The sequence below is a fragment of the Haliotis rufescens genome, unplaced genomic scaffold, assembly GCF_023055435.1.
Source record: "Haliotis rufescens isolate VD_foot unplaced genomic scaffold, xgHalRufe1.0.p SCAF_1, whole genome shotgun sequence".
NCBI classification, from domain to species: Eukaryota; Metazoa; Mollusca; class Gastropoda; order Lepetellida; family Haliotidae; genus Haliotis; species Haliotis rufescens.
The window spans coordinates 15,564,526-15,687,036 of NW_025963779.1; the positions used below are offsets into that span (position 1 = coordinate 15,564,526).

Genomic DNA, 122,511 nt, shown 5'->3' on the forward strand with positions numbered 1-122,511 from the left:
AAAGAACTGTTTTTAAATGTGATTATGTCTATTTAATCATTACTCATACATGTAACACGAAATCTGTGGCCGGGTAATTTTGAGTAACAAAAGTTGGTTTAATAAAGACTGGGGTTAGAAATGAATTTGCAACCATATGACGCCTACCATGTTTGAAATATAATAAATTCATGCCGAAAAGAAGCAAATTTATTGATTTTCAAAGATAGGATGTTTAAGATATCCATCAGCAGTTGTGTATTCTTTGAGTTCTGACTAAACGCCAGTAGTTATTTTTTTTTATATAAGAATTTTTTATTTTATTTTGGGATATGAGGAAGCGACTCTGCTTGTCGTAAGAGGCGACTAACGGGATCGGATGGTCAGGCTCGCAGACTTGGTTGATGTCATCGTTCCCAATTGCATGGATCGATGCTCATGATGTCAATCACTGGACTGTCTGGTCGATTATTTACAGACCGCCGTTATATAGCTTGAATATTGCTGAGTGCGGCGTTAAACAACAAAGAAAGAAAGTTGGATGTAAGATATTTCCTTTGTCCTTATCTCGTCGTTTGATTTGTCGGTAAAATGTTGATAAAAATCAATGTCGGATTATTTGAGATCGCGAGGACCACGGGAATGGATCCAGGGGTGGTACTTTTACCGAAATGCGAACCCTGGAGATAACGAGGATGCCATCATGTTGATAAGCGATTTTTCATATTTAGTAAATTCCTCAGAATGCGAACCATTACAATGTCTGGAATGACTAACAGAACGTTGATCAGATTTACAAATTTACCAATGTTTTACCACCTGAGGAAATGTCCGTATATCAAACCCTAGCAAACTCAGAAAGAAGTCGGAAATTTCAGCACCTATTACAATTAATTAGAATGCATTAGAAATACTCTATGATCATTTACTAGGGTATCAAATCCGGCCATAGCATTCCTGACAATGGTGCTAGTGCATACGACAATACACTATGATCATATGTTTCCAAGATGTAGCTTCATATGAAATAACCGCCCAAAGTTAGTTCATCTCGGGGAACATACGGAAACCCGGCCATAGCATGCATTTGTTACTGTATTTGCCTTTGTTTCAATGGCTTTTGGTCCAGTGCCAGATGTTATATGTGAGATGAATCCTGTTATCAGCTTGATATGTAGATGTACAATTGTGTGCTTTAACCTTCATACAAGTTCGCATCCTGTGTCTGTTCGGTAACCGGAAAGAGAGACAATGTCTGGTCAGATATAACATCATTGCTTTAAATGTTTTTGTCACTTCACTTTCTTCCACATGTTTGAAAGACAAAATCGTACACCTCGTGTGCTTCAGTGAGGGAAAGTGAGGATATAAAGGAGATAATTAGTATATGCGTGAGACAGACAGGATGTCAAACGAAAGGATTATATGATGCTTTGTCAACTTCAGCGTGAAACAGCCGGGATGTCAAAGGAAAGGATTATATGATGCTTTGTCCACTTCAGCGTGAGACAGCCAGGATGTCAAAGGAAAGGATTATATGATGCTTTATCAACTTAAGCGTGAGACAGCCAGGATGTCAAAGGCAAGGATTATATGATGCTTTGTCACTTAAGCGTGAGACAGCCGGGATGTCAAAGGAAAGGATTATATGATGCTTTGTCACTTAAGCGTGAGACAGCCAGGATGTCAAAGGCAAGGATTATATGATGCTTTGTCCACTTCAGCGTGAGACAGCCAGGATGTCAAAGGAAAGGATTATATGATGCTTTATCAACTTAAGCGTGAGACAGCCAGGATGTCAAAGGCAAGGATTATATGATGCTTTGTCACTTAAGCGTGAGACAGCCGGGATGTCAAAGGAAAGGATTATATGATGCTTTGTCCACTTCAGCGTGAGACAGCCAGGATGTCAAAGGGAAGGATTATATGATGCTTTGTCCACTTCAGCGTGAGACAGCCAGGATGTCAAAGGAAAGGCTTATATGATGCTTTGTCCACTTCAGCGTGAGACAGCCGGGATGTCAAAGGAAAGGGTCATATGATGCTTTGTCCACTTCAGCGTGAGACAGCCGGGATGTCAAAGGAAAGGATTATATGATGCTTTGTCCACTTCAGCGTGAGACAGCCAGGATGTCAAAGGGAAGGATTATATGATGCTTTGTCCACTCCAGCGCGAGACAACCAGGATATCAAAGGCAAGGATTATATGATGCTTTGTCCACTTCAGTGTGAGACAGCCAGGATGTCAAAGGAAAGGGTTATATGATGCTTTGTCCACTTCAGCGTGAGACAGCCGGGATGTCAAAGGAAAGGACTAATGATGCTTTGACCACTTCAGCGTGAGACAGCCAGGATGTCAAAGGAAACGGTTATATGGTGCTTTGTCCACTCCAGCGTGAGACAGCCGGGATGTCAAAGGAAAGGATTATATGATGCTTTGTCCACTTCAGCGCGAGACTGCCGGGATGTCGAAGTAAAGGTTTGTATGATGCTTCGAACACTTCAGTGTCAGACTGCATGGATGTTAAAGGAACGGATTATATGATGCTTTGTCCACTTCAGTGTGAAACAACCGGGATGTCAAAGGACAGAGCTATTTGACGCTACGTGTACTTCAGTTTTAAACAGCCGGAATATTATTTGACAGAATCATATGGCGCTGTGGGGGTACGTATGATAATATTCATTGTTAAGAAGACTTCAACTCCATTTTATTATTTAGTCAGTCAGCTTAAAGTTGAGTCAAGTTGACGCATCAGTGCCAAACCCGATGTCCGATACAATTCCCTAACTGGACGACCGCCTCCGTGGTCTAGTGGTAGAGCCCGGAGAGCGGAAGGTCCGGGGTTCGATCCCCGACCGCGTCATACCAAAAGACGATAAAGATGGTACTTGTTGTTACCCTGTCTGGCGTTCGGCATTAAGGGGCTAAAGGAGTCAGTATACTGTGTATGAGTAGGGTATTCATGTTAAACTGCGGCATGGTATCTCAGTGAGCTAGCACTATAAATCGGCATCAGTCCGGACTAGTACAAGCAGCCACACAAACACATACATGCACGTCGCTATATAAGTGCAATAATCTTGGACGCGACGTTAAACCCCATTTCACCTCACCTCACCCTAACTGGACTTGTACCATCTGTTCCCGTGTTGACGGGTGCCACCTTTGAGGTAGGATAAGTTCTCCTTTTGTGAACACTTGATGTCATCTCTATTTGGTATAGATTTATGCTTATGATACAATCAGTGCAATCTGCTTTTAGTAGTGCTATTCTGTGATTGTGGAAATGCGTTTTGTCGCTTTTTATTCACACTGAAGTGTACGAAGTATCATATAATCCGCTCCTCCGGATTCTACACCATTGAACCGAACGCAAATACAGTAAGACATGCATGACATGGCCGGAAGTGCGTATGTTTCCCGAGATGAACAAACATTGGGCGGTTATTTTATATGAAGCTACGTCTTGGAAACATATGATCAGAGTGTATTGTCGTATGCACTAGCACCATTGTCAGGAATGCTATGGCCGGATTTGCAGACATTTTCAAGCATTAATTCAAAACTAGTAAATGATCATAGAGTTTTTCCAATGCATTCATTTTAGTTGAAATAGGTGCTGAAATTTCCGACTATTTTCTGAGTTTGCTAGGGTTTGAAATATGAACTTTTCCGTAGATGGTAAAACACTTGTATATTTGTAAATTTTCAAATGTTTTGATGCTTTAGAAAGTTATGTATCATTCTGGATATCAAGGGCATGTATACTGAACCGCAAAAGAAACGTCACTCCAAGTAATATTGCATGAAAAGTTGTCATTTAAATATCTGGCTAATTTCGGTAAAGTTTCTCAAATTTAACATTACCTTGTCCAGAAAAATGAAATTTGATGATAAAAAAACAAAGTAGATGACAATAAAACCGATCGCCCAAACGCATCACGACAACGGCCATGGTAACCCGATGCACGTGAGTTCCGTGCACATTGTAATGCACTTGCGTTCCCCCATTTCTTGCCCTATAAAAATCGACCCAGATCGAATAACATTCATTCGATATTGAATTGCGACAACATGCCAAGATTGACAAGAAATCAGCGACACCAAGGATCGTCAGATTGTGCGACAGCATCTTCAAGATCGCTTTGTTACTACTGCGGAGACTGCTCGACCGTCCACGGGACACATAAGTGTGGACACCGTGCGTCGACGATTGACGAGCAGACACCTCCACTGTCACAGGCCACACCGAGGACACATTCTGACACCACGTCATCGCCGGGGCCGTCTTCAGTGGGCAACATAGCACCAGCATTGGCGCCACCAGCAGTGGAGAAGAGTCCTCTTCTCAGACGAGAGCCGTTACTGTATCTCAACAGCAGATGGCAGAGAGAGAGAGAGAGTCTGGCGACGCCGAGAGGAACGTTATTCGGATGCTTGCGTTGTTGAGAGAGACTCGAGGGGTGGTCCGAGCATCATGGTGCGGGGTGGAATTGGTCTTGCACCTGTGGTCTTCCAGAACATCAGTCCAGGGAGAGGCAATGGTGTCACAGCAGCTCGGTACATCGATCAAGTCTTGAGACCGCACGCCATACCTCATTTGGCACGTCGCCGCAACCACGAGTTTCAGCATGATAACGCCCGTGCCCACACAACTCCATAATACCAGCCTAGTTCGGTAAGGGTGGCAACTGGACTTTTATAGTCAGTTAACTCTCTTGCCTTGGGAAGATGGGTGCGTACATGGAGGAACGTCAAGTATCCACTTGGTGCGTGGAGTGTGTGGTGCGTGGAGTGCGTGGAGTGCGTGTGGCACAGCTTTGGTGTGCGAAATTGCGTTCCTTTTACGTGCCAGGATTCTACGCAGCACGTTTCCCATGTTCTTATATTTTAGTGAGTGAGTATGGTTTTACGCCGCTTTTAGCAATATTCCAGCAATATCACGACGGGGGACACCAGGAATTGGCTTCACACATTGTATCCATGTGGGGAATCGAGCCCGGGTCTTTGGCGTGACGAGCGAACGCTTTAACCACGAGGCTACCCGGCCGCCCCTCTTGTGTTTTAAAAAAGGGATACAACATTTGTTACTTCGGGTTTTCCTCCCACATTAAGCTGACACGCCGTCGTGTAACTGTTATACTGTTTAAATCCCTATTCAACACAGTCATTATCTTATTCAAATATAGAATCTCATTTCGTTCAGTTGCGTTTTCTTTTAGCAGTATTCCAGCAATGCCACTGTGGGGATACAAGAAATGGGCAATCTGCGTGACCAAGGAACGGTCTAACCACTGGGCTACTGAAACGCCCCGCCAGGGCAAGCAATAATGTCATGGCATACTGCATTTGAGAATGAACCTCACCATTCCTATTCCTAGTAACAGTGAACGAAACGGCTTACACGTCGCATTGAAGAGTATTTTATATGGCATGTCAGTTAATTTGGGAGGAAAATCCAAAGTGATGCAGATGTTAGATTTTAGCACTTTGCGGAAACCCACAAACATGGGCACTGACAAGTCAAGGATCATGATAAGGTCGAATTTGATGTTCGAAGACACGACCATATACATCCTATCACGACGAAACAGCACAGGTTTTCACTGCGAATCCTGGCGCCAGAGGGACTGGCCCAACTGTGTCCCCTGTACGAGATATGATCACCATGTTATGAAAATATAAATTGTCAATCCAAGAGAGTAACCAGTCTAGAATACCCATAGAAACATCTCATTTGGCGTAAAGGTCAAAATAGATGTGAAAATTATATGAATGGACCACTGAAAATCAGAGATGACATCAGATGTTCGCGAAAAGGTTAAGTTTGTAATCTATGTTCTTCCAGCGGTTCTTCCGGATGGCTGTGACCTTGGTCAAGCGGCAGGACAGTGATACAAGCAGGCGTGCCAACAGGATCTTCAGAAGATCTCTGATGTACCCAGTCTAAAACTAAAGGAATACAAAAACGGAAATGTCAACCTTTACTTTGAGGAGGTTAGGCATGCCTATTGAAACACACGATCGCAAGCACATTGACTTCATCCCCCATTACTCGGTGTATCATGTCTCGATTCTACTTTTTATAGATACCCTGAATAATGTTGCTACGATAGTTTCGTTTCGACTCCAATTCAAATGGAGCAGTGCAAAAATTAACTGTCCAAGTCAAGTCAAGTGACTTTCAAAAGTGTGAGTATGTCCTGATCTACTGCTTGCATCGCACCTCAACCCAATAGACGCCTCACCTGCCCCTCGAACACCTAGTATCACCTCTGAAGATTCATGAAGATATCATCTTGAATTGTTTATGGCTAGAATACTAATGTAACCTCTACCTTTTTAATAATACTTACCCATTACATGTACATGATGTGAACATGAGTTTAAGACCTCTTAAAATTCAAATTTGCTCATGACACTCGAAACTTAATGCATTATATCTAAAATTGAAATTGAAACAACATACTTATATAAGACCAGCTAACATCTTTTTCCTTTACTGTAGCAAATCAGAAGTCTGTATTTTACGTAGCGTCCACTCTTCACGATGCCAAGCTGTGTCATTGTGTGCAAGGGATGCCAAGGCTGTGGCGACTTGGTTGGTTAAACGTCATTTCCTAAACATGTCATCTTCTCATTAAAAACAAGTTTACTTCATGAAGTATGCTTGTAACTGCGTCATGCATCCGTGTATAATGGACAGAATACGTTGTCGCACGGACTCAAGTTCCAGCTGTTAAGTTGTGTGACCTGGCGGTTTTGATCGTTTGAGCTGCATGAAAATCATTAAATGTTTCTCGAGCAAACGTTTTATCAAACTGATGGTGGAAAGTAGACTATTTATACTAAAACATAAGCAGCATAAAAAAGGTATTGAAGTGACGTTCCAAAATCCGATAAATGTAATATTTAATACTGACTGTGGCGTTAAACAACATTCATTAACTTGCATCATGAATTTCCGTGACATTTATCATCCGGGCGGTTTTGATCGTTTGAGGTGCACGAAAATCATTAAATGTTTCTCGAGCAAACGTTTTATCAAACTGATGGTGGAAAGTAGACTATTTATTCTAAAACATTAGAGCATAAAAAAGGTACTGAAGTGACGCCCCCAAATCCGATAAATGTAATATTAATGCTGACTGCGGGGTTAAACAACATTTACTAACTTGCATATTGAATTTCAACGACATTTATCATCCGGGTTAGGTACCGGTCAATTATTAAGGAGGGAATCGGGTGGATCACCAAATTATGACAATTTCTCGGGGAGGGCAATAAAGAATACACATATTTGGGGAGGGTCACAAGTATTTGTACATTTAATAACAAAATATATAGTGCTTTTGCATGGTGTTATTTTCAGGGAGGTTCTAAAATTAATGTGCAAAGACATGGGGACGGTGATAAAAAAACAGGACAAGTACAGTTTTAGGGGAAGGTCACTATTTTCTTAACATTAGTGCATCAAAAACCTCTGACCCACCCCACCCTATAATAAATGACCGGCCCCCCCAAAAAGACATGACATGCATGCTTCTCAAGTATCCATTATTGTTAGAACATCAAATATGAAGAAGTCATTCTTATGTGGAAAACAAGGTGTTTTTATTTAGCTGCCTCCATATAACGATAGTTGACTGTCTGCTATTCGGATCACAATTCCTGAGTACTAATGTAGGGTGAATAAAGTTGTTACTAAAATGTGATATAAACTACAATACCTTGAAGTTCTATGGAACAATCAACATAGTTCACTGATGAATTTGAATAAAGCACGTCTTTTTCTTTAGATTATTGGATAACAGCCACATTGGAGACGCCTCTCTTCGCCTCTACACAGACAGTCTGAGAGTATAACTCAGCTTAGTTATTTTGACAAACAACACAATGTGTGTAGAATTTAATAAACTTGCGAAAAGCTCATTGGTTCAGTGTTTCTATTACAATGACGAGGTAAATGATCGAACGCTTCCTCTTTCGCACTGTATGGAGTACACTGATCACGTGGCCAACTCCTTATGGTCATTTTTCAAGGATACTTCTCCTATATGTATCAATATATTTTAGTGTGTTTTGCTAGATTTAATATGAACGTAATCAGTTGTAAAAATATGCCTGTTAGGATTCAGAAACTATATCTCCATTTGAGAACCTCGTTGTTTCATGACACGGGGTGAAATATATTTGTGAAAAAGAATATTTGTGCAAGCACTAGTCTTGAGGTACTGAGGTTGCAAGTCCTGTTGTTGGTTGTACGATGAGACTACAGTTGGATCAGTTGGTCAGCTCTGTGTCAACGTGCCTCATTGGCGCTGGGTCGCTTCTCATGTTTTTTACGCCTGAAATGGTAAGAAATGGGGGTGCGGTGGAAAACCTCAGACGGTAAAACCTGGGGGTGCGGTGGAAGACCCAAGAGGGTAAAACCTGTGGGTGCGGTGGAAAAAATTAGAGGGTAAGACCTGGGGGTGCGGTGGAAAACCTAAGAGGTAAAACCTGGGGGTGGGGTGGAAAACCATAGAGGGTAAAACCTGGGGGTGCGGTGGAAAACCTTAGAGGGTAAAACCTGGGGGTGCGGTGGAAAACCTTAGAGGGTAAAACCTGGGGGTGGGGTGAAACACCTTAGAGGGTAAAACCTGGGGGTGGGGTGGAAAACCTTAGAGGGTAAAACCTGGGGGTGCGATGGAAAACCTTAGAGGGTAAAACCTGAGGGTGCGGTGGAAAACCTTAGAGGGTAAAACCTGGGGGTGCGGTGGAAAAAACAAGAGGGTAAAACCTGGGGGTGGGGTGGAAAACCTTAGAGGGTAAAACCTGGGGGTGGGGTCGAAAACCATAGAGGGTAAAACCTGAGGGTGCGGTGGAAAAAATTTGAGGGTAAAACCTGGGGGTGCGGTGGAAAACCTAAGAGGTAAAACCTGGGGGTGGGGTGGAAAACCTTAGAGGGTAAAACCTGGGGGTGCGATGGAAAACCTTAGAGGGTCAAACCTGGGGGTGCGGTGGAAAACCTTAGAGAGTAAAACCTGGGGGTGGGGTGGAAAACCTTAGAGGGTAAAACCTGGGGGTAGGGCGGAAAACCTTAGAGGGTATAACCTGAGGGTGCGGTGGAAAACCTTAGAGGGTAAAACCTGGGGGTGCGGTGGAAAACCATAGAGGGTAAAACCTGGGGGTGCGGTGGAAAAAACTAGAGGGTAAAACTTTGGCTCATCGCCCCGAAAACCCGGTTTACGTGCTTCACATGGGTACATTGTGTGAGGCCCATTTATGGTGTTCCCCGTCGTGATATTACACTCATCTCAACTCAACTCAACTCAACTCAACTCAACTCAACTCACTGGCATAATAATGATAATAACTACAGATTTATAAAGCGCTGGTATCCAGTTCGAAGAACTGCTCAAAAGCGCTTCATTTGAGTCTACACAAAAAGAGACATTACACAGCTAGGAAAATACGAAGCCTCAATACTCCAAGAAAGATTTGGTGAAAAGATAGGTTTTGAGTCTTGATCGGAACAAAGTAGGACTGTCAATGTTCCTGATATCCAATGGCAGCCTATTCCATAGCTCAGGGGCAACTTTGGCGAAACTCCGACCTTCAAAAGTCGCCGTTCTAACACTAGGCACAAAGAGTAGGGACTGGCAGCGTGATCTGAGAGATCTCCCAGGAACGTACTCTTCAAGAAGCTCACTGATATAAGTTGGTTTTTGATTGTGTCTCGCATTGAACACAATCAGCATCACTTTATACTGGATTCTCTCATTGATTTTGAGCCAGTGGAGGTTCCGTAGAATCGGTGTGATATGGTCCAACTTTTTGGATTTAGTAACAAGCCTGGCAGCACAGTTTTGAACTCTTTGAAGTTTAGTCAAAAGGTTATGAGGAAGACCGATGAGTAGTCCATTACAGAAATCTAGATGTGATAGAACACATGCGTGAACTAGAGAAGCAGCTGTTTTTGCATTTATACACTGGCGAATCTGTCCAATATTCCTGATGTTCAGATATGCTCACTTGCAGATGTGATCCACGTGAGAAGCCATAGATAGTGATGAGTTGAAAATCATACCCAGGTTACGAACTTCTTTGCCTGGAACGATCATATTGCCTCCGATGTCGAGGCATATAATCGACGACTTTTGTTAAGTTAGCATTGTATCATGTTTTGGGAAATGTTTAACCCGATTTTATTGGTTGAACTGAAATTATTTTCTCCACATGTAGTCTCGTGCAGTTGGAAGTGTGTTAGTTTGACGGGCACGCTACTCGGTTCGATTCATCGCAATGAACTCATCACGACCAATAGTCTATTTTGCGAATATTATTAACGTAATTCCCATTCATGCCCTCCCAGCCTAGTAGCCCCTGTGACTCATGGTAAAATTACGTTCACAAAGTACAGTCCCATGCTAACGTTTCACTATGATTCTGAAATCAACGGGTCGCAGTATCTGGGAAACCGACCCTGGCGATGTCCTATATGTTCATGTGTCTAGTTATATTGACAAGACAGCGACACGTGGCCGCGAGCTGCAACGCTCCCCACATCAGTATTGATTATTGATAAGACAACACTTATGATATCAATGTTGGTAGCATGTGCTAGAAGTGCTGGATACATTAGATACAGCAACATAGTGGAGCCTCTTCATCCTCAACAGTAAGTATCAGTCGCTTAACACGAGCAATTGAAAGAAATGTCCCACTTTTAATCAATTTAGTGTCAGTATGTACAAAACGTATGCATCCCGGTATGGTCGCTCAATTCAGTAAACCTCGAGTGGGTATGGGGCGGACAGGTGCCCGGTCCCTTATTGTATGGGTCGGCTACATTGAGCATAATTGTATCAGTGATAACAGTGTGTGGTTTAATGATTACGTGTCATCCTGCCCCGACGGCGTGGGTCGTTGCTCATACTGTTGACCACTGGTTTCCCTGGCGAAATGTGTTCCAGAATGCTGTGTGGTAATCTTTTTATTGCTGGTTGCAGCGTAAAATAGCACTCTTTCACTCAATTCCGGATCAGACCTGGGCCCACTTGCACAAAGGGATCTTAGCGCTAAGATGATCGTAACTACCATACTTTAACATAGGCTTACAATAGTCTTAGCACTAAGATCGATTTGTGCAAGTGGGCCCAGGTCTCAAGCACCTCATTGATGTCTAACGGGTATTGTTAGGCAGTCTCTGTGACCTGACTGATGACCTCAGAGTAACCGATGACGTGAATTGTTCCTGCTTTCTGGTCTTGGTTCACCTCCTCCAGGTAATACGAAGATAGTTTCACTCAAATACGATACTGTGACCTGTGAAGATCCGGGGTAGAATAGGTTTTCAGCAGCACATGCTTGCCGTAAAAGGCGACTATGCTTGTCGTAAGAGGCGACTAACGGGATCGGGTGGTCAGGCTCGCTTGGTTGAAGCATGGCATCGATCCCAATTGCGCGGATCGATGCTCATGATGTCAATCACTGGATTCACTGGTTCAGACTCGATTATTTACAAACCGCCGTCATATAGCTGGAATTTTGCTGAGTGCTGCGTAAAACAACCAACCAACCAACTGTACGAAAGTCAGACAGTATTTAAAAGCGCATTCCTGTCAGGGAAATTAAGCGTATTAATCTGGAGAATTCTTTTTTTAAGGTCGAGAAAACAATGTTCAAGTTTTCATTCGTTCGCTCGTGTTTACAAAATCATTTAAACTATTTTTGAATGCCGGGTGAATTGGAAGGTGTGCGAAAGTCTTCCCTTGGGACAATTTGTTTTATAAAATCAGAAGATGAGCATACCCTACAGGTCACCTTGAAAATGCAGCATTGCATGGAAACATTTTCTTTCGCCATATTTATAAAATTGTTTCGACAATAATAGAATCAATAGGTTTTATATTATAATGTAGGTATTTTGTATATAACATTAACCGTTATTTATTCATTTTTATCGATTCAGTTCTACATATACCTCTACATATAACCACGCACACAATTATATATAACGTCATGGGTTCGGAATGTGATTAAGTAGGTGTGTGTTAACAGCTTGATTCTGCGATTTCGTACCTTTACCATAATATAATCTACAATTGACATATTTTACTATAAAAATCCACTTGGATTGATTAGACTTTGCGGTTTGAATTGTATAGAAATTAAGCCGTATTCTTTAAATACCAAGGTCATAATTCATGAATATTATCAATTTCTTATTATAGATTATAATTTTGCACATAGAAGGCTTTATAGTCATCTATCAATCTTATATATGACGATCACACGAAGCCAACTTTCACAATGAAACACAACATTGCCTATGCAGCACACACCACCGTACAAAAATATGTTTCACACAAGTAACCGCGAGACAATGGTACCTGGGCTGAATCTAAATGAACGATTTATTGAATGGCGGGCAATGTAACAGGTTGCAGGAGCCCGCCTTGCTGAATCCCAACCGAGGTAAATCTACAGTGTGTTCTACACGGTGCGCCCTGCTTGTCGATAATACCACGTGTGCAGTGATAAACCGGTGTCGTGTTTGTTTTGACACCCATGATTAATTAGTTCAATATGAAGGGAAAAGGACGTTTCCTAAAAGGATCTTTGACGATTAATAATAGCTGTAGATGATATAAACGTATAGCGACTAAATAAGTAAGAGTTTATTGTTAACCCGGCTTGAACATACGTAGGAATATTTCAAACATACTTGGAGATAATTTCTTTGAGGTGCGGACCCAGTAAGTTATTACCTTTAAAACAATGGTCTTTTTTCACTTTTGTCAATTAATCAATGTTATGAAATAATTGAATGACTTCTAAAATTATTATGTTTTTTATAAATTTTCATCGCTTTCGATTTTTGTTCTAAAAATCAGAAATACTATAGTCTCGCCTAACACGTAGACATCAATAAAATATTTCAACTATACAATCTTTTCGTAAGGAGTACAAATACCCTTCTGTACAGGTGTTTATGCCCACTAATAATTAAAAATGTATAATCTCCGCTATCGACAAGACAGACAGGCGTTGTTCTATTTATTCATGCTAATCAATAGATACCATATCAGTGACATGCACCAACTGTGCTCAGTTTTATAAGCATAGGCGAATCAAATACTGGTGGGTGCAAACTAATAACTCACCGGTTGTGAATCTTGTTGTCGAGGGGGCTGATTTTGGACGGGAATTGTCTGGAGGTACTTCAGCTACACATACGGAGGTACTGATGTTTATAAGGTTGGCCTTTTGTGTATTTTATCAATGTATGAGTGAAAAGTGTCAGTAACATAATCATTAGACTAGACATGTGATAAGTTTTTATTTCCCCATATCAAACACTAGTATATGTTGTGGCACAAACGTCGATATATGCGAACAAACATCTGGCATTGACTGCCGTGCAATTTATCAAGTAAAGCCCTATACATGCATTCCTTTCTTGAGTATGCTTCAATATATATATATATATATATATACACACACACACACACACACACACACACGCACGCACACACACACACATATATATATATATATATTTGTATTAACACAGGCTTAGCAGCACTTATATTCGTTTTTGTACGTAACATTTGTAAGACGTACCATATAAGTATCAGTTCCTATAATCTTGATGCATGTCTTAATTACCAGATGTTATCCGTGAGAAGATATGTTTAGGGTGGTCAGGGTAGGGGATATGTCACACAGCCGTCGCATGTATGTTATAGAGATGTCAAGCTGACTGTATACACGAAGCGTGTAGACAGCCAATTCAGGAAATTGATCAATATACCGCTTGCATAGCTCATTCTTATACAAGAACCACCATCTGACACAGATCGTGATACAGAGTGGAGGTTCAACATGTTATATAACTGTGACTCAACCCATCGCGTGCTGATTAAGTACCACTGATACAGGAGACGCACATTTTCGAAACAATCTTGAATGGACATTCTTCATATCGGCGTCTTGTACGAGGCATGTAACAAACGTTCACCAACACAAAATACTAGTCTCCAGTTGACATGCACTTTCTGATAAGTAGTCCTGTCTTATCGTGTCTCACGATAAGGTCGTCTTTAGTCAGTTACTAAATATGAAGAGAAGGGCTAGCGTGGGATTAATCAGAAACCATTCCTTGAGAAGAACTGGAACATTCGGTAAGTCCTATATTAAATATAAGCTATCATGTTAGGAGACCAGGGTTTATTAACTTCCTCAGAGTTCCCCGTATCGTTGTATGGTTCAGAAAAATACATCATATATCCTCGTCACAACCTGTTAACCTTCTAGCGCCTCACAGGCAGCGTGGGTTGTATACTCCCCAGGGAGATGAGAATGAAAATCGAGTGCTCACTGATCCATTGACAGGGGTAATAATAGTGTAGCGCTATGAGCATCCACTTGCTGAATGGAATCTGCCGCATTATAAATTCACTTATTATTATTATTGTTGTTGTTGTTGTTGTTGTTGTTGTTATTATTATTATTATTGTTGTTGTTATTATTATTATCATCATCATCATCATCATCATCATTATTATTATTATCATTATTGTAATTAAATAGGAAACTGACATATCATCAGATACAATATTGTGAGGAATTTCGGGCCACATGATAACGTCCAAGCACCTTCTCCACCAATAGTTAGTTACCTGAAAAGAAAACGTCATCGGATGATAATACTCGTGGATACTTCGGGCTTTCCTCCCACACCAAGCTAAAAACGCCGTCACCCAACTGATAAACTGTTCGATTTAGCGTTAAACCAAACTCCTCCACACGTAAATATAAAACGTCAACGCCAGAGAATAAGAGTGAGACAAGTCTGGAGTATCCGCCGAAACATATTCCAGTGGTCGTAATTGGCAAAACAGCGCTGATATGAATGGATAACTTAAAATCAGTGATGACGCCAGGTGTTCGCGAAAAAATCAATCGTTACCAAGTTACAGTTCATTCGTACAAGTAAGTACCTGAACTGTTTCCAGGAGGAAAAGTGACAAATGGCTCATTTCATATATTAAGGGCTTAGAGATTAGAAATGAGGGTGAATGTTGTGGAGAGGGGAGGGTGAAATATGTAGACACGTGTACAACTGCTTCAAAGAAAACGCGAGTCGACAATCAATATTTCTTATTTCTGGATAACCTGATTACCATGCGCCTGTTTCCAAACCAAAACACTCATATTTCCGCCAAACTACACTTGTATGAATGCGACTGATGGTCTCTGCCTCATACGAAGCGATGTAAATATCCAACTAACCCAGAAACACCAGCGACCATCTTGCCATGTGCCTGTAGTTTAAAGTGTTTATTGCAGCTCGGTCTTTGTTGTCGGTCTAAGGTCACAATGTAACAACATCCATTACAGGCTGTTGATACAGGGGAATTAATAATGCAGCTTGTAAATGTCAATACATTACCGGTATTTATTGTCAGGACTTGGCTCTAGATAGAGATATAAATATATCATATTGCTTGTAGTCATGCTAGCAACACTGTAACATATGCTGGGAAATCAGCTGATTCTGCAATGTTTGTTTACCTATATTTGTCTTGGATTCCGGAGAAGAATAGGCCCCTTGTGTCCCAAGTCGTTAGAGGAGATTTGGGGGTACTGATTTGCTGACTGTGTATCATTGTGCCCCTACGGTATGGACCGTTACTCATGCTGACAGCCACTGTTTAAATTGGCCCGGATTATTTACAGGGCGCCGTCATAAAGTGGGGCTATTGTTGCTTGAGACATAACAGAATCATTTCATTCATATTCACGTTGAACAATACTTGCATATATATTGTATCAATACAAGTGCGTATACAAAAGAGTGAGTGGGTGAGTATGGTTTCACGCCGCTTTTAGCAATATTCCAGCAATATCACGGCGGGAGCACCAGAATTGGGCTTCACACATTGTACCCATGTCGGGAATCGAACCCGGGTCTTCGGCGTGACTAGCGAAAGATTAAACCATTAGGCTACCTCACCGTTCCTTTGTATGCAAAAGAGACACTCTTAAATGGAAGTTATTAAGCCCCATGGGCGCCATGAAAACTTCTGGTACCACATAGCACTATATTTGGACCAGGCGAACTAACAAAAGTGAAGTCCCCATGTGTAAATCCCCACTGTTGATAGCTAATATAGTCTACATCATCAAGCATCACCTACAGATCTACGTCCCCATGTGTATGGACCCACTGTTGATATCTAATATAGTCTACGTCATCAAGCATCACCTACAGATCTACGTCCTCATGTGTAAATACCCACTGTTGATATCTAATATAGTCTACGTCATCAAGCATCGCCTACAGATCTACGTCCCCATGTGTAAATACCCACTGTTGATATCTAATATAGTCTACGTCATCAAGCATCACCTACAGATCTACGTCCTCATGTGTAAGTTCCCACTGTTGATATCTAATATAGTCTACGTAATCAAGCATCACCTACAGATCTACGTCCTCATGTGTAAGTACCCACTGTTGATATCTAATATAGTCTACGTCATCAAGCATCACCTACAGATCTTCGTCCTCATGTGTAAGTACCCACTGTTGATATCTAATGTAGTCAAGTATCACATACAGAGCTTCCGTTTGGAGATGGTATTCTCTGAACCATTTAATGTGTGATAGCATAGTTTAAACATCAAATTTAGTCATACTCATTCACAATGGCTGGTGGGACATCTCATGCCCACAGATGTCAGTTCAATAATAACAATTTTAATATAAACCAAAAACCATACGCATGCGCATAACAAATTAAGTTTAACAGTATGTCAACAATACAACTTATATCAACAATATAACTTACATGCTGTTTAAGAGTAACACAAATTGTGGGTGTTCTTAAAAAAACTTCTATGTGTCGTTTGTCAACAACACAACTTATCAAGTGTTTATTAACACGTCGATGTTTTTGACGTTCATACTCTCATCTCTGTGACTTGAATTACATTGTGCAGAGTTGTGTCCCTTGGGAGTGCAAGAAAACCTTGATCATCGGTTCAATTCCCAGACTCACCAGACACACCTGTTACTCGTGAGTTACACCAAAGTGGTAAACACTTGCACCACTTCCGGCTTTTCTCCGACACACCATGACATACCTAGGATACTGTTCAATGCACCGTTGAACCTAACTCATCCACATGTAAATATGAGACGTCACCACCAGTCTTGCTAATCCGCCGAAACATATTTCATTGAGCGTAAAAGGTAAATAGAGGTGAAAATTATATGAATGGATAACTTCAAATCAGTGATGACACCAAGTTTTTTTGCGAAAAGGGTAAGCATTTCCTGCCCTATCGGTAGAAAAAATACGTTAATACCAACAGGTATTTTGACATTACCTGTTGATATACCTTGATATATGTATTTAAACACGTTTATATATAAACATTTGAGCGAACAGGGCCTCCATGCATAATGCATATAATCTATATTTGTTGTGCAGCAATCAGAGAGCACAGGGCGCCAGTTTGAGATATCGATTCAGATACAACTCGTCACAGATGTTCATAACAGTATCACAGAGACAGATTGAGGTGTCAGCAAATATGATATATCGTTGTTAATTATTCGCTTACTATATCATTTATTTTTACCATAGAATTATATAAGATACACATTTCTGGTGCCCCCTGCCCTGATAGTGCAGGGATATTGCCAAACGCGGCGTAAAACCATACTTACTTACTTAAGAACCACGCAAGGCGGATTGCAGGGCTGTTGGTGGGTTGATATTGAAGTTCTTACTCTCGCCATTTGGAGTTTGTGTAATACTGTATTCTGACATAATCTTAATTCTTACAGAGCTACCACGAGTCAGCGGACGTGATGTTCAACACTATTGTTTAGATAGCCATAAGAAGACAACTTTCAAGAACCGGCACTCGTAAGCATATCAAAATGGAGAGCACCACAGTTGAGAACAACACCTCGGAGAACAACACTCAGGAGGACACAAATACTGAAGTCAACAACATGGAAAACAACAAGACACCCAGTGAAAGCTCTAAGACAACTGAAGAGGATGGCCTCCCTTCGCAAGTCAGACGGTCCCAGTCAATGTCCAGTTTCACAGACAGTCTCGAAACCGATGACCAGAGTCTGGAGCAGGTCGATATTGACGACTCCAAACCAAGGAAAAAGACGTCAAAACTTCCGGTAAAAACTAAACCCAAGCTTGAACGTTCCGCAACAGAAAACTGTAACAGCCATGCTACTGGACATTCCCATGACTGTGGAAGTGAGGTGTGTGGGAAAGGTAAGGGGAATAAATCCGGGAAACAGCTGAGGAGGGATTGCAACAGTCTTGACTGCAACTCAGTCGTGCATCATGCGCCAACAAAGGAAACAATCACCAGCAGGATGAGGATAGAGAAGAGCCATCTTGAACATGGACTCGAGGCTAACAAGGACGACTACTTAACCCCGACACAGAGAAAGGGGCAGACAATCAGAGATCTTAAGAAACAGGTGATTATTAATTTGAGTTTAAATGTCTAGCCAATAGTGTATTTAGGGGGGGGGGGGGGGTAATTATGAAGATTCTATTAATGAATACTTCAGTGTCTGTGGGGTTTTCATACATATAACTTATTTGAATTAAGTTAGCATATGAATATATGTCAGTGTGATTTCTTATTAATCATACCAAATTACACGACTATCCATGAACGAGAGAAGAAATACCATTTCATCTCACAAAAGGGGAATATATTGCTTTCAAATTCACATTCACATCAAACATTACACTTTGCCTCTGCAGTCGTATATTTTAGTAAGATATATTGTTCCAGTGACAATGAACTGTGTTGTTATATTCCAATGTGTTGTTATATTCCATGACATATGGAATGAGAATGGGTGGGCGAGGGAGTGTTGTTTAACGCCACGGCAATATTCCAGCTATATAGCTGGAGGCTGTAAATAATCAGGACTGGTTCAAGGAATCAATAGATCAACGTCCCACGCTATCGGGATATGATGTCACATATCTGTCTTCTGTCCTTCCAAAACAAGCATAGGTTGCGTGAGGCCAGTTCTTACCCGAAATCCCCACGGGGAATGCCTAATATCGTAGGCACAGTTCGATGTGTGTAACCTTCTGCACGAAAATCTGTTAAATTAGAGTGAGTGAGTGAGTGAGTGTGGTTTTACGCCGCTTTTAGAAATATTCCAGTAATATCACACGGGGACACTAGACATTGGCTTCACACATTGAACCCATGTCGGGAATCAAACCCGGGACTTCGGCTGTAAAATTAGAAATATACATGACTTAAAGGGTAATATATGGTTTACATTTATTGTATAATTCTCTAATTAATAAAAAGGTTCTCTTTTTAACACAATAATCTCGATCCCATTGCTTAAAAAGTAAATACATCATATTTCCAGAAGTGATGACCTTGACGGTCATGCTGCAAGGTCATCATTCTTCTTTAGTGCACATTTCCTGACGATGTGGTTATACAATTCTGCAGGTTAAAGAACTGGAGAAGACTCTGGAAGAGAAGAATGGAGAAGTGAACAGTCTGAGACAGAGCATCGGCAAGGAAGCGCAGAATATTCTGGACACGAAGAATGAAGAGGTGAAACAAATCATGGACAATCTAGAAACTATGGCGACCAAATATGACGACCTCACGTTGTCTTATGAAGAATCTGTGAAAGCTGTCAATGCTCTAGAAACTACGCTTCAAGGACTTCGAGTAAGTATAGCAAGCGGAAAACATGTTCAAACTTTAAGAATATAACACGTATAGAGGTAAATATAAACGACAAAGCCCTTTCCATGAAAAGTAGAAATCTCTGTTTATCAAATAGTGATGACACCAGGGCCCACTTGCACAAAGCGATCTTAGCGCTAAGACTATTGTAAGCCTATGTTAAAGTATGGGCGTTACGATCATCTTGGGCCCAGGAGTTCGCGAGAAGGTGAGCGTCTTGTGCCCAACTGGTGGCACCCGTCACAAACACATGCAATAACAAATCAACTCCTTATCTGAAAAAAACCCGGGAATATATGGTACAAGCCAAAACAGGGAACTGTATCTGATGGTTTGTTTGCCACTGGTGCTTCAAACCCGGAAACGCCATCCCCCTGTCTACCATGAAACCATTTGAAAGATCCAGTGAGGTCTTGAATATTGTGACCTTGATCAAACAACTTCGAGCAAGAGTTGTATGACTCTGAGAACAAACATAAGTAAAGACATAAGGCATATGTACAAGCAGAATGTGTTTGAAAATGTAAAGAAATAAACTTTTCTGAATCTGTAGCTTGTAAAGGATAGAGAATTGTACAAACGTTTAGGTTCAAGACAAAACGAGTTCGTAACACATACGAAGCAGGCGTGTAATAATTACAGCACAACAGTATTATTGTAACAATGCAAACATATTTTGACGTCATACCACGTATCATTATTGACGTCATCACATCGCATCATTATTGACGTCAGGCTGACCTGTTACCTACTTGAAATGGGGGGAAATATACACACTAGTTTGATGGCGGTTATAAATGAAACAAACATTAAATGGTGATTCCATGGTGATGTATTTGACACAGGTATCATGGTTGTGTTTTGAACCTTAAGTTTGCAGTCTTTCGGCGAAAGGTTACATTTTGCAAACGTTTGTAATTTTTTGGTCAAATCCAATTTTCAAGTGTATATATTCTTTTGCCCGGAAGTTTAGAAAACACATCGTCTTCACTTCGGCTACTTTTACAGTGGGTATTTCGCCCCAAGAGTAACTGAGCTCATCTCAGAATTACGCATGTATTTCCCTCTCTCTCGCTATGCAAATCGTTATACGTGACTCAGATGATTTGGAATTTGCTACAAGACAATAGTCTTACAAGTTGCATTATAGCGACATAGCTGTCTAAGATGTGATTATTGTGTACAATCAATGTAGCAATGAGTGGAAGTATTGTGACGACTACGGAGAAATCAATGAATAATGTGAAACACACTGTCAAGGCCACGGTACGTCTCTGTGTAGATGTTGTTAAAGGATTTAATGGTTGTAACGTGTGTCGTCTCTTCGATTACTTGCGCGTTTGACAAAGTTATAAAGGAGATGCAGTTGTCAACATAAGGCGTTGGACGTAACTCAATGTTAACCAGTGCTGTTCAAAGTAACCAGGACATGCTTACTTGCTTTGCTTTAGGGTACACGGGTGGCCCAGTCGTCTCAGGCGCCTCGATTCGCTTTGCAGAGTTGCGTCCCTTGGACACGCCAGAAACCTATGTTTCTAGGTTTGTCAGCACCATACCCGTGCTCGTGGGTTTCACCGAAGTGGTAAACGTCTGAGACCTGCATCACTTCGGTCTTTTCTCCCACATTAAGCTGACACGCCGCGATATAACTGGAATACTGTTAAAAGCGGCGTAGAACCCATTTCACTCACTCACTACTTTGCTTTCAAAGTAGACTCAATTTATGGACAACAACTTCTGTTTTTTACTGTAATAGCGACCTTTCGGTATTGATCCTTGTACCGTTGTCAAGCAAGACTGAAAAATGAACATGTACAGAATACATATATTAGGGGGAGGATTATTAGTTACAACAAATGCATACATGAGAGATTAACTAGAGTGGATTTAATAGTAACAACAGAAGGATGATATAATAGTGAGTGAGTGAGTATGGTTTTACGCCGCTTTTAACAATATTCCAGCAATATCACGGCGGGGTACACCAGAAATGGGCTTCTCACATTGTACTCATGTCGGGAATCGAACCCGGGTCTTCGGCGTGACGAGCGAACGCTATAACCACTAGGCTACCCGACCGCCCCGATGATATAATAACAGCATGGTGGAGTGAGTGTGTGAGTATGGTTTTACGCCGGTTTCGGCAATGGGGCTCACACATAGTACCCATGAGGGGAATCGCACCCGGGCCTTCGACGGGAAGAGCGATCGCTTAACCACCAGGCTATCTACCCCACTGCCCCCAATATGGTAGAAGAGTGTACGTGATGAGAAGACCGAATAAATAAGATTACGTATACACTGGTAGGATGGGTATTGCTTAATGATTTGTTTGTTTGTTGTTTAACGTCGCAGTCAGCAACATTCCAACTATATGCGGCGGTCTGTAGATAATCGAGTCTGGACCAGACAATCCTGTGATTGATATCATGAGCATCGCTCCACGCAAATCCGATACGATGACATGCATCAACCAAGTCAGCGAGCCTGACCAGCCGATCCCGTTAGTCGCCTCTTACGACAAGCATAGTCGTTTTTTTGCAGCAAGCGTGGGTTGCTGAAGACCTATTCTACCCCGAATCGTCAGGGTCTGAGTTCATAGTAGGCGGATGGGATGAAATATACTTTATCTCTGTTGATTAATGACTTTTGGACTGCTTCTGCTAGTTTTCTTTTAGTGAAGTCATGTGAGGTTGTCATTGTTCAGTAAATGTGATTTAAGGAGACAAGACAGGTGCTGAACATTTTTTTGTTTTTTACAGTCCGTTTTTTCTTTATTATTTCAAATTATTCCTTTCAAAGCACCCCAGACACACCCCGTCCCTGAACATCAAATGGTCTCCAAAAGATGCAGGCAGGTCACACGTGTAGGGTGTTTATTACACTTCACATTGAATGACGGTACCATTGGCCACTAGGTTATCCGTTACTCAGGCGTCCTTTGAAGTTACGAAAACCAAAGAAGGCTCTATTAATCGATCACAGTTCTCCAGGTTTTTAAATAAATTCAGTTATCCCGTGTGTATTTAAAGCGATGGAAATACCGAAGCTCTTTCCTCAGTCATGTTAATAATTTGCCCCGTGTATTTTGAAGGAGTCCGCAGAATCAAAGGAATTGCACCACAAGAAAATGTACCTGGAAATGTACGAGAAAGGCAGGATGTCCGCCAGATTCGAGAGGGAGGATGAGGTAAGAGTCGCCCTTTGAATGTGTTAATCTATATCACTTATTACCAGCATGGCAACACAGATATTCACATATAAAGACGTATGCTCGGGCAAATACTCGAAACATTGGTGATATCAACGATTGTGTTGACTTCCAACGTCGATATAGCCTGCGTGTGTTGTCAAGCACTTGATTTATGAACACATACTGACTGACCGAGTATGGTTTTACGCCGCTTTTAGCAATATTCCAGCAATATCACGGCGGGGGACACCAGAAATGGGCTTCACACATTGTACCCATGTCGGGAATCGAACCCGGGTCTTCGGCGTGACGAGCGAACGCTTTAACCATTGGGCTACCCGACCGCCCCTATGAACACATACAGTAACCAGCCCATCCCGTGAGGATTCAGGGATAAACCGACCGCCTCCGTGATCTAGTGGTAGAGCGTCCGCCCGGAGAGCGGAAGGTCCGGGGTTCGATCCCCGGCCGCGTCATACCAAAAGACGTTAAAAATGGTACTTGTTGTTACCCTGTCTGGCGCTCGGCATTAAGGAGCTAAAACAAGGACTGGTCGGCTCGGAGTCAGTATACTGTGTCTGAGTTGGGTATTCATGTTAAACTGCGGCATGGTATCTCAGTGAGCTAGCACTATCAATCGGCATCAGTCCGGACTAGTACAAGCAGCCACACAAACACACATACGTACATGCACGTCGCTATATAAGTGCAATAATCTTGGACGCGACGTTAAACCCAATTTCACCTCACCTCAGGGATAAACCAGGTCCCCAGTGTCCCATTATAGTTCTTGGAGCCTTCGAGGATCGGCTGGTTTCCGTATTTGACCTTGGTTATTACGTCAGGGCCGAACAATGACGATCGGTTGTTACAGTATGCGACCTGGCTTATTGCGACAGGGCCGAATAATAAGGATCGGTTGGCTACAGTATGTGACCTTTCTTAATGCGTGTCGTTCCCCAAAGACATCAATCGCTGTTCATTCTCTTAACCACTGATTTGGCTGGCTCTGACTTTAAACTGTCTTGCGCATGCCGCTGTGCAGTGTATGAGAACAGTCAAATATTCCTACCCACACAACCAAATACAAAATTACTAACACATTTGATCTTTTACCCTGATTCAGTTGGAGATGTTGGTGAAGTCAGGGAAGGAGAAGGTGACGATGACGGAGATGATGAAGAAGCTGTCTGAATCTCAGGCGGAGCTGGCCAAGTGGCAGAGTCTGAGACGTGAGGAGATGTATGAGGTTGCTGAGAAGCCTGAGACAGAGGCTGAGACGACTCTCAGGTTTCTCAAAGATTCCTTCTTTCACTTCCTGAGCACCGACAAGGATTCGGACGACCATCTCAGAGCAATGATCCAAATCTTTAACTTCAGTGATGTTCAGAAGAAGAAGATCACTAAAGGCTTGGCTGAGAAAAGAAAATCGAAATCGAAAACGTGATTTCGGGGAGTTGTACTTCTTCCAAATGGCTTGTACTATATAGGCCTTGAGACTTATTTTGCAGTTGTGAGTAGGGAAGCTCGTTTCAGTTCCATGAAGAGCATCATCCATCATTTTCGAGGTGTACTTCATTATGAAGGTTCTGTGTTTATCTGTCGATACCCTTTCATCAATAGCATTCCATGTTTTGTGTCTGTGACCTTTTCTGATTGTACGTTTCCATTTTTAAGATAGATTTGGAACTTTTACGTATCTCGAGATCATTTCCCACCATTTAAGTATCTGCTAGGAAACAATTATAAGTCATTCTAGCTTCAGCTTATTACACGGTGGGTTTTCAAATGGTTAGCTTTGTAAATTCATTGTAAATACATACTTCATGTAATCTGTATATAGTGCTACCTTGTTAATCCGGACGTCGCGTTACCCATAAGATGTTCCAGGATCACGACAAATGGAATATGGAATTTGCTTAGTCTGTCATCGTCCGGGAGATGAACATTCGGCATAAACTGAAACGTCCGGCACACCGAGGGTTTTCAGTTTTTACTAAGGTTGCATGTCTGAAGTTTCCATCACACACTTAAGTAAGAATACATGTGGTTTGTGAAAGACAACAATTAAAATAAGCAACGCGCTTGTTGTCAGTTTAAGATGCTGTCAAAACGTAGACAGACATTTTCTTTTCCTGGAGAAAAATTCAAGTTGAATTGGATGTTAGATACGATGCATCATGTCCGTGCAGGGATATAAGTCCATATAGGCATACTACTGTGCTTCTAAAGACCCGGTGTCGCGATGTGGTGGCAGTGTCTGTTGAAGGACCACGGTCAGCCGTGTGTATAATGTTCGAACCATTTAATTACCCGGCGTTTGCGAGAACCAGTCCTTTATTTCTTTACCGAAGTAAGGGAGTATTCATTGTGTGGTTTGTACATGGGGGATCATTAATATTGTTTTACTTGACATGTTCATCACTTTTGGGGGGTAAGTAGTTTGGCTTTGACCAATCCTTCAATTGGATACATCTGGCTTAGCTGCGGTGTCTGTCTGTACTGCTCCCTATAACCGATTTTGATTTTGGCGTATTGACTCGCTACACAGTGTAGAGACATGTTGAAACCGTTTGTAGGGAGCAGCAGCAGGGCAAACTCAGCTACATCCTTCTACTTTCCGTTGTATACAAAGCTGTATGGTACCATGTTGTCTGTTGTCACCATCTTGTCTGCATGCGTGTTCGTGAGTACGTAACACCGAGGTTGTCGTCTTGGCCATGTATCTGTTACCTGAAACGTCAGAGCAAATAACACTGTAATATATGCAATTTGTCATATACATGTCCTGTGAATAAACAATTAGTAATCGGCAGTGTATATGTTGTTAGTGGGGCGTTATTTTTATAATTACTTTTATCCGCACTTGTCAACCACAAATATTACAAATAATTAAAAGAACAGACTTATTTTTTTTTCTCAATGAGATTTTTTTAATATATAATTTCAGAAAAAAATCAAAGTAAATCTATATACAATGGGAAGTAACCCTTTGACTTATCTATATATTTTTTCAAACTTTTCAGAAGTTATTTTGAAACATGTTATTAAGATTTAATTACGATTCTACCAATCTCATCCTAGGAGATATCAAGTTCACTTGACGAAACGACCTTAATGGTCGTTCCATGTCGGTAATTCCAGTAATATACTCTCAAAATACCGTTTGGTGTATTTCAGTGTGCTGAACTATGCAGTCCATGTCATAAATATGTTTAGCTGTTTTACTCAACTAGGGCCCTAAACCTTCTTTCCATAAATTGAAATCAAGGTTGTGTCGAATCGATTGCAGACAAAAGTCAAATAACGTGGAAAAAAGTTTCCCACTGCTAGACGTGAGAGACGACTGTTCAGTGGTGTGTGTGACCTGTTCAGTGATGTGCCTGACCTGTTCAGTGATGTGTGTGACCTGTTCAGTGATGTGTGTGACCTGTTCAGTGATGTGTGTGACCTGTTCAGTGATGTGTCTGACCAGTTCAGTGGTGTGTCTGATCTGTTCAGTGCTGTGTCTGACCTGTTCAGTGATGTGTCTCACCTGTTCAGTGGTGTGTCTGATCTGTTCAGTGCTGTGTCTGACCTGTTCAGTGGTGTGCCTGACCTGTTCAGTGATGTGTGTGACCTGTTCAGTGATGTGTCTGTCCTGTTCAGTGGTGTGTCTGACCTGTTCATTGATGTGTCTGACCTGTTCAGTGATGTGTCTGTCCTGTTCAGTGAGGTGTCTGATCTGTTCAGTGATGTGTCTGACCTGTTCAGTGGTGTGTCTGACCTGTTCAGTGGTGCGCCTGACCTGTTCAGTGATGTGTCTGACCTGTTCAGTGGTGTGCCTGACCTGTTCAGGGATGTGTCTGATCTGTTCAGTGATGTGTCTGACCTGTTCAGTGGTGTGTCTGACCTGTTCAGTGGTGTGCCTGACCTGTTCAGTGATGTGTCTGTCTTGTTCAGTGATGTGTCTGTCCTATTCAGTGCTGTGTGTGACCTGTTCAGTGATGTGTGTGACCTGTTCAGTGGTGTGTCTGACCTGTTCAATGAGGTGTCTCACCTGTTCAGTGATGTGTGTGACCTGTTCAGTGATGTGTGTGACCTGTTCATTTGTGTGTCTGACCTGTTCAGTGGTGTGCCTGACCTGTTCAGGGATGTGTCTGATCTGTTCAGTTAGGTGTCTGACCTGTTCAGTGGTGTGTCTGACCTGTTCAGTGGTGTGCCTGACCTGTTCAGTGATGTGTCTGTCTTGTTCAGTGATGTGTCTGTCCTGTTCATTGCTGTGTGTGACCTGTTCAGTGATGTGTGTGACCTGTTCAGTGGTGTGTCTGACCTGTTCAGTGATGTGTCTCACCTGTTCAGTGATGTGTGTGACCTGTTCATTTGTGTGTCTGACCTGTTCAGTGAGGTGTCTGGCCTGTTCAGTGAGGTGTCTGATCTGTTCAGTGAGGTGTCTGACCTGTTCAGTGGTGTGTCTGACCTGTTCAGTGATGTGTCTGTCCTGTTCAGTGGTGCGCCTGACCTGTTCAGTGAGGTGTCTGTCCTGTTCAGTGCTGTGTGTGACCTGTTCAGTGATGTGTGTGACCTGTTCAGTCGTGTGTCTGACCTGTTCAGTGAGGTGTCTCACCTGTTCAGTGATGTGTGTGACCTGTTCAGTGATGTGTGTGACCTGTTCATTTGTGTGTCTGACCTGTTCAGTGAGGTGTCTGGCCTGTTCAGTGATGTGTCTGACCTGTTCAGTGATGTGTCTGACCTGTTCAGTGGTGTGTGTGACCTGTTCAGTGGTGTGTGTGACCTGTTCAGTGGTGTGTCTGACCTGTTCAGTGATGTGTCTGACCTTTTCAGTGATGTGTCTGATCTGTTCAGTGATGTGTCTGACATGTTCAGTGAGGTGTCTGACCTGTTAAGTGATGTTTGTGACCTGTTCAGTGATGTGTCTGATCTGTTCAGTGATGTGTGTGACCTGTTCAGTGGTGTGTGTGACCTGTTCAGTGATGTGTGTGACCTGTTCAGTGATGTGTGTGACCTGTTCAGTGAGGTGTGTGACCTGTTCAGTTAGGTGTCTGATCTGTTCAGTGATGTGTGTGACCTGTTCAGTGATGTGTGTGACCTGTTCAATGGTGTGTCTGACCTGTTCAGTGATGTGTCTGACCTGTTCAGTGATGTGTCTGACCTGTTCAGTGGTGTGTCTGACCTGTTCGGTGATGTGTGTGACCTGTTCAGTGATGTGTGTGACCTGTTCAGTGAGGTGTGTGACCTGTTCAGTTAGGTGTCTGATCTGTTCAGTGATGTGTGTGACCTGTTCAGTGATGTGTGTGACCTGTTCAATGGTGTGTCTGACCTGTTCAGTGATGTGTCTGACCTGTTCAGTGGTGTGTCTGACCTGTGCAGTGGTTTGTCTGACCTGTTCAGTGATGTGTCTCACCTGTTCAGTGGTGTGTCTGACCTGTTCAGTGGTGTGTCTGACCTGTTCAGTGGTGTGTGTGTGACCTGTTCATTTGTGTGTTTGGCCTCTTCAGTGATGTGTCTGGCCTGTTTACATGTGTGTCTGACCTGTTCAGTTATGTGTCTGCCCTAGTGAGTGGTGTGTCTGGCCTTTCCGATGGTCCGTCTGGTCTGTCCAGTCGTGTGTCTGGCCTCTTTGGTGATATGTCTGGCCTGTCAAGTGGTGTGTCTGCCCTAGGCAGTGGTGTGTGTTACCAGACCGACGTCATTTAGCTAGATTATTGCTGCTTGGTTCTAAAAATAAAATTCACTCATTCGCATACATGCGAATATGAACAATTCGAACACAGGAAGCCTGGCACCGATAAGGCCTTGATCGTGGTATCGGATGCATATATCACAATATAACTGTCAACGTTTACACATACGATCATACCTTGTTCATCCATGAAAAATATTAATGAAATATTCAAGCGACATCTGTTCCCCTCAAAAGTATAAATATTAATAACACTTGCGTACGGTGGATATACACATAAATATATTCCATTATCCCTTTTCTTTTGTAAAGCATAGATGAGATATATAGTGACACCTGGTAAGTCCGGATTCCGCAATTCCGGTTTCTGGTTGCTTTGGCAACGTCAATTTCAGGGACCATTCCACGTACCTTTAACCTGTTAAGCCGGAACACACATCATTTACTGAAAACGCTGCATGTGGAGTATTTCAATACCATAGTGTATATGTAACTTACACAATTACATCAAAAAAGGTATATGCATCCTTTCACTCTTGCCATATCTATATATTTTTAATAACAGCTTCTCTACAAAATAACTTTAAAGGAAAGGAAGAACATTTCCTACCCTTTTGGTTTATCAGCTGGACTAACTGATATATTGTAAAATTGCTAAGTTGCGGTGTCCACGAAACATACCAACCCTTCATTTCTCCTTTAGTGTATGCACTTTACAATAACTTATAATGTGAAGGCCGTCGCTTAATGCAATAGAAGATATACGCTCATAAGTTAAATTATCAGTGAATATAAGATAGCTGTTTCACGATAAAACATTGTTCTATCATGGCGTCATTTCTGGAAATTCAAACATGCGCTCACAACTTGATGACGTCGTAAAGTGGACGTTTATTTCTTAAGTACAACATTACCACATGTGGACACCATGTAACTTACGCAAATCTAGTACGTGTATTGTACAAAACTCCCGCAACATGGGGCACACTTTTGGTGTAAATTTCACAGGTAGATAAATGCATAGCCAAGCTTGACCAGAACAGCTTTAATGATCCTTTCTATACGCTTTGGGGGGTATGGCTGTTACACGTTTTTGCCCCAGTATTAAAAAAGTGCAGATATATGATGCCGCACCGGCGCCTGAATGAGCGAGCGAGTGAGTGAGTGAATGAGGGAGCGAGCGAGTGAATGAGTGAGTGAGTGAGTGAGTGAGCGAGGTTACACTATCATTTCAGTAATATTGCATCAAATATATATCAAACGTTAACGATAGAGATTATCTAGTGTCAAGTATCTGACGAAACAGATTCTACTGGCCAAAATAACGGTACAAATATATGAATGGATCACCGAAAATCAGTGATGACACCAGGTGATCTTCATAGACCTCAGAAAACGCAAAAGGAATCATATGATAATCAGCAACCCTTGTACTTTACCAGTATATCTTAACTAACATCTGAATAGCCATTTCGTAGCTGATTACCCCGGTAATCACCACTTTTAAGTATGGCAACTGAGCTGTGTGCAGAGCGTCATGTCACAATACACAAAACTATACGGCAACCATGTTGACTAAAGGACTACACGTGTTGTGAAGACTCGAACGTGGTTCCGCTCTGGCGTGCTGTGTCAACTAGGCTACCCTTACCACTACATGGGAAATTTACATTCTCACAACAAGGAATTAACAGATCTGTCTTATTCGACAATAACTGACATCAGGGGAATACTAATTCATAACATTTATAATTGACTATAGTATAATTATTTGTACAATCATTTGAGAATAGGGGCGGTCGGGTAGCCTAGTGGTTAAAGCGTTCGCTCGTCACGCCGAAGACCCGGGTTCGATTCCCGACATGGGTACAATGTGTGAAGCCCATTTCTGGTGTCCCCCGCCGTGATATTGCTGGAATATTGCTAAAAGCGGCGTAAAACCATACTCATTCACTCACATTTGAGAATAAATTACAAGACAAATAGAATTTACTGAATGAATGAATTTTGTAAGTTTCCAATCTTTTGTAGGGGACTTTCAACGTTGATTTCTTAGGGATGGAAAACCAGAGGTCCTTGGATGTTGGTTGATAAATAATATACCCTTGATTTTAACGTGCAATAAAATGTGTTTACTGATCTTTGAGCCATCAAGGAAACAGTTGAGTATTACATCGTCACATCATTTACTGATGCCAGGAACAAGAATATTATATTTCAATAGAAGACGAATATCCGGGAGGGTATTTCGATAAGGGCGCTCCTAAGCATAACAGTCAAGGTGTGATGTTTTAATTCACGCTGATGGATAATGCACATCTATTGTTCACTGTCCTAAAAAACTGAAGATGAGGTCATCACCTGTGGATAATATAAGTAATAAACTAAAATCTGAACATAAAATTCAAAATTTAAAAGACAATTTTAAGATACGTGTCTTATGATTGTTCATTTTATTGAAAAATATTTCACATACATATTCATACATTTGTGAAAATTTGATGTTATGTGCTATTTGTTATTATGCTGAAATAATTCGTATTGACACCTGATTCATATCCATGCCACACACACGTCATGTACTGACACAATCAATCATCACTTGCATGTTTCAATAGATATGCGTCATCAAAAGCGTAATATTCGCTGAAAAAGCCAAATACCCTGCACAACACATTCTTGAAATAATTACACGTTTTATATATTAACATATCTACTTACTTATAACTATAGAATACATAATGTATGCATTAACGTGTACGAATACAATACAAAGAACACAATCCAAAACACATCAAATATTGTTCACTATATGGTAACAATCATATGCATTGTAAAACATCTACTCGAGTTTTCTTTCATTCAGTTATAGACAGTTCAGTGTGGTGTCCATGTCGACCGGAATAATAGCTGTGATTGCATATAGCATATAGCAATGTATTATTATGCGTTCATATGCAAATAGATACTCATTCCCGATTGTCCAGTGTATCCGTTTATTATTTATCATAACTTTATTCATAATTATTAAATTATAAAATTATTGATATAATATAACTGAATAATCAAGGATTCGTCACAACAGAAAGGGGATTTAAACATTGGATCGAATTTCAATTGTTTGTACATGATTTGTACATGATAATTTCATGATTAGTTCATGATCAGTTCGTGCAGGTATATTCTGTGGTCTATTCGGTACAGATACATCTATTGGGCGCATGCGTAACTCAAATGCTCAAACCTATCGGTCAACAATGGCATCTTTCATGTGTCGTGGTAAAGTTAGCATTACTAGCCCAACTCTCTTTCACAAATTAAACGTTTTCTTTAGGCGAGGCTTCCAATATGTGGTTCTTATCAACAGATGTATAAAAATCTTACGTCTTGATTAAAATACTATTTCAGTAAACTTCATACAATCGGCGCAGGGGTCGGTTAGGTTTACACCTTAGGTTAAGTATATGAACAAATGCCTGTATAAAAGGCGAGTACAAATAAAGGTTTCAAAATTCTGTATAAAACACTACTTTTACTATTTACGTCATTAGAAAGTGTACGGTGCGTGTTTTAGCAGGTGGTATTTTGAAGTGGACAATTTCCGACAGACTTCGCATAAGTATAGACATGTTTGTTACCCAGCTTAGAATACGGTAAGTATCAGCCAGGAAACATATGACACGGGAGAAGGAATGAACAGACCGCCAGCAGTCACTACATACAAAGGAAAAGCAAGGATGAGGCCGTGATTTGCACTATCCTTACAACATATATGTGTATCTACATACATCGGTTTCATACATAGGGGGCGGTTAGGTGGCCTAGTGGTTAAAGTGTTCGCTCGTCAAGATGAAGACACGGGTTCGATTCCCGACATGGGTGGAATGTGTTAAGTCTATTTCTGGTGTCCCCCGCCGTGATATTGCTGGAATATTGCTAAAAGGGGCGTAAAATCATACTCACTCCCTCATACATACAGAAATAAAGCCTCTGTACATATGAATATATAATAGAACTAATGCCTTAAAAGTGTGGGTAATTCTATGCTCACGTTCAAGTAATGGATCAGTCAATAAAATCCTTTTGAATGAAACAGATCTAAAAATAAATGTTGTAACAATAGAAAAGCAATATATCGGGGATCATATACACACGAACAAAATATATGATAAACAGCACTACAACAAGGATGACTTACATTCAGTGCTGAATAACTGTTGCCTTACGTGAGTCCTTGGTCCCGGGAATATAGCTGGAGGTTACGTGCTCCTATTTAAAATATATATGACATTAAGCACCATTTGTCTGGCCTTTTAAATGGGATATTCAACTCAGCAGTCGGGAGCCGGTGTGCTAAAATAGCATAGAACATAAACATAAAAAATCATTACACTGGGAGAATCATTACACTTCGACGCGCCCTCTACGTGCATTGGAGATTCCAGATGACATCCAGCTACTTCAGAAGATCGTATGTACCTTGTGGATAAGTTATAAGGTGATTTGTGTTTAACGCCCCCTTGGAAAATATTTATGTGGAAGGAAACGTTAACTTGAGCACGGGTACGTTGCTGACAGACCAAGGGTCATGATAAGAGGGTACTATGAACAGCAGATCCTTGACAGACTAATGCTTTAAACATTATCTCATCCAAATACTTTTGGATGAACGGCAGACTTAAAACAGAAGTCAGATCGTAAGTTGTCTTTGAATACGATTTGAAATGCCGAAGCAGTGATGATTCCTCCGTAGCTCTGATGAAAGACTGGACAAGAAATGGTATTGAGCATGTTTTTGTCACAAAACATTCACACTTAACATTCGGACTTAAACGGGTCCGAGCAATTCATACGTTAGTGGATGTGAACGCGGAGACGATGTGCTACCTCGGCCATGTTCTCCCTGATCAGATCGAGATCTTGCTTGTTGGTGCATCTGCGTTCCAGAGTATTTTCCCATGTCTGTTTCCTTCTGCGGCGCCTGGGACACGACAGTCTCGTACTCCGGAGGGCTTTCTTGTGGTATTGTATCTGTAACTGCATACGGGGGTGGAGCCGGGAGGTTGCTGGGCACGTCTGAAAAGACGTCGTCATACACGTGTTCATTCCCCCTAGGTGGCGCATGGAATTGTGGGCTCAGTGGTTGTGCGTGCTCATTACCAGGGTAAGAAGGCGGAAGGTCATCCAGCGAACTGGAGTACGCTGGGTTAGTGAGACCGGGATAAGGTGGCGGGTCCGAGGCTGTCGGGTTGGTAGCACCTACAAATATAGGCGACACAACGTAGACGGTGCTGTTGCTGCGGCTGTACGCAGGGGGGTCCGTGTGTGATGGCGGAGCTGACTGTCGTGGCTGTGGTGGCTTACGTCTCAATTTGCCCAGGATGCAGAAAAAGCATGTGATTGTAACGATGAGAAGGAAGACTCCTGCTGCAGTCGCGCCTATAAGTAGACCATCTGATTTCTGCTTTTCGGCTGAAAGAGAAAATGAATATATACTACAGTACTGATTGGTTATCATAACGCGGTTTGGGGAGTAAAGAAACTAAATATCTGAACCCTTAAAACATCGAATTTGTAAAACATAGAACGAATTTAAATGTATTCCAAAGCATTAACATAATGCAGTGATCGAGCGGTGGTGACTAGATAGATTGATGGTCAATAACGTGAGCAACGGTCACAGGCAGCCTAGCTTGAGTAACACGTCATCCTGTCACAGACAAATGAATGAGTGAATGTGTTTTGTGCCAGTCAGCAATATGGACATCCAGAGTATTGACTCAAGCCATAGGAGTCTTATGACAAAGGTGACTTTTTCATGACCTAAACACTTTAAGGTCGCCACCGAGCGGCCATTTCTTAAACGGCTTGGGTGTAAGCGTTGTGTAACAAAAATACAGAGTGGTACAATGTTCACTTGGGTAAATTGTTTGTTTTGCACGATACGCTTAATGTTTGTTTGTTTGTTATTTAACGCCGCACTCAGCAATATTCCAGCTACATGACGGCGGTCTTCAATAATCGACTCTGGACCAGACAATCCTATGATTGACATAATGAGCATCGATCCACGCAATTTGAATATTATGGCATGCATCAACCAAGTCAGCGAGCCTGACCACCCGATCCCGTTAGTCGCCTCTGACGACAAGCATAGTCGACTTATACGTCAAGAATGGGTTACTGAAGACCAATGCTACCCCAGATCTTCACTGGTCGATACGCGTAATGAAAATGGTATACTGCTGCAGTGTGCTGAAAGGGAATTCCATTGTGACATATTTTGGCTACTCGATATTTCAGGACTTGCAGGCTTTATGTAGGAATCGATGACTATCTGTAACAACGTGTCTTGTATTGTGAGACACCCGGAGTACATACCGTCTGGCTCCTCGACGTCCGGTTTTACTCTGTATCTGAGGGTGAAGCCGCTACCCTGGTTCAAGTCATCGCTGACGAACAACAGGAAGAGGTAGCGACCACTGCTGTAGAACGTGGGGGTCTGCTTGCCACAGAATACCCCCGTCTCGGGACTCAGGGTGTTGTAACCTAGAAACCAAGTGTACACCTCAGGACTAGGCAGATCACAGAAACACAACTGTATGTGAATGTACCAAATTAACAAGTACAAGTGTGATGGCAATCTGCTTCCGATTATACATGTAAATAAGCAAAACTTTAAAATAAAACAAAAATGAAAAAATGAGCTGCCATCAAACATGTACTGCCACCAGACATGTATTCCATCAAACATGTACTCCCATCAAACATGTACTGCCATCAGACATGTATTCCATTAAACATGTATTCCATCAAACATGTACAGCCACCAAACTTGTACTGCCATCAAACATGTACTGCCATCAAACATGTACTGCCATCAGACATGTACTGCCATCAAACATGTACTCCATCAGACATGTACTGCCATCAAACATGTATTCCATCAAACATGTACTGCCATCAACCATGTACTGCCATCAGACATGTACTGCCATCAAACATGTACTGCCATCAAACATGTACTCCCATCAAACATGTTCTGCCATCAAACATGTACTGCCATCAAACATGTTCTGCCATCAAACATGTATTCCATCAAACATGTACTTCCACCAAACATGTACTCCCATCAAACATGTACTCCCATCAAACATGTTCTGCCATCAGACATGTACTCCATCAAACATGTACTCCATTAAACATGTACTGCCATAAAACATGTACTCCATCAAACATGTACTCCATCAAACATGTACTTCATAAAACATGTACTGCCATAAAACATGTACTGCCATCAAACATGTACTCCATCAAACATGTACTCCATTAAACATGTACTCCATAAAACATGTACTCCATAAAACATGTACTGCCATCAAACACGTACTGCCATCAAACATGTATTCAATGAAACATGTATTCCATTAAACATGTATTCCATCAAACATGTACTGCCACCAAACTTGTACTGCCATCAAACATTTACTGCCATCAAACATGTACTCCATCAAACATGTATTCCATCAAACATGTACTGACATCAAACATGTACTCCATCAAACATGTACTGCCATCAAACATGTACTGCCATCAAACATGTCCTGCCATCAAACATGTATTCCATCAAACATGAACTGCCATCAAACATGTACTCCATCAAACATGTGTTCCATCAAACATGTATTCCATCAAACATGCACTGCCATCAAACATGTACTCCATCAAACATGCACTGACATCAAACATGTACTACCATCAAACTTGTACTCCCATCAAACATGTACTGCCATCAAACATGTACTGCCATCAAACATGTACTGCCATCAAACATGTATTCCATTAAACATGTACTCCATTAAACATGTAATCCATCTAACATGTACTCCATCAAACATGTACTGTCATCAAACATGTACTGCCATCAAACATGTACTGCCATCAAACATGTACTGCTATCAAACATGTACAGTTAAACATACAACTGATAAGATGCCCCTTGTATAGGTTTACAATTTAATTTATTAACCTCTTAAAGACTTCACTGGTAATAATTTCAGATGCATATGCATCGTTATATTCGTATTGCAACGATTTCTAATTGGTGTTGAGAGTTGGAAAGACAAAGCTGTGGGCAGAGTTGCGTCCTCGAATATCCTCCTGTGAAGACATATCAAGGATTGTGTAAACATAACGGAAATCCGTTCATTCTATGTATTAACATATTTAGAAGAAGGGGGTAGGGCATACCATCAAAAACCCGGACTGCGTCGTATTTGCAGCTGTAAGACACTTCCAGGTTGGATACCGTCACTTCCACAACGATGGTGGAGTTGGGGTTGTCGGTCCACAGTTTCCACGCACAGTGGGCATGTCTGGAAGCAACATTTACAAAACAAGATTGTCACGAGTGCAGTCTACGGTATTACACTTTGTTTCGATATAAAAGCGAGCTCAAGTTTTTGCCAGGTAACCAGCTGATATATATAATTGAATCTGTGGAGTGATTTAAAATGTGACTAAACAAGCCCAAGGCTTATGTCTGCCTTGTGATCATGCAACTACAGTCTCTCGTTACTTCCGGGTACCCCCGTGGCGACGTAATAGGTCGAGGGGTAACACATTATACGACTTTGACGAAACCAAGAAACACCGTTATGGTGCGAACAGATCAAGAATCATAATCGTCCTTAGGTGGGATTCGAACCCAACATTAACGGAAACTTGTACTAATAGATAACAACCTATAAATCAAATTTTATTTTATGTCTTCAAATACAATTTTAATATAGCAATACAATCTTGAAAGCCAGGAGTAAAGACAACTTAAAACTAATAGATTCATTAGTACTTCATCATTTTGAGTACATTATGAGTACATTAACAAGTACATTATATACGGTACAAATGTGTTACTGGTAAACGCGTTTAGAAATAAGCAAGGATGAGGCCGTGATTTGCACTATCCTTACAACATATATGTGTATCTACATACATCGGTTTCATAGATAGGGGGCGGTCGGGTGGCCTAGTGGTTAAAGCGTTCGCTCGTCACGATGAAGACACGGGTTCGATTCCCGACATGGGTACAATGTGTTAAGTCTATTTCTGGTGTCCCCCGCCGTGATATTGCTGGAATATTGCTAAAAGGGGCGTCAAACCATCCTCACTCACTCATACATACGGGAAAAAAGCCTCTGTACATATGAATATATAATACAATTAATTCCTTAAAAGTGTGGGTAATTCTACGCTCACGTTGATATAATGGCATTGATGTAATGGATTAGTGAATTACATCAACGTCGACCGCGGCTGTTGAGGTGACCTACCTTGGATACTCTCCCCTCACCGGATACTTCAGATACTGCCAGTAGGCCTGTGTGCGCAATGACTCCATCTCACCAGGAAGACAGGCGCGCTGAGCTGGAAAAGATACATATAGGCTTACATCAGAGCTTAGCTGACCGCGGTGGGGACACAGTTAATCAATCTATTAGTTCCTTTACCGATTTAATAAATATGTAGTCGAAGGTGGAAAAAAAATGTTTTAGAAATGGTGTATTTGACAGTATCTCATAAAAACATTCGGTCGTGTGATGAATATAATATTTCTATACTTTTTCATCAGTATTGTCTTTATCGTGTTAAAAAACACATAAAATGAAAGTCAAACTTAAATAGGGATCGGTAGACAACTGTTCCTGATCATAATAAATCCGTTTATCTTAGAAGGAGAAGCAGCTTAAAAGAAAGATAGGTCGCAAATATAATGGATATGTATGTTCGGTATGCCTACATTGGTGTCCTGTCCCTACATTATAATTAAGAATGCTATGCGTCGCGGTACTAAACTTTGATGCCATCTTTCGGTAATACAGCGTTTCGCCCGAAATATACACATAGGATACTAAAGAGTTTTAATACTATCATAGGCATCCATTGAGACACGCAGTCATGCCAAATACTACAAAATAATTCTTTTATGAAACATGTTGTGAAATATGTATCTCCTCCATGGGACTATACCGAAAACCTAGGGTCCTCGTATCATCATCCGCTATAGCATCTTTAGAATTCAGAAAGCACATAGCCTGAAGAATACCTTATGCACTACGCATTGTGAAGCTAGGACTAGTAAAGTACAGTCAAGTCCCGTTAATCCGACATTGTTGTTTGCATGTGATTATGACGGATTAACGAGTATGTCGGATAAACGAAACTAATATCAAAGTGCGTGATCGAAAATCGGACAACTACGCGACAGATAACGATACAAACACGTAATAAAAAAAAAATAAAAAAAATATTCGTATTGTTATGTTACATTGTTAACGGAATATGTTGTCTAATCATGTAACTTCTAAAGCTCAACACAAAACAACTGTTACGGACTGTATGACTTATTCAAAATACTTTTAAAAGCATAGTCTGGAATGGAAGTCGCAAGTTTGAAACTGGTACCGCTAAGCTAAGAAAGCTGCTTGCTAAGTGGCTAATGTTAACTTCCTGTTAGTTATTTCATTGGTCGGTCATAGTTCGCGAAAGGTTGTACACGACATTATCTGATATTGTGAAGTTACCGGATTTAACACTGTGGAAGTCACCCTCAGTGAGCTGAAGTTCTATTATGACAATGTATATTGTTCTTGGCTGTACGGGCTATGTTGCTAGAGTTGCGTTGTACCTGTACATTGTGAATACCTTTCGTACTTAAATATTCCATGTAGAGAACGGCACCCCGCTTTTCCCGAACTACGGATAACATGACATGTTTTGAAGACCCCAGTGACTTCCTGTAAAATATGATTAAGCTGGTAACAACATGTAAGAGAAATTACCCTGTCCGCTGAAATAGGTGACGCTGAAAGTTCCGACGTAGCCGGATTCGACGATGCTGTCAGATGAGAAGAGGGACAGATACAAAAATTGTCCACTGCTTTGGAAGACCATATGTGCGTCAACTGGAAGGTCGATGTGACAGATATAGCCCAGCAAAGGCTTTGTTTCGCTTACACCTGTGTAAAAAGATGGAGAAACCACATGCTGGGAGTGAGTAAATAATTGATGTTTAAAGCGAGAACTATGTCAACATATTTTTCAAGCATAGTCTGTAATGGAAGTCGGCAGGATGAAACAAGTGCCGTAAAGCTCGAAGAAGCTGCTTTCTAATTGGCTGATGCCAACTTCTTGTTAGTCATTTCAATGGTCTGTCAAAGTTTGCGAAAGGTCGTTCTGACGTGATCCGTAATGGGATGTCCTCAGATCTTTGTTTCGCGGCAGCGACAACTTAGATCTGATTTTAATGAGATTGAACTGTCAGTGAAGCATAAGCCATCATCCACTCCACTGGAGCACAATGACGCCTTACCAGCCAGGTAACTGGGCCAAACAACCCTATCAGGCATTCGTGACCACCTCGTGTTATTACGGGACAAGCCGTATAGCGACTCGTGCCCCTCTCATGGCAATTTTTGCGACCGGGTTCCGTCTTAGCGCAAACGGGCATACCTAAAACAATTGTCAACTCGTTGCGTAATGGTTCACGTATTATTTTCCCATGCGTTGTATATATTTCCGATGCAATTTAAAGCACATTGGGACGTGCGGAATTATACAGTATGATTGAACACATCTAACTGTGTCTTGGGTATAGTTTTAGATCCAAGACATATGTAAAATCAAAAATTATTTCTGAGGGATTCTTTGACGAAGAACTTGAAATCATACGCGCATTCTGATTGGCTTGTGGTATTTCCGCACATAACATTCATCGATAGGGGGACGAGTTTTCTTGCAGGTTACGGAAAGGGGCGAGTGGTGACGAATACCCAATCCGGTTGACCTGGCACTTAAACCATGGACCGCCTCTGTGGTCTAGTGGATAGATTGTCTGCCCGGAGAGCGGAAGGTCGGTGGTTTGAACCCCGGTCACGTCATACCAAAAGCCATTAAAAGATGGTACTTGTAGTTACTCTGCTTGGCGTTCAGCATTAAGGGATAAAATAAAGACTGGTCGGCTCGGAGTCAGGAATGTGTGTCTGAGTGCGGTATCCATGTTAAACTGCGGCACGGTATCTCAGCGGGCTAGCACTACAAAACCGGAGCTAGCCCGGGCTAGTACAAGCAGCCACACATACACGTACATCCACGTCGCTATAACCTTGAACGGGCAGTTAAACCCCATTTCACCTCACCTTTTACAACCATGGTATAATGTTCCTATGAATCCCCAGGTGGATGTGACAGGTATGTACATTTAATGTACAGAATGAAGGCATATTCAGACTGATAAAACTATGTTTTTAGTTCACCTACTTGTTCAACATATAAACAATTGTTGCTGTAAATAGAGACTTTCCAGGGGTTACGCGATACACAAATGCAGAAAAAGATTCTTGAATAAACTGCGTCCCAAGGGACGCACAATCATATTCATTGTACCCAGAGTACATCAAGAGCAGTAATGGGCGTCTAACATTTCATCCATCAATCATGACCACTGCAAGTCCACATGATCATTGATTCATAGCAGGCTCTAAAGTACGTACAGTACATTGTACCATTTCTTTACTTTACAGGACTCTCATATTGCGGGCAAGGACCGTTAATATGTATAATTAGGGTTTCCCTGGATCCCCACTTTTTTAAATCAAGGTAAAACCCTGGTTCAATGTTTTATCGATTAGCTGCGAATGAGGTCTGTAAATCTATGGAGGTATACATGGGGCATCAATACAAACATCGGTTGCATTGAAAGCAAGAAACAGAAAACAGTTTTCAGATGAACAATTGATGCAAGATATCTCCCTTTATATCCATTTAGCATTTCAAAAGAAGTGAAATTTGGTGTTTTTTGAACACCATCTACAGAAGCGCCGACACCTTTGCACACGAAATCGTGTCCTTCACATTGGCCTTAATTAAGTAAAAATTCGACGTTGGCCATTGTAGACGATGTTACGAAAAAGATTATTTACTATGCCGTTCTTTTGTAAGCTATTTAAAACATTTTGGTCTGGATCCTTTACTTTAATCATAATGAAGTCAGGACTGAACGTTCATCCCGTATTGCGTTTCAGAAAACAGGTTGAAGTTAACGGAATAACAGACGGAATTACAAACGATCTGCAAAGGCTGGTAAATTATCGAGTCTAGCAACCCAGTAGCTAGCAGCCGCCTGGCCATAAACGCTCAACATCAGCCAAGTCACTCTTTGCAACCATCCTCATTTGTCAGTGTTACAAAATATGTGGTACTGTGGGCCTATTCCGCCCCGGAGGTAAGTGAGGTGAGGTGAAATGGGGTTTAATGTCGCGTCCAAGATGCCGATTTATAGTGCTAGGTCACTGAGATACCATGCCGCAATTTTAACATGAATACCCCACTCAAACACAGTATACTGACCCCGAGTCCTTGTTTTAGCCCCTTAATGACGAGCGCCAGCCAGGGTAACAACAAGTACCATATTTTTAACGTTTTTGGTATGACGTGGCCGGGCATCGAAACCAGGACCTTCTGCTCTCTGGGCGGACGCTCTACCACTAGGCCACGGAGGCGGTCCACAAGGTAAGTGGCGACCAACACAGTACATACCGTCGTGGACTGCTAGGGTGTCATGTCTGTTTCTGCACTGTCTCTTGCTGGACCCGTACGTTGTTGAACGTTGCACGGTCACCACGTCGTCGCTTGACGCTGTAATCACCCAGAACCTCCTCATATTCCTGGAAATACAACCGATGTATACAGCGTCTACCCGCAGTGTATTGTGAGGGATTTTATTGAAAGCAGGATTTACTGAGGTCCACTATAGATTATAACAGAGAAAGCGTTACAGCAAACTACGGTTATAGCGAACTCAAAGGGACCACAAATTCTAGTTCGTTATAACCGTAATTCGTTATAAGCATATGTACAGCAGAGATACAGCAAATGGCGACCTAAAAACCAGTTCGTTCTATCCACCAGTTCGTTATAAGCGTGTTCGTTATAACCGTAGTTTACTGTATTTGGTAAATGTAGATACAAAGTGTATACTTTACCTTGGGTACGACAACGGGTAGTCCGGTGAGTTTAGTGTCGCGATGTCTTCGCTGGCCGGGATCCTTACAACATCGGGAGTCTCTGGAAATACAGATGATTTTGGATTTAAAACACGTTATTCGTGTCAGTTATCTGATATTAGAACTAATTCTGTGCTTAGTAGTTACCGTCACCTGTAGGCCCTTTTTGACAATTTTAACCTGATCGCCCTTGTAAGCGCGCATCCAGAAATGCATCTACATCACTAGATTTGTTAAATGTACACTGCTAGTTTTAACTGCTGTTAAAGAAAGACATCGAGAAATTCCCAAAAAGCTTGATGATCTAAAGTGACACGTGACCTAACTATGTCATGTCATCGTAATGATTCTTTACCAATCTCTGTGTAGACAAAACCTAACACTACATGTCTAAAAGCAAGAGACGGTAGAGTAGCCCAGTGGTTGAGGTGTTCGCTCATCAGGCTGAAGGCCCGAGTCCGACATCACTCATGAATACAATATATGACGCTTCAATCCGTCAAGCAACGTCAAATCTCTTGCCATTTATTCAGTCAAACCCATGAGTACGGGTGGCCCAGTCGTCTAAGGCCCAAAGTTGCGTCCCTTGGGCACGCCGGAAAACTATGATTGTGGGCTTGACTCCCGATTCGCCCCGATTATATTTCTAGGCTTGTCAGCACCACAACCATGCTCATGAGTTATGGGTTTCACAAACGTGGCAAAAGTCTGAGACCTACATCACTTCGGGCTTTCCTCCCACATCAAGCTGACACGCCATGATGCAACTGGAATACTGTTCAGAGCTGCGTTAAAACTCACTCACTGACAAAGTTGATGTTTACATGACGAGTGGCGCATCTTCACTATATTACTCTGCTAATCCTACTTGGCTTCACTGAGCCAGATTGAAAGTATTTCCGGCATTAAGAGTGAGTGAGTGAGTGAGTTTGGTTTTACGCCGCTTTTAGCAATATTCCAGCAATATCACGGCGGGGGACACCAGAAATGGGCTTCACACATTGTACCCATGTCGGGATTCGAACCCGGGTCTTCGGCGTGACGAGCGAACGCTTTAACCACTAGGCTACCCGACCGCCCCTCCGGCATTAAGAGTAATAGCGATCTTATATTTTCAAATATAACTGAATATATAATACATATATAACAAATTCCGGCAAACGAAATATATATATACGTCTGTACAGTGAAGTACGGTTATAACGAACTCAAAGGGACTACTGATTTTAGTTCGTTATAACCGTAGTTCGTTATAAGCATATATACAGCATGACTACAGCAAATAGTCGGGACCAAAAAAGTAAGTTCGTTATATCCGTCAGTTCGTTATAAGCATGTTCGTTATAACCGTAGTTTACTGTATATATTTCGTTTGCCGGAATTTGTTTTATTACGACAATTCAACACCAGAAACAAACACACTATGATATATCAGGAAAGTTTCGGTTTGCGGATGAATACGATAATGATGATGACATGAGATGAGGTGTTTCCAAATTAACGAGGTTCTCATGAACACTTTTCAGTACGTTTCATAGGCTAACAAAGGGAGGCAACGGGTTTGAGGACCGCATAGTTTCACAGGCTCATCAACAGTGCATGTACAAAGACAGTGCTTACCTCCTGAGGGATGGACGCTGTAATAAGCTAGTTTAAAGCCCGTGTCGGTAATGGTACTGTCCGTCGTGAAAGTTATATAAAGGCTTGAGCCAAAGGACTGAAGTGTAGAGGTCGCATACCCTGACCCGCACATCTTGCCTCGGAGTTGACTGGTTGAGGTACCTTAAGTTGAAAACATCATACTTAGTGATCAAGCCTATTGGAGAACTCGGCGGAAAAATTGTCAAAATTCTGAGGTAAAAACATAAGTATAAACTTCATTTTAATTTCTTGCATTTAGACATTTCCGGGTTGGTTTAACATGTCAACTTATGTTGTCATAATACCACAAGAACGTTTAAAAGTGAGAATTATTTATGTATTATTTTTATTATTGTAGGATTCATATTTTGTATGTTTGAATCGCATGTTAAATGTTTGGGCATCATGAGAGTGCAAAATTCGACAGAAATGTTTTTAAAGAAATGAAAAATAGTGTATTTAATTTAAAAAGGCAAATTCTACGATTTTTATGCAGTTCACATATTCTGTAAGTATTTCGGCGAGAATTCGACTGGGACTTTCCAGTACCTACTTGAACAATTATTTTTCGCATGTTATTCGAAATACAAATTGATTGCTTAGAGTGTGCCATCTATGCCAATAGCACTTTTAGCAGAGTCACATTGACGCATCTCAAAACGGAAAACTAATCATTAATAGTCATTTGTTCATATTAACATTCCTCCTGATCAATACGTATTTAGATTTCTCAAGAGTTCAGCATTACGCACCCTCGTACACGTTGATGACGTCATGGTCGCAGCTGTGTGTATTAATCTGTATGAACTCCAGCTTGATGTTATCTGTGGTGAGCCGACTGCTGATCACCCAGCTGCAGTTGGCGTTGCTGTGGGAGATAATCCATCCATGAATGAGAGAACATTCAAATCGACCTTCCTGTGGCCTAAGTTCGCCCTTAAACTTTGCTGGGGGCACGGGTGGCCCAGTCGTCTAAGGCGCCGCGATTCGCTGTGCAGAGTTGCGTCCCTTGGGCACGCCAGAAACCTATGATTGTGGGTTCGAATCCCGGTTCGCCCCAATTATGTTTCTAGGTTTGTCAGCACCATACCCGTGCTCGTGGGTTTCACCGAAGTGGTAAACGTCTTAGACCTGCATCACTTCGGGCTTTCCTCCCACATTAAGCTGACACGCCTTGATATAACTGGAATACTGTTAAAAGCGGCGTTAACCCCAACTCACTCACTCACTCACGTAAACTTTGCTACTGCTACTACATGTTTCATTAAATCTCACAACCAGAAACTATTTATATTATAGGTTTGTGCTACTGGTGCTGCTTCTGCAAGCGGAAAATGATTATCATTTTGCACTTATATGCCCTGCTTTTAATGATTTAAGATATCGATACATTGATCCTAAATTCTTTGTAAATCCGTCACTGGAATCCATTGTTCGTCTGATGTCATCTAACCATAAACCTACTATTGTACAGCTGTTGAAATACATATTGAATGCAATGACATTGTATAAGTCACTTTATCAGTAATTGTATTTCTGTAATGTTATGTTATTTCTGCAGCTGCCGTTGTTCATGTTAGAGTAGTGCTTAACGCGGCGAAAAAAGAACTACTCATTATTTACCGTGGCTTAGTACGCCAGAAGTGTGATTGATCTTTAAAACAAATGCTGAGTTTACCATTACTTTGCAGCACATTTTGCCACGAGTGAGACACTCACTTTGGATAGTTGGCCGGAAATCCAGGTGAAGTCAGGTAGTTCCATTGAGTAGATGCGGACAGCTTCCTGTCCTCACAGCTGTCTAGAACACAGGACCGTCAAACGCATATTTAGAACGAATGATGCATCTTCACTTGAACATGGAAACTATCAGTTACCTTTGTCAACATGTTTCCGGGCGTTTCGAATGATCTACTCAAGTTTACCCTTCCCGTGATGTTTGATGCAGCGACGCTGCCACTAGCCCTCAAAATAGGGAGGACAACACCTCAAGTGCCAAATGTAGTTGATAGAAAGTGTAGTTCTATATTATAGGAATAAGTTTGAAATAAATGCACAAATAGACGGAAGTGATTGGAAAACTCACAGCCCGACTCCCGCCAGAATTTGGCTGTGAACTTCCGTTCGGACCGGAAGTTATTGACTTCGACCATGAGAAAGATGTCACCGAGGGAGGTTACATTTCCGTGTTGAGTATTGCACCATGTCTTGATTTCTTGTGTTTGATCGTTGTCTGAAATCGAAGTAGATGGTATTACTATTGCAATTACATCGCCTCTCGGCGATAATGAAAATGAGTGTGCGTTTATCTTTTATTAAGCACAAGGGGTGTCAAGATTAAGGATATTGGTATTGCATACCCACTAGCAAAACTACTGTGAACGATAGCATATCTGCAATGCAGTAAATATCGTTTTAGCTGTCGTCTGTTTAATTAATGCAGCTTGTAAAGCTCACACTGTAACCTACTAATTACTACTAACTTAGTCAGATATTAGAGAAACATTTGAGCTATTCCAGCAGTGCAGATATTTCTGATCAGTCACAGTCGAACGTTATCGGACACCTTACAATGGCATTGACACGTATACTCATTTCCTCCTATATAGTTATAGAGTGGTCTGGTGGTAAAGCGTCTGCCCCGGTAGCGGAAGGTCCGGGGTTCGATCCCCGGCCGCGTCATACCAAAAGACGTTACAAGATGGTACTAGTTGTTACCCAGCCTGGCGCTCGGCATTAAGGGGCTAAAACAAGGAATGGTCGGCTCGGAGTCAATATCTGTGTCTGAGTGGGGTATTCATGTAAAGCTGCGGCAAGGTATCTTAGTGGACTAGCACTATAAAATTGGCATCAGTCCGGACTAGTTCAAGCACACACACACACACACACACACACACACACACACACATACACACACACACGTGCATGCACTTCGCTATATAAGTGCAGTAATCTTGAACGCGACGTTAAACACCATTTCACCTCACCTCTTCACACAGAGGCCACACTTACTTACCGCTCGAAGCCATTAGATAGTTTTCATCACATGTTGTCATGGACAATAACAAATCATACACTTCCAGGTACGTGAGACCCCTGTTGCCATTTGTGCGCAGCCTCCATTTGCAGTTGGTGTTGCTGAAGAGAAATCAAAGAAAAGGTGTATATTTATCATGTCATGAAGGTTTGCTACACCTTCTTTGACTGCGGACTGTAAATAATCGAGCATGAAACAGACAATCCAGTGATTGACATCATGAGTATTGCTCTTTCCAACTGAAATACAGTTGCATGTATCATCCTTAGCGAGCCTGAATGTGACTACCCGATCCTGTTTACGAAAAGTTCCACCTCGTAAAAAAATCTATAAGGACAATATGCGAGTCCGTTTCGGCAAGTAGAACTGCCACTTTCCAAATATTGCGAGTCGTTCAGTTCATTGACGGAGCGTTAAAAGGTACGGTCAATACATTTTCTTACAAAACAACATAGAAACTGTACGTATTCAAGTTCGAAATATGGAAGAATTGTTGTTCTTGCAGTTCGTATCGAAAAGTGGGCATGGGTTTTATGGGCTTCTTTGAACAGCATTTCAGTTGTATTAGGGCACGTACGGATCCAAACCAGAACCAGGAACTGAACACAGGCAGAGACACTATACATGTCTCAACCTACCTGGGGAAGTTGTTCTTGCAGTTCGTATCGAACAGTATCAGATATCAGTTGGCATCGGTTTTATGGGCTTCTTTGAACAGCATTTCAGTTGTATTAGGGCACGTAGGGATCCAAACCAGAACCAGGAACTGAACACAGACAGAGACACTATGCATGTCTTAACCTACCTGGGGAAGTTGTTGTTCAGTTTCATCCGCGTAGTCGGGAAGGTCAACCTCTGGACGGAGTTTGCTACGGTGATTATCTCGGTGTCTCCGTTACAGTTTTCTGAAACCCAACATGATACGGTGATTGCATTGCAGTTCCTTATATTAAGTGACCAGAAACAGCAACGACATCCCAATGTCTCCAATGCTATTTTCCTACTGTGAAGAAGTAATGTGTCGGTGCCCATGGCCATACCAATACTGATACTTCACGTATACGATAGTTTGATGGTATGCATATCTTCGTTTTGTTCACTGGAATGGGTCGTAGCGAGGATATTCGTGAACGAGCATGCAGTAAAACTCTCCGACGTTTCTTATTGTATGCTAAAACGCTGAGTTCAAGATTAAATTTCTAAATGATCAGAAACAGCCCTTCTGTATACATATATTTGTGCTTGTGAACTCCCAGGAGTTGCCCCGGGGATGTCATCTTCCCGAGGCAAGTGAGTTAAAGAGGGAAGATGCAGGGATGTGGGAGTAGTCTGTTTACATCATTTCAAGAATACAGTCTCGTTAAAATCTTAGACCGTCAAATTATGTCATTCATACACTAATGAACGTCAATTTTGCGATCATGTGACCGACCTCTCGTCCAATTGAAAAGCCGTATATCGTGTAAACTTCACATTAATGAACAGTAAAGTACGGTTATAACGAACTCAAAGGGACTACTAGTTTTAGTTCGTTATAACCGTAGTTCGTTATAAGCATATACACAGCATAACTACAGCAAATAGTTGGGACCAAAAAAGTAAGTTCGTTATATCCGTAAGTTCGTTATAAGCCTGTTCGTTATAACCGTAGTTTACTGCATGTAGATGGTGATCACTGGCAGCTGACACAGACTTACGTGTGGTGTCGATGACAAGCCAGAAACCATCGTCCCGTACTGGTGTCTTGACTTTGATTTTCAACGTGGAACCAGTCCCGGAAATGGCAGGATGGTCGTGTATTGAACACACGCCAATGAGGCGGGCTCCGTCCTGTGTACCTATTGAAGGTAAAAACTAATGCTCAGAAACAATTATGAGATTCACAAACTACAATTGAATAACTTCACACAGAAGACTAAGTGAGTGAGGCTTCACGGTGTACTCAGCAATGCTCCAGCACAATATCACAAAATGTGACATCAAGCATGCGTTCCACACATTGTATCCATGTGTGGGACAGTACCCCAGTCTGAATAATCAACGATATTTATATCCACAAGGCTACCCCAACTCCACGACATAGAGTAGACATTTAGAGGGAGTGAATGAGTATGGTTTTGTGCCGCTTTTAGCTATATTCTATCAATATCACGCCGGTGGAAAGGCATTTATTGAAATATATATATTCAGTGAATGAATCACTCAGTGGCAATAGAATCGTGAATAATTTAATCAGATGATTTTATTTGTGAAAGCTCTGAAAATTCATACCATCAAAAACATCTACAAATTCTGTGAAGGACATTGTGATCTGGTGCCGCCATTTATCTTGAGCCTCGATGTGGATACATCGCCCTTCGACATCAGCTCGGATGTTGATCACCGGTCTTGAAATGTAGAAAACATTAATGTGAGGTATTAACAATTTATTCAGCTGTTGATAATTATATCCGGGGTTCTAACCAAATGACATTTTCTTCTGTTCCCAAATGAGCATGGTACGGAATGCTCCAAATCGCCAGTTCAGAATCACGTGACAATCAGATATAGATTGCCCAGGAGGCTGCGGCGCCGTCATTCGCTAGGCAGAGTTGCGTCCCTTAGGCCGGCCAGAAATCTCTCTGAACAAGATCGGCCATTTCCGCTGAAAATAGACTCTTCTTTGCGGTGAAATTTGCCGGCCGATGGGCCAGTAATGTATGGTTGATGGCTCCAAGATTCACCCTGACGATGTTTCTAGGTTTGTCAGCACCGTGAGCGCGTTATAATTTCACCAACGTGATGAACGTCTAAAATCTGCACGATTAGGGCTTTCATCCCACGTGGTCAGCATGTGATAATTTTTTCCAGAAAATGCTGAGAATTAATTTGGCTGATCATGACCCAAACAGTTGTTCACTGCACGTGATGTATTGTGTTGGTCGCATATAGTTTGCTGGGCTTCTCCTTTAAGGGAAAAATAACTAATACGTATTATAGGGGTAATTTGGAATTGCATTCTGTTTCTAAAAAAATAAACGTTATTATTTAACAGAGGGAGAACAAATAGATCGAGGAGACGTGTGAACATAACACACCAACAAGGAGACCAGTCAGTGGGGTCATCTGACCACTCACCTTTGAACATCTTTAGTCATGGATGGAATCCAAACAAAGGATCGAGCAGTTACAGCTTCTTTGTGATATTCCTCGTAGTCATCTGTAACAAGCATTATATCGTGTTTTGGTGTAAGGCCAGTTCAAATAATTTTCTTGTTCCTCTGACTTTGTAGGTATTCTATTTACACCGCGGGGAAAACTATTTGTTCAGTCAAAAATAACACTGATTGTAACAGGTAACAAGACGGTTGCATATATTGAATTGAAGCATATAATAACTTGAACACAGGGCCTGTTGTTGATATGAAGCACAAATGTGCCCTGATTTATTTTAATCAGTAAATTAAGCATTCACTTCAGGGGCGTTATAATGCCATCACATTCTTTCCCAAAATCTACCCGTGGGGATTCCGGATTGGAAGAGGCCGCCAGCAAACTTTCCGGGACGAGGGGACAAAATGGATCGGTGGTCAGTTTTAAAGACCCCGAGAGCGTCATAATATCAGTCACTGGTTTGTCTGTCCCAGATCCGCTTATATACACAGCACCGTTTTAGTGTTGGTATATTGAGGCGTTCACCAAGAGACAAAAACGCCATCCTCAAAAACATGGCGAATTACATACCATTACAGTGATTATTGGTGAATGAATAAAATATGTAGCTTGTATTTGTGTTCACTTACATTTATATGTGGAGTAATATTTGATCCTGAATCCTTCTCTTATTTTGTTGTGGCTTAACACCTTCAGCGAGGAGCTGATGTAAGCCGAGTTCTCGGAAGTGCGTATAAACCCAAAGGGGCGGGCACTCCCGCAGCTTGTCACAAGTTGGTTCCCCTTGTCGTCACTTCCTGTAACGTAATCAATTCATGGATTGAATGACATTTTACTGTCAGAAATATTTTACTGAGTGTGAGTTGAACAGTTTTCGGTCATATCAGCTTAATGAAGGAGAAAAGCCCAAAGTCTAGCAGGTCGAGTTTGTGAGTTTACACCTCTAGAAACAGCCTAGCCGTAAAACGGGTAGGGGAACCGATACGAGCTTCAGACATTGTTCCCATGTAGGGAATTGAAACCATGGCTTTGACACTGCGCTCCACAGCTTCACGCAAGTTGACGAGCAGGGGTATAGTGCTGAAAACTATGATGTAGGATTCGAACCCACAATACAACTCGATTACTGGGCTACCAACTGTATGTTGGAAGGACGTCTGTGCTAGGTAACGTAATGGTCTGCGATACGGCCATGTTTGAGTACACCGTGCTGCTTAAATGCGTCATACACTAAATTCACATATTAGCTTATTTAGTCAAATGACTGATTAAGTTTAACATTCGATATAACATATTAATCACATTGACTTTCGCATTTGGTAATATGTCAGTGTTTCCGATGCCTGGACTTTTTTACTCATACCACAATCAATGGGATGGGCACGGGTAGTCAGTGGTCTATGGCGTACATTCACTCAGGCGTGCCAGAATTATATCATCGTGGGCTCGAGTCCCAGAGAAACCCTGATGATGTTCTTGGATTGTCGTCTGCACCACATCCGCGCTGGTGGGTTTCTCACCTTAGAGGTAAACGTCTGCAACCTGCATCACTCCAGGCTTCCCACATTATGCTGACACGCCTTCACTGAATACTGTTCAATCATTACATTAAACTCACTCACTCACTAGACTGAGCGTGAGTGAGTAGAGTTTTACGCCGCTTACAGCAATATTCCTGTAATATCACGGCGGGGGACTCCAGAAATGGGCTTCACACATTGTACCGATGCGGGGAATCGAATCCGGATCTTCGGCGTAACGAGCGAACACTTTAACCACTATTCTACCCCACCGCCCTTTCACTAGACTGAAGTGATATATCAACATTTTAATTTAAATCACCATTTGAGTTTCAACATAGTACAGTATTACATATCAATCAAGTGCTTCCAATGTCTGCCCTATTCAGGACGTACTACTATGCGGGGTTCTATAGACACGTATTTATTGCATATGTATTGTATGGTTACTAAGACAAGAAACTACCGTCAAATATCTGGAAAGGGTTGTCAGCACATGACAGCACATCTTCATCCCAGGATACAATCTCCAACACTATCACCTCATTCTGAGTCTGAGCTTGTATAATCCACGAACACGCCATCGAGCTGAAACCACAGTCAAGTAGTGTCATAAGAGGGCAGTCTCTCGAACGTGCACACAAAAAGGAATGACTGAATCAAGGGAGCAACAGAAATGTCCGCAGCGTTTATATTGTTTGTAATTTGAGATAGTTGCAGTATTAAGCACTGGCCATCTAAGTGGACACTGTTTTACACCATTGTCAGCTCTTTTCCAGCAACTTACTTGTTGTACATGTCCGTGAGAGACAATAGTTCTGCCGTGTGATGAGCCGGCAACACCCGAATACGGCTCCCGTTACAGTTGGTGTTTTCTGGAGGACATAAAGAGAATTACTGTGAAGTGAATATATGATGAATCGGAACATGGCAAATTAATAATTATATTATTATTTTGTTGGATGATTTTGCGTTGGTTTCTTTCAGATTCAATCATCAAAATTTCATTCCTTGCCCATATTTGTGAACTTGAAATGTTGTTTTTGAAAATATTCTTTCATTGTCAGTTCCCCGTCCCTGGCCTATTGCTCGTGTGGTTCTGTTGATGTAACCTGATTCCTCCCTGAGACCCATCTATCTTCGTCCACACATTGGGTTCACCTAATCCCTCCGTGGTCTAGTGGTAGAGCGTCATACCAAAAGACGTTAAAAGATGGCACTTGTTGTTACCCTACCTGGCGCTCGGCATCAAGGGGCTAAAACAAGGACTGGTCGGCTCGGAGTCAGTATACTGTGTCTCAGTGGGCTTATCTCAATTTTGAACGTGTCCTTGACTCATGACTTTCAAGATGAAAAAGAAAACCATGTCTTTTGTCAAAGTGTTGCTCTGTCATTTCATCTGTGAGTATTGTTTCATAAATCTTCGGATATTCATTCGTCCTGCCTTGTTTTTGTCCTTCTTCGTTTTAAGCTCTCGGTTTAACTTTGGATACAATGTTACTCATTAAAATATAGGCAAAATCCGTAAATAAACCCAGGGCTTAAAACGTGCATTCTCGGTACGTTGCTGGGTGGCAACTCTACACCTAGCCCCTAGGGGTGGGTGGGTACTCACGTGCATATGTGGTGTATACGCGGAGAAGGAAACCAGTACTCTCCTTTGTGCGGTCGGTTCTAAATGAAACCTGAACGTGGTTTTTGCCAGAGAAGAACCGCTGTCCGGCAGCCCCGCACCAGACAGCCTTGGTATGTGCACCAGTATCTGAAACGCAGAATAAACATCGTGGACACACAAACCCCATTTGCACGCAGACGTTTACACTTGTATATAAATGCCCAGATTGTAAACATAAACAGTGGGTAAAGGTGAAGTGTAACGTTTAACGCATGTATGTAAGTGGGGAATCAGATTTTGAGTTGTAAGTATACCATTGATTTATAGCCTCTTTGAAAAACAAAAGGTGTGTGGTTTGATGAAATATAACAGTACAGATGACAGACTTTTTTAAATGACTCTTATAGGTCTGAATTTGGATCTAGTTTGGAGCATCCCAAAGTCAGAGCGAAAAGGCTGGAAAACAAGAGCGACGTTAGGCTTTTGATTGTTCCGTCTTATAGTGAGTGAGTGAGTTTGGTTTAACGCCGCTTTTAACAGTATTCCAGCTTAATGTGGGAGGAAAGCCCGAAGTGATTGGTCATAAGGAGGGGCATAAAAGGGACATAACTAGTAACAGCCACGATGGCACTACGATCGAGGCTGGAAATTCCAGCCTAGTTCGGCAAGGGTTTAAACTGGATATTCATAGTCGGTTAACGCCCTTGCCTCGGGAAGATGTATGTCAGTGGCACTGTCACTTTGTCAAATACAGACTTGAACAATCGGTATAAAGTATAAACATGAATGAGAGTACACGTACAGTGAAAAACGTGGCGGGCGGTCTCAGACTATGCCCTGATTTATACAACTTACCAGCGGTGAGTGTCAGGTTGTCAAACTGACAGCGGCCAGTGTCCCCGGGTCCTTCCAGGCTGAACTCCACCGCCTCAACGTTCACCTGCTGAGAACGATCCTTTGCCTGCAGGTGCCACGTCATCTTCAGGTTTCTGTTTGTGAGTGACAATTGGCGGACCATCAGAGTGAGTAAGTGAGTGAGTTGGGTTTAACGCCGCTTTTAACAGTATTCCAGTTATATCGCGACGTGTCAGCTTAATGTGGGAGGAAAGCCCGAAGTGATGCAGGTCTCAGACGTGTACCACTTCGGTGAAACCCACGAGCACGGGTATGGTGCTGACAAACCTAGAAACAATCGGGGCGAACCGGGATTCGAAGCCACAATTATAGGTTCCTGGCATGCCCAAGGGACGCAACTCTGCACAGCGAATCACGGCGCCTTAGACGACTGGGCCACCCGTGCCCCCTGCTGACCATCAGAGAGTGATAGGATTACAGTACAGAAAGTATTGGCGAGTATTTATCCAACGACTCTCTGAAAAGGTATATTCTGAGAGTATGTTGTTTTACATCGCAGTCAGTACTATTTCAGCTATATCGAGGCAAAATGATCTTGCCTGGACTAGAGACTAGCAAACCAGTTAATGATATATGGTAAGAGCAACGGTCAACGCCGTCGGGGCCACAATCAGGTGACTGGCTATAATAAACCTAGGCTCATTAGTCGACGCTTACAGAAAGGATGGATTACCGGTGTACTCTGCCCCAGATGTTCTACCCTTCAGTTGAATCACTAAGGAACATTACTAAACCTCCCATATTGGTGTCCCACTTCTTATTATAGCTGGAACATGCTAGAATCGGTATGAATTCCAAGTTATTGTAGATCAAATCGGAGGTCGATAGCGTGTAAAGGTTTACCTCTCCAAGGTCTCTTTAAACATGTGAGTGCAGAGTGTGAGGAAAGCCTACATATGGCACAGATCGTAGACGTTTACTATCATGGTAAACCCAGGAGCATGGGTTGTGTGCGACAGACAGGGTGCAAATAGGGGCGAATCTTGAATTTGAACCCCTGATCAGCAGATCCTCACAAGCCTAAGGGATATAACTCTGCATAGCAAGTTACGGCTTCTCTGACCACATCAATGTAATTTGGGTGGGATATACTTACTGAAGGTATGATGAAGGGTAACCCAGAGAGTATATATACATAGGGACTTGTCCCACTGAAATGGTCTCTGTCAGCTCCCTCTGGTAGAAGCTCCCTGTAAGGATAAAAGTATACAATCATCGTGTGTACATTATAGTCAGGTCGAAATGAACTTTGATGAATGAAGGAAATGTGTGAGTGAGTCAGTGAATGATGTGTAACGACATAGCCTGACAAATCAGGCCTATGACCAATCGGTAGGACGTGAGATGAGGTGAAATGGGCCATAACGTCGAGTAAAAGAGTATGGCACTTATATAGCCTGCTTGTAACGCCGGTTTTATAGTGCTAGCCCACTCCGACAAAGTGTATTGACACCGACTCGACCAGTTTTATCCCCTTCTAGGGATATTAACTTAAGAACACAAATTGCGATTTTCTTGCGAATATCAATTGTCTTAGATATATGAAGTCAATTTCCGAGAGAAACTATATCATAACATTCGTAGCAAGGTTTTAAATGTTTAAGTGCTGAAATCACACGCTAAGTAATCGGATTCCCAAACAAACCTATTTGTGGGCGTGGCCTAAAAGCTGTGTGAAACGACCTTTGATCATGACATTGTGAATAATTAAAATAACAATTAATGACTAACTCCTGTTTCGGTACCACAGACGATGACTTCATACGTTTAGCTGGTCAAGGGATAAATGTTTGTTTACGCAATATACACAAATACAAAATGAACAATTGCTAAAAAGAATGAGCATTGTACACAATGTTTGTCCAATTTCACATTTCCATTTCCATAATTGACAGTCCAACTAGATGTGAAACAGCATCGTGATAAGTGTTCACAGGTTTCTGGTTGGCAAGAAGTTGTCTCTTCGCCCTGTGAAGGGCATGGTCTGGGTTTCAATACTTCTTCGTGATTTTGGTCTCAGTATTGCCTTGCCCAACCTGCACTTTATCAATGGGTATAGAAGGGTACAACAAATCTCTTCAGGTTTGAATGCCACCCCTCGGGGTGATTTGTTTCTTCGTGGTTTGCCAGGAACTTATCAACAGTGTTTCGTGAATCAGCAGCCTAATTATTGTGGATATGATGGTGCTTCGTGACAAAGTCATAGCTGGTGTTAATGGTTTATTACAAGAAATACGGTAGTAGAAATATCAGGAATAAGAAGCATATAGTGAAACCCAGATAAGTCCAAGTCAATCAGATAAAACAGGTTCGATAACACTTCTTCCGGGACCCTAAAACATGTTCTGATATGAACAAATGACGTTCGAGTTATTCAAGGGACTTGGACAGAGGTCAACTGAACAAACTGACAAAGTTAATTATTCGTGACTGCTATTCATTTATTTATTTGTTTGTTGTTCAACACCGCACTCAACAATATTCCAGCTACAAGAGGAAGCCTGTGAATAGACAAAAATAGTGATTGATATTATGACCAAGATCCCACGCCGTGGGGGTACGCTGACACCTATCAACCAAGTCACTAAGTTCTACCAGAGGACACAACACCTCTTATCCCCATGTGGACATATTCTAAGCCGGAATAAAAGAACTCCAAAATATAAAGGATTGTTGGGCATTCTTACCTGCTTGAGCAATGACTTCTATGCTGAAGTCCCGCGAAGTGTTTGACCCAGCCTTATATCTGATCTTCACGGCTCCTTTGATGTCCACAACCTTGGCATACGATTGTCCACACCATCGTCCAAGAGAGATGCGGTTGCCTGGCGTATGCGCATAGTTTTCTGCAACAGAATTATATACATTGCACGATAACGTCACGTATGTGGCCTCTTCATCTAGGCAAATATCTCCGTTCTTGAAAGTGTTTATTTAATTCATACTGACTGATACTTCTTTCTACAAATATTTGAACTATCCAAATGGATGAGACCTCCGCGTTTCATCTCGAAATATCCAACTGATCAGTTCTCTCTGTTCTCACTGGTTTATATCTCGTCATTTATACTTATTTGTTACACGGTACTCCATTATATGTCCACAAGATCAACTATCCCGACCCCTCTCTGCTGCCCTCTTGACCAGCCACATGTGGTATTCGTCACTCGTTTCACTCACTCCAATGCTTAATATGCATGTATTAATGGTCAGTCTCTCGACATGTCCTAACTCGGAAGTAGTAATCTGTAACTATACATCTCTAACTGACCTTCACCACGAAGTCTACTCAGAATGTAGCCATTTTCTACTGATTAATGTCGACATGTCTACCTTTCCTACTTGTCAACATTTCGACGTCTCACACTCGACAATATATCTACGTCTCCCACTCGCTATTATATCTACGTCTGCCACTCGACAATATATCTACGTCTCACACTCGACAATATATCTACGTCTCACACTCGACAATATATCTACGTTTCCAAATCGCTATTATATCTACGTCTGCCACTCGACAATATATCTACGTCTCACACTCGACAATATATCTACGTCTCACACTCGACAATATATCTACGTCTCACACTCGCTATTATATCTACGTCTCACACTCGACAATATATCTACGTCTCACACTCGACAATATATCTACGTCTCACACTCGCTATTATATCTACGTCTCACACTCGACAATATATCTATGTCTCACACTCGACAATATATCTACGTCTCACACTCAACAATATATCTACGTCTCCCACTCGCTATTATATCTACGCCTGCAACTCGACAATATATCTACGTCTCACACTCGACAATATATCTACGTCTCCAGCTCGCTATTATATCTACGTCTCACACTCGACAATATATCTACGTCTCACACTCGACAATATATCTACGTCTCACACTCGACAATATATCTACGTCTGCCACTCGACAATATATCTACGTCTCACTCTCGACAATATATCTACGTCTCCTACTCGACAATATATCTACGTCTCCTACTCGACAATATATCTACGTCTCACACTCGACAATATATCTACGTCTCACACTCGACAATATATCTACGTCTAACACTCGACAATATATCTACGTCTCCTACTCGACAATATATCTACGTCTCCTACTCGACAATATATCTACGTCTCCCACTCGACAATATATCTACGTCTCCCACTCGACAATATATCTACGTCTCCTACTCGACAATATATCTACCCTCGACAATATATCTACGTCTCACACTCGACAATATATCTACGTCTCCCACTCGACAATATATCTACGTCTCCTACTCGACAATATATCTACGTCTCACACTCGACAATATATCTACGTCTCACACTCGACAATATATCTACTCCTACTCGTCAACATCTCAATTTGTACCACTGGTCAATATCTAAACGTGTATTTATGGGTAAACTATCAAAATATTCTATTAAACTTAGCCAAAACTCTCGCCGTTTCCTTATAGGTAATATCATACTTCCTACCTGTTAGTATCTCGATATACTCTTCTTGACAGCCGATGCTCTCCTCCAAGTCGAATGTCGAGGTCTTAATGCGGAGTATGTCAAGTGGGTTTTGGGGACTCAAGTTGAAATCACAGGTTGCGTTGCTGAAACAGAGAGTGAGTGAGTGAGTGGGTGGGTGGGTGGGTGAGTGAGTGAGTGAGTGAGTGAGTGAGTGAGTCAGTGAGTCAGTGAGTGAGTGAGTGAGTGAGTGAGTGAGTGACTTGTTGAATATTGTTTCAAACCACAGTCCTAAGTCAGGTAAATAGTGGTTGATAGAATGAACAACGACCCAGGCGCTCTGGTTCCCAAAAATCAGTTACCATCATCAGTCCAATTGCTGGGGACTTATTCTGACCCTGAATTCCCTGTCTGGAACATGGAACATTGTCCACGACACCTGTCATAATCTACGTTTCACATATCAGACATATAACAATCGAGGTACTACATGCTGTATCTGTGAATCATGTCAGGGCGTCCATGACAACGATACAGTAAATAAAAGCGACAATGGCCTTTCCATAATAATAAAAAAATATCTGAAAAAGCAGAATCCACTGTCTGTTCCGATAATATGTGTTAATGAATCACTATCGAATAGTGATGATACCAGGTGTTCGTGAAAGGGTGAGCGTATCCTGCCCCACCCGTCACAAACACATGCAAAGGAAAGCCAATTGTTCACCTAAAAACCACGGGAATATATGGTACAAATGAAAACAGGGAATGCATTGGCCATCATTTTGATTACCGGTGCGTCAAATTTGGAAATGCCCCCCACAGGTCTACCAAAAAACTTTTGAAATCTCTACTAAGGCCTTGAACGTTGTAACCCTGATCAAAAACTCTTAGAGCAAGAGCCAATGCTTAACAAGCTTGCAATTGCAGCACTACGTTCCTCACTGGAGGAGCATGGAAAAGCGGGATAAAAACGTTTGGGGAAATCGAACACAGATCGAGAAATGGCTACCGGCAGCCCCTAATGTCAACCCAAATGAAGTTCAAAAGATGTTTGCCTGCATCGACATACACACATAAAAAGGTACTCACGAGGGGTAGGAGAACGGGTTAAGGTATCGCAAAGTAGATATGGCGGTCCAAGCGTTTCTGGTTACCACAGTAACACTGGTGTTACATTGAATGCAGCATCCACCACCCTGGCTGTATCCTGAAAACATAAAGAGAGTGACTGAACGAGATATTACACCACCGGCATTACTATTGTATGCTGCCATACAGACCCTAAAACTAACCAAAAAAATCGTCATTTCAAGTCCATATTATTTTGGCAAGTCTAGATTTCCCCTGAAAATAGAATAAATTCTTAAGGCTCCTTTCTTCTTTCATATGTATAACATTTAACAAACATTTTCATGAAAATGATTTCATTTTAGAAAAAAATAGTTTAATAATGGTATTGCAGCAATATCACAGACTGGTACACCAAGAGTTGTACACTGCAAATACGGATGTGGTGTAAAGAAGTGTGAAACAAAGTGATGCGGGTATCTGAAATTTCAAAATGTGTAGTCCGCCTATGTGCTTAATATCCTTCCTGATTTGTGTGCGTAGAGCGTCCGCCCGGTGAGCGGAAGGTCCGGGGTTCGATCCCCGGCCGCGTCATACCAAAAGACGTTAAAAGATGGTACTTGGTGTTACCCTGTCTGGCGCTCGGCATTAAGGGGCTAAAACAAGGGCTGGTCGGCTCGGAGTCAGTATACTGTGTCTGAGTGGGGTATTCATGTTAAACTGCGGCATGGTATCTCAGTGAGCTAGCACTATAAATCGGCATCAGTCCGGACTAGTACAAGCAGCCACACAAACACACACACATACACGTACATGCACGTCGCTATATGAGTGCAATAATCTTGGACTCGACGTTAAACCTTATTTGGTGGCATGTCAATATTTATAGTAAGGTGTGTCTTCTGGTTTCTGTTCACAAGTCCCAACTAACGGAATCGGATGGTCAGGCTCGCAGACTTGGTTGATGCATGTCATCGTAACCAAGTTGCGTAGATCTATTCTCATGATGTCAATCACTGAATTGTCTGGCCCAGATTCGATTATTTACAGACCACCGTCATATAGCTGGAATATTGCTGAGTGTGGCGTTAAACAACAAACAAACAGGACACTGGCAAGAAACGTAATATACCTCAGTGCCTATGTAACCGCTGGTAACTGATAAGTGCAGTTTCACAGACACAATAGACAGTGGGAAGGTATCGGTAATAATGTGAATTGATGTATTTTCTCTGCCTCAACTAATTGCATTTGAGCAAATCAAATTGTAAAAATACATTAATCTTTGGAACAGGCTCTTGGGCACAGAACGTTTGTGTTCCATGTAATGGGCGAGCGTGTCACCCACTGGGCCACCCCCCCCCCCCCCCCCCCCCCCCCCCAACCCCCCCACCCCGAAACAAATTATGCTGACTGCTCAGTATGCTTCATCTGGACAAGTTATCAAATAGCCTAGTCAGAAACCATCGGGGTTTTGTCACATGAAGAACAGTAACAACTGCAATGGGATTGTTTTACCAATCCTGTTAGAATGCCGGTCATTGTGTAATTTCGTGCGTCAATTAACGCCATCGCCAATCCCTCCGTGTTTCATTGTCAGGTTTGATGTCAGTCACGGAATCACTTTTCAAGTGGGTGATTCATGTTTATTTATGTATTCAACAGATTACCCACGTATTCAATTCATGAACTGTAAGCATGTCATTTAGTATTTTCTAAACTTTATTTATATTCATTCTGCAGCTGAAATACAATCTACAAATATACAAGGGCGGATCCCGGATGTTTCAAAAGATGGGAAGGCATATTTTGGGATATCGATAATCCAGATTATTACATCTCCATTCTATATTGATAAATACATGGGACACATGCATTCGCCACAACAGATAAGTGAAATTATGAGAGAGCATGGTCCTGGTATTTATCATAACATTGATATAAAGTACAATGGATAACCGATAATGTAATGGAGATATGGTGCTCTGGATAATCGAGGATGATTTGGGGATTTCACCGGTCTACACATGCCGGATACATATGCATAAAATGTGGTTTAAACATATTTATTTTCACAAAAGTGTGAAAAGGGATTGGTACACATGCAAAGCGCTTATGTTAATACCGCTCCATTACACATAGGACATATTACAATGAATACATAAATGAAGGTTAGATGTAACAAATAAATTGTACATGCCAAGCTAGATGTGTACATATAATATATCTATTTGCAGTTTATTTTAAACAATCATTTAACTGAAATCTGCCAGTTTTATCATATAAAGTGCTGAATAGAATCTAATATTAGCATTTGCACAAAATGTGGTATTAAAACTCGAAAACTTGACAGAAGTCTATAGATTCAAAGATGATAGTGTGTATGTGTATCTACATTCGAATTCAAATGCACTAGAGGCACAAGAGGTGCAGTCGTCTGAAGCGCCGCAATTCACTTATATATTAATAATTTATGTGTACTTGCTTATTTTGTTTACTCTTTCGTACCACCGCTGGTGGTTTAAAGAGAAATAGACTGTTTCTGTTTTGTTTCTTGGGCGTGTCAGAAACCTTTGCACGTGGGTTTCACCAAATAGGTGAACGTCGAAGGCTTTCTTCGCGTGTCTCCCACATCATGCTGACACGCCATGACATTATTGTTCAAAGTGGCGTTAACCCAAACTCCCCATATCAACTCAAGTCTCAGAAGGCAGATACTGGTAACTGAAACAGAAAGTCTAATTTATTTTAATTCAGCCCATGTTACTACGCGTTAACCTTTGGCCACGAATAGACACCTGATTCACTACCTCCCCGACATGCACAGCACAGATTTTGCCCTGATAGATCGCCGATCACCTTTAACGTGAAAGTCACAATGACTGTGCTCTATCGGCAGTCTATGCCTCGCTCCCTCGAGCGTTCTTTTAAAGCCAACGTGTTGCAATATTTGCTTTTACCTCAAGCAGTGTCCTGCATACCAGTTTGCCTTCTAGCCATCCAGTATACGTGGGGTTTGTAACATCGATTGAGATTGGGGGGGGGGGGGGGGGGGGGGATGTGTGTGTTAGTTATATGATGCCCTTACAACCCACGTGTCTGGGTCGTAATATCATGCATGGGAAAAACGGAGCGGGAAAGACAGTGTAGGAAGAGGGGCATAGAGATATACATACATAATTTTTAATATATTTAGCACATATGATATTAACTATTGGTCAGATCAACTTCAATTTTGATCATTCTCCATGTAAGATTTGTGGTCTTCACCATATATGAAGTTTTCTATGGCGTGGAAGTATTTCATCAAAAATGTATAAGCTATCTGAATATATACTAGTACTTTACCAACTGAAAACAAATAATTTTCTAACACGTCTTGTGTTAGTGTCAGTGTTATATCCTCGATTTACGGCTCATGTGCACTACACGGTAAACAGTGACGTTTACTATATCACGACGGTTTATGCCTCGTTTCGGGATCTTGCAGTATTTTGAATGAATGTTCGATGGCTAACTTTAACCATACCGTAACGAGACAAATCGATAATTTAAACAAATGAACTTTGCTTGAAAGCCGATCTTGGTTCTTTTTCTACTGTACCGATATTAATTAAACTGGCCCCGATCCTGCTTGTTTAGTTTACCTCTATCAATGAAGACATAAATAATAATATTTTACGACCCTGTGTAACTAGGAGTCGGCCCTGAAAAGTACCTGTTTATTTACTTATGTATTATGCTGCATTGTTAAAGGAAACCGACTTTCAACTCTATCAAACCCGTTCATGGTTTCGCAAGTACCATTTTACAAGAGTTTATGGAAAGAAACAGCAGTCCTTCATTCATATTTCATTCGCAATTTAATATCATTTTAATATGTATATTTTGTAATAGGTATTTTATCATCAAACATAAGATTATATCGCAAATCCTATCTCAGCTCGAAAGCTTTGTGGCTATATGTTTGGATGCCAAATTCACGCTCAGTGGGTTTATGTATGTATTCAAGCATATTAATGAGTCACATCGGAACACCGCTTAGAGGCGTTATGCGTCAGCAGTACCGCGCTATATAATACATGCTCAAAGGCAAACCAACAGTGACAGCGTTCTTTTTTTATCAGGTTAAAGGTGTATGGTATTCAGATGGATCCATTATACAGGTTTTCTGAGGATGGTATTTTTCAATCATAAATTATAATTTAACCAAAGTCAAACTTCAACTTCAGATTCTGCCAAATATGTTTTGTGTTTCACAAGTCGTTGTGAAATAGCTTGTAACATGTATTAATATTCCCACAAGAAATACACAGCAGTGTGCAAGGGTAACAATGAGATGTGACTTATTTTTACCTCGGCCCAATACGTGGTTAAAAACTACCTTGGTATGTCTTGACAAGTGGCTTGAGTATAAATGTTTACGTACATGCGAAACGGTATAGTAGTGTAGTAGAGGTTGTAATATTGTCAAAACTCGAACTTAAATGAAACACGTGTCCGTATAATGTCAAATGAATATATATTACTATATTAGGTTGAGTGTGATATCTTCAGAAATTGTTTTATACAATCAACATTGCGCATAACATCATGTCCCATCAATTAGACACCCATGAAGATCCGGGTTAGAATAGGTCTTCAGCAACCCATTTTTGTCGTAAGATGCGACTAACGGAATCGGGTGGTCAGGCTCGCTGACATGGTTGATTGATGCATGTCATCGTATCCCAATTGTGTGGACTCATGATATGTCAATCACTGGATTGAATGGTCCAGACTCAATGGTCCAGATTATTTACAGACCGCCGTCAAATAGCTGGAATTTTGCTGAGTGCGGCGTCAAACAACAAACAAACATCAATGAGGAAAGAATAATAAGACAAATCTATGATTGCATTCCGTATCACGGTAAGAGCCTTTGAAGACGTTCAAGTGGCATGTCACGTACACAGGCGTGGCAACGTGATTTAAAGACTTGCCGGAGTGTCAACGAGTAAGACATTACATGATAATTATGTCATGAGTCTGGGAACTAACGTAAGTTCATCATTACCTATGACGCATGAAGCAGAAATACTACAACACTTTAAAACATGTTTTACAATAGCATTAACCTTATTTGTTTACAGAGAAAAGTAGACAGAAAAAAACAACGTGACATTACATTTCTTCATTAAAATGGACCATACCCAGAAAACGCAACGTGTCCGGGTAAAAATGGAGGTCAAAATGAAAGGGTTGCAAAGAACTTGATGCGTTGCATAAACATTCGTACTCATAATAGAGAATACATGTTTCCACGTGCATATATATATATATATTCTAAAATAGTTTACATGTATGTTTATTGTTTCACACACTGATAATTTTTATCCATATTGTATTAATTCAAAATAGAACAACATGTTGGTGTTTTTTTCAAGAAAACCCTTCTGCACATATGCATATGTACAGCAGCATGCATGATCAAAATTAAAGTGTGACAATTTGATCCGATCCTACATACACCATAGATGGTGTTTCAATAATAATTTCATGACGCCACAAAAAAAAGTGATTGTTAGTCTCTTACAGACTCCAGAGCATATATTTTATATGTGTACACACTGCGCAAAAAATACACTTGAAAATTTAATTTCATCAAAAAAGTACAAGCGTTACAGAAACGTTCCTCGGATCGCCGAAACACTGCAAGGTCCAAAACCTAACTGTGATACCCCGGAACACGTATTAAAAACATCACCGTCCAATAACCATTTCTTGTTTGTTTCATTTACATCCATCATCAAACTTTCTTTTACCCGGCAGGTTTGTTTCTTATTTTCTATGTTCGTCGAAATGAGTGTCTGTTCAGTGGAATCTCGCCTCATTTAAAAAAAATAATTATTATACCGCCCTTGTTGTGTCAAGGAACAAAGGATGATTCATATGCATGTATACATACCAACTTCCTTGTATAATAGCCTCACAACCAATCGTTTGTAAGAAAGGGTAAAACTTAAACCAAATTAAACCTCAGTCTGTTCACTGACAATACAATGTTAACACCGTCAGTGAAATACGTTTGAAACACACTTCCAGCGTCCTTTGATCTTAAAACATATACATGTACTGATCCACATATTTCTCAAACCAGGTCCATATTTTTCACATTGTAATGGTCCACGTGACATATAAACTACTGAAATAAATCTGGCGCTCTGCATCGAACGAATAAACATTTAGAAATTATACAGGCACAAGAGGCTCACGCTGTGTGTAAACAAACCGCACAAATGAAAGGCAAACACCGAGACTGCCACAAAGCACTGTGCTAAGGGTTTAGGTCACGGCTAGGAATTAACGTTACGCCCGTACTTTAGGGCGGTGTCCCATGGTATTATTTATAAGCACATGAAGCACATGTACTTTTACACTGCCCCCTATATAAAAATGTTACTAAAAATATGTTAGTTTTATGTTCAACGTTAAATGCCAATTTTTATTATATGTCTGATGTTGATCAGTTAGCTTTTATTATGTCATGCCCATATATTTTTTAAGTTACTGCCAAAACCTGCATGGATGTCTTAGATGTTAGAAAATTACTTTTATATACATCTTAAACTTTTATAAATATTTTTATGCTATTTATCCTTTTTAATAACGTATATATATTTATTCCATATTTTATGTCTGTGTATCTTTTTACGTTCTATAGTCTCTCATAATCCCATACGGGATGGCTCATCACATGTATTTTATCACGTGACGTGTATATATTTTATTTGTATGAGGTGAGACATGAATTAAATTACCTACCTACCTACCTACCTATGAGGAATGTTTCACTAAAACAGTATTGTGTGTTGCCAGGTATGGTAGAGTTTTCTGGAGACAACTTACTATGAGGTTAAAAAAAACGGTTTACGAACTCGTCACCACAATTACATTCAAAACGCTGGTCTCTGTTACTGTCGTCTAAATCGTCCTATCATCAATGTAACGAAATGCTTGAGAATAACATAGTTTAGTCTACACTAATTTAACGGGAGCGTGTCACATTTCTGTCATGAATGTCAAGGTCACACTTGATAATCCGGTTATTGCGATACAGCAGTAATTCACAATAAACAGGTAGCACAATGACCAAAACAATGGTGTTTACATGACCGCCACAATATAGCATTAGTATCAATACACAACACAGATTATTGCCGACATAATCTCATTAGTCGCGGCTCAAAGATGTACAACACCTCGTGCTTCGTTGAACACTATAGGTAACTAGTTATTACTTACCTTGATTAATTATCATGTAGATACAAACCAGGTGTATCAACCAGGTGACAGACACTGCCATGGTAACGTTTTGTTAATCAAATACAGCTCGGAGACACTCCGTCTTTTGAGTAAAAACTGTGCAAGCCCATTTGTAATCCAGGTAAAACAGACGATAATGCTTGTGCGTGCGTCACTACTTCCCGTTCACCTGTACTCCACGCAAGACAATACGCCGATAATCCTTCTAGTATCGAATAAGAGTTAATATTTGTCACGGTTTCGTTGAAAATACATCTAGATATCGTACTCCATGACGGTGGACAACGTTTTAGAGACCCAGAAATGGCGAGTCTATCCAACTTTGAAGCACCTGGCGCTTGTCAACCTGACTGTATATCTATAAATAGACCGGAACGGGACATTTCCCCCGCTATAACACCCTCCGGCATGAACATCAGATCTTGTAACAAAACTGGTTTGTTACCAGCTGGTTACATCAATGCTGTTAGTTTTGTAAATCGATCCGCCTGTTATATAACATAAGATGTGCTGACGGCGACGTCACTCAAGGCTGTTAAACGCGTTATAGTGAAGCATTGGGATTATCGATTTAATCTAATTGGCGAGAAATCGAAACGAACTAAGAACATACATGGAATAACCGGCAGAGCAATTTTAGTATGTGCTTAAGTAGCATCTTCACTTCGTTAAAGATGACAGGGCAGTATAATAACACTGTTGTGTACTACATATATTCAGGGAAAAGACTGACAAATGATCTCAGGAACATGAAATGTTGAACTTTGGGAATCTGATAAAATCTTTCGTATTGTCATCCGTATGTTAAAAAACCTATTTCACAGCATCAAGTAAGAAGAACAAGTGTATGCGCCTGGATAAATACACTTAATAATTTCAGACGTAGATTTTGAAAGTGTACTGTTTTATTCAGTGAATTTATGTCCAAACTCTTAATTAATTCCCCCCTTGACAGTCATTGGCGGCATATATGATCCGGTTAAACAATGATTATTTCTAAACCATTAAGAAAAGATGGGGATGGTAAACAGACAGCAAAATGTCTATATGAATAGTTCTCCACATTATTACAAAAGCAATATTTAAATGTTTTGTTTGTCTGTTTGTTGTTTAACGCCGCACTCGGCAATATTCCAGCTATATGGCGGCAGTGTGTAAATAATCGAGTCTGGACCAGACAATCCGGTGATTGACATCATGAACATCGATCCACGCAATTGGGGTCGATGACATGCATCAACCAAGACATCGAGCCTGACCATCTGATCCCGTTAGTCGTCTCTCACGACAAGCATAGTCGCCTTTTACGGCAAGAATGGGTTGCTGAAGACCTATTCAACCCCGGATCTTCACGGGTCATATTCAAATGTAACCAAATTGCATCGATGTATCTATGCACGACCAACAAGACCAAGACACGCAGAATCGGAGTTTTAATGTTAATGTAAATTATTTTTAAAATATATTCTGTCTTTAGGTACATGCGTCTTGTGACAATGTGTTTGCATGTACATAACACCCGTGAAGTTCTGGGTAATAATAGGTCTTCAGCAACCCATGTTTGCCGTAAAAGGCGACTATACTTGAGGCATGAGGCGACGAACGGGATCGGGTGGTCAGACTCAGTGACTTGGTTGATGAATGTCATCGTATCCCAATTGCGTAGATCGATGCTCATAATGCCAATCACGGATTGTCTGGTACAGACTCGATTATTTACAGACCGCAATCAAATAGCTGGAATATTGCTGAGTGCGCCGTTAAACAACAAACAAACAAGCATGTACATAACGGTAGTCGTAACGGACAGAACAGAACTGTATTCACTCAAGGCAACACAGCATAGCATAATGACGTCGTTATCAGAGATCAATATACAGGTAGATACAGGACAGTAAACATTGATCGTTGTCATAGTTACCCAAATGTAATTATTCAGTATGTAGCAATACCGCTAATACACTTTAATAATAACTAAATGATGGGACGGGTTAATGGATAGTGTTTTGTCCATGGTATATACTAGTATATAGCACTGACAACTGAGATTCTTCTTATTCATAATATATGTTGCTAATGGTCTGCCGGATTCATGACGACCTTGGGCGGACTCGCCATGGAAGTTGATCGATTATAGTTGGGCGTTGTCCTTCAGCTGATGATCAGTGATTTTGCTTGAGACAAATGGCACTTGGACATGTTTTTTTAATGATTTTTAACCTGTTTATACATTACGTATCATTACTTAAGTAGGAAAAACATTCTTTAGGATATTTTGGTGAAAATCAGTCAGTATCCTAGAAAATGAGCCTTTGTATACATGTCGTGATAAATTGTAATTCTACATGCGAATTGTTCCAGTTTTGTTTAAAGCACTGCACATTAAGATATAAGTAAATGTTAAACTCACTGGCTTCATGGCACGGTTTCAAATTGGCCATGGGTATCTTTTACGTATGCTTCATTTAATACTGAAGCCCAGTAAGACACGGAAATATCCGAACATCTCCGGAATTTGTCGACACTAACATGCTCATGGATAGGCTGTACCGTTTTTGTTTACTTTGCGTTGGGTATACCAACAATGCACTTAAGGAAGTGATTTAATTATGTACTTATCAGTTCACTTTATTGTCGAGCCTGAGGACGGGGAAAAGGGTGAGGGAGAACGAAATAAATGCCAGCATGATTTCTTTTGAAGATTTTTAAGGATGTTTTCCTTGAAAATGGTCATGTATCAATGTTTGATAAGTCGTAATTATAATGTATTATCTGAACCAATGCTTGGTTTATCCAAATCATCTGTCTTCAGCCATTGTAGACAAGGCAGTAACATAAAATAATTAATTAAGGAGGTAGGTACAAAAGATTACGGATTAAATCCACAGAATAATTATTTTAGAACAGAAAGCCACTCCGGACAGATAATCCTGTATATTTTATGTGTCAACAAGTACATTTTCATTAAAATAAATACTTGAATTTATGTCGAAAAATATTTGTTTGACGGTCACGCTAAAAACAGATATGAAAACATTGTGTTCCAATGACGTCAAAACTCATGTGACGTCATGAACAATGGATGATGTTTGTGACGTTGTACGTATACAACAATCCAAAGTTGCATTCACTTCTCTTTCTGGGTAAAATATAACAATGACACCGTGCTCCAGTTCAACAATGGGAATGTCATGATTAAAATTGACAAGCTCACTTTGGGAGGGTCATATAATTATAATAGGCAAGGCGGTCGCATATAAATACGGACAATTTGGGAGTGTCATAGATATAATGTGTTTGTACACGCATTGCACAAAAAAAATCCCTGAATCTGTCGGATTATCTTTAACACTGAATTGGGATTAACTGTGATTATTGTATTAAGATTATATAGGACTTAACTGACGACAGGGGACAAAATGATAGTAAAACATAAATCGTTTATGGGTCTTACATTCGAATCCAATAAAACATATGTCATTCAATTAATTTCAGTATTACACTTGTTTGTGCGGTCACTAGGCCTCTTTTATATATACGACTATATAAACGTATTAAGAAATATATATGAAGAGTTTATATATAGCCACGGACCCACATGTATGGGTCCGTGATATAGCGGAACATGAATTTGGGGTAAAATAACTCAAAATTAGTTCACGAACTATTCAGAGTGATAATTCAACACAAAGAGGTATAATTAATTTTTATCACCTGTATATGCCATCATAACAACAGCAAAACCTCTGAAATCCAACCCGACCGACCCCCATCTCGCTGCACCCTAAATACGAAATGCTCCCTTGGACACGTCGAAACAATCTCCTCAATACACCGTGGGAAACTGCCGACACTCTGGTGAGTTTTCCGCATTTGTTTCGTTTCCGGGCTTTTAGGGATCTGTTCAGTTTTATAGATGCTACACGTTGTCCACCACATCGATTTTGAATGAATGCTGAAAGGGTTCGATGCAGAATCAGCGCAAACCCGTAGTTTGATAATGTTCTTCCAACATGCAACAAGCACTAGAAACCCTTTTGACCCTACAGCGAGTTGGGGGCGGTGACTGGGTTTATTTCCGCATTGAAAGGCTCTTGCTTTTGTCGTGTTGAGCGAGCTTGTGTGCGATACTTCCAGACTCGGTATTGTTGGTTTTAGTCTTTCTCTCACACATAGAATGTTGGAGTATACAATTATTGGCATATTTACTGTATTTGGGGATTCTTTTTCATGTCTGTTACTAATTTATTCCGCCAGGAGTCGCTCTGGCTGGGCCCCTAGGGGTGGCAATATGGCGATGTGACTGAAGATGCGATTTGATTACTAAATTGTTATGGAGCCTGTTTTGACAACTTTTAAGCTAACTTGTTACAGATAGAATGTTGTTATTGTTCCTTAATCCGGTAAGAATAAATTACCTCACCGTGATTGTATTGACTGTTTGCACAAGGGGCTTCGAGGGATTAAGGGAGCAGTCATTATTTCGTGTAACAACAGGTGCTCGTCTGCTTGGTTCTTCATTGCTTAGGAATGCTGTTTGTTCTATATCTATTTGTCGGGAATCCAGGTGGAAAGTTTGGCGCATTGTGACTCTTGTTTTGTGTGTACATATTTTAAGTATATTTCATGTGCATTCATGAATTAATAACAATAATAATAATAACAACAACATGTATAATACCATGATAAGTTGATAACTGGATCCTATTTGACATGGCTCTATCATATTCTGTGTTGATCTGTGTATTTGTTTACATATATTGTCTTGAGATGGCATGTTTGTTATCACTGAGGCTTAGCTACAAAGATAAGGGCAAACTGATAGATATATCATATTTTTAATTCTTCATTGACTTTTAGCTTACATGTGATCAGTGTATTTACATATTATGTTGATACAAGCTAAGCATAAGTTAACAACAGCTCATACGGGAGGATGTACACAATAATGGTATTTCACTTCTTAACATGCTCTATAGATTTATATTTTTGAAAATTGCACAATTGTTTGACATTCTGTACATTAAATAACTGCATTAATTTAAAGACTGACAGATTATTCCATTAGTAAGGCTTGAAAAACAGAATCTTAATGTGATAAAACATGTGACAAATTAAAATAAAATGAAACTTGTCTTCTACACTATGTATACAAATGGACACACCCTGGAACTAACTTCTTAATCATGTTAATGTTGATACCTTCTATTTCGATAGCTAACTCATGTGTTGATATTCTAAATTCATACATTTTCTGTATGATAATGGTATTGCTTTGCTCAAATAGTATTGTAAGCTCAAAGAATCTAGAAGATGTACATACATTATACATTTTGATGACACAGAAATTGGACAAATTTATTGCCTGATCTATAGTTCTCTATTTAATAATGAAAAAAAAGAAAAGAAATAGAAACGATAAATACCAAATGTTTTAAGGTTCTAACATGTTTAATTTCCTACATTTGAATATTTACTTTTAAAAGCTTATCTGCCTCTGAGCTTTCTGCAAACTAGAACATGTGGAAATTGTTACTATGTTTCAGTGTTTGATGTGCATTTTACATATTTAGAACTTTGAACAAAAAGCAATTGTTATTATCATTGGGAAAAAAAAGTAATTCAAAAATATGATTTTATAACAGAGCAAAATATTGTGCAGAGCTCCAGATAAGATCTGTATATGTGTAAAATACTTATATAAATTCACTATTACCCAATTAAGTTTGAGTTCCATGCAATCATATGGCCTTAATGCACAAAAGCGCGACATTGTGCTATGGTAACTTATCATTGTTGTGAGCTTACTAAAAGATACCAATCTCATTAAAATCAGATTTGAGTTCTCGCTACCGCTAAACAAACATCTGAGGACACGCATTACGGGTCACGTCAGAACGACCTTTCATCCGACCAATCAGAGCGTCGCTTACCAGATCATGAAAGTGACAGTTGGAATGTTACTTCTAATCATGCAACCTTGTAAACTTTAACACAGGGTATTCCGAATGATAGTTGCGGGTTTAACGACTGAATCCATACAATCTAGACCATCTATTAGCCATTCCAGAATGTGCTTTTGTTCAGGTTTCAAATTTGTAATCGAGAATTTGTCAAAATATGTTTCGAAGCGTAGTCGCCAGTTTGAAATGAGTGCCGTAAAGCACGAGAAAGCTCCCTTCTGATTGGTTAATGTCGACTTCTTGTCGGTCATTCCATTGGTCGGTCAAGGTTTGCGTAAGGTTGTTCTGACGTGACCCGTAATGGGATGTCCTCAGATCTTTATTTAGCGGTAAGCAAGAACTAAGATCTGATTTTAATGAGATTGTAAAAGATACATAAATAATATGAAGATACATAAAGATACTTGTGTGTGAGTAAAATACTCAATGGTATCTGAAGCACTAATGTGATATGCAAAATGGATGAGCTGGTGGCATGCATACACTTGGGTATACCAATATTACCATACAGATCTGTGCTGATAATTTTAGGATGCCATGACTTTGTTCATTTAACTATTGAAAGTGTGGTTTATAACAGTATGGTCAAGGTGAGTAGTTGCATAATTGGTATAAAACAACATTCACTCATTAAGTAGGAGGGTCACATAGGTGTTAGAATCTGCTGGTCATCTGACTACATCGCAGATTCACCGCAATTGGTCTGCTTACATCTTTGTGCTTGTGGATTTAACCAAAGTGGTTAACTATTACGGGCCTTGTCACATTATGCATTTCTCTGTCCTGTTATAACTGTAATGCTGTTCCAAATGGAGTAAGACCCATCGCAATCACTGAAGATCCTGGTTAGAATAGGTCTTCAGGCAACCCATGCTTGCCGTAAATGGCGACTATGCTTGTCATAAAAGGCGACTAACAGGATCAGGTGGTCAGGCTCCCTGACTTGGTTGATGCATGTCATCGTATCCAAGTTGCGTGGCTTAATGCTCATGATGTCAGTTACTGGATTGTCTGGTCCAGACTCGATTATTTACAGATATAGCTGGTATATTTCTGAGTGCGATGTTAAACAACAAACAAACAACAAATATCAATCACTGAGGTATTTTCATAGCTTTCTTTTTCTGTTTTTAGAAGACATGGAACAATGGCGTAGGTGATGATGACTTTTCCAACTGGCTATACCTGAAACCTGACCTCTGACCTGTAATCCCACGATGCGACCCAAAGGCAGCACTAAAAATGCAGTGCAGGTCATCACACGCTACATGTGTCGATTCTGTGGCCGGCAGTTTCAGAACCTCCAAGAGATGCAGACTCACACACAAGTGCACTTCAGCGAGAAGCCGCCACATGCTTGCTATGTGTGTGGCCGCACGTACCGCACACCATCCAAGCTACAACGACACGTGCGTGTACACAGTGGGGAACGCCCATATGCCTGTTCCATCTGTGGAAAAAGGTTCACACGATCTGACCATGTGAAACAGCATCTGAAAGTGCATATGCCACAGCGGCAAAAAAATGTGTGTCGTTTGTGTGGGATGAGGTTCATGAGGCGACAGACACTTCAGGCTCATCTACGGAGCCATGGGATTGTTCAGGTGGGTAGGCATGAGAATATGTCAATGAAATGTTACAAAATTTGATGTCTGTTTCCCTATCTATTTGTCTGTCCATGGAGATTCTCCAAACAGAAGAGGTTCCTGGTAGTAGTACGCCATGCTTGTCATAAGAGCCGTCCAGTGGAGAAAGGGTGGTTACAATGTATGACCTTTTGTGCAGTCCAGAAAAAGGACACATCAATGCATCATGATACGTCAAGTTTCAATACAACTATCATATAACAAGTAACTGTTAAGTAATGATACGTTACATTCAGTTGGTGACTCAAGTCTAAAGCCCCAATCTGGTTAGAAGTTATTTTGGTCTCACTTCAAAGAATATTTCATGGATGCAAGTAAACCTGAAATATATTCTATTTGCATCCATATTTTTACCCAAAAGCTTAATTTAGTAAACTACATTTTAAGTAAATACCCAAAACCTCTTTTTCTAAAATACCCTGGTTATACTAACCTGAAAAGCTATCACATATAGGGAGACCCCTAAAAAGTCTGAAATTTTACCAGTGAACAGGATACCTTTAACATCAGACAGACTGACTTGCATCTCCATTAGTTTGCTGACTGCCGTGTCAAACAACATTTACTAACTGTGTTTGTCTATTCAGGTTTTCTCTTGTAACCGGTGCGGAGAAGCATTTGAATCAGCGCTTCAGCTACACCACCATAAGGAAACTCATAGCAACATCTTCTATGGCCACAGCAGTGATGGCCTTGATGCAGAGGGGGGATTGCCAATCAGCATCAAACGAGAGCCAGGGGAGGGAGGGGAAGTAGAGGAGAGTAGACCCATTCTTGGACTTGCCAAATTCGGTCTTGGACCTCAACCAGATGTCAAAGAAGGCCTGGATGGACAAGTGAGAGAAGAGAGTAACAACCCAGCTGTCCTGGCCAAACAAGCACTTGACATGGCCTTGAAGGCTCAGGAAGAACCAGAATACTCAGAGGAAAAACCTAGTCAGGTTAATGGACACTTAGGGGACGATGATGAAAGCAAGTCGATTGTTATTGATAATGACATTGCCGAACAAGATGATGAAGATGTTGAGAATGATAATGATAATGATGGGCCTTCTGTTTCAATATCTAACTGTTTCTCCCTAGCAGAGGGTGAAAACTCCATTGCAGATGTACATCTTAAAGAATTGGAAGAGGTGAAAGCTACAACATTCAGTGATGGCATGAAGATGATCCTGATTCCTTCAGATCTCGCCGATGAGGACAAATCGGAGGATTCCAATGAAGAAGCAGACGATGCTTCTGATAAGAAAGATGATGAAGATGAGAAGAAGGATGATGATAATATTCAAGTAAGCAGCTCAGCAGACGTGTCATCATCTTGTAACCGCGGAAACCGGTCATCTGGTCATCTTGTCTCCCTCCTTCCAAAACCTCCACCAATCATAGCAGCTCCATCAATGAGAAAAGAAACACTGAGCAACCAATCAACATCATACATCAACATGAGAAGCCTTTTAACAGCAACACCAACACAAAGCATTCGACCATCTCGTCCAGAACCGCCTTTGCTCTGCATGGGAGTTCCAGGGTTGTCATCAGCAACAGCAGCAGGCAAGAGTTCAGGGTATCTTTTCGGGAAAAAGATGATCCGGTGTGATCACTGTTGCATTTGGTTCGAGGACCATTCAATGAGTCTTCTTCACATGAGTCTTCATTCGGCCGACCCATCAGATCCTTTCACGTGTCGTAAGTGTCTGAAGCGCCTCGGGAACCGCCTGGAATTCATGGCTCACATTGTCTGGCATCTCGATCCCAGCATGGAGGAGAGGCTTATGAAAAGTTAGTCAGTAACGGCCCACTCAGATATCTGATCATGCCATTTTCTTGATTAAGTATTCCTTTTCAGAAGATGTCAGTTTTTATGAAAAGGTGTCATGGATATTTTATAAAGTGCCCCATGCCATGACTAAGATAAGAGACTACATATCATTAGAACAATATTGAGATTCTTATTTCCACCAGATAAGTGTCCCACCCTTTATCAGCTGTTTATGACTACTCTCTGTTACAGATTTTGTCTTTTTTGCTTGCATCCTCCCTGCTTGAAAAAATACAGTTGTTTTTAGTAAGTGCAACAGTCCCTGAAGGGGTTCTCTAGGAAATCATTTCGGTTAGCAATAATTTCTTGACATAATGTAAGCATGACTTAGGATCACATTCAGGCATGGCTATTTCTCCAAAAGGCTATAAATGGCTATTTATATGTATTGAGAAATATCTTCCACAATCACAAATTATAAGAAACCATCTTTAACTGTAAGCAAAAGTCAAGGTCCTGAGAAATAGAACTTGCTATTTAATGAAACACGTATCATTAAATTGCTCTTTTATTGATCTGCAAGTAAGCACATCTGTACATGCAAACATAGGAACTACTCAACTAACTCACCGATAGTATACTGATAAAGATACTCACATGCCTTGCAGAAACCTATGTGCCTGAGACAATTATTGGGTTGAATATGGTAATATGGTATACACGTGTACATTGTGGTGAATGCAATTACCAGTTGGGACAAAATACACATGGTAGTAAAACTGTGTTATACACGATTCTTTCAACAAACAGCTGTGAAAGGAGGGATAAGTATCTTGTTGAAAATAACTTTTAAGATAAGTGAGAGAAAAGAATTATTTGAAACTCTTTAATATTGCAATTTATGAAACTGTAGAATTTAATTTATCATCTTAAGCGATTAACACTTTTTCATGGGTTTGGCTTTGTTGGTTGGAATAAAGTCTCATGTGATTTCTGGTTTGATTTTGAAAATATTAACCAAGAAATATCAGTATGGTCAGATATAAGGTGCTTTGTGTTTCAACATGTAATTATGCACAAATTATCTTGCCCCATATATTATAGATACTGCTTGTCCATGACATGCAGGAACTTCACTGGAATATTAATCAATGTTCTGTTTCATGGTGTGATACAAAATACATCTAAGCAATTTTAGCAGAGCAGAAACTATAATTATATCATAATATGTTTCTTGTTTGTGTATTGTTGACTTCTGAAATGTGCCTATACACTCTTTCTATTTTGTACCCTCAAGTACTTGTTGCAACAATTGTGATATGACTGTTATTGATTGTGGGTTTGTATTTCATCACTCACATTGAAGAGTTATCTCCCTTGTATCAGTGGTTTATCTCACTGGAGACTTTTCCAGGTTGGTTATCATTGTTATATTTCAGAAAATATTCAAGATATTGAGTTAACTTTATTCATACACCTGTATTTTTGGAAATATTTTGAATAGGTGTATTTGGTATGATTTCTGAGAAAATAATGAAATTTGACAATTCTTTTATTCAACAAGTTAGTCCTCATCTTAATTTAATTTGATTGCATGTATTTCAGAAATTTGATTTTCATATGGAATCGCATAATTATTTAGGATAATCTTCAGATGATCTTATTCTGAAAGGTACTTCCTATTTAATGTACAATGCACTGGGGCTGAAATGGTTGCCTGGTAAGTAGTAGGTGATTACTCAAGTACTCTAGGAGTCAGCTCCCTTCTCTATTTAAAAAATGAACACCATGACAAAGTTGGTAGACAATGTTTATCCCTCTGAATCCACCATGTGGAATTTTTGCAACCAGAACATAAGAGACTGGCCATTTAATACTCTAGGGAAGTCTGAAATTTTTGTTAGAGACAAAATATATTTTCGGCCAGAGACATATGATGAAATTATTATTTGACCCACAAAACAATTTTTTTAGGACACATATTTGGCTCCCTTCCCAAATATCAAATAGTTTTAATGGTAATACAAACTGAAGAATACGCAACTCAGTTTATGGGTAAAAGTTTAGCGAGGAACGCTTGCACCAAAGCCACTAAAAATGTCGATCCTTAAGACTTCAAATGTGAATATTTGAGTATTCATTGAGCACTTCATGGCAAGGTCAGTCCAGGAAAACAATACTTCATTGTGCCTCTTATAATGCACCACACCCAAATCCTGCTAGTAAAGGAAATTACAAATCTTTGCATATTCCACTGGAAAGTTTAAGATCGTATTTATTCCTCATTAACATGCATTTGTAAAAGACTTTTGTTTTTTGTATTCTACATTTCTTGTTTTTGTACGCACCGCTGTATTACAGTGTAATAAGTATTTTATATATATATATTTTTTATTCAAAATCAAAGTCTTTTTTTTCAAAGTAGGAAAACCATCTTTTGATAGACATCAGGGGTGTGGAAATACAATTTGTAATGTGTCCATCTTGGAAGAAATGATTGTCATACAAATAGAAATGTTCCGTTTGATCATCAATGGACAAATAATGATATTGACTAGCAACTATCATCAAATTTCCAAACATGATTTTGCCGAGTTTTATTGAACAGGGCAGATTTTATATTAGAAAACTATTGCCAAAACTATCCTAGAATATGGACAACAACCATTGACTCTATATATGTAGATTGGGATAGTTCACTTGTCCAGGGACATGTGAACATTGCTAAGATTTCCACAGCCCTGGAAAATACTTTCGTTTATTATCTATGAATCACAAGTGCACATTTTCTTTAGCATGTGGTTTTCAAGTGTAGTGTTTGAATCATTGTCTTTGTTTACAGTTTTGCATGTTTTCTTGCATGACAGTAGAGAATATAGAATATTTATTGTATTTGTATGAGATTATTGTTTAATTATTGATATTTTGTCGTATTTGAGTGTTTGTATTAAAAAGCACCGTTTTCCCATTTTTCAAAAGAGGGTCAATTTAGATGCATGGTAGTCAGAAAATGAACACAAAGAGTAACGTCATATTCTTTCTTTGCTTCTCCTGATTTTCATTACCTGTAAACTGTTTTTGTTACAAATTAAGAGATAAAGGAGGACTGGTAGCTTTGTGGTTCGAGTGTTCGCCCATCATGCCAAAGATCCAGGTTCAATTCCCCACATGGTTGCAATGTGTGGTGCCCTTTCTTGGCATCCTCCATCGTAATATGACTGGAATATTGGTAAAGGGCGTATTACTCAACTCATTCACTTAGAGAACTGAGGTAGAGATAATTAAAGAAAACATAACAGTTACCATGGTAACATTCTGTTGCCTACTGCTAATGTAAGCTTGCTGTGGCACAATCATCTATGAATAGCACAAGATCATGTTAAGAGTTAACATATTTCAGTCATTAGTTATTTTCTGAAGGCTCAATGTCTTCTCTCAAAACAAAGGAGAATGTATTTGTTTTCAGCGTTGGAAGAAATATTGTTTGCATAATATTCTATGTAGATGAAGAATATAGAAACAGGATAATTTATGAATTGGTTTCAACATGCATTTTATTTAAATTGTTATTCTTCTAAAAGATTTTGTTTTTTAAGACGATGATCAGATGGAATTTATGCAGTGTTAATTTATAAAAAATGACAAACAATTGTCTTTGAAACTTAGTGCTCTAGTAAAATTAGCTGTGAATGTATACATGAAATTCAAGCATAGTACATTTTAAGGCGATGTGATATGAAAATATTTGACACTATTGTATGAAAAGCCTTCTTTTTATTTTATTATGTTGTTTATTTAATCTTATGTTTGTGTTTACTTTTACCTGTTAATTACTCTGAATAATTTAATTATCTTCTGTAATTTATCACGTGTCTTCTAGTCTTGTGGTAGCTCTTAGTTGATATTTATGAAGGTTTGTTCTTGTGTTTGTCAAGTCAAATATGAAAATTTGATAGTGAGGGCATGTACCGATTGACTGGTACTCTGGGAATTTGTACAAAATGTACAATTGTTTGTTTTTATTCAAGGAAAAGTATATATTTGCTATTTAAGACATTTTAGACAGGAATTATTGTGACAGTCACAAATTGTTTTCATCACCAGCACTTCATTTATTTGCCAGACATCTGAACTGTACTATATAGTATAGGCTGGAATTACAGATGTAGATGGTATCCTAAGTTTGGAAATTAACCTGACAGAGTTGGCTTTGCAGTACTTGAAATAATTGGTTGAAAAAGCACCACTTAATAACAGGATATTTATTTCTTTAAACTTTACACCAGGATGCACTGGTTTGGATTTGAATCCTAGATTCGTACACATACTCTACTTGAAGATGACACATGTAGGATGACATTGTCACCTCAGGTCACCCATCTGGTGAAACCTGTAGATGTATGTATTTGGATGGTGGATGTTAAGTGTTTGACAAAAAGTAGTGTAAGGGAAGTAACTCTTAAAACATGTTATGCACATTTAGTGAGAACTTCAAATTACTTTCATGTAAATTTGTTAAAATCTGTCTCATAAATATTTTATATGAGATATGAACAGACTGGACTAAATTTAAGACATGTCAGTTGTCTAAAACAGGTACATGTACATTAATTGATCTAGCCTTCAAGAAGGATATCCAAATTAGCTGTCAGTCATACTTTTGACAAATTCAGATAGAATTAACATTGTCTTTTTATAATTGAAAATATCTAATACCTAATTGCCTTCAGTTTTTTTGGTTGTGTGTTAGTCTGAAGTGGGCTCGATCAGTCCCAGCATAATGAATCCTACAGTTAGGAACCCAACGCCTATGTGACTCTGTTGTATTTGATCATGTCTGTGACTTCCAGTAGGGTATGGCTCTTGGTGGTGACATCTCATTTTGCCTTTATGATATATTCTAGATATATATTGGTGTAAATGGGTTTTGTTTGTAAGTTCAGTTGTTTGGTAAAGTGTGCTGTTTGGAATTGAGACATTGTAAGAATTATTAACATTTCTTATTCAGGTTATCTACAGGAAGTCTTATCAGTGCCAATGTGTGATGTTGGAGTGCTTGTTTTGAGTCAGTACTGCCAAGAAGCTTGCATGCATCTTTGTCAGTAGTGCCCCCAGTTGTCACATGTCATATATTTAATGTCTATTTATATGATTGCTTTGGCACATTTAGAGGTCATCTGTGGGTAGAGTTGAAATTCTGTTCTGAAACCCACTGACCGATGCCCCCAGCAAGTGGACCTTTGAGGATCAAAATTCATTCACAAAATAAAAAACTTTTGTCTGGCCATTCAAAAATGTAGGTGAAACCTCAATCATTCAATTCTTTTCTGATCGAATAATACAACTAACATGAGGTTTCAACCGAATTGTTTTTAAGAAAACAGAAACATATTTCATGTAAAACTGTTTGGCATGTCAATTTATCGTTTACCTTGACCAGTGTATAGCAAACCTTGAATACCTGAATTTAACAATAGCTCTATGAGCAGTCATGTTATAAGTGGGAGTTACTTGGCCTTATGTCCAAGTCTCTCAACATGGATCCAGCCCCGAACCCATTATCCCAATATCACATACCGGTACCCCTTACACCTTACCTTTACCCATCCCCCTAACCCACACCATCTCTCCTTACACAGAACCATCACTCCCTACCCCAAACCCATCTCTCCCTACCCCAAAAACACCACTCCTTACACCACACCCATCTCTCCTTACCCCAGAAACATCACTCCCTACCCCACACCCATCTCTCCCTACCAACACCCATCACTCCCTACCCACACCCATCTCTCTTTACCCCACACCCATCACTCCTTACCCCACACCCATAAATCCCTACCCCACACCAATCTCTCTTTACCCCACACCCATCACTCCCTACCCACACCCATCTCTCTTTACCCCACACCCATCACTCCTTACCCCACACTCTTTACCCAACACCCATCACTCCTTACCTCACACCCATCACTCCTTACCCCACACCCATCTCTCCCTATCCCTAGCCCTCCATCCACGTAGACAAGCAGCAGTAACCTCCCTACCACCCCATCTAAATTCCACTCTCTCCTGCCCCACCCCATCCCCATCCCTCTAAAATAGTGGCCCCCTACCATTTCTGACTGTACCCTGTGAGTGCCTATCAGCTGTTCATGTGATGTTTGCTAGAGATATAGCAGTTGCTTGTTATATGTTACAAATGTAAGGGAGGGGGAAAATCAGCAGCTTTGTTCCTGAAATCACATTTTCGACATTTGTAACCCGGATATTTTAAATCATTGTTATTGCAACTATTTCATGTTGAATGAATTAGGCTGTGTATCCTTATCAATGGTTAAATTAGATGTTGATGTTGGAACATGTTTCTCTGTTTTGCTTCAGTGTCCAACCCGTATTTACCGTTACCCATAACACACCCTTGATCAAAGTGCCAGCTCACCCTTGATCATGGTGGCAGCACACCCTCGATGGTGGTAGCACATCGTTGATCATGGTGGCAGCACACCCTTGATCATTGTGGCAGCACATCCTTGATCATGGTGGCAGCACACCCTAGATGGTGGCAGCACATCTTTGATCATGGTGGTAGCACATCCTTGATCATGGTGGTAGCACACCCTCGATGGTGGTAGCACATCGTTGATCATGGTGGCAGCACATCCTTGATCATGGTGGTAGCACACCCTCGATGGTGGTAGCACATCGATGATCATGGTGGCAGCACACCCTCGATGGTGGTAGCACATCGTTGATCATAGTGACAGCACACCCTTGATCATGGTGGTAGCACACCATCAATGGTGGTAGCACATCGATGATCATGGTGGCAGCACACCCTCGATGGTGGTAGCACATCGTTGATCATGGTGGCAGCACACCCTTGATCATGGTGGTAGCATACCCTCGATGGTGGCAGCACACCCTTGATCATGGTGGTAGCACATCCTTGATCATGGTGGCAGCACATCCTTGATCATGGTGGCAGCACACCCTCGATGGTGGCATCACATCCTTGATCATGGTGGCAGCACACCCTTGATGGTGGTAGCACACCCTCGATGGTGGTAGCACATCGTTGATCATGGTGGCAGCACATCCTTGATCATGGTGGTAGCACACCCTCGATGGTGGTAGCACATCGTTGATCATGGTGGCAGCACATCCTTGATCATGGTGGTAGCACATCCTTGAGCATGGTGGTAGCACACCCTCGATGGTGGCATCACATCCTTGGTCATGGTGGTAGCACATCCTTGAGCATGGTGGTAGCACATCGTTGATCATGGCAAGAGCACATCATGATCATAACGCCAGCACACCCTTGATCATAGTGTTAGTATTATAATTTTTGTTAAATCTGATTTTTTAAAGTTCTTGAAGCCTGAATTAATTTATGGAAATGGCGTGTTGGGAAACTTATAACAATACCAGAATAATAAGAGAAATATTTTGTTTTGGTGTGTTTAATTTGTTAAAGTGAGACAAGTTATATGTTGGTTTCACCACTGAAACGTACTGATTTAGTCTGTTACGTAATTTATTAATCTGTTTCAAAAACCTTAAAGATGTTTTGTCACACTGTAGTTGTTCGAGTCGATTCTGTGCTTGAGTTTGTTTTATTTTATTATTTGTTCACAAATTACCCTTGAATATATCTCATCACCTCCACCGTGTCAACTTCATTGTTTATTTATGGTAAATAAACACTGTTGAATTATTTTAGTGTTCTTTTAATTAATCCATGTTGGGATTTCAAGGCAAGGTAGGTACCTAGAGGAAGCAGAGAATTCTATCATTGTGATAATTCTATTTAACAAAGTGAAACAGGAGGCATAAGTATGTTTTCAATCTGTTATCCTGGGACATATTTCTCTACGGACCGTCTGAGCACCGCTTTCCTCCACATCAAGCTGACATGCCATGATAAAACTGGAATACTGGAAAGACTTCCGCCGGTATCCCCCTCCAAAAGATATATATATGTATGCATTGCCGCTTAATCCTTTTAATTATATATATATTATAATTTATTTGAAGGCTCTCCACGTACAAAGGCTGGGGCGGGTAACTCGGGTACGCGGGTCGGGTGGGTCCTGAGTAGGACCAAGATACCCACAGGACTACCGGACCCGTGGTTATCGTCACGTGATATATTAAATTGTTTAATGCCACGAATTATCTAAAAACTCTATGGTTACACTATAGGTCACTAATGTTGCCATTTCTTTCTGACAATGCACCTATTACCTCTGTTTGTTTATATGTTTGAATAATGATAAAACTTCATGCAGTAAACTTCAGTGTTTGCATGACCAGATCGTTTTACATGTGTATCTAAATACAATTTGCCAGGGGCTACGGTCAAACTTTTCCAAATCGGACAGTTTGTTCCTATCTCTAGATATCTACAGAGGGTATCCGGCCGGGTAGAGTCGGGTGATAGGGTGGTGGGTACCCGGGCAGTAAATTTGGACTCGTCCCAGCCCTACCATGAACCGTGGTTAAAGGGGCACTGATCTAAAGCTTTAGCGCATTAGTCACTTTTATTGATAGTATAAGGGTGTATAGTCACATTGATCAACCAAATGATATACAGTTTTGGAAATAATAAGGAAATGTAGGTATCTTTGTGGGCAGCATCGGCAATTGTGACGAAGTTTTGATAAGTCACTTTCTTGGTAATTGTGCGATTTTCGTTTACACTATTCTGACTTGCAACACAAAGTAAATATTTCACCTGAGCATTGCTTATGTTATCGTGTTAATATGTTTAGTCAAAATGTGCAAAATTTTCACTAAGGAAATTTCTCAAACCCCTAAATCTTCAGTTATTTTACAAATTGACTGAAAAATATGTCCATCTGTGTTATGACAACGAATTCCAAACATTTTTATGTTTAATATCATCACCAAGAGACTGAAAATGTTACGATGAAAAGTACATTTCTATATTGTTTGGCTTCTAATCCTACATAGATTCTAATAATCTATTGTGATAGATTTTTAGTCAATCCGTTAAAGAAATGGACAGATTTTTCAGTCAAAATGACTGAAATATTTTGACATTTTATAAATTGCCTGAGATAATTGCATTTTACAAATTGACTGATATATATAGATCTACACACTTACAAAGGAAAAGACTTGTGAAGACAACGTCTATCGCGCATCAAAGAATTTCCCAACCAAGATGTAGAGGAACAAGAATGAATCTGTTCAATGCTACAGCAAATGAACGAAAACAAAATGCAAATATCATACACGATAGTTACAAACTACCAAATTTATGTGTATAATTTTAGGCAGCTTCCAAGTTCGAGGAATGTATCCGTGAATATCCACATAAAGGAACAATATCCCACACGTCTGCAGCTGTACGAAGAAATTTATTCTATGTCACGTGTCTCTGTCACAATCAAATATTTTAAATCTATATATCGTTTCGGGATATTATAACCCGTGTTCGTTTCTCAACTGATCACTTAGATTGTTTCAGGTGTTTCACATAGGTGTCAGGTCGGCTGAGAAAGCCCACGTGACAACTTTTTTCATAACATCCACGGTTTCTTAAAAAATCCATCGAGTTAGATGACAATGAGCAATCAGTCAACGTATCATCGGTTAACAAACCCTTTGAACAAAGTATGTTGTTTTTATCTCGGCACTACACGCCATGATATGAGTGTATTGGTACCATGCAGTGTATTCTCTTTGCTTTAGTAAACCTACACATGTAAACACTCACATTTGATATAGGGCCTAGATCTATCCACTGTGCAAGATAAAAGTGATTAATCAACGTATTTCTGTTAATCCTTTGATGACAAGGAATGACCCGTTGATTTACAAAAAAGTAAATCAACTGATCATTCTTTCTCTTGCTGGGCTGCCACGTGCAAATTCACACATACAGAAAATACAACAACAAAATAGTCCAGCGATCCCGTGTATCGGCCTAGATCTACGCTGGATCGAAGCAGTTGGGCCTTTACTGGCAACTGCAAGGCCAGAACATTTCAAAATGTACAGCTGTTTGTGCCACTATTTCAGTTCCAGATTTATAGAAGTGGTCTTCCAGTACTATTTATAAACTGGTGAATATATTATTTACGAGTGTAGAGTCAACATGAACTGCACTACCGGCACACAGTGACGGTCATGTGGTTACTGCTGTATAAGGTCACGTGATAAACGCGTAATTATAGGCGTAGTATGGCATTATTTACAGAAAGGAAGTTGACAAATTAAACCAACTATATTTTAATCATTATATACTAGGACCACTCCCATGCAATGAAACACTACCATTGTAAATTTGTACCACTTATTTCCCCATCGACAACATGGAGGTTCTATGGTGTAATGGTTAGCACTCTGGACTCTGAATCCAGCGATCCGAGTTCAAATCTCGGTAGAACCTGATCTTTTTCCCTATTTTTGTAAGTGTGTATTTTATTTTTACGAGATTTCAAGCCAGGACACATACCTTTTGGATTGACTACGATTTAATTCTACTAATTATGATAATGTCGATGGGTATGATTGACATGTAGGTGAATCCATATATTTGATATGTTACTGTATGATCTGTTTTGTGAAGTCAGGAAACAATGAAGGACACACTCTAAATGTCTTTGCAGGTGTTGTAGACAATAAAATGCTGCGAGGCAGGGTGTTTGGTTGTGTGATGTGCAGGGATGAATTATGATTTCATCTGCAGTCTGTTATGAACTGTGGCCTATATGATGTCAATCACTGGATTGTCTGTCCAAGACTCAATTATTTATAGACCACTGTCATACTGCTGAGTATTTCATTAAGCAGGCAGATAAACAAAACAAGCTATTGCCTATAACTGAGTGTTAAGTGGGTGAAAAGTTTATTTCCATCTCTCCTAATAAGGGTGTTAGTAAATATATTTTAGGTAAATTCATTCCATTTATATTTATTCATTATAATAACTAAGTGAAATAAGAAGTTTATGTACCCAGTAGCTGCCGTAACTATATCCCTCTGGCGCTCCCTATAAACTATAAATATAGTTTGATAATTGAAAACGTTTATGGGGAGCAACACAGAGATGTAGTTACCACAAAAATGTACCCAAACTAGGGCTGGGATGAGTTCAAATTTACTACCCTGGTACCCACCCCGCTATTACCCGACCCTACCGGGTATCCGCTGTAGGTCTCAAGAGATAGGTCCAAATGTCTGATTGTGAACAGTTTGACCGTAGCCCTGGAAAAACGTATTTAGATACTCGTATAAAACGAACTTGTCATGCATACACTGAAATTGACAGAACTTTTATCTTTATTCAAACATATAAAGTCAGAAGGAATGCGTGGATAGTCAGAAAGAAATGTGAACATTTGTGACTAGTAGTGTAAGAATGGAGTTCTAGATAATTTTGCCAATAATCAATATATCACGTTGTTGGTTTGGTTTGTTGTTTTACGCCGCCCGCAGCAATATTCCAGCTATATGACAGAGGTCTGTAAATAATCGAGTCTGGACCAGACAATCCAGTGATTGATATCATGAGCATCGATCCACACAATTGGGATCGATGACATGCATCAACCAAGTCAGCGAGCCTGACCACCCGATCACGTTAGTTGCCTCTTACGACAAGCATAGTCGCCTTTTACGGCAAACATGGGTTGCTGAAGAGTACCCCGTCCCAGACCTAACCCAGAAGCCTTGAACAGTTTGTTGTAAAATATGTACTTTCAAAAATGGCTCTTTATACTTGCCTCAGTTGTTAAATGGGTGAAAATTTGGGCTTGGCCGGGTAACTTTGTTTATTTGTTGTTTAACGCTGCACTCAGCAATATTCCATATAGACGGTGGTCTGTTATTAATCGAGTCTGGACCAGACAATCCAGTGATTGACATGAGCATCGATCCATGCAATTTGGATACGATGACATGTATCAACCAAGTCAGCACACCTGACCGTCCAGTGCCGTTAGTCACCTCTTAGGACAAGCATAGTCGCCTTTTACGGTAAGCATGGGTTGCTGAAGACCTAATCTACCCCAGATCTTTATAGGTTGCCCAGTAACTCGGGTACTCAGGTCGTAAGGGTACTGAATAGGACCCAGTACACAGGATTACCTGGACCCGTGGTTAGTCTTGTGATAGAGTCACATTTAATGAGAAAAAATCACTACTACAAGTCCATGGTTACCTACAAGTCGCTAATGTTCGCATATCTTTCTGACAAGACGCACATTCCTTCTGACTTGAATATACTTTGAGTAAAGATACAGCTTCAGTAAACTTCAGTGTATGCATGACCAGATCAGTGACAGATGTACCTAAATTACTTTTAGCCAGGGATCTGGTAAACAAATCCTAATCAGACACTTTGTACCCAACTCTTGACACTACAGCAGGTACCCGGGGTGGGCAAGGTATCCGGGTTGGGCCAGGTATCCGGGTTGGGACAGGAACTCGGGGTGGGACAGGAACCCGGGGTGGGACAGGTATCCAGGGTGGGACATGTACCCGGGTTGGGACAGGAACTCGGGGTGGGACATGTACCTGGGGTGGGACAGGTATCCGGGTTGGGACAGGTATCCGGGGTGGGACAGGTACCCGGGTTCGGACAGGTATCCGGGTTGGGACAGGTATCCGGGGTGGGACAGGTATCCGGGGTGGGACAGGAACCCGGGGTGGGACAGGTATCCGGGGTGGGACATGTACCCGGGGTGGGACAGGTATCCGGGTTGGGACAGGTACCACGGTAGTAAATTTGGACTAGTGCCAGCCCCGTGAAAATATAATGAATTAGTGTGTCCATATGTTCCCTTATTCAAATATCAAGAGAACACAGAGCAACTTATTTTGTATTCAGTATCGGTAGTAACAGGAATATGTTGTTGTTGTTGCTTTGTTGTTTTACGCCGCACTGACATCATGAGCACTGATCCACGCAATTGGAATATTATGGCATGCTTCAACCAAGACAGGGAGCCTGACCACCTGATTCCGTTAGTCGCCTCTTACGACAAGCATGGGTTGCTGAAGACCTATTCTACCCCGGATCTTCACGCAGGAATATGTAATTCCCTAAAATGAAATTCCCCTAAATGAAATTTTAAATATTCAATTATATTTAATATAAAATTTGATGAACAGAAATGCATGCTGACCTCTTGAGTAAAAATTGAACAAGAAAACATGGCAGATGTCTTTGCAGTTTTCGTAATGGGACCAAAAGTATCTTCACAGCAAACAATGAAACCAATACATTTTATAAGTAGAGATTATTTATGGATAACAACTTCTTTATTTACAACATGATGGACAGAGAACAATTGTTCAATTGGCTTCCTCATCATGTGTTCTCTGTCCATCTTGTTACTCCGTCTCTTCTGTTGTCATTGTTTAACCAATCTCATTAAAATCAGATCTTAGTTCTCACTACAGCTAAACAAAGCGGTAGCGAGAACTAAGATCTGATTTTAATGAGATTGTTGTTTAACCTACTCATGTTAATCTCTCTGATGTGTGCAATTGTTGTTACTGTTAATCTTCCACCTACCATATATATTCTGCACCATGCTCATTATCAAGCTTTGCTTGACAACGGTATAAGGATCTATACCGAAAAATCGCCTCTACAGTAAAAAAAGAAGTTGTTTCCATAAATTATCTCTACTTTGTCATCGGTCAACTTCTAAGTAATGCCTATCAAGCAATTCAATACAGTTTGTGTGCGTAAACAATGAATGTTTATTTTTGTAACAGTTCTTATGCTGATTTTTCTAATATTTTCAATGATAATAAAATATATGATGATCAAAAACTATATATTTATTTCAACAATTCAATATGTCAAAACATTCATAAAAATGACAAACTGTACAGCAACATAAATTTGCAGTAATGCATAGCTACAACTATCTCTAACATGCAAGACCTTAAACAGAGCCATTGTAAAACTACAGTAAAACACACGCCAAATACCAGCAGCTGTCACACAGCGGAAACACAGTTTAATACATGGTTGATTTCAGTAAATAATGTATGATTAGCAACTTGTGATATATCTTTCATTAAAAACGATCTCCAAATAGTAAATTAATCTTCTCATTTATGAACGATTACGTGTGTAAAAATATAACGCAGTGAGTATTGTGGTTACAAATACAGTCGACTTATGTTACAGTTGACTCAAATTACGTAGATTTTCAGAGGAAACAGGCAACTAATTACATACATATTAGTTTTTTCATTAACATCACATAATACCAGGCTTCCCTATGTGGTATTTCAAGCCCTTTGATGTGTAATATCTTTTTATTTAAAAGTGTGTAAACTTACACTATTGTCCACTGTCTGTCGATGGACAGGGCGTCGTAAGTTGGACAACTTTTGCCCAATCACTTGACCTATTAATGTCAATTGAATTACTCTAATACAAAAACTAAATTCTGCTAACTATGTCGATTAAGAAGATATTCATCATTGCTCAAAGGTGTTCTCTAAACATGATATCTATTCATCAATGAAAAGATTGATGTCATGTTTTTGCATCTGCAATTACTAAGTCATACTCAAACATCCATTGCTTTAAATCTCCTTTTATTATTATATAAATACTCTGGATACATATCCACCACAGCTTTGTCTTGGGAGTGACGTCACAATGTCTATGTCTCTAATCACCAACTCAGTACTGGATTTCTTGTCACTTATGAGAGCAATCTGACAGGACTGCTCTTGTTAGTGGCATGTGTTTCAAATATGGTTCAAAACAATATTAGGGTGGCGAATAGGTACAGGGTATTTATCACAAAGGAATGGAAAGGTAATTTGTTGGGTAATCAAGGATGTTACGAAGCATCCATCCTTTTCGTACATATTTCAATTCAGGGTATTGTATCTTCAAGATTCACAACATGAAAGGGCTGGAATCATCTGAGGTTGATAAGTAGAATTACCCCGGTAGTGTTAAGTAGTTTTGGGTAAGTAGTTTTGGTCCTGTCACTTCAATTGTCATATAACGAGAGTCGACTATATCAGTTCAGCATATGTATAGTGTTGCAAATTGTTAACATGTAGCAAAACAGCAGCACATTGTGATATACAATGTAACTTGAGGAAAGCGTTATGCGAGTCGGCAATACAAGTATGTCAGCTTTAGTGGTTGTGTGAACACCTATCTGTTCAGCTATAGTGGTTGTGTGAACACCTATCTGTTCAGCTATAGTGGTTGTGTGAACACCTACCTGTTCATCTTTAGTGGTTGTGTGAACACCTATCTGTTCAGCTTTAGTGGTTGTGTGAACACCTATCTGTTCAGCTATAGTGGTTGTGTGAACACCTATCTGTACAGCTTTAGTGGTTGTGTGAACACCTATCTGTTCAGCTTTAGTGGTTTTGTGAACACCTATCTGTTCAGCTTTAGTGGTTGTGTGAACACCTATCTGTTCAGCTTTAGTGGTTGTGTGAACACCTATCTGTTCAGCTTTAGTGGTTGTGTGAACACCTATCTGTTCAGCTTTAGTGGTTGTGTGAACACCTATCTGTTCAGCTTTAGTGGTTGTGTGAACACCTATCTGTTCAGCTTTAGTGGTTGTGGGAACACCTATCTGTTCAGCTTTAGTGGTTGTGTGAACACCTATCTGTTCAGCTTTAGTGGATGTGTGAACACCTATCTGTTCAGCTATAGTGGTTGTGTGAACACCTATCTTTTCAGCTATAGTGGTTGTGTGAACACCTATCTGTTCAGCTTTAGTGGTTGTGTGAACACCTATCTGTTCAGCTATAGTGGTTGTGTGAACACCTATCTGTTCAGCTATAGTGGATGTGTGAACACCTATCCAGACTTGTGGTGTATCACGCCAGAGGGGCATGTCACCAGAGTGGCATGTCACCACACTGGTGTACCCGTGGATGTATTCAGCCTGCATTCAAAACAGGGCAAAAAGCATCAGGTACAAGGGACACACTCCCCTGGACCCCCCAAAGTGGTGACAAGCACAGGATATGACAGGTGTATCCTGGTCTGGAACCCTCTAAGTGGTGACAAGCATTGGGTACTACAGTTGCATCCCCATCCCAGTCCCAAAATGGTGACAAGCATGGGCCACTTGGGATGTATTCTGCTCCGCACTCCTCATGTAAAACAAGCATGATGTTCTTATCTTCCCTGGCATCCTCATCATGGTGACAGCCTTTTGGAACCAGATACATGTCTTTGTCTGGAATCCCAAACAGGGCGACAACCATTTGGAACCAGATACATGTCTTTGTCTGGAATCCCAAACAGGGTGACAACCATTTGGAACCAGATACATGTCTTTGTCTGGAATCCCAAACAGGGCGACAACCATTGAGAACCAGGTACATGTCTTTGTCTGGAATCCCAAACAGGGCGACAACCATTGAGAACCAGATACATGTCTTTGTCTGGAATCCCTAACTGGGCGACAACCATTGAGAACCAGGTACATGTCTTTGTCTGGAATCCCAAACAGGGCAACAACCATTGAGAACCAGATACATGTCTTTGTCTGGAATCCCAAACAGGGCGACAACCATTTGGAACCAGAAACATGTCTTTGTCTGGAATCCCAAACAGGGCAACAACCATTGAGAACCAGATACATGTCTTTGTCTGGAATCCCAAACAGGGCAACAACCATTGAGAACCAGATACATGTCTTTGTCTGGAATCCCAAACAGGGCGACAACCATTTGGAACCAGATACATGTCTTTGTCTGGAATCCCAAACAGGGCGACAACCATTTGGAACCAGAAACATGTCTTTGTCTGGAATCCCAAACAGGGCGACAACCATTGAGAACCAGATACATGTCTTTGTCTGGAATCCCAAACAGGGCGACAACCATTTGGAACCAGATACATGTCTTTGTCTGGAATCCCAAACAGGGCGACAACCATTTGGAACCAGATACATGTCTTTGTCTGGAATCCCAAACAGGGCGACAACCATTGAGAACCAGATACATGTCTTTGTCTGGAATCCCTAACAGGGCGACAACCATTTGGATCCAGATACATGTCTTTGTCTGGAATCCCTCACAGGGCGACAACCATTGAGAACCAGATACATGTCTTTGTCTGGAATCCCAAACAGGGCGACAACCATTGAGAACCAGATACATGTCTTTGTCTGGAATCCCAAACAGGGCGACAACCATTTGGAACCAGAAACATGTCTTTGTCTGGAATCCCTCACAGGGCAACAACCATTGAGAACCAGATACATGTCTTTGTCTAGAATCCCAAACAGGGCGACAACCATTGAGAACCAGATACATGTCTTTGTCTGGAATCCCAAACAGGGCGACAACCATTGAGAACCAGATACATGTCTTTGTCTGGAATCCCAAACAGGGTGACAACCATTGAGAACCAGATACATGTCTTTGTCTGGAATCCCAAACAGGGCGACAACCATTTGGAACCAGATACATGTCTTTGTCTGGAATCCCAAACAGGGCGACAACCATTTGGAACCAGATACATGTCTTTGTCTGGAATCCCTAACAGGGCAACAACCATTGAGAACCAGATACATGTCTTTGTCTGGAATCCCAAACAGGGTGACAACCATTTGGAACCAGATACATGTCTTTGTCTGGAATCCCTCACAGGGCGACAACCATTTGGAACCAGATACATGTCTTTGTCTGGAATCCCTAACAGGGTGACAACCATTGAGAACCAGATACATGTCTTTGTCTGGAATCCCAAACAGGGCGACAACCATTTGGAACCAGATACATGTCTTTGTCTGGAATCCCTAACAGGGTGACAACCATTGAGAACCAGATACATGTCTTTGTCTGGAATCCCTAACAGGGCGACAACCATTGAGAACAAGATTCATGTCTTTGTTTGGAATCCCTAACAAGGTGACAAGCAAGGTTCCTTTGGGCTGTAACCTGCCTCGTACCAACATTGAGCATTGACATACAATCTTTGAGCACAGAGAGTTAAATAGGACTCAATAAGAAACAAAGAAACAAATAAACACAAAGAATACATAGCTCACCTGGCACAAAGAATTCATGACCTCAGTTAATTCTATTCTAAGTCCTAAATAATACAATCAGCTCACATTAGCATCTTTGGTGAGGTGTTTCGCTGCTGTTAGCAATATCCCAGCCATACTACAGCAATGGATACAAAACATAGGCATCACACACTCCAATCTATGTGGGGAATTGAACCCTGTTTTTAAGTGTTACAAGCTAACACCATGGCCACAAAGTTGTCCCACCACCTCTTTATAATACAAATTCAGAGATGGTTGTGGCCTAATTTCAAAGCCTCATTTCAGAGTTACTCAATCTATCACTTTTGATTTTCCCATGTAAATGCTGTAAGTTCGAAAGACCCTTTGGATTAGGTGAGCTGAAACAGTGCCTTAAAAATACCAGAACAAATAGTTGATGCTTGTCCAAAAAAGCTAAAACACTTAATTCTGAAACACAACTGTTAAGAGTTCATATTTAAAACAAAAATAGAATTACTCGAAAAAATTCTAAACTATTTACAAACATTACTCAACCTCATCTTCATTGATGACTCGACAAAATATTCTAGAAAAAAAAGGAAACAAAAAATACATGTCAATGTCAACATGCTCAGAAAAATCATTTTTTATGACATACAAATTTCCCACTGCTCACACAATATAATCAGCATGACAATACTATGCCGACAATACTGTATCTAGTTAAAATGATTTTGTAAAATCATCAAATTATGCAACACCAATGAACAATGACAGCCATGGAACAGATGGAGTGACTGACAGTCCTGTGTGGACCCATGGCCTTGTGCCCAACTAGTCTAATGTAATCTAACTAACAAATATAAAACAAAGAATTGCATTTGCAAATATTTTGATATTTCCTCATAAATTATTGTAAACAAAGTCTTGGCAAGTTGCAATGTATATAATAATACAAATACCAGTACACTTATAAAGTGCATACGTCCATGTGTGAGGCAAGCTCAAAGCACAAAAAAGGAGGAGATAAAACTCTCAATAGTAAAAGCTTAATGTAGAACTATGGATTGAATAAAGGTTTTTGCTGTGAAGAGATGCTTTTTGAGTTTTGTTCTGAACATTGTCAATGAAGAGCACACTGGTTGATGACATGTAAATGCAAGATTCATCTTCACACCTTGATGCTGGAATCCTGACATAGATGTTTAAACTTTAGTCACCTAATATTCTGAGGATATGATTAGTAGTTAGCAAAAAATATATATAAACAATTCTGGATGATTGTTAGTTTTGGGTGGATTTTTTTACCCTGCTTAAATCTGATTAGCTAAGCCTTTCTTGATTTTTTTTCAACTCATTTGGTAAGTGGATTCATGGCTTTACATGGAAGGTAAAAAAAATTAGGAAAAAGTGGGAAAAAATAAATTTGTGACCAGATACAACTCAATACAATGCTTTGATTTATGCACTTTCAAGTCAGAACAACAGTATTCACACCAAGGAATATTCTGCCATTTATCACAGCATTGTCTTATAATTGTGTATGGCACAGCTGCTAAACATCCACTAAACTACACACAGTGACAACAACTCGGATCTACAACACATTTACCCCACATCTTCATGACACTACAGTAGACATGTACAGCAAAGGCACATGGAATAGATATGAAATGTGTATTCTACATTTTCTTCAGGAACTGGTGTCCTCAAGGAGGCAGTGTTAAAATATTGTATCATAGTTTTAAGCCAGGGTGGTCAAAATGTCTTCTACCATATCCAAAATGCCAAGCAAGGTCTCATAATAGCGTTATTTCACCAACAGCTAGAAAAGCTTGTATTTACTGTACTTTACCATCATCAATGTAATTATCAACCGAACAACTGATCTTCCCCTTCCAATATCACTCCAATCTGAGCCAGCCTGGTTCAGCAAGGGTGGAAGCTGGACTTTTACAGTTAGTTAATTCCCTTGCTGCAGGAAGATGAACATCACTTTTTTTTTCTCTTTTTTTTCTGACAAATTATTAATTTATAAAGCATGATCATAGGATGTAATGTATGACAGAACTGTCCCGATGCACTGTGACTGTCAGTTGACTTGGCAATACATCGCTGCCAGTTGACATCAATACTATGCTGGACTAGTTTCAATAGACGTAAGTTTTAACGTAAACTAATGAAATACATCCATAATCAGCTCGGTGGGAGAGAGGGTTGGGCGTCATGCATGTCAGCTAAATGTGGGAGCAAAGGCCCACGCAACATTGACATTGTTGAATAACACAAGATTGGGCATTGTGACATTTGAACTCGCAGTCATAGGACCCTGACACACATAAGGGAGACAACCCTGCACAGTGACTGGGCCACCTGTTTCCCCTCTGGCAGTCAAAATTGTTTTGTAGAACAGTGCTCCGGTCGCTAATTAAATCAATTCATCATGGTGGTATCACACAGTATCCTGGTTCAGAGAAAGTAACTCATTCCAATAGTCTAACACCACAAAACAGCCATCCACCTAGACTCTATAGATCTTCACAGACTTCCTACACAAGCAATAGGACACAGCGAACACATATGTTGACAGTGTAAAAGGAAATAGAATTTACATAGCACAAACCAGGTAAAAAGAGCCCCGATAACAGTTTGATTGTTCTGGCTTAAGTCAAAGGACCATTTATTGCACATCGTCTAAGCTACAAATATCAAAAACATGAGATGAAAGAACTCAGCTACACCAGATGCTGACAATCCAAACAAATGCAATGATAGAAGGGACTGATTTAAGTACACCACACTATAACACAGCCCTCATTTGATCCATGGTTCTCTGAATGGGGACACAATTTTTTTATAGTCGACTAGTTTACCGAGATTTAGTCAACCAATTAGTCTGGGTAGGTTAAAGGATAATCACCTAAGTTTGTGTCGCTCAATCTCTTTTATTGTATTGAGCTTGACCCTTTGGGTCTGTCGGTGGGGACACTAAATGCTAAATTGGTTTAACATGCAAGAATATAACTATCTTCTACAGTGATATGTAAGATCGCTGTAACATTAGCAGTCAGCTGGTCACAAAGACGGTGTATTAACATCTGCCTGGAAGATAAGTACCATGTATGGGCTAAAAAAGTCCTATTTGTAATGCACATGTCAATTGCCTTCCTTCTGCTAAGTACCAATGTCTGATGACATTCTTCTCCAAATCACCCCCCAAAAAGTAAGATCTATTTTAGATCTCTCTCTTCTCCATATTAATATCATTCTTAACAAGTGATATACATTGTCATTATGCATAAAGTTACAATTTATATTTAAAAAGGGCCAAATGCAAAATACAAGCAAGTGAAATATTGATAATACATGGGAACATTTGCAAGACAAGGAGAAAGTATTATAGCTGAGATTCAACAGACATGTATCAAGCATAATGTCCACAAATAATGTTCACAAATAATTCCTTAAATTGTATAAGCACATCACACTTTGTCTGGACAAAACTTAAAGCACCTTCAATACATGTATGTACAACATATTTCACTTAAGATTTGTCTGATATTTAAAACAGAATTTACTTGGCTTGTGGTTTTAATTCAGATTACCGTACGGTCCTAAGGTATATAAAACTGTATTTCAACATAATGGCTAAGAGAATCGTCATTGCTGCCTAGTTCTTCAGCCACAGTAACACACCCAACATGAAAACCTTTTGGCAAAAAAAACCCAAAACATCCCAAGGTTTAAAAAAACCAAATAAACAAAGACCACTCATACAAGATGTTTGATTGTGGTCATTGACAAAGAACCAGTTGTTTCTATTTCCTTAGTCTAATTTTTGTTTTTATTTTTATTGTAAAAAATGTCAAAAGGAGGGTGGATGAAAAACCCTAATGATATGGTTAACAGTTTAGTGAACCGGTAACCATGGTGACTACTTTACTTTTTGCATCATTGGCACCTTATGTTCCTGCAAGGTGGACACCAAAAGACAACGCATGAAGCATTAAAAGATAAATACTTATTTTGACTACCTGAATGAGACATTTGCCAATATATTTGGATACAAAAAAATAACTTTCCCTGAATTCCTTAAATTAGAGGTGGGAGGAATTTCATTTTAGAATTTTTTTGTTGTTATTTTGTTTTTTGGCAATTCAGAAAGAAAGACCAAGCAGAGGTTCCAGGCAACAAGTAATGTCACAGGTCTGGCTGATGCTGGATCTGTTTCTTGTACCAACACACCAATAATACACAGTCAGTAAATACAAACACAGTTGCCAGTGGCAACTGTACATACAATCAATACAAGTAGGGGTGGAGTGAAGTGAAGTGTTATACACCTATTTATGATATAGGTGTCAATAGTGACGGTTCTCAATACTTGGTTTACATAGCTGCTTTCAAAAACTGAGAGTAAAATATCAAATTAAAATGAAAAAAAAATAATACCCAAATTCCTTCTCTGACTACGGTTCTAAGCTACTTTAATCAATATTCAAAAATCATGGTGGAAGACACCATAAATGGGCTTCACACAGAGGGGTAGGGGTACCCATTTGCGGAATCAAACCTGGGCCTTTGACGTGACGTGCAAAAGCTTCAAGAACTAGGCTACACCACTGCCCACCTTCTTAAAGTGATGTTTTATATATATATACAGTGAGCCCTCGATATACCGCTGTCATCGGGGTCCAAGAAACTGACCCCGCGGTGTAGGAAAGAGCGGTGTACAGATATTCCTTGCGGCTTATGTTTGTTGTTGCTGTGATTTGATTTTATGTGAGTTTAATGCCAGATCTGTGTACGATATGTTTTTTCACAACCGGAACAAAAGGCAGAATGGTTTCGATCACATTCAGCCGGATACAATGAACGTAATTGTTTTACAAATACACACACGTGTACATCGACTTGGAATTAAATTTCATCAGTTTATTTGTAACTTTATTTGCTTTAACGCGCGTTAATGCGCTTTAACGCTTTTTTTTGGGAAAATTCTTCATGCATTTTTGGGAGCCATGGTTTACCCCGCGGTGCATCCGGAGTAGCGGTACATCGAGGAGCGTTAAGTCGAGGGACCACTGTATATATATATATATATATATATATATATATATATATACATATGATCAGTAAGGTGAGATAACAAACATGAAATGTTTGTTTGTTTGTTTAACGCCGCACTCTGCAATATTCCAGCTATACGATGGCGGTCTGTAAATAATCGAGAATTATTATGAGCATCGATCCACACAATTGGGATACAATGACACCCATCAACCAAGTCAACAAGTGAAATGTGCTGCTTGTAATAATCAATAGAAGCAAAATTCTTGAGGCTACATTTTAGCCACAGGTAGGCCTATTAGAGTTACTTCCCTTGTCACACCAATCTACTGTACTCAAATTGTTAAAAGAAAATGATACTGATCATACTGTTCTAATTTTGTTTCACTAACATTTTTGATATTTTTGTTAAACAAACCTGTACACCAAGTACTAAGCACCCACCAAAACATATAGTCTGGTACAAAGTGACAATGTGAATATTCCAATAGTATGTTCTACATCAGATCACCATTACATGTCGAAATATGTACATGCTCTGGATATAAACCATACAGATTTACAACCAATTCAGTTCCAATCCGATTTCACAGCTCCAATCCAATTTCACAGTTCCTATCCGATTTCAGTTCCGATCCGATTTCACAGTTCCAATCTGATTTCACAGTTCCAAGGACTAACACAAAACAATCTCATTAAAATCAGACCTTAATTCTCGCTACCGCTGAACAAAGATCTGAAGACATCCCATAAGGGGTTGCGTCAGAATGACCTTTCATCCGACTAATCAGAGTGTCGCTTACCTGATCATGAAAGTGACAGTCTGAATGTGATTTCTACCTTGAAATACATAACAAGGGGTATTCCGAACGATACTTACGGGTTTAGCGACTGAATCCATACAATCTAGACCATCTATTAGCCATTCCAGAATGTTCTTTTGTTCAGGTTTCAAATTTGTAATCGAGAATTTCTCAAAATTTGTTTCGAAGCGTAGTTAGTACCCTAAAGCACAAGAAAGCTCCCTTCTGATTGGTCAATCCATTGGTTGGTCAAAGTTCGCGCATGGTCGGTCTGACATGACCCGTAATGGGATGTCCTCAGATCTTTGTTTAGCAGTAGCGAGAACTAAGATCTGATTTGAATGAGATTGAACACAAAATGACAATTCCTTTGTCCAGGCATGGTAAATATACAAACACGTTGAGGTAATTACCCTACAAGGTTGCTCACGGCAGGCTACAGCTGTACAAATCCACAGTGTTACTAACAGGGCATCGTGATAAGGTAAGACATGTTGCACTACACAGAGACTATCATACATCAGGTTGAATCTTATATCGAGTGCAGAGCAATGCAAACAGTGGTACCAACAGTCCTTTTCTACGACACAAATTGTGTTCTCAGGAACTGTGTGCAATACTCTGTACAAAGATAAAACAATTAATTTCCATATATTGCACGCTCATGTATGTTTTGTCCACACAAAAAATTCTGCCTCTTGCATATTTACATGTGTCAATAGATACATGCATTTCTTGACCTTAATGAGAATATCTTCTCAATAAATACTGCTTTGGATGAGACTGCTGTTGTAAAACATCTTCTATTCTACATTCATTAATTACATCAGTTTTGATTCTAATTATGGCTACTTAATATTTTTGTTGATGACTAGTTTATTTAAAAATCACATACAGGTATATCCATGAGTAATTCCATTTTAAATTAGATTTGATGGGACTGATAATGAACGTACCTGATTCTGGCAAGGAAGAGGCATAAATGTTAAAAGCATTTCTTGATACCATATTTGACCCAATAATGGCCAAAGTTCTCAGAAGTAAGTCAGATGGGTGTCTCATAAGAACCAGTGATAGGTGAAATGGTTAATATTTTCAGATGAGATTAGGGGTCAGTGAGCAGGACCCTTTTAGTAACTCAAACCATTTATATAGATAGGTTCTCCCCAACTCAAATCAACACGATGATGCAACCGTCTCACGCCCTGCCTCCTCTATCAAGCATCTGATTCTTACAATGATGTTCATAAGGCCACAAAAATTTGTTCCGTGGAATTACCAAGACCCATTATCAAATTCCTCCTGGAATGAAAATCCTATCTTTCAAGATGAAGAAAAATAAGTGCCCCAAAAAGCCAAATTTAATGACCTGTTGTCTGTTCATGTGTTGTAAAATACAAATTAAAACATGAGTATAAGACATATATACTGAACAAATGACTTTCTGATTCTATCTTAAAGATAAATTAGTATTTTTATAAGAGAATGCTGCAAGGTCCATTCATTGGACGAATATGATAACCAAATGATAAACATGTTGTGACCAATTATTTTTTCTGCTGTTTCTTCGCCAGTGATGTGGGGTTAGATGGGTGCCAGTTTCCACTTGAGGTCGTCCGAGAGACCAGGGTGCCAGAAGTCCATGATAAGAACCAGTCGGAACCTGTCCCCGTCATGCCACACCTCATGCTCGAACGAGTCATCGAATATTATGAACTTGCCTTCCTCCCACTCTCTGGAATAAATAAATCATTTGTTTGTTTGCACACATCAGTATTCCAGCTATATGACAGCAGCCTGTAAATAATAGTGTCTGGACCAGACAATCAAGTGATGAATATTATGTGCAGTAATCCACACCATTAGGGTACGTAAAGTTGCCTCGTATAATCAATAGGTTGCTGAGGACTAATTCTAACCAGGAATACCCACTGGGCTGAGGAATAATATCAATGGAGAAGGGAAGTGGCAAATCATTTTCATATTTCGATTGCATGTATGTATCACAGCTAGGTCTGAGAAAGCATTGAGGAAAGTGACAAACAAAGAATTTGTTTTAGTATCAGAAAGGGGGACAACCCCGAATCCTGACAGGGTCCTCATTTGGCGACTCACCTGGTCCTGTTCCCGACCCACCTGGTCTCGTTCCCGACCCACCTGGTCTCATTACCAACTCACCTGGTCTCATTACCAACTCGAGTGGTCTCATTCCCCACCCACCTGGTCTCATTACCAACTCGAGTGGTCTCATTCCCCACCCACCTGGTCTCATTACCAACACACCTCGTCTTGTTCCGGACCCATCTTGTCTCGTTCCCAATCCACCTGGTCTCGTTACCAACTCATCTGGTCTTGTTCCCAACTCATCTGGTCTCATTACCAACTCACCTGGTCTCGTTACCGAACCACCTGGTTTCATTACCAACTCACCTGGTCTCGTTCCCAACTCACCTGGTCTCGTTCCAGATCCACCTCGTCTCATTACCAACTCACCTGGTCTCGTTACCGACCCACCTGGTCTCGTTCCAGATCCACCTCGTCTCATTACCAACTCACCTGGTCTCGTTACCGACCCACCTGGTCTCGTTCCAGATCCACCTCGTCTCATTACCAACTCACCTGGTCTCATTACCAACTCACCTGGTCTCGTTCCCGACCCACCTGGTCTCATTACCAACTCACCTGGCCTCGTTCCCGACCCACCTGGTCTCATTACAAACTCACCTGGTCTCGTTACCGACTCTGATGCGTGGCCCAGGGGGAACCACCAGTCCCAAGTGGGACCTGATCCGACAGTTCGTGGGCCCACAGTGAGGCCAGACATGCACACCTGGCTGCATCACGGAGAACTTCACCTGCAAATACACAGCACAATGTCGCTTGTAAACATACTGTTATCAATGTATGTTACAGTACATTAGCTGTGGTAACTGTATCTCATGTACTGACAAGTGCTACATGGTTCACTTCCTAAGACACTTGCCTTCAAATACGAATACCTATATTTTAGATTGTGCAAAAACATACTCACTTATTGAGCTGGAAACTGGATCAGTAAAGATTGTTTATCCACCATTGCACTTGGTGATGGTGGACCAAAAAATCTGTACCCTCTCAATGTTCCCAACGCGATAAGTGTATAGAAAGTTGCATGATGGAAAATATAAGTACCTTATTCGACGTAATAAGTGCCCAGGGCGCTCTCAAAATTAGGAATAGTGGGCTCTTATTAGAATATTGTTTTGGTGAAAAAAACAGAGTTGAAAGATGGTAAATTTCGAGGTTTATGCCGACAGCCTAAAATGTTTATATACGCCAGACATATTCTTCCAGAACTTAATTGCCCATAATTAAGGGTGCATATAACACACGAGTGTGTATTATACACGAATAAATATGTCTTGTGCACATTGATCTATCGGAAGGGGTGCTAATTAGGATTGTTCACTAGCCAATATATTAGCAAATATCGCCGTGGGCGCTTATAAGAGCGGGGCGCTTATTACGTCGAATACGGTACTCATATTTGAAGGCAAGTGTTTAAGGAAACAAATCATGTTGCAGGTTCATGGGATTACGATTCATGCACATTATACCATGGTTTTTAGTATGTTCCGAATTGGAGATCTATGAGGAAATCATTGTCTGGAACTGTGTTGCAACAAGTCAATATCAAAATCGTTTACAGGGAGCAAACCAGAGGTAGGGTACGTGCAGCTAAATTGTTACCTAAAAAGTACTTAAATGGTGGGGGCTGGTTGGGTAGCCCAGTGGCTAGAGCCTTCGCTTGACACACTGAAGACCCTGGTTCAATTCTCCACATGGGTACATTGTGTGAAGCCTATTTCTGGTGTCCCCTGCCGTGACATTGCTGGAATATTGCTAAAAGCAGCGTAAAACATACTCACTCACTCACTCACTTACTTAATTGGTGGGAAATGATCTCAAGAAAGTACTGTGTTTTTACTGAGTATGTTACTTTAGATTTGATTTAGGTAAAAGGAAAGCTATCAAAGCAGTGGTGCACCAAGAGCATGAATCCCATGGTCCTCAGGCCCAACATCAAAACAGTCAGGAGGAGAGACACCATACATTATGGGGAACCTCCATTAAATATTTATGCTCCCCACAAATTTTCAACAGATATGAAACTGATACAGCAATTGTTTCAAGTCATGGCGACAACCTATCACCACCCCAAACATACCGTTACGAAAAAGAAATGAGATCACAGGTCAATTCTGAAGGTAAAAATAAGTATTCCTCAAGTGACTGAGTGAGTGAGTTGGGTTTAACGCCGCTTTTAACAGTATTCCAGTTATATCGCGGCGTGTCAGCTTAGCTTGGGAGGAAAGCCCGAAGTGATACCACTTCGTTGAAACCCACAGGAATGGTGCTGACAAACCTAGAAACATAATCGGGGCGAACCGGGATTCGATCCCACAATCATAAGTTTCTGGCGTGCCCAAGGGACGCAACTCTGCACAGTGAATCGGGCGCCTTAGACAACTGGGCCACCCGTGCCCCCGTATTCCTCAAGCCAAGCCAGGCATTTTTATGTAAACACTTTTCTGATTGGTTTAGACTAACAAGAAGTAAGCAGAAGAAAAATGACATAAGCGAATTGACCTTATTATTACGAATGCTCACAATTATTCAACTTGATACTGACATACGTAATTCTTGAGCAATACAACATTTCTAAGAATGGTAGTGCAAAATTCAAAAATTAATTGTTTCTACAGTTCGTCTGTGAAATAAATGGGGGATACCCACAATTTCACAACCTCACCAATATTTAGGAACTGAGGAAATATAAAGTTATATTGTTATCAGTAATACTGATAGTGTTATCAGTGTCCACATGATTGAGAACAGCTGGTGACAGAACTGGGTGATGGAAACCATGACAACCAGACTTAGTTCCTTGCCAGACAGCTGGATGGATCACTATCACTGGAATAAGATCTAGTTATCCGTAGTATGAGATAAATGGATGTACAAGAGTGCCATTGTGTCTTTGTAGATTCTGACAGAATGGTAGGGTTACATCATCTAAAACAAGATATCAAGTTAATATATTGTTTACAAGGTTTCACTGTATTTTTTCACCGACAGAAACTGGTTCTGGCTCAGCATCATCAACAGTGTTCCCACTGGCATCGAAACTGCCTGTCCCAGTGGACTGGCAACTCTAAAACTTACCAGTCCCACCCAATTTTTGTCAGTCCAACTTTGAACAAATAAAAATTGCACGAAAATTACCTGGTCTTAATTCTTTTAACATCAGTTTCAATGCAGTGTACTTTGTTGGCTGACAAATTCAGTGACATCATTTCTGAAGTAACTTATTTAGATCTACACACAAAGTTCAATCACAATTTTTTCCTATTTCTGAATATTTCACTTTGATTCAAGACTAAGTCACTACAAATAGATATTTAAACTCCAAGCAAAGTGAAATATTATTTCCATGAACTACAAATAAACCAGGGGAAACCCTGATGGTAACGGACAAGCCGACATCTTTTGAAAAGTATACTTTTTTGATTGTCGACGATGTTTTGTTTAACAACAAAGATTTACAAGATACCATATTAGCCGGTTCACATGGACTGGCAGTCACAAGAACGACCGATCCAAACCTAATTTTGCCAGTATAAAAAAACTGGTAATTACCGGTAAACGGGACCACTGTATCAATGATGGGTAGAGATGATATTTGTCATAATCTATTTTGATTCTGTTTTCAGCTGATGGCGAGGTTGGAGTTTTGCTTTTATTAGTGACCAGTATTTTTATACAGGGAGCAAAATATATGACATATTTATGTGTTGGTAGTTTCAAACCAAATAGCGAAAAAAATATGAAACGTTTGTAAATATGACCATGTATGTTGACCATGGTGGGAGTACAGACCTGTCCCCGGGTACAGTCCCGGACGTCCGGGATCTTGTCCACCAGGGAACACGTCACAGGGGCCTTCTCACAGTTCTTCTGACTCTTCTTCCCTGACAACATGGAACACATTGGAGATGCATAATTAACTATAACCCTTATACTAAGCTCATACTGATCTCAAAGAGACTGGGCGTTGGTCAAACTCATGTCTTTGCATTAAGTTACATTTCACACGCTTCTGAGATGTTAAGTCCACGTAAGTACAGGGCTGTTTGCAGATTACTCAATAAGTGGATGGGCATTTTATCAAATACCAGTATCTCAAACAGTCCACTCAAACAATGAACAGTTTGATAAGCAGCCTTATCATCTACCTAAGTAGTAACAGTCACACATGACCTGACCAACTGCATATACCATATTCGACGTAATAAGTGCCCCGCTTTAATAAGCGCCCACTGCATTATTTGCTAATATATTGGCTAGTGAACAATCCCAATTAGCACCCCTTCCGATTTATCAATGTACAAAAGACTTATTTATTCACATATAATACGCACTCGTGTGTTATACGCACCCTTAATTATGGGCAATTCAATTCTGGAAAAATATATCTGTCGTACATAAACATTTCAGGCTGTCAGCATAAACCTCGAAATTTATCTTTCATCTCTGTTTTTTTTCACCAAAATAATATTCTAATAAGAGCCCCCTATTTCTAATTTTGAGAGCGCCCTGGGCGCTTATTACGTCGATTACGGTTCAACCAACAATGCCCAATTCCTTCATATCCAGATCAACACTACCAACGTTAACCCACAACATCAAACAACCAAGGAGCTTAATCAACTGGAAAATGTTTTCACTCAAAAACATATGTCTCCCCCCTCCTTTTTTTGGTACAATGGTTCAAGTTGTCACTGTGAATGTGTTTGCAAATAATAAAAAAACCAATAATAGCAAATTATGGCCCCAAAAGAAAATAGTTTCATGCAGAAATATCCATTAGCTGCAGAGTCTTGGAAGGAAACAAACACTACTTATTTCAGATTAAGATCAAATTGTTTCCATGGAAATGTATGAAAATAAAACTTTCAAAATAACAAAGGGCACCAGTTAAGCTGATGAGCAATGCATATGCCAAGATTCACGGAAAAATGTTGAAAGGTTGTCAAGTTGTGGCCCTGAAACAAACCCTACCCTCATTTGAGAGACAACCACCACCCTCTCACTAACAAGCTTCTTAAAGAGCCCCCAACAAACCATCACACAACGCTGGTCTCCCTGCAGAATGCATTCAACACAGAGTCCTATACTTATAGTACATGTCTCGCTAAGTAGGAGGTTCATGCAGTCTTCTAGATAGTCCTGTTTGAGTGTGTTTTGTATTTTATCTGTTAAATGTTTACTATTTGGTTGGTTCAACCTTTCTAACCTTGAGTATAGAGAGTGAACTGTTTCCACTCGCCCTTTTCTCGGAGATTCTCATCTTCAAAAATAAATCTGCTGGTATCAACATTGAGCTGCCGTAGTCCCTCGTCTCTGATCTCCTGCCAGTGCTGCTGTAGTGCCTGCCAAAAGAACCTCATCATTATCCTGTATAAGGCTATTCATACTCTATCCCTCATCATAACCCAAAGGTGTTGAGCAAGGCCTGTCTCCCACTACCCACCTTCCGTCTCCCACTAACCACCTTCCCTCCCCCTCTACCCACCTTCAGTCTCCCACTATCTACCTTCAGTCTCCCACTATCTACATTCAGTCTCCCACTACTCACCTTCCGTCTCCCACTACCCACCTTCCGTCTCCCACTACCCACCTTCAGTCTCCCACTACCCACCTTCAGTCACCCACTATCTATCTTCAGTCTCCCACTACCCACCTTCCGTCCCCCACTACCCACCTTCAGTCTCCTACTACCCACCTTTAATCTCCCACTACCCACCTTCAGTCTCCCACTACCCACCTTCTGTCTCCCACTACCCACCTTCCGTCCCCCACTACCCACCTTCAGTCTCCCACACCCACCTTCCGTCCCCCACTACCCACCTTCAGTCTCCCACTACCCACCTTCAGTCTCCCACCACCCACCTTCAGTCTCCCACACCCACCTTCCGTCTCCCACTACCCACCTTCAGTCTCCCACTTCCCACCTTCTGTCCCCCACCTTCAGTCTCCCACCACCAACCTTCCGTCCCCCACTACCCACCTTCAGTCTCCCACTACCCACCTTCAGTCTCCCACTACCCACCTTCAGTCTCCCACTACCCACCTTCTGTCCCCCACTACCCATCTTCAGTCTCCTACGACCCACCTTCAGTCTCCCTCTACCCACCTTCAGTCTCCCACTACCCACCTTCTGTCCCCCACTACCCACCTTCAGTCTCCCTCTACCCACCTTCTGTCCTCCCATTACCCACCTTCAGTCTCCCTCTACCCACCTTCAGTCCCCCACTACCCACCTTCTGTCCCCCACTACCCACCTTCAGTCTCCCTCTACCCACCTTCAGTCTCCCTCTACCCACCTTCAGTCTCCCTCTACCAACCTTCGGTCCCCCACTGACCACCTTCAGTCTCCCACCACCCACCTTCAGTCTCCCACTACCCACCTTCAGTCTCCCTCTACCCACCTTCTGTCCCCCATCACCCACCTTCAGTCTCCCACTACCCACCTTCAGTCTCCCACTACCACCTTCAGTCTCCCTCTACCCACCTTCAGTCTCCCTCTACCCACCTTCAGTCTCCCTCTACCCACCTTCGGTCCCCCACTACCCACCTTCTGTCCCCCACTACCCACCTTCAGTCTCCCTCTAACCACCTTCCGTCCCCCACTACTCACCTTCTGTCTCCAACTACACACCTTCAGTCTCCCACTACCACCTTCAGTCTCCCTCTAACCACCTTCCGTCTCCCACTACCCACCTTCAGTCTCCCTCTACCCACCTTCAGTCTACCACTACCACCTTCAGTCTCCCTCTAACCACCTTCCGTCTCCCACTACCAGTGCCGTAGTAGTGTAGTGCCTGCCAAAAGAACCTCATCATTATCCTGTATAAGGCTATTCATACTCTATCCCTCATCATAACCCAAAGGTGTTGAGCAAGGCCTGTCTCCCACTACCCACCTTCCGTCTCCCACTAACCACCTTCCCTCCCCCTCTACCCACCTTCAGTCTCCCACTATCTACCTTCAGTCTCCCACTATCTACATTCAGTCTCCCACTACTCACCTTCCGTCCCCCACTACCCACCTTCTGTCCCCCACTACCCACCTTCAGTCTCCCTCTACCCACCTTCAGTCTCCCTCTACCCACCTTCAGTCTCCCTCTACCAACTTTCGGTCCCCCACTGACCACCTTCAGTCTCCAACCACCCACCTTCAGTCTCCCACTACCCACCTTCAGTCTCCCTCTACCCACCTTCTGTCCCCCATCACCCACCTTCAGTCTCCCACTACCCACCTTCAGTCTCCCACTACCACCTTCAGTCTCCCTCTACCCACCTTCAGTCTCCCTCTACCCACCTTCAGTCTCCCTCTACCCACCTTCGGTCCCCCACTACCCACCTTCTGTCCCCCACTACCCACCTTCAGTCTCCCTCTAACCACCTTCCGTCCCCCACTACTCACCTTCTGTCTCCAACTACACACCTTCAGTCTCCCACTACCACCTTCAGTCTCCCTCTAACCACCTTCCGTCTCCCACTACCCACCTTCAGTCTCCCTCTACCCACCTTCAGTCTACCACTACCACCTTCAGTCTCCCTCTAACCACCTTCCGTCTCCCCCTACCCACCTTCAGTCTCCCACTACCCACCTTCAGTCTCCAAATACACACCTTCAGTCTCCAACTACACACCTTCAGTCGCCCACTACCAACCTTCAGTCACCCACTACCCACCTTCAGTCTCCCGCTATCTACCTTCAGTCTCCCACTACCCACCTTCAGTCTCCCACTACCCACCTTCTGTCTCCCACTACCCACCTTCCGTCCCCCACTACCCACCTTCAGTCTCCCACCACCCATCTTCAGTCTCCCACTACCCACCTTCAGTCTCCCTCGAACCAAACTTCAGTCTCCCACTACCCACCTTCCGTCCCCCACTACCCACCTTTAGTCTCCCACTACACACCTTTAGTCTCCCACTAACCACCTTCAGTCTCCCCCTACCCACCTTCAGTCTCCCACTACCCATCTTCCGTCCCCCACTACCCACCTTTAGTCTCCCACTACACACCTTTAGTCTCCCACTAACCACCTTCAGTCTCCCCCTACCCACCTTCAGTCTCCCTCTACCCACCTTCCTTCCCCCACTACTCATCTTCTGTCTCCAACTACACACTTTCAGTCGCCCACTACCCACCTTCAGTCTCCCTCTACCCACCTTCAGTCCCCCACTACTCACCTTCTGTCTCCAACTACACACCTTCAGTCTACCACTACCACCTTCAGTCTCCCTCTAACCACCTTCCGTCTCCCACTACCCACCTTCAGTCTCCCACTACCCATCTTCCGTCCCCAAAAACCCACCTTTAGTCTCCCACTACCCACCTTGAGTCTCCCACTACCCACCTTCCGTCTCCCACTACCCACCTTTAGTCTCCCACTACCCACCTTCCGTCTCCCACTACCCACCTTTAGTCTCCCACTACCCATCTTCCGTCCCCCACTACCCACCTTCAGTCCGCCACTACCCACCTTCAGGTGTTGAGCAAGGCCGGTCTCTCTGGGTGTCCACCAAGGATGAGATTTGAGGTCTTCTACGTTGTACAGTGATCGTTGGTACGGAGAGAGAAACAGACCCAAGGAAGCTGCCTGCTTGTAATATCTGTAAGCCTGAAACAAGTGATCGTAGCTGTACATGAAATTATGTCATTCCATTATGAGATTACCCAGGTTAGCGAAAAACCTGTTGCCACTAGACCAAAGCCTGAGTCTAGTCTAATTATTTTCGGTATGGTTTGTTTGGAAATATGAGTCCATATAATAACACTAAAATTGACACTGAGAGCCAAGTTGGGGCTAGTAGACTCAAGAGTTTTTCGCACAGACTGCAGATACAGTAAACTACGGTTATAACGAACACGCTTATAACGAAATGACGGATAAAACGAACTTACTTTTTTGGTCCCGACTATTGTGTATAACAAACTACGGTTATAATAAACTAAAACTAGTAGTCCCTTTGAGTTCGTTATAACCGTAGTTTACTGTACCACAATATCGCCTCTAATGTACATAAGCATTTATTACTAGACCAAAAAGGTAAATAAGTGTTTCGTATTTTTCCGTTAAGAGCCTATTTGTTTTCATACTGGACCTACCTTTTCTGTGTTCCCGAGTCTATGCAGTGCATCACCAAGATGGTAATAGAAACGGCCATCACGGGTCCCCTTAGCTGCACTCTTCAGTCCACGTTCCAGGTATGGAACTGCCTCAACAGGATTCTTCTCGTCTGTCTTCAGAATAAATCCAAAATGGACGAGTGCAAAGCCATCATTTGGGTCCAGCTTCAGCACCTGCAACATGACATGTGAAAAGAGTATCACGTCATAGTCAACCACACAAGAAGCAGTTGTGTGCAGTTATTGCAACTGATTGATGCGCTTACTTTCACAATCACAGTCATGTTTTTTCTTAGATTCCAAAAAATTTCATCCCAGACTTTGAGGCCTTTTTCGACCTGACTTGTGTCTTATTTACTTGCCGAGAGTAAACGCCAAATTCATGCCAGCTTCCAACGCTATTCAGGATGCAAGAGTGGAGACAGGCCTGTTTCAAGGCATTCGACAGTGCCAAACTGGTAGACATTTCTGAATGCACCTGCACTAATTCTAGGGCCTGCTACCTATTGCTGCTGCCACTGAAGCCAACCTACCTTTGAGAAGACTTGTTTGGCATCCTGGTTATGGCCTATCATCAGGTAGCTCACTCCCAGCTCCTTCATCAGCGTGATGTCGGTCGGGAAGCGTGATGTCAGCAACTCAAATGTTTTGGCAGCTCGGGGACTATAGCCTTAAAGGAAGCAGGCAAAACTAAATAAAACCACCAGCGAAGTAGATAGTTTGAAGGCAGTTAAGACATGGTTGGGATTTATCACAATCATAAACAGTAGGAGCATCAACTATAAAAAGATGCTAACATCCTGGTTCTATTTCTTGAATAGGCAGAAACAGATATATTCTGTTTTAAGTTCCTTAATTCAGAGGTATTGTTAACTGAATCAACATCAACTGTAAAACCAAGTATTACACCTTTTTCACTTTACTGGTCATCCATTTCCAAAGCTGTCAATATAACATTGGTTGACAATAGTAACATACTGAATTGGGAAATTTTGAATTCCAATTTGGGAATTTGTACTGACATTTGATGAAGACCTGAAGCTGATAGTAACCTTTTAGTTTAGAATGCCTCGAAATAATAAATAAATCTGAAGGAGAACAAAGAGCACTCAGCAGTCTTCCAGCCATTTTACAGCGGCCTACAAATACTCAATCTGGGCCAGGCAAACTTGTGACTGAAAACAGCCAATATCCATGCCATTCGGGTCTGATGACATTCAAGTCTAAAGATAAAAGACACTTGTTTACAAAACATCTAGCAACAATCACAACCAATATCACATTTACAACAGCTAAACTTCTTACCTCTAAATTGCTGCCTGTCTGCTAGTCGCCGTCCAACTATCTTAAACAACTGGTCTGGTACATCGGGTATTTTCAACACCTTTTCAAACGCTACCATGCACATCTCCAATATCTCATTGCTGCGACGCTGTTCGGCAAGCCTGTCCAGGGCCACACCTCGGCCATACAGCGCTCTCGGACTCACGGGGTTGCTGTCCAGGATCTCATTATATTCAGCCAAAGCCTCATCTACCTTGTTCTGAAAAATAGAACATTTAGGGTTTTACACTGAGGACCAAACATTGCATGTCATGCACTTGCAAACATATTTTTACCACCGCTTTTTTAAATTCCTGGGAGTCATAAGTGTTTCTGTTGACCAGTAGTTAATGGTTTTGAGGCACTGTCTACTGACTGCACTGGATCATAGTGGCACAGGAATACTTCCGGTAACTATGGAAACTATTTCAGAATAGCATTGACTTTTGAAAACGTTTAAGACACAGAGTGATGATCTAGATGTTAGCCAGCTGACAATTGAGGCAAGTCATGCTGGAAGCTCTACATCCAAAACTTGCAGACAAAAATAAATGATTTGAGATTCCATTAACTGTTGTAGAAATCTCATTACCCAGACAGAAAATCAAATTCATTCTGGAACATGGAATTTTGTCATTTGTCAACTATTTTCCATAGTAAACTAACTACAGTGTCTACTATTTGCAGAGATAAATCTAGGCTGCACTGTAGCAGAAATCTCGCAGTATCACTGCAAATTGCTCCAAGATTATTATCTTTACAGCCTATCACTTATATCTGTCACACATTTTCAGTATCATGATGCACAATCAACTGTCACTTGTCTATTGTCACTGAATAAAATCTTCAAGCATATATAAAACTCAAGGAGGTAGACATCTGCCATTAAGTCAATAAGGAAAAGGAAGTTATCAAAGCAGCCAATGAGAGAGGTTGTTATGATGCTATTAATGACAATATTGTCATCCTCTAATCACACATTGTGTTTCAAAGCGGAATAGTCCACAGTCAGTCTCACTGCTTCATTTTCATATCTGTGAATGTCGGACAGTAATTAATTCAAGTATGCATACAAGTTAGTATAAGTGCCCAACCCACTGAAAGAAAATTCCTTATCCTACCCTTACAACTTGGACGGGGATCTCTCGCTCACTTTGTTGGTATCCTGGATTTATCTCCGGGTATTGCCACATTACCTGTTCCAGCAGAGCGTCCACTTGATCCAGATCCTTCCTGATCCGGAAGTCACCAGCACTGGTGATGTCAGCCTTGGCATACACGTCCTCCACCTTCTGTCTCTCCATCTTGCTGGCCCCTCGTGCAGGGGGGTCACCCTCCTCACTCCTTACTTCCCTCTTCTTGTCTTCCTCTTTGCGCAATTCTTTCAATCCCTCCCCTGGGTTACTTCCCTGAGTTTCTCCTTTGCTGATGTCAGCAGATTTATACTTTTCTTCCCTTGTCTTCCCTTTCCTTGGGGAAGAATCATCTTTTTTATCTTTCTTGCCTTCAGGGGAGTCTTTCTCAAATTCTTGATCCTTTGTATCCTTCTGGGATGGTTTCCCTGAAGACTCTTTCCATCCTGGACTGGGAACATCGGTTTTGTCATTTGTAGCACCTGTGGCATCTGTTTTGGTATCAACACTTTCACCCTTGTCCCAAGAAGAAAAGTGTCCAGGGAAGAGTTCATGGACATATTTTGCTATCACCTCACCTGAAACAAAGTGCTAAAGATTTGGAATCTCATATAATAAAACCTCTAGAATTGCGAATATGTTTGTTTTGTTTTGCTTGTTCTTTAATGCTGCACTCAGCAATATTACAGCTTTATGATAGTGGAATCTGGGTCAGACAATCCAGTGATTGATATTATAAACATTGATCCACGTCACCAAGGTACAATGACAAGTGTTGCGCAGTGGAATTTTAACTATTAACAAAAATGTGAATTCCCTCACTATTGTATGCGGGGAACTAAAAGTGACTCTTTTACTGTTGTATGCGGGGAACTAAATGTGACTATCTTGATATGATGAAATAATTCAGATCATGAATCTGGGGAACTAAACGGGAATCTCTAGAAATGTAAATGTGACAAAATTAACTAAATATGATTCTCAAAATCTACTGCTATCAACCTATCAGTCTAGCCCTATGTTGGCTAGCATTGTTGCGTCCTATTGGGACATCCTATCGTACAAGGGGTGTTCATTAAAGATTTCCCCTAAACCACTTAGGGTTATATTTGGTTGAAATTTCACACGTGTAATGATACATGTTTCTATGGGTTATGTCTAACTATTAATCTTACCACTTTTACAGGTGTTATGATCGAGTAGGGTGTGACAATGAAGCCAGTAGAATACCGAGCAGTGATTAGGTTTTTATATTTGAAAGGTCGCACACCAAAATAAACTTTCGATGAAATGAAAGCAACTTATGGGGAAGATGCCCCATCATATGACGTTAAACACTGTGTGGTCGGACATCTGTGGAAACAGCTGCCATTCCTGGTCGCCCCCATTCAGCCATTGATGAGGACACTATCCATCAAGTGGAGACGGCCATTTTGGCAGACCGATGTATAACTGTTCGCCAGTTAGCACAAGATGTCAAGATCAGTGTAGGGTCTGTGGTAAAAATCATCCATGACAATTTGAACATGCAAAAGGTGTCTGCACGATGGATTCCCAGGTTGCTCACACCTTTCCAAAAGCAGGAACGAGTCAATTGCTCAAAGGATCTTTTGGACATGTGCCAAAAAAAACAGGCAAACTTTTTTGACAGACTTATCACACAGGATGAAACATGGGTCCATGACTATGATCCTGAGACTAAAGTTCAGTCGATGCAATGGAAGCATGTGGAGTCACCACCCCAAAAGAAGGCACGTATCCAACCCCCTGCAGGCAAGGTCATGCTCACGGTGTTTTGGGACCAGCACGGAGTAGTGATGATGGATTTCTTGGCAAAGGGTACCACAATTACAGGAGCTTATTATGCTTCACTGCTGCGGAAATTGCGGGACGCTATCAAGCTTAAGAGGCGTGGCATGCTGACCAAGGGTGTCCATCTCCTGCAAGACAATGCTCCAGTACACAACTCTCATGTTGCCCAGACAGAAGCGCGGTCCAGTGGCTATGAAATCCTTCCACATCCTACTTACTCTCCTGACCTTGCACCATCTGACTTCAACCTCTTTCCAACCATGAAGTCATTTTTGAAGGGAAAACGTTTCACAGATGATGAAACACTGATTTCTGAAGTCAAGTCCTGGTTTGAGACGCAAAACGAGGGCTTTTACAAGCGAGGTCTTCATAGTTGCATAAAACGATGGGAGAAGTGTGTAACTCTTGGTGGTTCCTATGTGGAGAAAGACTAATTCCTATGCCAAGTTTCATTCCACTAGGTCCATCGGAAGTGGGTCGGGGGAAATCTTTAATGAACACCCCTCGTAACTAACACGTTCTACTACGTCCTACCTTGACGCGCAATAAAAGGAAATTGTTCAATGTACGTCCTATCGCGACGACATATAAAACCAAACTGACGAATGTGCCTTCTATCGAGCCGAACTATCAAAACCAAAGTGAACTTAACTCAAGTCCGATTTACCTCGTTTTTCACATGCTCGGATAGCATGTGTGCCATGTCATACATTTGTTTTTACTCCGCGAAGCAAGATGCGTTCCAGCTATCTGTTCCAGCTTACCATGTCTTCAAACCAACAAGCAATCAACCAAGACACTGAGTGGCAATCAGGGATGCAACTTGGCACTAGCCTGCTAGCCCTAGTTAGTTTGTCTAATGTTAAAGATACCCTATTAGGGGCTTACAGAATTCTGGGACATCACTATTCAGGATAGTAAATGTTTCAGGTTGAGCTGCATTCCTGTGAGTCTGATCGGCCAATACCAATAGGTTATCCTCCACTGGGACTGTGTTACAGTTACAGTGACTGTTACAGTGTAACTTACCCACAACATGCTGCACTTCAGGACTGACGTAGAAAACTGCCACTGCTGCTACGAGGCTGCTGGTGAAGACAATGGCCGCTAATCTTATGCTGGAACCTTTGCCGGCCTTCTTAGTTTTGGTCTGTGCCTCCAATTTAGGTTTAACGCCATTTCTTGCCTTCTCTGGTTTGGATGGTTTCAAGTCTACATAATAATACAGACAACTTTCACAATTGACAATTTCTTTGAAAGAACTGCCTCCAACCATCAGGCATACCAATGAAAAATTCTAAGTTGTGTTCCAAATGAAATGTGTATTTTATTGGTTTGAGATGCCCACACATCATGGATTCTTGAAAAAGGGAAAAAGGAAGTAAATGTGTGAATACCTCAAAAAACATCATATGAATCATAGATCTTTTTGGAGATTTCCAACTATCTAAAGAAATAATGTCAAAATGTAAGTGTATCTCACACCATTTAAAACATCTTGATGACAAATCCCCCCGGCCTTAAGTGAGTGAGTGAGTGAGTGAGTATGGTTTTACGCCGCCTTTAGCAATATTCCAGCAATATCACAGCGGGGGACACCAGAAATGGGCTTCACACATTGTACCCATGTCGGGAATCAAACCCGGGTCTTCGGCGTGACGAGCGAACGCTTTAACCACTAGGCTTTAAGTCCAACTTGATGAAATTCTATCTAACCTGTCTGTCCATATACAATAGTAGTTATCAAAACAAAATCATGGAATTAGGGTTCGGAACATTGTATTTCTATGTCAGGTACACACCACTATGAAAAGAGTCAACATGTTCAAAGTCAAACTTGCTGCCATGGAAACAAGAAAAACACATTTTTTTTAAAAACATTCCTAAATAGCAAAGGGCACCACTTCAGCCCTTGATTAATGCCTGTACCAAGTTTGGATGAAAAATATTGAACAGTTTTTTAATTCTGCTCTGCTTTTAAGTTGTTTCCATGGAAACATAGAAAAATCAAATTTTGCAAAATTCCTATATAGCAAAAGACACCATATCAGTCATTGGTTAATACATGTACCAGGTATAGATGAAAAATCTTTGACAGTTTTCAAGTTGTGCTCTAGAAACGACACCAAGTACAAACTGTAAAAAAAAATATAAATGCCAAAAATCCATAAATAGAAAAAGGCACCACTTCAGGATCCATTTGATTTATCCGCCAATTTTTGTTGAAAACATTTAGTGGTTTTCGAGTTACGCTCCCAAAACGAAATGGCTACAGACGGACGGACGGACGGACGGACGGACGGACGGATGGACAGACGAGGCATTGACAATATTTGATGGGGGGATAAAAAGGGTAGGTAGGTTCTTTTTGGTATTCTGGTTAAATGACTGAAAATAATATTTTCATTTTTATGTTTTGTTTTGTTTTGTATTTTTGTGTGTTTTGGGGGGTGTTTTTTTTTTTGGGGGGGGGGGGGGGGGGGGGGGGGGGGCCTACTGAATGTGGGGAGGGGTCAGGGGGTATATTTTTTTACATGTATTGTCATCAATTTATCATGGAAGTCAGCTTCTAATGAATCTTTTCAATTTGATTTCATTAAGTGAGCAATTTGTGTGACCTGGATATTATTTGGAGCTGCATGCTGAAAGACATGGATTAATATTTCATAGCACAATATGTTATATATACATTCCACTAGAAGTCGAAAACCATAATAATATTACCCATGTTTCTAAACAATTTCACGTAAACGTAAACAGATAAAATATGTTTTGCTATTCTGAAATGACATAGATTTCTACTGAATGTATTGCCGATATGTCCCCAGACTGTTGTGTCATGTCATGAGCTATTGTGCAGTTATTTTGATTATTACCCTTACACTTGTAATTATATGCATGAATAACTAATGAATCAACAGAAACGCATTTTGAATGAGATCATTTTCTTTGTCCCGGTGACGCATGGCGAGGGTTGAAGTGATAAAGGGGGAGGGGTACTCCCATAACAGATCTCGACTCGGGACCAAAGTTAGACAATGCTGCCATCGTGGCACCGGCACTATTGACGTGTGACATGTCACTGATCAAAATGTAAATCTTGTTACCTGTTTTCTGCGCTGAGCTATTCTTTGATGCATTCTTCTTCCTGGACCCCATCGTCTGCAACTCGCATGCATTCACCAACCTGTCATTTCAGCTTCGGTATTGTTGTTATTGATCGCTCCCGCCACGAACGTGGATCGATTGCCGGAAGTTTTGATAAAGGGGGATAACCCAAAAGAATTTCCTAGGGAATACTAGTATCTCTACAACCAAATAAAGACTTGTAAATAATGTACAAACGTTAGATGAAAGAAATATATAACCATGGCAAAATGCCTCTATAATAACAAGATTCTGATGATTAAGATATATCATTGGCCGTATCGTATATTTCATATATTAGAAATAAAAGTTGTATGCCGAGCGCAATGGATGTTTTTATTCTTAATGTGTGCTCTTCACAATACGGAAACAAGCGAGGGTAACAATCTCTTTTATATTATAATGTCATTCTTAAAATAATCGAAGATTAAAACTATTGCTATTCACTTTAGAAACTGCATTTGAAGACAAGCCTGTGTGAACAGCTCCATTTATGATGTAGTGCCAAATAATTTACATCCATTTTTTTTAACAGAAGCACTCACGCATCAAGAGAGTGATATATCACATTTTGAACATCGATGTACAGATCTTACAAAAGCTCATTTGCACATAAGTTTATCGGACTGGCTTATCGCATCGATAACACTCTCTCCGTTATAAATATATATGCAAATGCGTTCACCTACCAGGAACTACTATTAATCCTTATACAACGATGGAATGTCTGCTCGATCAACTACTTATCTGACGTGGTCTAGCTGACGTTCCCAAGAAGTTTAGATGGGGTTTTCCCGATGTATGGTTGCAAAGGTGGATATAGCATTTTAAAAAGGAAAGGGTCCAAATTATCAAAATTAGATTGTCTTTGCCAAGTTTTGATTTCAGGAATGACGTATATAACGATTCCTATCTATATACGTCTTTGATTTCAGATTTGAGAGATGGTGGCGTTTCCAGATCTGTTTCACAAAACATCCAATCAGATTCAAGTGAATCAGTATCTGAAACAGACATGATAGTCTATGACATCACGTTAAATATTGCCGATCCAATCCTACCGTCAGCCTTAAACCAATATTCATCTCTTGCACAGCAAGGGGCGGTCGGGTAACCTTTTGGTTAAAGCGTTCGCTCGTCACGCCGCCGTCATATTGCTGGAATATTGCTATAAACGGCGTAAAACCATACTCACTCACTTGCACAGCAAAGTTTCGCCGGAACTGGTCCTCTGCATTTGCACTATGGGAATGTTAGGCGGATGACATTGCCTTCCAATCTAGATGCCTGTACTTCGCCACCTACCACATCTGCAAGTTTAAGAGAGACATGAGTGGAATAAATGTCTTCAAATTCTTGTTCAATATTCTTTGTCCCCTCTTGTCTCCCACAGTTGGTGGTGTCTATCAAAGCGTATACGCGTGTACAACATATAAAGTTAGACTGCCAATGGCTTCAAGTCAAGAACGTTTTTCCACACGAGGATGAGTGTCAGACTGCAGTGTGCGTAAATATCCTTTGTTAGTGTTGCACCTGTCTCTATCATATGACCAGTCACCTGACAATTCAAAGGCTGAGGGATCATTGACTGCATCAAAGCAGATTTACATGAACACTTCCAAGTGAAAAAGGTTCAATGTCTCAAACAAATCAAACATTGATATCAACTATACTGAAGTACACTCGTCATATAAGATCTGTTTTTCAAATCATTCACTGTAACTTATCTTTCACGGCGGTTTTTTTTTAAAAGGGGAAATTTGTAATGTGTTAGTAAATAGCTACCGGCTCATCTGGAGCTGTAGGATTCCGCCATTGTGCCCATTCCTTATCGAAGTCCAGATGCTGCTATCAGTTTCTTGTGTGAAACTGAGACAATACCGTCATCGTGTAAATATAATATTAGAAACCCGGACAAGGCGTTGTCTGATTATCAAACCTATACGTCTACAAATCGACTGCAAATTAAACTATTAAATAATAGCAGCTCTTTAGTACTCAAGAACAGAGACATTTTTAGAAACATTCCACAAAAGGGAAACTTTGCAGTCTACCTGTTTATCCTAGTTATGGGAACAAAGTCGACATGTTGATTCAAGCCATAAAATTAATTAGGTTCTTATTTATAAGATATATGTGCACGTACGCTTACAAGGTTTGTCATTGGGATATGTTTGGGGGAAGGTGAATGAGTTGCAGCGTATGGACAGCACGACGTGTCAGTTCCGTGACATTGTTGGTAACTATATATGGTGAAACCTACGAGCACGGAAATACAGCGTAATGTGTGACAGATAAAGGATCATAATCGGACTGAAGCTGTGTGATATTCGAACCCATGTCCAGGGAATCCAAGGGGACACAACTCGCACTTAGCCCAATAGACATTTTTTGCTTCCCGTAAAACAACAATAACGTAAAAGGAGACGCACCACAGCATTGACGGTAAATATCAAATCACAGGACCATGTAACTAATAATAATAATAATAAACAAACTCGCAAAAGACTCGAAGACGAGGTCGAAGTCCGACGATCAAGCATCAAATAGGTGGCTAAGGGACGCAACTCTGTACCGGGAAATATTGTAGAGTTTAGGTTGTTTGTTTGTGTGTTGTTTAACGCCGCACTCAGGAATATTCCAGCTATATGAAGGCGATCTGTAAATAATCAAGTCTGAACCAGACAATCCACTGATTGACATCATAACATCATAACAACTATAAGTCAGCGAGCCTGACCACCCGATCCCGTTAGTCGCCTCTTATGACAAGCATGGGTTGCTGAAGACCTATTCTAACCCGGAATCTTCACGGGTCCACATCTATTTCAATGGAGCATCTTGTAGTCGCATCTGGCTGTCTTATGTCTTTGTTGCATAACATCCCTCAGCAACATTCCAGCAATATGACGGTGTACATAATCGAATCTGCGCCAGACAAACCAGTGACTGATAATGTGAGTAGCACGCCAAGCTGCCGGATACGGTGACACCGTACTATTATTAAACCAAGTCACCGAGCCTGGCCATCAGATCCACATATAGACGCTGATTGAGACAAGATATAGATGCTGGGGAATTGGTCTATAACCCCGAATCTCTAAATAATATATGATCACCCCGTGAGTATTCAGGGTAAGAAAATAGGTCCCACAGCAACCTAGATC

General features: G+C 40.9%; 5 protein-coding genes and 1 non-coding gene across 10 annotated transcripts; 4 read left to right on the forward strand and 2 right to left on the reverse strand.

Moving 5' to 3' along the window:
• The first annotated feature begins 13,072 nt into the window (after positions 1 to 13,072).
• Positions 13,073 to 25,009, forward strand: LOC124149225 (protein quick-to-court-like). Of its 2 annotated transcripts, none has more exons than XM_046520687.2 (5): positions 13,073 to 13,211; positions 17,832 to 18,497; positions 19,508 to 19,735; positions 22,848 to 22,943; positions 24,073 to 25,009. In XM_046520687.2, exons 2-5 carry the CDS (start codon positions 17,928 to 17,930, stop codon positions 24,391 to 24,393), a joined length of 1,215 nt encoding a protein of 404 aa, XP_046376643.2. In that variant the 5' UTR covers positions 13,073 to 13,211; positions 17,832 to 17,927; the 3' UTR covers positions 24,394 to 25,009. The 2 variants fall into 2 exon arrangements, with proteins under 2 accessions (XP_046376643.2, XP_046376633.2); XM_046520677.2 differs by having other exon boundaries at positions 13,086 to 13,228.
• Positions 25,010 to 25,191: 182 nt separating this feature from the next.
• Positions 25,192 to 28,194, forward strand: LOC125372011. Its single transcript, XM_048381054.1, has 4 exons — positions 25,192 to 25,229; positions 26,385 to 27,083; positions 27,183 to 27,881; positions 28,023 to 28,194. The coding sequence occupies exons 1-4, from the start codon at positions 25,192 to 25,194 to the stop codon at positions 28,192 to 28,194; spliced, it is 1,608 nt and encodes a 535-aa protein (XP_048237011.1).
• A 2,873-nt stretch (positions 28,195 to 31,067) lies between these two features.
• LOC124149246 (cubilin-like) lies at positions 31,068 to 67,796 on the reverse strand. The gene is made up of 26 exons (XM_046520706.2): positions 67,419 to 67,796; positions 60,156 to 60,273; positions 59,085 to 59,209; positions 57,261 to 57,419; positions 55,670 to 55,763; positions 54,514 to 54,647; positions 53,659 to 53,805; positions 52,831 to 52,918; positions 52,510 to 52,631; positions 51,153 to 51,320; positions 50,488 to 50,569; positions 49,642 to 49,757; positions 49,068 to 49,208; positions 48,176 to 48,275; positions 47,350 to 47,471; positions 46,420 to 46,566; positions 46,053 to 46,134; positions 45,086 to 45,201; positions 44,313 to 44,474; positions 42,672 to 42,753; positions 42,226 to 42,353; positions 39,471 to 39,647; positions 37,962 to 38,055; positions 36,880 to 37,004; positions 35,011 to 35,178; positions 31,068 to 34,101 (listed from the first exon to the last, which is right to left on the reverse strand). Exons 1-26 carry the CDS (start codon positions 67,477 to 67,479, stop codon positions 33,458 to 33,460), a joined length of 3,702 nt encoding a protein of 1,233 aa, XP_046376662.2. The 5' UTR covers positions 67,480 to 67,796; the 3' UTR covers positions 31,068 to 33,457.
• A 3,352-nt stretch (positions 67,797 to 71,148) lies between these two features.
• Positions 71,149 to 82,812, forward strand: LOC124149255 (zinc finger protein Eos-like). 4 transcript variants are annotated; one of them, XM_046520719.2, is made up of 3 exons: positions 71,149 to 71,297; positions 74,537 to 75,006; positions 75,636 to 82,812. In XM_046520719.2, exons 2-3 carry the CDS (start codon positions 74,620 to 74,622, stop codon positions 76,830 to 76,832), a joined length of 1,584 nt encoding a protein of 527 aa, XP_046376675.1. In that variant the 5' UTR covers positions 71,149 to 71,297; positions 74,537 to 74,619; the 3' UTR covers positions 76,833 to 82,812. The 4 variants fall into 4 exon arrangements, with proteins under 4 accessions (XP_046376675.1, XP_046376688.1, XP_046376681.1 ...); XM_046520732.2 differs by having other exon boundaries at positions 71,236 to 71,297; positions 74,540 to 75,006; XM_046520725.2 differs by lacking the exon at positions 71,149 to 71,297 and adding an exon at positions 71,347 to 71,581.
• A 4,346-nt stretch (positions 82,813 to 87,158) lies between these two features.
• Trnaq-cug lies at positions 87,159 to 87,230 on the forward strand. The gene has a single exon. It is a non-coding gene; the product is annotated as a tRNA-Gln (tRNA).
• Positions 87,231 to 101,543: 14,313 nt separating this feature from the next.
• Positions 101,544 to 117,573, reverse strand: LOC124149275 (aspartyl/asparaginyl beta-hydroxylase-like). The gene is made up of 10 exons (XM_046520744.2): positions 117,227 to 117,573; positions 114,449 to 114,963; positions 113,235 to 113,472; positions 112,463 to 112,599; positions 111,909 to 112,103; positions 111,283 to 111,420; positions 108,022 to 108,157; positions 106,605 to 106,696; positions 103,410 to 103,540; positions 101,544 to 102,420 (listed from the first exon to the last, which is right to left on the reverse strand). Exons 1-10 carry the CDS (start codon positions 117,471 to 117,473, stop codon positions 102,270 to 102,272), a joined length of 1,980 nt encoding a protein of 659 aa, XP_046376700.2. The 5' UTR covers positions 117,474 to 117,573; the 3' UTR covers positions 101,544 to 102,269.
• Between the last annotated feature and the right edge of the window lie 4,938 nt (positions 117,574 to 122,511).

What these genes read in the sequence shown, in the direction of transcription:
- LOC124149255 (XM_046520719.2), top strand. Translation starts at nt 74,620, where the DNA reads ATGCGACCCAAAGGCAGCACTAAAAATGCAGTGCAGGTCATCACACGC. An exon ending in GGAGCCATGGGATTGTTCAG is followed by an intron (nt 75,007 to 75,635) that starts GTGGGTAGGCAT and finishes TTGTCTATTCAG; the next exon opens with GTTTTCTCTTGTAACCGGTG.
- LOC124149225 (XM_046520687.2), top strand. Translation starts at nt 17,928, where the DNA reads ATGGAGAGCACCACAGTTGAGAACAACACCTCGGAGAACAACACTCAG. An exon ending in TCAGAGATCTTAAGAAACAG is followed by an intron (nt 18,498 to 19,507) that starts GTGATTATTAAT and finishes ACAATTCTGCAG; the next exon opens with GTTAAAGAACTGGAGAAGAC. An exon ending in GATTCGAGAGGGAGGATGAG is followed by an intron (nt 22,944 to 24,072) that starts GTAAGAGTCGCC and finishes ACCCTGATTCAG; the next exon opens with TTGGAGATGTTGGTGAAGTC.
- LOC124149246 (XM_046520706.2), bottom strand. Translation starts at nt 67,479, where the DNA reads ATGGCAGTGTCTGTCACCTGGTTGATACACCTGGTTTGTATCTACATG. An exon ending in ATTCTGGCGGGAGTCGGGCT is followed by an intron (nt 46,135 to 46,419) that starts GTGAGTTTTCCA and finishes CCTGTGTTCTAG; the next exon opens with ACAGCTGTGAGGACAGGAAG. An exon ending in TTTCCGGCCAACTATCCAAA is followed by an intron (nt 45,202 to 46,052) that starts GTGAGTGTCTCA and finishes TATCTCCCACAG; the next exon opens with CAACGCCAACTGCAGCTGGG.
- LOC124149275 (XM_046520744.2), bottom strand. Translation starts at nt 117,473, where the DNA reads ATGGTTGGAGGCAGTTCTTTCAAAGAAATTGTCAATTGTGAAAGTTGT. An exon ending in GACTCGGGAACACAGAAAAG is followed by an intron (nt 111,421 to 111,908) that starts GTAGGTCCAGTA and finishes CACTTGTTTCAG; the next exon opens with GCTTACAGATATTACAAGCA. An exon ending in GGGACTGTACCCGGGGACAG is followed by an intron (nt 103,541 to 106,604) that starts GTCTGTACTCCC and finishes GTGTATTTGCAG; the next exon opens with GTGAAGTTCTCCGTGATGCA.
- LOC125372011 (XM_048381054.1), top strand. Translation starts at nt 25,192, where the DNA reads ATGTGGTGGCAGTGTCTGTTGAAGGACCACGGTCAGCC. An exon ending in TTGAAGGACCACGGTCAGCC is followed by an intron (nt 25,230 to 26,384) that starts GTGTGTATAATG and finishes TGACCTGTTCAG; the next exon opens with TGATGTGTGTGACCTGTTCA. An exon ending in TCTGATCTGTTCAGTGATGT is followed by an intron (nt 27,882 to 28,022) that starts GTGTGACCTGTT and finishes TGACCTGTTCAG; the next exon opens with TGATGTGTGTGACCTGTTCA.